The sequence below is a fragment of the Triticum urartu genome, chromosome 5A, assembly GCF_056163025.1.
Source record: "Triticum urartu cultivar PI428250 chromosome 5A, HENAU_Tu73, whole genome shotgun sequence".
Taxonomy (NCBI): Eukaryota; Viridiplantae; Streptophyta; class Magnoliopsida; order Poales; family Poaceae; genus Triticum; species Triticum urartu.
The window spans coordinates 514,937,384-515,081,562 of record NC_141877.1 but is presented as its reverse complement, the minus strand read 5'-3'; the positions used below and the strand labels follow the sequence as shown (position 1 = coordinate 515,081,562).

General features: G+C 47.8%; 1 protein-coding gene across 1 annotated transcript; it reads left to right on the top strand.

Annotated features, from left to right (window-relative positions):
* Positions 1 to 124,348: 124,348 nt before the first annotated feature.
* LOC147972374 (uncharacterized) lies at positions 124,349 to 124,987 on the top strand. Its single transcript, XM_087524310.1, has one exon. The coding sequence runs from the start codon at positions 124,349 to 124,351 to the stop codon at positions 124,985 to 124,987; it is 639 nt and encodes a 212-aa protein (XP_087380436.1).
* Positions 124,988 to 144,179: the final 19,192 nt, after the last annotated feature.

Here is a 144,179-nt window from a genome sequence, read left to right as displayed (position 1 = left end):
AGCAAGGGGGCTCCGCCCCCTCCCTCGTTTATAGCCAGGAGGAGGCCAACCGCCGGCATCCACGATCGCACGTAGTGATGGTTTTCCTCTGCATGCAGACGGGTTTCGTGAATTTGAGGGGTTGCCGAGGTAGCATGGGGAAGCGGAGGCGCCCACGTCCAATCAATTGCCATGTGTCGACCAAGGCCGCAAGAGGTTGGGGCCCGCAGCGCTCCGCACTTGCCCTTTGGCTTCTCCTCGAGGCCAAGTTCGAGCGCGCCTTGGGCCCGGGGGCTACTGCCGGCGTCCTGGGAACGGGGGTACCCAGACTTGCCTGCCTGTGGCCCACGGCGTGGCTCCATCAGCGGCCCGGTACGGCCCATTTTCAGCAGCAACGACTCAAGACCCTCGCGAGGCGGACGACATCAAGAGCTCCCTGGGGGGGCGGCCTCACTAGGCTGGCTCCCGAGGAGCAGAGATATCAATACAAGGTGGACCTCGCGGGGTTCACGTGATGTGAGCCGTGACGACCAAGGCCAGGCGTGTACCAGCGGGCGTAGTGTACCAGTTTCCCCTTTGGTGCTTAAGAGGCAAGCGCATACGCAGAGTCCCGAGGAATCAGGCAAAGGTTTCCATATTGGTGCAACGAGACCAAGACCGCCAGGATGACAGGACGAAGGTCATCACGGAGCCCACAACAACGTCGCCACCAGAGCCTTTGCAGACGAAGACCACTTTTGTGAGGATAACTTGTACTAGTTATCTCTCTTTGAATTTGGCCGTTGTGGGATCCCTTCCCGCCTACATTTGGGAAGAGGACTAAGGCCACTATAAATAGGACTTAGCCACCACCATAGAGGGGATCAGATCCATTCGACACTGACCACCTCACTAGCTCATCGAGCTCAAGGACACCTCACCTCCTAAGGCTGTTCACCCACTGTACTAGTTCATTGTGAATACATAGACAAGCAGAGTGTCACTAGTATGCCTCTACTTGATTAGCTCATTAATCAAAGATGGTTAAGTTTCCTAACCATAGACATGAGTTGTCATTTGATGAATGGGATCACATCATTAGAGAATGATGTGATTGACTTGGCCCATCCTTTAGCTTAGCACTATGATCATTTAGTTTATTGCTATTGCTTTCTCCCTGACTTATACATGTTCCTATGTCTATGAGATTATGCAACTCCCGAATACCGAAGGAACACTTAGTGTGCTATCAAACATCACAACGTAACTGGGTGACTATAAAGATACTCTAAAGGTGTCTCCGATGGTGTTTGTTGAGTTGGCATAGATCGAGATTAGGATTTGTCACTCCGATTGTCGGAGAGGTATCTCTGGGCCCTCTCGGTAATGCACATCACTATAAGCCTTGCAAGCAAATTCACTAATGAGTTAGTTGCGGGATGTTGCATTACGGAACGAGTAAAGAGACTTGCCGGTAACGAGATTGAACTAGGTACTGAGATACCAACGATCGAATCTCGGGCAAGTAACATACAGATGATAAAGGGAACAACATATGTTGTTATGCGGTTTGACCGATAAAGATCTTCGTAGAATATGTAGGAACCAATATGAGCATCCAGGTTCCGCTATTGGTTATTGACCGAAGATGAGTCTCGATCATGTCTACATAGTTCTCAAACCCGTAGGGGCCGCACGCGTAACGTTCGATGGCGATCGGTATTATGGGTTTATGTGCTTTGATGTACCGAAGGTAGTTCGGAGTCCCGGATGTGATCATGGACATGACGAGGAGTCTCGAAATGGTCAAGACATAAAGATCGATATATTGGAAGGCTATGTTTGGACATCAGAAATGGTTCCAGAAGAGTTCGGGTATTTACCGGAGTACCGGGGGTTATCGGAACCCCCTGGGAGTCAATGGGCCTTATTGGGCCTTAGTGGGAGAGAGGAGGAGGCGGCCAGGTGGTGGGCGCGCCCCCAAGCCCAATCCGAATGGGGTGGGGGGCCGGCCCCTCCTTTCCTTCCCTCTCTCTCTCCCTCTTCCTTCTTCTCCTACTCCTACTAGGAAGGGGGGAAACCTACTCCTACTGGGAGTAGCACTCCCCCCTTGGGCGCGCCCTATGAGGGCCGACCCTCCCCTCCTCCACTCCTTTATATACGTGGGAGGGGGCACCCCATAGATACACAAGTTGATTGTTTAGCCGTGTGCGGTGCCCCCCTCCATAGAATTCCACCTTGGTCATATCGTTGTAGTGCTTAGGCGAAGCCATGCGTCGGTAACTTCATCATCACTGTCATCATGCCGTCGTGCTGACGAAACTCTCCCTCGGCCTCAGCTGGATCAAGAGTACGAGGGACGTCACCGAGCTGAACGTGTGTAGATCACGGAGGTGCCGTGTGTTCGGTACTTGATCGGTTGGAATGCGAAGATGTTCGACTACATCAACCGCGTTTCATAATGCTTCCGCTTTCGGTCTATGAGGGTATGTAGACATACTCTCTCCCTCTCGTTGCTATGCATCTCCTAGATATATCTTGCGTGATCGTAGTAAATTTTTTGAAATACTGCGTTCCCCAACAGTGGCATCCGAGCCAGGTCTATGCGTATATGTTATATGCACGAGTAGAACACAAAGGAGTTGTGGGCGTGGGTATATACATATTGCTTCCCGTCACTAGTTGATTCTTGATTCAGTGGTATTGTTGGATGAAGCGGCTCAGATCGACATCACGCGTACGCTTACGCGAGACTGGTTCTACCGACGTGCTTCGCACACAGGTGACTAGTGGGTGTCTGTTCTCCAACTTTAGTTCAATCGAATTCAATGAACATGGTTCTTTCTAAAGATCAAAAAGCAATCACTATACCGCGTTGTGGTTTTTGATGCGTAGGTAAGAACAGTTCTTGCTAAGCCCGTAGCAGCCACGTAAAACTTGCAACAACAAAGTAGAGGACGTCTAACTTGTTTTTGCAGGGCATGTTGTGATGTGATATGGTCAAGACGTGATTATATAAATTGTTGTATGAGATGATCATGTTTTGTAACACAGTTATCGACAACTGGCAGGAGCCATATGGTTGTCGCTTTATTGTATGAAATGCAATCGCCATGTAATTGCTTTACTTTATCACTAAGCGGTAGCGATAGTCATAGAAGCAATAGTCGGCGAGACGACCATGATGCTACGATAGAGATCAAGGTGTCAAGCCGGTGACGATGGTGATCATGACGGTGCTTTGGAAATGGAGATCAAAGGCACAAGATGATGATGGCCATATCATATCACTTATATTGATTGCATGTTATGTTTATCCTTTATGCATCTTATTTTGCTTAGTATGGCGGTAGCATTATAAGATGATCTCTCACTAAATTTCAAGGTATAAGTGTTCTCCCTGAGTATGCACCGTTGCTACAGTTCGTCGTCCAGAGACACCACGTGATGATTGGGTGTGATAACCTCTACGTTCACATACAACGGGTGCAAGCTAGTTTTGCACAAGCAGAATACTCGGGTTAAACTTGACGAGCCTAGCATATGCAGATATGGCCTCGGAACACTGAGACCGAAAGGTCGAGTGTGAATAATATAGTAGATATGATCAACATAGTGATGTTCACCATTGAAAACTACTCCATCTCACGTGATGATCATACATGGTTTAGTTGATATGGATCACGTGATCACTTAGATGATTAGAGGGATGTCTATCTAAGTGGGAGTTCTTAAGTTATATGATTAATTGAACTTCAATTTATCATGAACTTAGTACCTGATAGTTTTTTTGCATGTCTATGTTGTTGTAGATATATGGCCCGTGCTGTTGTTCCGTTGAATTTTAATGCGTTCCTAGAGAAAGCTAAGTTGAAAGGTGATGGTAGCAATTACACGGACTGGGTCCGTAACTTGAGGATTATCCTCATGGTTGCACAGGAGAATTACATCCTGGAAGCACCGCTGGGTGACAAGCCTGCTGCAGATGCTGCTGACAACGTTAAGAACGTCTGGCAGAGCAAAGCTGATGACTACTCGATAGTTCAGTGTGCCATGCTTTACGGCTTAGAACTAGGACTTCAACGACGTTTTGAATGTCATGGAGCATATCAGATGTTCTAGGAGTTGAAGTTAATATTTCAAGCAAATGCCCGGATTGAGAGATATGAAGTCTCCAATAAGTTCTAAAGCTGCAAAATGCAGGAGAATAGTTCTGTCAGTGAACATATACTCATAATGTCTAGGTACCACAACCACTTGACTTAGCTGGGAGTTAATCTTCCTGATGATAGTGTCATTGACAGAGTTCTTCAATCACTGCCACCAAGCTACAAGAGCTTCGTGATGAACTATAATATGCAAGGGATGGATAAGACAATTCCCGAGCTCTTCGCAATGCTAAAGGCCGCAGAGGTAGAAATCAAGAAGGAGCATCAAGTGTTGATGGTCAACAAGACCACCAGTTTCAAGAAGAAGGGCAAAGGGAAGAAGGGGAACTTCAAGAAGAACAGCAAGCAAGTTGCTGCTGAAGTGAAGAAGCCCAAGTCTGGACGTAAGCCTGAGACGGAGTGCTTCTACTGCAAAGGTACTGGTCACTGGAAGCGGAACTGCCCCATGTATTTGGGGGATAAGAAGGATGGCAAAGTGAAAGGTATATTTGATATACATGATATTGATCTGTACCTTACTAATGCTCGCAGTAGCACCTGTGTATTTGATATTGGTTCTGTTGCTAATATTTGCAACTCGAAACAGGGGCTACGGATTAAGCGAAGATTGGCTAAGGACGAGGTGATGATGCACGTGGGAAATGGTTCCAAAGTCGATGTGATCGCCGTCGGCACGCTACCTCTACATCTACAAGATTAGTTTTAGACCTGAGTAATTGTTATTTGGTGCCAGTGTTAAGCATGAACATTATATCTGGATCTTGTTTGATGCGAGACGATTATTCATTTAAATAAGAGAATACTGGTTGTTCTATTTATATGAGTAATATCTTTTATGGTCATGCACCCTTGAGGAGTGGTCTATTTTTACTAAATATTGATAGTAGTGATACACATATTCATAGTATTGAAGCCAAAAGATATAAGTTTAATAATGATAGTGCAACTTATTTGTGGCACTGCCATTTAGGTCATATTGATGTAAAGCGCATGAAGAAACTCCATGCTGATGGACTTTTGGAATCACTTGATGCTTGCGAACCATGCCTCATGGGCAAGATGACTAAGACTCCGTTCTCCGGAACAATGGAATGATCAACATACTTATTGGAAATAATACATACTGATGTATGCGGTCCGATGAGTGTTGATGCTCGTGGCGGATATCGTTATTTTCTGACCTTCATAGATGATTTGAGCAGATATGGGTATATCTACTTGATGAAATATAAGTCTGAAACATTTGAAAAGTTCAAAGAATTTCAGAGTGAAGTGGAAAATCATCATAACAAGAAAATTAAGTTCCTACGATCAGATCATGGAGGAGAATATTTGAGTTACGAGTTTGGTCTTCATTTGAAACAATGCAGAATAGTTTCACAACTCACGCCACCTGGAACACCACAGCATAATGGTGTGTCCGAACGTTGTAACCGCACTTTATTAGATATGGTGCGACCTATGATGTCTCTTACTGATTTACCGCTATCGTCTTGGGGTTATGCTTTAGAGACAGATGCATTCACGTTAAATAGGGCACCATCGAAATCCATTGAGACGACACCTTATGAACTGTGGTTTGGCAAGAAACCCAAGTTGTCGTTTCTTAAAGTTTGGGGCTGCGATGCTTATGTGAAAAAGCTTCAACCTGATAAGCTCGAACCCAAATCGGAGAAATGTGTCTTCATAGGATACCCAAAAGAGAATGTTGGGTACACCTTCTATCGCACATCCGAAGGCAAGATATTCGTTGCTAAGAATGGATCCTTTCTAGAGAAGGAGTTTCTCTCGAAAGAAGTGAGTGGGAGGAAAGTAGAACTTGATGAGGTAACTGTACCTGTTCCCTTATTCGAAAGTAGTTTATCACATAAATCAGTTCCAGTGATTCCTACACCAGTAAGTGAGGAAGCTAATGATGATGATCATGAAACTTCAAATCAAGTTACTACCGAGCCCCGTGGGTCAACCAGAGTAAGATCTGCACCAGAGTGGTACGGTAATCCTGTTCTAGAAGTCATGTTACTCGACCATGACGAACCTATGAACTATGAGGAAGCGATGATGAGCCCAGATTCTGTAAAATGGCTTGAGGCCATGAAATCTGAGATGGGATCCATGTATGAGAACAAAGTGTGGACTTTGGTTGACTAGCCCGATGATTGGCAAGCCATAGAGAATAAATGGATCTTCAAGAACAAGACTGACACTGACGGTAATATTATTGTCTACAAAGATCGACTTGTTGCAAAAGGTTTATGACAAGTTCAAGGAGTTGACAATGATGAGACCTTCTCACCCGTAGCGATGCTTAAGTCCGTCCGAATCATGTTAGCAATTGCCGCATTTTATGATTATGAAATTTGGCAAATGGATGTCAAGACTGCATTCCTTAATGGATATCTTAAAGAAGAGTTGTATATGATGCAACCGGAAGGTTTTGTCGATCCAAAAGGTGCCAACAAAGTGTGCAAGCTCCAGCGATCCATTTATGGACTAGTGCAAGCCTCTTAGAGTTGGAATATACGCTTTGATAGTGTGATCAAAGCATATGGTTTTATACAGACTTTTGCAAAAGCCTGTATTTACAAGAAAGTGAGTGGGAGCTCTGTAGCATTTCTGATATTATATGTGGATGACATATTGCTGATCAGAAATGATACTGAATTTCTGGATAGCATAAAAGGATACTTGAATAAGAATTTGATACGTCTCCAACGTATCTATAATTTTTGTTTGTTCCATGCTATTATATTATCAATATTGGATGTTTTATATGCATTTATATGCTATTTTATATGATTTTTGGGACTAACCTATTAACCCAGTGCCTAGTGCCAGTTTCTGTTTTTTCCTTGTTTTAGAGTATCGCAGAAAAGGAAAATCAAACGGAGTCCAATTGACCTGAAACTTCTCGGAACTTATTTTTGGAAGGAAAGCAACCCGGGAGACTTGGAGTCCACGTAAGGGAAGCAACAAGGAAGCCACGAGGCAGGGGGGCGCGCCCAGCCCCCTGGGTGGGCCCTCCACCCTCATGGGCCCCTCGTGGCTCCCCTGACATACTTCTTCCTCCTATATATCTCCATATACCCTAAAACGACCGGGGAGCATAATAGATCGGGAGTTCCGCCGCCAAAAGCCTCTGTAGCCACCGAAAACCAATCTAGACCCGTTCCGGCACCCTGCCGGAGGGGGCAATCCCTCTCCGGTGGCCATCTTCATCATCCCGGTGCTCTCCATGACGAGGAGGGAGTAGTTCTTCCTCGGGGCCGAGGGTATGTACCAGTAGCTATGTGTTTGATCTCTCTCTCTCTCTCTCTCTCTCGTGTTCTTGAGGTAATACGATCTTGATGTATCATGAGCTTTGCTATTATATTTGGATCCTATGATGTTTCTTCCCCCCTCTACTCTTTTATAATGGATTGAGTTTTCCCTTTGAAGTTCTCTTATCGGATTGAGTCTTTAAAGATTTGAGAACACTTGATGTATGTCTTGCCGTGCGTATATGTGGTGACAATGGGATACCACGTGATTCACTTGATGTATGTTTTGGTGATCAACTTGCGGGTTCCGCCCATGAACCTATGCATAGGGGTTGGCACACGTTTTCGTCGTGATTCTCCGGTAGAAACTTTGGGGCACTCTTTGAGGTTCTATGTGTTGGTTGAATAGATGAATCTGAGATTGTGTGATGCATATCGTATAATCATACCCACGGATACTTGAGATGACATTGGAGTATCTAGGTGACATTAGGGTTTTGGTTGATTTGTGTCTTAAGGTGTTATTCTAGTACGAACTCTAGGGCTGTTTGTGACACTTATAGGAATAGCCCAACGGATTGATTGGAAAGAATAACTTTGAGGTGGTTTCGTACCCTACCATAATCTCTTCGTTCGTTCTCTGCTATTAGTGACTTTGGAGTGACTCTTTGTTGCATGTTGAGGGATAGTTATATGATCCAATTATGTTATTATTGTTGAGAGGACTTGCACTAGTGAAAGTATGAACCCTAGGTCTTGTTTCAACGCATTGCAATACCGTTTGTGCTCACTTTTATCATTAGTTACCTTGCTGTTTTTATATTTTCAGATTACAAAAACCATTATCTATTATCCATATACCACTTGTATCACCATCTCTTCGCCGAACTAGTGCACCTATACAATTTACCATTGTATTGGGTGTGTTGGGGACACAAGAGACTCTTTATTATTTGGTTGCAGGGTTGCTTGAGAGAGACCATCTTCATCCTACGCCTCCTACGGATTGATAAACGTTAGGTCATCCACTTGAGGGAAATTTGCTACTGTCCTACACACCTCTGCACTTGGAGGCCCAACAACGTCGACAAGAAGAAGGTGTAGTAGACATCAAGCTCTTTTCTGGCGCCGTTGCCGGGGAGGTGAGTGCTTGAAGGTATATCTTTAGATCTTGCAATAGAGTCTTTTAGTTTCTTGTTTTATCACTAGTTTAGTTTATAAAAGAAAATTACAAAAAAATGGAATTAAGTTTGCCTCATACTCTTTATCTTTTTAATATCTATCGTGAGAATAAGGATTCCGAGAATTGTGCCCAAGTGCTAGAAGAAGAATGCATTAGAGTGGTTGGCACTAAATATTTGAATGATGAGCATGATTGCAATGTTGTTAGTATAAATTCCTTGAATATCCATGATGCTAACGATATGCAAAGCCACAAGCTTGGGGAAGCTATGTTTGATGAAGATGATATTTTTTGTCCCCCAAGTTTTGATGAGCAAATTTATTATGATGAAAGTGGACTTGGAGAGGCCATGACTTTATTTAGTAATGATTCCACTATTTCGGAAGAGGTTCCAATTGATTATGAGAACAAAGTTGCTATATATGATGATTATTGTGATGACTTGTATGCCATAAAGAATAATGATATCCATGAAAATTGTCATCATGATTTTAGTTTTCAATTGGATTATGCCTCACATGATAATTATTTTGTTGAGTTTGCTCCCACTATTATTCATGAGAAGAATTTTGCTTGTGTGGAGAGTAATAAAATTTCTATGCTTGTAGATCATGAAAAGAATGCTTTAGGTGCTGGTTATATTGTTTAATTCATTCATGATGCTACTTAAAATTATTATGAGGGAGGAACATATGTTTGTAGGAATTGCAATAATATCAAGTTTCCTCTCTATATGCTTAAAATTTTGAAGTTATGCTTGTTTTGCCTTCCTATGATAGTTGATTATTGTTCCCGTAAGTTGTTTGCTCACAAAATCCCTATGCATAGGAAGTGGGTTAGACTTAAATGTGCTAGTCATATTCTTCATGATGCTCTCTTTATGTTTGAATTCTTATCCTTTATGTGAGCATCATTGAAATCATCATGCCTAGCTGGGGGCGTCAAACGATAGCGCTTGTTGGGAGGCAACCCAACTTTATTTTTGTTCTTTAATATTTGCTCCTGTTTAGTAATAAATAATTCATCTAGAATCTGTTTAGATGTGGTTTTATGTCTTTAATTAGTGTTTGTGCCAAGTAGAACCGTTGGGAAGACTTGGGGAAAGTCTTGTTGATCTTGCTGTAAAAAACAAAAACTTTAGCGCTCACGAGAATTGCTGTCATTTTTTATTGGAGAGTGCTATTTAGTTAATTATTTTGCAGATGATTAATAGATAAATTCCTCACGTCCATCAATTTATTTTAGTATTTTTGGGGTTCCAGAAGTTCGCGTTAGTTACAGATTACTACAGATAGTTCTATTTTTGACAGATTCTGTTTTCTATGTGTTGTTTGCTTATTTTGATGAATCTATGGCTAGTAAAAGAGTTTATAAACCATAGAGAACTTGGAATACAGTAGGTTTAACACCACTATAAATAAAGAATGAGTTCATTATAGTACCTTAAAGTGGTGTTTTGTTTTCTTTCGCTAACAGAGCTTACCTGTTTTCTGTTAAGTTTTGTGTTGTGAAGTTTTGAAGTTTTGGGTAAAGATTCGATGGACTATGGAATAAGGAGCGGCAAGAGCCTAAGATTGGGGATGCCCAAGGCACCCCAAGGTAATATTCAAGTACAACCAAAAGCCTAATCTTGGGGATGCCCCGGAAGGCATCCCCTCTTTCGTCTTCGTTCATCGGTAACTTTACTTGGAGCTATATTTTTATTCACCACATGATATGTGTTTTGCTTGGAGCGTCATTTTATTTTATTTAGTTTTGCTTGCTGTTTGAATAAAATACCAAGATCTGAAATGATTAAATGTTAGAGAGTCTTCACGTAGTTGCATAATTATTCCACTACTCATTGATCTTCACTTATATCTTTCGGAATAGTTTGTCGTTGCTCTAGTGCTTCACTTATATCCTTTTAGAGCACGGTGGTGGTTTTCTTTTATAGAAAATAGATGAACTCTCATGCTTCACTTATATCATTTTGAGAGTCTTTAGAACAGCATGGTAGTTTGCTTTGGTTATGAAACTAGTCCTAATATGATGAGCATCCAAGAGGGATATAATAAAAACTTTCATATAAAGTGCATTGAATACTATGAGAAGTTTGATACTTGATGATTGTTTTGAGATATGGAGATGGTAATATTAGAGTCATGCTAGTGAGTAGTTGTGAATTTGAGAGATACTTCTATTAAAGTTTGTGATTCCCGTAGCATGCACGTATGGTGAACCGTTATGTGATGAAGTCAGAGCATGATTTATTTCTTGATTGTCTTCCTTATGAGTGGCGGTCGGGGACGACCGATGGTCTTTTCCTACCAATCTATCCCCCTAGGAGCATGCGTGTAGTACTTTGTTTCGATAACTAATAAATTTTTGCAATAAGTATGTGAGTTCTTTATGACTAATGTTGAGTCCATGGATTATACGCACTCTCACCCTTCCACGATTACTAGCCTGTCTAATACCACGCACCTTTTGCCGGTATCATACACCCACCATATACCTTCCTCAAAACAGCCACCATACCTACCTATTATGGCATTTCCATAGCCATTCTGAGATATATTGCCATGCAACTTTCCACCGTTCAGTTTGCTATGACACGCTTCATCATTGTCATATTGCTTTGCATTATCATGTAGTTGACATCGTATTTGTGGCAAATCCACCGTTCATAATTCTTTCATACATGTCACTCATGAGTCATTGCACATCCCGGTACACCGCCGGAGGCATTCATATAGAGTCATATCTTGTCCTAAGTATCGAGTTGTAAATCTTGAGTTGTAAGAAAATAAAAGTGTGATGATCATCATTATTAGAGCATTGTCCCAGTGAGGAAAGGATGATGGAGACTATGATTCCCCCACAAGTCGGGATGAGACTCCGGACTAAATATAAAAAAGAGGCCATAAAAAAAAGAGAAGGCCCAAATAAAAAAATAAAAAATGAGAGAAAAAGAGAGAAGGGGAAATGCTACTATCCTTTTACCACACTTGTGCTTCGAAGTAGCACCATGATCTTCATGAGAGAGAGTCTCCTATGTTGTCACTTTCATATACTATTGGGAATCTTTCATTATAGAACTTGGCTTGTATATTCCAATTATGGGCTTCCTCAAAATGCCCTAGGTCTTCGTGAGCAAGCGAGTTGGATGCACACCCACTAGTTTCTTTTGTTGAGCTTTCACACATTTATAGCTCTAGTGCATCCGTTTCATGGCAATCCCTACTCACTCACATTGATATCTATTAATGGGCATCTCCGTAGCCCGTTGATACACCTAGTTGATGTGAGACTATCTTCTCCTTTTTTTTCTTCTCCACAACCACCTTTCAATTCCACCTATAGTGCTATATCCATGGCTCACGCTCATGTATTGCGTGAAGATTTAAAAGGTTTGAGAACATCAAAAGTATGAAACAATTGCTTGGCTTGTCATCGGGGTTGTGCATGATTTAAATACTTTGTGTGGTGAAGATGGAGCATAGCGAGACTATATGATTTTGTAGGGATAGCTTTCTTTGGCCATGTTATTTTGAGAAGACATGATTGCTTTGTTAGTATGCTTGAAGTATTATTATTTTTATGTCAATATTAAACTTTTGTCTTGAATCTTATGGATCTGAATATTCTTTCTACAATAAAGAGAAATACATGATGAATATGTCAGGTAGCATTCCACATCAAAAATTCTGTTTTTATCATTTACCTACTCGAGGACGAGCAGGAATTAAGCTTGGGGATGCTGATATGTCTCCAGCGTATCTATAATTTTTGATTGTTCCATGCTATTATATTATCAACCTTGGATGTTTTATATGAATTTATATGCTATTTTATATTATTTTTGGGACTAACCTATTAACCCAGAGCCCAGTGCCAGTTTCTGTTTTTTCCTTGTTTTAGAGTATCACAGAAAAGGAAAATCGAACGGAGTCCAATTGACCTGAAACTTTACGGAACTTATTTTTGGAAGGAAAGCAACCCGGGAGACTTGGAATCCACGTAAGGGAAGCAACAAGGAAGCCACGAGGCAGGGGGGCGCGCCCTCCACCCTCATGGGCCCCTCGTGGCTCCCCTGACGTACTTCTTCCTCCTATATATATATCTCCATATACCCTAAAACGATCGGGGAGCACAATAGATCGGGAGTTCCGCCGCCAGAAGCCTCCATAGCCCCCGAAAACCAATCTAGACCCGTTCCGGCACCCTGCCGGAGGGGGCAATCCCTCTCCGGTGGCCATCTTCATCATCCCAGTGCTCTCCATGACGAGAAGGGAGTAGTTCTCCCTCAGGGCTGAGGGTATGTACCAGTAGCTATGTGTTTGATCTCTCTCTCTCTCTCTCTCGTGTTCTTGAGGTGATACGATCTTGATGTATCGCGAGCTTTGCTATTATATTTGGATCCTATGATGTTTCTTCCCCCTCTACTCTCTTGTAATGGATTGAGTTTTCCCTTTGAAGTTATCTTATCGGATTGAGTCTTTAAAGATTTGAGAACACTTGATGTATGTCTTGCCGTGCGTATCTGTGGTGACAATGGGATACCACGTGATTCACTTGATGTATGTTTTGGTGATCAACTTGCGGGTTCCGCCCATGAACCTATGCATAGGGGTTGGCACACGTTTTCGTCGTGATTCTCCGGTAGAAACTTTGGGGCACTCTTTGAGGTTCTATGTGTTGGTTGAATAGATGAATCTGAGATTGTGTGATTCATATCGTATAATCATACCCAGGGATACTTGAGGTGACATTGAAGTATCTAGGTGACATTAGGGTTTTGGTTGATTTGTGTCTTAAGGTGTTATTCTAGTACGAACTCTAGGACTGTTTGTGACACTTATAGGAATAGCCCAACGGATTGATTGGAAAGAATAACTTTGAGGTGGTTTCGTACCCTACCATAATTTCTTCGTTCGTTCTCCGCTATTAGTGACTTTGGAGTGACTCTTTGTTGCATGTTGAGGGATAGTTATATGATCCAATTATGTTATTATTGTTGAGAGGACTTGTACTAGTGAAATTATGAACCCTAGGCCTTGTTTCAACGCATTGCAATACCGTTTGTGCTCACTTTTATCATTAGTTACCTTGCTGTTTTTATATTTTCAGATTACAAAAACCATTATCTATTATCCATATACCACTTGTATCACCATCTCTTCGCCGAACTAGTGCACCTATACAATTTACCATTGTATTGGGTGTGTTGGGTACACAAGAGACTCTTTGTTATTTGGTTGCAGGGTTGCTTGAGAGAGACCATCTTCATCCTACGCCTCCTATGGATTGATAAACCTTAGGTCATCCACTTGAGGAAAATTTGCTACTGTCCTACAAACCTCTGCACTTGGAGGCCCAACAACGTCTACAAGAAGAAGGTTGTGTAGTAGACATCAAAATTTTTCAATGAAAGACCTCGGTGAAGCTGCTTAGATATTGGGCATCAAGATCTATAGAGATAGATCAAGACACTTAATTGGACTTTCACAAAGCACATACCTTGATAAAGTGTTGAAGAAGTTCAAAATGGATCAAACAAAGAAAGGGTTCTTGCCTGTGTTACAAGGTGTGAAGTTGAGTCAGACTCAATGCCCGACCACTGCAGAAGATAGAGAGAAAATGAAATTCATTCCCTATGCTTCAGCCATAGGTTCTATCATGTATGCAATGCTGTGTACCAGACCTGATGTGTGCCTTGCTATTAGTTTAGCAGGGAGGTACCAAAGTAATCCAGGAGTGGATCAATGGACAGCGGTCAAGAACATCCTGAAATACCTGAAAAGGACTAAGGATTTGTTTCTCGTTTATGGAGGTGACAAAGAGCTCGTCATAAACGGTTACGTCGATGCAAGCTTTGACATAGATCCGGATGACTCTAAGTCACAAACCGGATACGTATTTTTATTGAATGGTGGAGCTATCAGTTGGTGCAGTTCCAAGCAGAGCATCGTGGCGGGATCTACATGTGAAGCGGAGTACATAGCTGCTTCAAAAGCAGCAAATGAAGGAGTATGGATGAAGGAGTTCATATCCAATCTAGGTGTCATACCTAGTGCATCGAGTCCAATGAAAATCTTTTGTGACAATACTGGTGCAATTGCCTTGGCAAAGGAATCCAGATTTCACAAGAGAAGCAAGCACATCAAGAGACGCTTCAATTCCATCCGCGATCAAGTCAAGGAGGGAGACATAGAAATTTGCAAGATACATACAGATCTGAATATTGCAGACCCGTTGACTAAGCCTCTCTCACGAGCAAAACATGATCAGCACCAAGACTCCATGGGTGCTAAAATCATTACTGTGTAATCTAGATTATTGACTCTAGTGCAAGCGGGAGACTGAAGGAAATATGCCCTAGAGGCAATAATAAATTTGTTATTTATATTTCCTTATATCATGATAACTGTTTATTATTCATGCTAGAATTGTATTAACCGAGAACTTAGTACATGTGTGAATACATAGACAAACAGAGTGTCACTACTATGCCTCTACTTGACTAGCTCGTTAACCAAAGATGGTTAAGTTTCCTAACCATAGACATTAGTTTTCATTTGATGAACGGGATCACATCATTAGAGAATGATGTGATTGACTTGACCCATCCGTTAGCTTAGCACTATGATCGTTTAGTTTATTGCTATTGCTTTCTCCATGACTTATACATGTTCCTATGACTACGAGATTATCCAACTCCCGAATATCGGAGGAACACTTAGTGTGCTATCAAACGTCACAACGTAACTGGGTGACTATAAAGATAATCTACAGGTATCTCCGATGGTGTTTGTTGAGTTGGCATAGAACAAGATTAGGATTTGTCACTCCGATTGTCGGAGAGGTATCTCTGGGCCCTCTCGGTAATGCACATCACTGTAAGCCTTGCAAGCAATGTGACTAATGAGTTAGTTGCGTTGCATTACGGACCGAGTAAAGTGACTTGCCAGTAACGAGATTGTACTAGGTATTGAGATACCAACGATCGAATCTCGGGCAAGTAACATACCGATGACAAATGGAACAACATATGTTGTTATGCGGTTTGACCGATAAAGATCTTTGTAGAATATGTAGGAACCAATATGAGCATCCAGGTTCCGCTATTGGTTATTGACTGGAGATGAGTCTCGGTCATGTCTACATAGTTCTCGAACCCGTAGGGTCCGCACGCTTAATGTTCGATGACGATCGGTATTATGAGTTTATGTGTTTTGATGTACCGAAGGTAGTTCGGAGTCTTGGATGTGATCACGGACATGACGAGGAGTCTCGAAATGGTAGAGACATAAAGATTGATATATTGGAAGGCTATGTTTGGACATCGGAATGGTTCCGGATGTGTTCAGACATTTACCGGAGTACCGAGGGGTTAGCGGAACCCCCAGGAAGTCACTGGGCCTTATTGGGCCTTAGTGGGAGAGAGGAGGAGGCGGCCGGGTGGAGGACGCGCCCCCCAAGCCTAATCTGAATTGGGTGGGGGGGCCCCCTTTCCTTCCTTCCCTCACTCTCCCTCTTCCTTCTTCTCCTACTCCTACTTGGAAGGGGGGAAACCTACTCCTACTGGGAGTAGGACTCCTCCCCTTGGGCGCACCCTATGAGGGCCGGCCCTTCCCTCCTCCACGCCTTTATATACGGGGGAGGGGGCACCCCATAGACACAGAAGTTGATTGTTTGGCCGTGTGCGGTGCCCCCTGCACAGAATTCCACCTCGGTCATATGGTTGTAGTGCTTAGGCGAAGCCCTGCGTCAGTAACTTCATCATCACCATCATCACGCCGTCCTGCTGACGAAACTCTCGCTTGGCGTCAGCTGGATCAAGAGTACGAGGGACTTCACCGAGCTGAACGTGTGCAGATCACGGAGGTGCCGTGCGTTCGGTACTTGATCGGTTGGATCGCGAAGACGTTTGACTACATCAACTGCGTTTCATAACACTTCCGCTTTCAGTCTACGACGGTATGTAGACATACTCTCTCCCTCTCGTTGCTATGCATCTCCTAGATAGATCTTGCATGATCGTAGGAATTTTTTTGAAATACTGCGCTACCCAACACTTGTCCCTCGGGTTCATCGAGCTAGGCTGTGGAATCGTTGGGCTGACAGGTTGGGAATAAGGAGTTCTTCGTACGCACCCCAGTGTTCGAACCTCTCATGGGTCCGCGGAGGCCCGAATCTGACAGAGGCTTGGTATCATTATGCTGTTGGATCAGTAGTTACCTTAGTTGCGATTATGATCGCATTTGTTGTTTCATTTAAATGTTTTACAAAGTTGTATGTTAGTTTCAATATATGTTTTAATTAGATGCTCTAGAGAGCTGTATGTTGTTCTATGAGAACTATGTATGAACTTTATATATTTATTTTTTAGTAATAATATTTTATCACTATTGTGCTTTGGTTTTCATGTTATGATGAACTTGTATTAATTTGGTCACTTCTCTATTCATGATGTTCTATAATGATTTTTGATATACTTTATTATATAATGCATGCAGATGAACTGACAATATATGTATGGTGATCGACGCACCTCCGACTACATTGAGGGTCTACATAATTTTATCGATGTGGCTAAGGCAAACAAGTAGAATGGTTTTATGTATTTTCCATGTATTGTCTGTGGGATTATGAAGGATTACTCTGACTCGAAAACCCTTCACTTGCACCTGCTTGAGAAGGGTTTCATGCCACACTATAATGTTTGGACCAAGCATGGAGAAAGAGGGGTTATGATGGAAGACAATGAAGAAGAAGAGGATGATGTGAACTATCCTATGTTCCCTGCATATGGTGGTAATGTAACAGGGGACACTGAAGATCAAGAGGCACCAGATGTGCCTGATGATGATTTTCGCCGAGCCATTGTTGATGCAGAGAGTGAATGTGAAAGTGAAAGGGAGAAGTTGAAGTTCGATCGCATGTTAGAGGATCACAAAAAGGGTTGTACCCAAATTGCGAATATGACAACACAAAGCTCGGTACCACACTGAAATTACTGCAATGGAAGGCAGACAATGGTGTATCTAACAAGGGATTTGGTTCGTGAAGGAAATATGCCCTAGAGGCAATAATAAAGTTGTTATTTTATATTTCCTTATTCATGATAAAGGTTTATTATTCATGCTAGAATTGTATTGATAGGAAACTTAAATACATGTGTGGATACATAAACAAATATCGTGTCCCTAGTGAGCCTCTACTAGACCAGCTCGTTGATCAAATATGGTTAAGGTTTCCTAACCATAGATGATGACCCACGTAGCCTTTTCGATAAGTAAGAGTGTCGAACCCAACGAGGAGCAGAAGGAAATGACAAGTGGTTTTCAGCAAGGTAATGTGTGCAAGTGCTAAAATTGTAAGTAACAGAGTAGTTTTATAGCAAGATAATTTGTAACGAGCAAGTAACAATAATAGTAACCAAAGTGTAGCAAGATAGCCCAATCCTTTTGAGGCAAAGGACAGACAAAAATGGTCTCTTATAATAAGCAAAGCGTTCTTGAGGGTACACAGGAATTTCATCTAGCACTTTCGTCATGTTGATTTGATTTGTGTTCGCTACTTTGATAATTTGATACATGGGTGGACCAGTGCTTAAGTGTTGTTCTTACCCGAACAAAACTCGTACTTATGATTAACCCCCCCCCCCCCCCCGCAAGCATTCGCAACTACGAGAAAAGTGTTAAGAATAAATTCTAACCATAGCATTAAACTTTTGGATCCAATCGGTCCCTTACAGAATAGTGCATAAACTAGGGTTTAAGCTTCTGTCACTCTCGCAACCAATCATCTACTAACTACTCCACAATGCATTCCCTTAGGCCCAAATATGGTGAAGTGTCATATAGTCGACGTTCACATGACACCACTAAGGGAATCACAACATACATACAATCAAAATATCAAACACATATCAAGTTCACATCATTACTTGCAACATGATTTCTCCCGTGACCTCAAGAACAAAAGTAACTACTCACAAATGATAAACATGATCAAGATCAGAGGGGTATTAAATAGCATATTGGATCTGAATATATAATCTTCCACCAAATAAACCATATAGTAATCAACTACAAGATGTCATCAATACTACTAGTCACCCACAAGCACCAATCTATAGTCCCGGTACAAAGATTAAACACAAGAGATGAACTAGGGTTTGGGAGGAGATGACGTTGTTGAATATGTTGATGGAGATTGCCCTCCCCAAGATGGGAGAGTTGTTGGTGATGATGACGATGATGATTTCCCCCTCCGGGAGGGAAGTTCCCCTGGCGGAATCACTCCGCCGGAGGGCAAAAGTGCTCCTTGCCAAGTTCCGCCTCGAGATGGCGGCGCTCTATCCCGAAAGTCCTCTCCTTATTTTTTCTAGGTCAAAATGACTTATATACCAGAAGATGGGCATCGGAGGTGGGCTGAGGAGGGCACAACCCACCAGGGCGCGCCTGGCATCCCTGGCACCCAGGTGGGTTGTGCCCACCTGGTGGGACCCCTTTGGTACTTATTGGCTCCAATATTTATTATATATTCCATAAAAAATCACCGTAAAGTTTCAGCTCATTTGAAGTTGTGCAAAATAGGTAGCCTGACGTAGCTTTTTCAGGTCCAGATTTCCAGGTGCCGGTATTCTCCCTCTTTGTGTGTACCTTGCATATTATGAGAGAAAAGGCATTAGAATTACTCCAAAAGCATTATTATGCATGAAAACGTTATAAATAACAGTAGGTAAATATGACGCAAAATGGACGTATCAACTCCCCCAAGCTTAGAACTAGCTTGTTGTCAAGCGAAAACCAAAATCGAAAAACATATGCACGTGCTTAGGGAAAGAGGTGTCAAGAACAAAATATGGACATAGAAGCATCATGTGAATTATTGTAACAGTAATAAACTTTAACATAAAACCTTTATCATATAACTTTTATCATAGCCTTCTCATGAATAAGTAACAATTCATCACACTATTGAAGTATAAAGCATAAACTCTATGGGAAACCAACAAACCATGTTCTCAGTCAACTTTGCAACTACAATTCATCATCTTTTCAGGAAGGGTCACATATCAGAGCCTTTAGGCAAGTCCACATACTCAACCATCATATAGTCTTCTATGATTGCTAACACTCACCGCATACACAGGAGAAAAACGTTCCAACCGGACACATAGAAAGATAGGGGCTTATAGTTTCGCCTCCCAACGTATTCACCTCAAGGGTGATGTCAAGCATAATAATGCATGCTACCCATATTCAACTAGACATATGTGCCTAGATCTTTCCTCACCACATGATGCTTGCCAAAGGAGAAAAATAAAAAGGAATAAAGAGAAAAACTTTGACTCTTGCATAAAAGTAAATACATAAAAGTAAAAGATAGGCCCTTCATAGAGGGAAGCAGAGGTTGCCATGCACTTATTTGTTTGTATGCTCAACCCCTTAGTGCAAACGAACGTCACGTCATAGTGCCCCTTATGATAGCAACCTTTATTATGCAGTCTGTCGCTTTTATTCTTTGCTATCACAAGTTCGTACAACACTCAATTTTCTCTTACACTAAATGATCTTACATTTTTAGAAGCAATTTTTATTGCCTTATTGCACCGATGACAACTTACTTGAAGGATCTTACTCAATCCCTTGGTAGGTATGGTGGACTCTTGAAAATAAGATTTGGGTTTAAGGGTTTTTGGATGCACAAGTAGTATCTCTACTTGGTGCGGAATTTTTGGCTAGCAAAGATGGGGTGCAAGCACCACATGTTGAAGGATCTATGACAATATAACTTTTGTGTGAATATGAACAAACATAAATCATTAAGTTGTCTTCCTTGTCCAACGTCAACAATTTTGGCATATAATATTTTTGGAGGGGGCTCACATTCACAAAAGATTTCCAGGATAGTGTATTTGCATGTGAATCTTCTCTTCTCTTATTAATTCTTTCATCAATTGCATCATTGACCACTGATATGTTTGTCAATCTCTAATAACATTTCCTACTTATACTTTTCCTTATGTGGTGTCATCACCTACCATAAGATTAGCATATGATCTTTTTCATTTATTTCCATTCCTATTATTGAAAGTAAAGAAAGCAAAACTCAAACTAAACTTTATTATATATGTTGCACACGATTACAAGGATAGATCACTAAGCAAACTCTCAAAAAGAAAGAATTGAACTAAACTTTTATTCATCTAAAGCAAAAGATAACTATGTATCAAACTAAGATAAGTAAAGGCAAAAGATAGTGGTGGTGATAGGATGCTGGGCACCTCCCCCAAGCTTGGCATAAGCCAAGGGGAGTGCCCATACCCGATACTCAATTTTCTTTTGGTGCTGAAGAAGGTGGTGGTGATGAAGTAAAGGCGATCTTATCCTCGGGTTTCCATGGCAGAGGTCCACCATCGTAATAGGAAGAATGAGTCTCACTGGTCCTGCAACTGGCAGCCAAACTCATACCTTTAAACCTTGCCTCATATTCAAAGACTTGGTTTTGGAGACCGTAGATCTTTCTTTGGAGGAAGTTGATTTACTCGTTGAGGGTGGACACAATGTCCTTCATGGACTTGCCATCCACCTTGAGATCACGGGTAAGGTCTGTGATCATGAGGTGATTGGCATTGAGTCCACGCTCCACCACCCCCTTGCACCGGAAGACCTCCTTCTCCATTGATTCAAGCCTAGCCTACGTGGTCCCCGTTCCCTTGGGTCCTTGCACATCGCGGATGTGAATCACCCCCTCATGCATCTGGATGACCTGAGGGTGCTGCACCACCTCCCGGAAATATGGGTTGATGACGTTCTTGAAGAACTTGTCCTTGGAGGAGCTTGAAGCGGCCATGGTAGATGGGATCTGACAGGAAACAACAAGGAAAAGAAACAGAGGATTTCTCCATTATATGGTGGTCAATAGGTTCTGGGGGTATATAAAGATTTTTTATCTTGGGAAACAAGCAAACGGAAGAAAATCGGAGTCCGGAAGGTACCCCAGGTGGGCACAACCCACCTGGGAGCGCACTGGTGTCTTGTGCCCACCAGGGTGACCTTCTTGGTTGTTTCTTATTTTCCAAAATAGACAAAAAATATTTTTGTGGATTTTCGGAGTCTGTTTACTTACCGTATCACGTACCTCCTCTTTTTCACGATTCTGGATTGTCCCGGAAGGTCTCTTTTATGTGTTCTTCCGATGTCATAGTTTGGATAATATTACTCTCAACATTAATGGGCATACCTGAGATATAACCTTCGGGTTAGTACCTTCAGTATTATTTATTTGATACCTCCAGACCGATAAACCTCCTCGATAACATAGGGTCCTTCCCATTTGGAGAGGAGTTTTCCTATAAAGAATCTGAAACAAGAGTTGTACAAAAGGACATATTCTCCAACTTTGAACTCACGCTTTTGGATTCTTTTATCATGCCATCTTTTAACCCTTTCTTTAAATAACTGGGCATTTTCATAAGCTTGAGTTCTCCATTCATCTAATGAGCTAATATCAAATAACCTCTTTTCACCGGCAAGTTTGAAATCATAGTTGAGTTCTTTGATTTCCCAATATGCTTTATCTTCTAACTCAAGAGGGAAATGACAAGCTTTTACATAAACCATTTTATAAGGAGACATACCCATAGGATTTTTATATGTCGTTCTATAAGCCCAAAGGGCATCATCTAATTTCTTAGACCAATTCTTCCGGGACCTATTAACCGTCTTTTGCAAAATTAATTTTATTTTTATATTGCTAAGTTCAACTTGTACACTACACATAGGATGATAGGGTGATGCAACTCTATGGTTAACATCATACTTGGCAAGCATTTTATGGAAAGCACTATGAATAAAGTGTGAACCACCATCAGTCTTTAAATGTCTAGGGACTCCAAACCTTGGGAAAATAACTTACTTAAGCATTTTCATAGAGGTGTTGTGATCTACACTACTAGTTGAATAGCTTCTACCCACTTAGTAACATAATCAGCAGCAACCAAAATATGTGTACACCCATTAGAGGAAGGAAAAGGTCCCATGTAATCAAATCCCCAAACATAAAACAGTTCAATAGCAAGTGAATAATTCATAGGCATTTCTTGATGCTTACCGATATTACCTATTCTTTGGCATTCATCACAAGATAAGACAAACTTATGAGCATCCTTGAAGAGAGTAGGCCAATAAAACCCAGATTGCAATACCTCATGAGCAGTTCTGTCTCCCACATGATGTCCTCCATAAGCTTCGGAGTGACATTTCCGTAGGATTTGTCCCTGTTCATGCTCAGGTACACAACATCTAATAATACCATCTACTCCTTTATAGAGATGTGGGTCATCCCAAAAGCAATGTCTTAAATCATAGAAGAATTTTTTCTTTTGGTGGTATGTAAAGCTAGGTGGTAAATATTTAGCAACGATATAATTAGCATAGTCAGCATACCAAGGCAACGATATAATTTTGAAGCCTAGACAAGTTATCAGCTACGGGGTTCTCTGATCCTTTTCTATCAGTGATATGCAATCAAATTCTTGTAGCAAGAGAACCCATCGAATTTGTCTAGGTTTAGCATCTTTCTTTTCCATAAGATATTTAGTAGCAGCATGGTCGGTGTGAACAATTACTTTTGAATCAACAATGTAAGATCTAAATTTATCACAGGCGAACACCACTGCTAGAAATTCTTTTTCAGTAGTAGCATAATTTCTTTGTGCAATGTCTAGAGTTTTACTAGAATAATGAATAACATTTAGTTTCTTATCAACTCTTTGTCCTAGAACAACACCAACATCATAATCACTAGCATCACACATACTTTCAAAAGGCAAGTTTCAGTCAGGTGGTTGAACAATAGGTGCAGAAATTAAGGCTTTCTTGAGTGTTTTTGCAAAAGATTTGTAAGAGGCTTAGAAATTTTAGAAAAGCCTTTGATAAATCTCCTATAGAAAGCAACATGACCTAAGAAACTGCAGATACCTTTGATATCTTTAGGACATGGCATTTTCTCAATTGCATCAACCTTAGCTTTGTCCACTTCAATACCTCTTTCAGAAATTTTATGGCCAAAAACAATACCTTCATTAACCATAAAGTGGCACTTCTCCCAATTCAAGACAAGATTTGTTTGCTCGCATCTCTGCAAAACTCAATGAAGATTGCTTAAACAATCATCAAAAGACTTCCCATAAACAGAAAAGTCATCCAGGAAAACCTCAAAAATCTTTTCACAAAAGTCAGAGAATATAGCAGTCATACATCTTTGAAAGGTAGCAAATGGATTGCGTAAACCAAAAGGCATACGTCTATAAGCATATGTTCCAAAGGGGCAAGTGAAAGTGGTCTTTTCTTGATCAGGTTGAGAAACAGGTATTTGTGAAAAACCATAATATCCATCAAGGAAGCAAAAATGTGTGTGCTTAGATAATCTTTCTAGCATTTGATCGATAAAAGGCAGAGGGTAAAGATCTTTTCTAGTTGCTTTGTTTAATTTTCTAAAATCAACTACCATTCTATAGCCTGTAACAATTCTTTGTGGAATAAGTTCATTATTATCATTAGGAACAATAGTAATACCTCCTTTCTTAGGGACACAATGAATAGGACTTACCCATCTACTATCAGCTATATGATAGATTATACCTGCTTATAGAAGTTTTAATATTTCCGTTCTTACCACTTCCTTCATCTTCGGATTTAACCGACATTGGTGATCAACAACGGGTTTAGCATCAGGTTCCATATTAATCTTGTGCTGACATAGAGTGGGACTAATGCCCTTTAAATCATCAAGAGTATATCCAATAGCAGCTCAGTGCTTCCTTAGAACTTTCAATAATCTTTCTTCTTCATGTTCTGAAAGGTTAGCACTAATAATAACAAGATATATCTTCTTCTCATCAAGATAAGCATATTTCAAAGTGTCTGGCAATTGTTTTAGTTCAAACACAGGATCACCCTTAGGTGGAGGAGGACCTCCTAGAGTTTCAATATGAAAATTGTGTTTAAGCTGAGGACGTTGATCAAAGAAAATCTTATCTATTTCATTTCTTTCATGCATATGTATATCATTTTAATGGTTTAGCAGATATTGTTCTAGAGGATCAGTAGGAGGCACAACAATAGAAGCAAGACCAATTATTTCATCCTTACTAGGCAATTCTTTTTCATGAAGCTTTCTATTAAACTTGGAAAAAATTAAACTCATGAGACTCATCACCAAAGCTGACACCGACAGTTTGTTTCTCACAATCTATTTTAGCATTAACGGTGTTCAAGAATGGTCTACCAAAGATAATGGGACAAAAATCATCTTGTGGGGAACCAAGAACAAGAAAATCAGCAGGGTATTTTATTTTCCCACACAAGACTTCAACATATCTAACAATCCCAATTGGTGATATAGTATCTCTATTAGCAAGTTTAATAATAACATCTATGTCTTCTATCTCTGCGGGTGCTATGTCATTCATAATTGCTTGATATAACCAAAGGGAATAGCACTCACGCTAGCACCTATGTCGCATAAACCATGATAACAGTGATATCCTATTCTAACTGAGACAACGGGCATGCCAGCAACAAGTCTATGTTTATCCATTTTATTGGGTTTGGCAATTCTAGCACCTTCTTCACAGAAGTAAATAACATGCCCATCTATATTTTCTTCCAGGAGATCCTTAACCATAGCAACACTAGGTTCTTCTTTGATTTGTTCCTCAGGTTTAGGTGTTCTAATATAACTTTTGTTGACCACAGTTGAAACTTTAGCATGTTCCTTGATCCTAACAGGGAAAGGTGGTTTTCCAATATAAGCAGTAGGAACAACTGGATCAACATCATAAATAATAGTTTGCTCTTTAGCTAGTACCGGTTCTTTAATTTCTTCTTTAATAGGTGGGTGATATTCAAACCAATTCCCCTTAGGGAGATCAACATGAGTAGAAAATGATTCGCAAAAGAAGGCTACTATATCAGAGTCAAGTCCATATTTAGTGCTAAACTTTTGAAAAGCATCGGTATTCATAAAAGATTTAACATAATCATACTTAAGCTTAATACCTGACTCTTTACCTTCGTCGAGTTCCCAATCTTCAGAGTTACGTTTAATTCTTTCTAAAATATCCCACGGGAATTCAGTAGTCTTCTTCATAAATAAACCAGTACAAGAAGTATCGAGCATGGATTGATCATTGCGAGAAATCCAGGCATAGAAGTTCTGAATAATAATTTCTCTTGAGAGCTCATGATTGGGGCATGAATATAACATTTACTTAAGCCTCCCCCAAGCTAGAGCGATACTTTCTACTTCACAAGGCCAATATATATATATATAATTCCTATCATGATGAACTAGATGCATAGGATATATTTTTGGTGAAACTCTAATTTCAATCGAGTCCAATTCCGAGATCCAATTCAGAGATCCAATATCATCACATAGCCTATACCATGCAAATGCTTCTCCCTTCAAATATAAAGGGAAAAATCTTCTTCTTAAGTTCATCTCCGGGTAAACCTACAAGCATAAACAATCCACAAATTTCTGATGATGATGAACTTGTATGAACTATATGTATTTATTTTTTCAGTAATAATATTTGATCACTATTGTGCTTTGGTTTTAATGTGATGATGAACTTGTATTAATTTGGTCACTTCTTTATTCATGATGTTCTATAATGGTTTTTGATATACTTAATTATATAATGCACGCAGATGAACCAACAATAGATGTACGATGACCGACGCACCTCCAACAACATTGAGGGCCTGCATAATTTTCTCGAGGTGGCTGAGGCAAACTAGCGGAATGGTTTTATGTATTGTGCATGTATTGTCCGTGGGATTACGAAGGATCACTCTGACTCGAAAACCCTTCACTTGCACCTGCTTGAGAAAGGTTTCATGCCACACTATAATGTTTGGACCAAGCACGGAGAAAGAGGGGTTATGATGGAAGACAATGAAGAAGAAGAAGACGATGTCAACTATCCTATGTTCCCTGAATACAGTGATAATGCAACGGGGGACACTGAAGATCAAGAGGCACCAGATGTGCCCGATGATGATCTTCCTGGGCCAATGTTGATGCGCAGAGAGAATGTGAAAGTGAAATGGAGAAGTTGAAGTTCCATTGCATGTTAGAGGATCACAAAAAGGGTTGTACCCAATTGTGAAGTGACAACACAAAGCTCGGTACCACACTGAAATTGCTGCAATGAAAGACAGACAATGGTGTGGGATTTGGTTCATGAAGGAAATATGCCTTAGAGGCAATAATAAAGTTTCTATTTCATATTTCCTTATTCATGATAAAGGTTTATTATTCATGCTAGAATTTTATTGATAGGAAACCTAAATACATGTGTGGATACATAAACAAACATCATGTCCCCAGTGAGCCTCTACTAGACTAGCTCCTTGATCAAAGATGGTTAAGGTTTCCTAACCATAGATGATGACCCACAAGTGTATGGGATCAATTGTAGCCTTTTTGATAAGTAAGAGTGTCGAAACCAACGAGGAGAAAAAGGAAATGACAAGTGGTTTTCAGCAAGGTAATGTGTGCAAGTGCTAAAATTGTAAGTAACTGAGTAGTTTGATAGCAAGATAATTTGTAACGAGCAAGTAACAATAATAGTAAAAAAGTGCAGCAAGATAGCCCAATCCTTTTGAGGCAAAGGACAGGCAAAAACGGTCTCTTATAATAAGCAAAGCGTTCTTGAGGCTACACGGGAATTTCATCTAGTCACTTTCATCATGTTGATTCGATTTGTGTTCGCTACTTTGATAATTTGATATGTGGGTGGACCGGTGCTTAGGTGTTGTTGTTACCCGAACAAACCTCCTACTTATGATTAACCCCCTCGCAAGCATCCGCAACTATGAGAAAAGTATTAAGAATAAATTCTAACCATAGCATTAAACTTTTGGATCCAATTGGTCCCTTACAGAATAGCGCATAAACTAGGGTTTAAGCTTCTGTCAGTCTCGCAACCAATCATCTACTAACTACTCCACAATGCATTCTGAGGGAGTCCTGGATTAGGGGGTGTTCGCATAGCCGGACTATACCTTCAGCCGGACTCCTGGACTATGAAGATACAAGATTGAAGACTCCGTCCCGTGTCCGGAAGGGACTTTCCTTGGCGTGGAAGGCAAGCTTGGCGATACGGATATGAAGATCTCCTACCATTGTAACCGACTTTGTGTAACCCTAACCCTCTCCGGTGTCTATATAAACCGGAGGGTTTTACTCCGTAGGACAACATACACATCAACAATCATACCATAGGCTAGCTTCTAGCGTTTAGCCTCTCTGATCTCATGGTAGATCTACTCTTGTACTACCCATTTCATCAATATTAATCAAGCAGGACGTAGGGTTTTACCTCCATCGAGAGGGCCCGAACCTGGGTAAAACTTTGTGTCCCTTGCCTCCTGTTACCATTCGGCCTAGACACACAGTTCAGGACCCCCTACCTGAGATCCGCCGGTTTTGACACCGACATTGGTGCTTTCATTGAGAGTTCCTCTGTGTCATCACCGTCAGGCTCGATGGCTCCTATGATCATCAATAGCGATGCAGTCCAGGGTGAGACCTTCCTCCCCGGATAGATCTTCGTCTTTGGCGGCTTCGCACTGCGGGCCAATTCGCTTGGCCGTCTGGAGCAGAACGAAAGCTACGCCCCTGGCCGTCAGGTCAGATTTGGAAGTTTAAACTACACGGCTGACATCCGCGGAGACTTGATCTTCGACGGATTCGATCCACTGCCGAGCGCGCCGCACTATCACGACGAGCATGATCTAGCTCTGCCGCCGAACAGTGCCCTGGAGGCCGCACCCACTTCGGCTCCGACCCTTAATTTGGAGCCAACTGCGCCGATCGAGGATGGGCGGTTGGACGCCACCTCGGGGGCTGCGACCCCAACGGCGATTGAGCCGAACACCAGCCCCGTACTCTGCGAGACTCGTGACTCCAAGGAGCCGGACTCCTCTCCGGACTTCGAAACCTCCGCACCCCTGCCGACCGAATCCGATTGGGCGCCGATCATGGAGTTCACTGCCGCGGACATCTTTCAGCACTCGCCTTTCGGCGATATCCTGAAGTCACTGAAGTCTCTCTCTTTATCAGGAGAGCCCTGGTCAGACTACGGTCAGCAAGGTTGGGGTACAGACGATGAAGAAATTCAAAGCCCACCCACCACCCACTTTGTAGCCACTGTCGACGACTTAACCGACATGCTCGACTTCGACTCCGAAGACATCAACGGTATGGACGCCGATGAAGGAGATGATGAAGAACCAGCGCCTACTAGGCCCTGGAAAGCAACCTCGTCATATGAGATATACATGGTGGACACCCCAAAAGAGGGAGATGGCGATGGAACGACGGAGGATGACCCCTCCAAGAAACAACCTAAGCGCCGGCGTCAGCAGCGCCGCTCAAAATCCCGCCAAAACAAATACGGTGATTCCAGGACGGGAGATAATAATACTCCGGAAAGCACCGAAGAAAACCCCCTCCAGCAAGATTTACCACAGGAGGATGGAGAAACCAGCCCTCATGAGAGAGCGGCAGACAGAGAGGTCGAGGACGATAATTATATGCCTCCCTCCGAAGACGAGGCAAGCCTCGACGATGACGAATTCGTCGTGCCAGAGGATCCCGTCGAGCAAGAGCTTTTTCAACGCAGGCTTATGGCCACGACAAGAAGCCTCAAGAAAAAACAGCAACGGCTTAGAGCTGATCAAGATTTGCTAGTCGACAGATGGACTGAAGTCCTTGCGGCCGAAGAGCATAAACTTGAACGCCCCTCCAAGAGCTACCCAAAGCGCAGGTTGCTACCCCAATTAGAGGAGGAAGCACTTGATGCGGCCGACCGGCCACCTCGTGGTCGTGACAGAGAGGCCTCTCAGCCCTCCACTCAAGCCGCACCCCGTACCAAGGCACGGGAATATGCGCCGGACTTACGAGACATGTTGGAGGACAAGGCAAGGCAAACAAGATCGATCTACGGATCGCATGGGCACCCCACGGCTCGAGACGGTAACCATCACGCCGGCCACAAATTCGGCAGGGCCGAACACAGTAGACAAGGCTCATTGGAGCTACGTCATGATATAGCCCAGTACAGAGGCGCCGCACACCCACTATGATTTACAGACGAAATAATGGATCATCAAATCCTCGAGGGTTTCAAACCCGTAAACATCGAATCATATGATGGCACAACAGATCATGCGGTATGGATCGAGGATTATCTCCTCCATATCCACATGGCCCGCGGCGATGATTTCCACGCCATCAAATACCTCCCACTCAAGCTTAAAGGACCAGCTCGGCATTGGCTTAACAGCTTGCCAACAGGATCAATCAGTTGTTGGGAGGACCTGGAAGCCGCATTCCTCGACAATTTCTAGGGCACTTATGTGCGACCCCTAGATGCCGATGACCTAAGTCACGTAATTCAGCAGCCAAAGGAATCGGCCATGCAATTCTGGACACGGTTCCTAACAAAGAAAAATCAAATAGTCGACTGTCCAGACGCTGAGGCCCTAGCAGCCTTCAAGCACAATATCCGTGATGAGTGGCTGGCCCAGCACCTTGGACAGGAAAAGCCGAAATCTATGGCAGCACTCACGACACTCATGACCCGCTTTTGCGCGGGAGAAGACAGCTGGCTTCTCGTAGCAACAATATGACCAAGAACCCCGGTAATTCGGACACCAGGGACAGTAGTGGCAGGTCACGTCGCAACAAGCATAAGCGCCACATTAACGGCGACAATGCTGAGGATACGACAGTTAATGCCGGATTCAGAGGCTCTAAATTTGGTCAGCGAAAAAAGCCATTCAAAAGGAATCCTAGGGGCCCGTCCAGTTTGTACCGAATACTCGACCGCTTGTGCCAGATACATGGCACCCCCGAAATGCCGGCCAATCACACCAACAGGGATTGCTGGGTGTTCAAGCAGGCAGGCAAGTTAAACACCGAAAATGAAGACAAGGGGCTGCATAGCGATGACGACGAGGAGCCCCGACCGCCGAACAACAGTGGACAGAAGGGTTTTCCCCCACAAGTGCAGACGGTGAACATGATATACGCAACCGACGTCCCAAAAAGGGAGCGGAAGAGCGCGTTAAGGGACGTATACGAGGTAGAGCCAGTCGCCCCAAAGTTCAACCCATGGTCCTCCTGCCCGATCACCTTTGATCGAAGGGACCATCCCACTAGCATCCGTCATGGCGGATTCGCCGCATTGGTTCTAGACCCAATTATTGACGGATTTCATCTCACTAGAGTCCTTATGGACGACGGCAGCAGCCTGAACCTGCTTTACCAGGATACAGTTCGGAAAATGGGCATAGATCCCTTGAGGATTAAGCCCACCAAAACGACCTTTAAGGGCGTAATACCAGGTGTAGGGGCCAACTGTACAGGCTCAGTCACACTTGAAGTGGTCTTCGGATCTCCGGATAATTTCCGAAGCGAGGAGTTAATCTTCGACATAGTCCCGCTTCGCAGTGGTTATCACGCACTGCTTAGGCGAACCGCATTCGCTAAGTTCAATGCGGTACCGCACTAAGCATACCTTAAGGTCAAGATGCCAGGCCCTCGAGGAGTAATTACGGTCAATGGAAACACCGAACGCTCCCTCCGAACGGAGGAGAACACGGCGGCCCTTGCAGCGGAAGTACAAAGCAGCCTCTCCAGGCAGTTCTCCAGTCCGGCCACTAAAGGACCGGACACCGTCAAGCGCGCCCGGAGTAACCTACAACAAGACCGCCTGGCACGATCCGAGCAGGCATAGCAATGCGGCCCCAACCCCAACCCTTGCAAAAAGGCGACGCCAGTACTTCGCGTACATAACTACGCTCTAGAGATACCATGGGTACAGGGGGAGGGGCACCATCACGGCACGCCCAAAACACGGCTTAAACCATACCAGGGGCTGCCGATTTTTTAATTTTATCTTACTTTCAGGACTCCATCCTTCGGAAGGCCTGTTCGGCAGTTCAATTGCCGCACAAACGATGCAAGAACCAGGGAAGCAGACAAGCCACGCCGCATTACGGAACTCCCAGGTGGTCTCTATCACGAGCAGTATACCTGTTCCGCATACTATTCCACAGCTTGCCCCTGGAACGGACATGTTAACTAGTCCAACCTTCCACTTATCGCATTATTTGTATCGTTCTGCTTTGATCGCAGCCCTTTTTAATAAATAATGCATAGCTTTCGTCTATATTTGCATTACCTTTTTTCTTTATATATGTTCCTTAATGACATGTTGCACCCGTACACGTTGGTACGGCCAAAATACGCCAGGGGCTTTAGTACCCCTCAATATGGTGTGAGAAGTCCGAACACTTTAACAAGTGCGGCACCCCGAACTTATAACATTATATGCATCGGCTCCAAATCATGTCTTGGGTCAATAGTTGGGTTTGCCCGGCTCCTATGTTTTGGTGCCTTACGTTCCGCTATATCGGCTAAGGTAGCACTAGGAGAACCACTACGATTGTGCCCCAGTTGAGCTGGGTCGAGCACCTCAGTGGAGAAAGCTAAAACTGACTGTCATGATGAAGCGAGAGCTGGTCGCTATTCGAGAGGTTTTTCGAGTCCCTAAAGACTTATGCCGCTTAGGGCGAGGAGCCGGCTCTGTCCGGCCAAGGCGTGGATAGCGCCCCGAACTCGGTCTTCCGAATACCAGGGGCTTCGCCGAAATTTAAAATTATAGAATTCTATGGCTAAGTGAGAGTGTTCATGCATTATAGTCCGATTGCCTTGTTCGTTGGGCTGAGCGCCTCACTCGAAGGACCCAAACATGGGAAAAAGAGCGCTCAGGTTTATCCCCGAACACCCCAGCACTAGCGGCACGGGGGCAGAAGCTGATGACTCGCCATCTCTCAGAATTGATAAACAGCCGCACAGAAGGTAATATTTTAAATTCCAACAGCATTGCTTAGCGCATATAAACAAGTTTTCAGCGCACAGGACAAAACGAGCAAGTTTCACTCAAAAATTACATCCCTAGAACATTCATCCGCCACAAGGCAGGCACCCTTCAGAACATCCTTATAGTAATTCTTGGGCTTGCGATGCTCTTTCCCCGGCGGTGGCCCGTCCTTCACAAGCTTCTCAGCATCCAGCTTGCCCCAGTGCACCTTAGCACGGGCAAGGGCCCTACGGGCACCTTCAATGCAGATGGAGCGCTTGATGACTTCGAGCCTTGGACAGGCCTCCACCAGCCGCCGCACCAGCCCAAAATAGCTCCCAGGCAGAGGCCCTCCAGGCCACAGCCGAACAATGAGGCCCTTCATGGCCTGTTCGGCCGCCTTGTGGAGCTCGACCAATTGCTTCAGCTGGTTGCTCAAGGGCACGGGGTGTCCGGCCTCAGCATACTGAGACCAGAACACCTTCTCTGTCGAGCTGCCCTCCTCGGCTCGATAGAATGCGGCGGCATCGGACACACTCCGGGGAACATAGGCGAACGCTCCTGGAGAGCTCCGGATTCGGGTAAGTAAGAAGTAACTCACGTTTATGTGTTTGCTTTGCATAAAGAATGCCTTACCCGCCGCTATCTTCTTCACCTCATCCAACTCCTGGAGGGTCTTCTGGGATTCGGCCTTGGCAGACTTGGCATTTTCGATAGCCACCGCAAGCTCGGACGCTCGCGTCTTTGAGTCAAGCTCCAAACTCTCATGTTTTTCCATGAGAGCCTGGAGCTCTTGCCGCACCTTGCCAACCTCGGCCTCATACTTCTCCCGCTCGGTGAGCTCCGAGGCCGCCCTCTTCTCGGCCTCGACCAGCGCTTGCTTAAGGGTCGCCACTTCAGACGTGGCCCCTACAATAGCCACGATAATCCTGTCATTCTTTGCAATTGCACCTTTTAATATATATTTAAAAAACAAGGTATTTCTTACCTTCATTGTCCTCGGGCTGCTTCTTGGCACGCCCGAGCTCTTGCTCGGACCGCTCGAGGTTCTGCTTTAGCGTGTACACTTCCGCAGTCAGTGCGGCGGACGCAAGCAGAGAAGCCTGCATATGCATATTGACTCATTTTTGTTAGACTCCTGTGAATTTTATTTGATCCTCTATTCGGCTTTTCTTCCCAAACGCCAAACAGAGCATCAGGGGCTACTGTCTATGTAGTAATATTATTTACACATTCTTTACTTACCTCAAAGCCTGTTAAAAGGCTAGTACAAGCTTCAGTCAGTCCGCTCTTGGCGGACTGAACCTTCTGGACCACCACACTCATAATAGTGCAGTGCTCGTTGTCGATGGAGGCACCTCTAACATATTGTCCGGTGCCTCTGGTTGGACGGGGGCCACCGGCACGGTGGACTTGCTCCTCTTGGAAGGAGGTCCCCCGCTGGACTCTGGAACCTTTGAAGGTTCCGGAGTGGTGTCCGGCCTAGAGCCGGACTTGGAGCCCTGGGGGGTTTCATCCCCTTTACTCCTGGAGTCCGGGAGGTCGCCTTGCGGCGCCTCCAGGACCACCCCCTCCCGGCTTGGAACCTGTTGGGACAACACTTCAGTGTCGTCCGTAGGGCGGGGGGAGGAAGCCGTCGAAGCGAGTTCACATCCGACGAGTCCAGTGAGCCGCTCGACGACGCGTCGAGCCGGTCTTTGGGTGGGATGCATAAACATATTCGACGTAAGGGAAAGCTGTGCAATAAACGAATACTATGAATTACTCTGGTATCCGAATACTTACGATTTTGCCAGGGCCTTGGCCCTGGGCTGCCACTCCTCTCCGCCGTCATCGGCGTCGGTGGAGTAGTCTGGAGGAAGGGTTTTCCCCTTCTTGGACCCTCCAGCCTCCCCAGAGAGGGCGGCCTTCGTTTTCTTCTCTCCTCCCGCTGGAGGGGGAGAGGTCTCTTCTTCTTCCTCCTCGTCTTCACGGGAGGAATGCGCCTCGGAACCATCGGATGATGGATCCGACACCTCCTGGCGCCGGGCACTCTTTTGAGTCCCCGCGGCCTTTTTTGCGGCCTTCTTCTCCGGCACCACATAGGGTGCCAGAACCAGCAGCTTCGCCAAGCGAGCGTCCGCTGGGCCTTCGGGTAAAGGAGCCGGACAGTTGATCTGTCCGGATGTCACCTGCCAATCCTGTCAAAGGTAAGGGAGCTTAGATCCTGCATGGAGTCAAACTATGAAAAACTGATACCCTGTAGAAGGAAAAAACAGCTTACCGCGAGAGCGTGACGCTGCGCACTGAATCTGCGATCCTCGGTAGCAGATGCGGGAGCCTCGATGCCCTTGAAAAGCACCTTCCAGGCATCTTCGTAGGTCGTGTCGAAGAGCCTTCTTAGAGTTTGGTGCCGCGCCGGGTCGAACTCCCACAGGTTGAAAGCCCGTTGTTGACACGGGAGGATCAGGCGGATGAGCATAACCTAGACTACGTTGACAAGTTTGAGCTTCTTGTCCACCAGGGTTTTGACGCATGTTTGGAGTCCGGTCAGCTCTCCCTTCTTAACCCATGACAGGCCCGTCTCCTTCCAGGAGGTGAGCCGCGTAGGGGGTCCGGATCGAAACTCAGGGGGTGCGACCCATTCGGCGTCGCGCGGCTCAGTGATGTAAAACCACCCCGATTGCCACCCCTTCTGGGTCTCCACAAAGGAGCCCTCGAGCCATAGGACGTTGGCCATCTTGCCCACCATGGCGCCTCCGCACTCCGCCTGGTTGCCGCGCACCACCTTCGGCTTGACATTGAAAGTCTTGAGCCATTGGCCGAAATGGGGACGGATGCGGAGGAAAGCCTTGCACATGACGATAAACCCCAAGATGTTGAGGACAAAGTTCGGGGCCAGATCATGGAAATCCAGGCCATAGTAGAAAATGAGCCCCCGGACAAATGGGTGAAGAGGGAAGCCCAGCCCGCGGAGGAAATGGGGGAGGAACACCACCCTCTCATGGGGCCTAGGGGTGGGGATGAGCTGCCCCTTTTCGGGAAGCCGGTACGCAATGTCGTTAGACAAGTATCCGGCCTTCCTCAGTTTTTTGGTGTGTCCCTCCGTGACGGAGGAGACCATCCACTTGCCTCCCGCTCCGGACATGGCTGGAGAAGGTTGAGGTGGGGAGTGCGGACTTGCGCGCTGGAGCTCGAGTGCACAAGAATGGATAGGCGAAGGAGGAAGAAGGCGTAGGTGAAAAGGTGGATCCTTATCCCCTTATATGGGTGGACGCAACTACATGTCCCCACCAGCCTGGTAAAACTCGCTTATCTCCAAGCACCGTAATCAATGGCGCGGTTGGGTTACCCACGCCCGTATTGATGAGAATCCCGGGATAAGGGGACACGATCTCTACTTTAACAAGACATGCCAAGGAAACCGCCTCGCATGACGCGCTGAGGTGGGATAATGAAACGACTCGGATAAAGGCTTGGCCATGGTGTGTCACGCTACGGAATACGTCAGCAGATTAGATTTGTGCAAATATTATTCTCTCTATGCCAATATGTGGAAACTTATTTTGCAGAGCCGGACACTATCTTTGTGTTCAAAATCTTCTATGAAGTACTTGGAGGAGGAACCCGCCTTGCAATGCCGAAGACAATCTGTGCGCCGGACTCGTCGTCATTGAAGCCTGGTTCAGGGGCTACTAAGGGAGTCCTAGATTAGGGGGTGTTCGGATAGCCGGACTATACCTTCAGCCGGACTGTTGGATTATGAAGATACAAGATTGAAGACTCCGTCCCGTGTCCAGAAGGGACTTTCCTTGGCGTGGAAGGCAAGCTTGGCGATACGGATATGAAGATCTCCTACCATTGTAACCGACTTTGTGTAACCCTAACCCTCTCCGGTGTCTATATAAACAGGAGGGTTTTACTCCGTTGGACAACATACACATCAACAATCATACCATAGGCTAGCTTCTAGGGTTTAGCCTCTTCGATCTCGTGGTAGATCTACTCTTGTACTACCCATATCATCAATATTAATCAAGCAGGACGTAGGGTTTTACCTCCATCGAGAGGGCCCGAACCTGGGTAAAACTTCGTGTCCCTTGCCTCCTGTTACCATCCGGCCTAGATGCACAGTTCGGGACCCCCTACCCGAGATCCGCCGGTTTTGACACCAACAGTGATGTTGAAGATGTTGATGGAGATTGCCCACAAGCACCAATATATAAAACATATAGTAATCAACACTACTGGTCACCCACAAGAACCAATATATAGTTCCGGTACAAAGATTGAACACAAGAGATGAAATAGTGTTTGAGAGGAGATGGTGATGTTGAAGATGTTGATGGAGATTGCCCTCCCCAAGATGGGAGAGTTTTTGGTGATGATGGCGACGATGATTTCCCCCTCCGGGAGGGAACTTCCCCCGGCGGAATCGCTCCGCCAGAGGGCAAAAGTGCTCCTACCCAAGTTCCGCCTCGAGACGTCGACGCTCTGTCCCGAAAGTCCTCTCCATATTTTGTCTAGGTCAAAATGACTTATATACCAGAAGATGGTCACCAGAGATGTGCCGAGGAGGGCACAACCCACCAGGGCGCGCCTGGGTTCCCTGGCTCGCCCAGGTGGGTTGTGCCCACCTGGTGGCCCCCCTCTGATACTTATTGGCTCCAATATTTCTTATATATTCCATTAATAATCCCTGTAAAGTTTCAGCGCATTTGGAGTTGTGTAGAATAGGGAGCTTGACGTAGCTTTTGCAGGTCCAGATTCCCAGCTGCCTGTATTCTCCCTCTTTGTGTGTACCTTGCATATTATGAGAGAAAAGGCATTAGAATTACTCCAAAAAGCATTATTATGCATGAAAACATTATAAATAACAGTAGGTAAACATGATGCAAAATGGACATATCAATAGACATGTGTTGTCATTTGATAACGGGATCACATCATTAGGAGAATGATGTCATGGACAAGACCCATCTGTTAGCTTAGCATATGATCGTTCAGTTTATTGCTACTGCTTTCTTGAATGTGAAATACATGATCCTTTGACCATGAGATCATGCAACTCCCGGATACCGGAGGAATACCTTGTGTGCTATCAAATGTCACAACGTAACCAGGTGATTATAAAGATGCTCTACAGGTATCTCCGAAGGTGTTTGTTGAGTTGGTATGATCGAGATTGGGATTTGTCACTCCGAGTTTCGGAGAGGTATCTCTGGGCCCTCTTGGTAATACTCATCATAAGCTTGCAAGAAAATGACCGAGGAGTTAGTCACAAGGTGATGTATTACAGAACAAGTAAAGAGACTTGCCGGTAACAAGATTGAACTAGGTATGAAGATACCGACGATCGAATCTCGGGCAAGTAACATACCGATGGACAAAGGGAATTACGTATGTTGTCATAATGTTCAACCGATAAAGATCTTCGTAGAATGTGTAGGATCCAATATGGGCATCCAGGTTCCGCTGTTGGTTATTGACCGGAGAGGTGTCTCGGTCATGTCTACATAGTTCTCGAACCCGTAGGGTCCGCACGCTTAATGTTCATTGACGATATAGTATTATATGAGTTATTTATGTTTGTGACCAAATGTTGTTCGGAGTCCCGGATGAGATCACGGATATTACGAGGAGCTCCGGAATGGTCCGGAGGTAAAGACTGATATATAGGATGATATGGTTAGGCCAAGGGGTAACGCCCACGGGGATTTAGGTTGGTGCAAAAGGAGTTTTGCGGAGGCCAAGGGGCTAAATACTGGAGACCTTGGCATCTATCCCTGGGCCAGACCCCGAGGCCCATGCCGTCTGGGCCAGACGCCAAGGAATATGGCATCTGGTCCTGGAAGTCTGAGAAGGACTCTTCCTAGCGGGCAAGTTGCGACCCCAGGGCTCAACATATAGATAGAGGGGCAGGGCTAGCACCTGGAAAACATCAAGATACACCAAGTCGTCTGCCGGCAACCCCGCCCCTCTAGTTTATCCTCCTTCATAGTCTCCGTTATGCTTGGCGAAGCCCTGCGGAGCTTGTTCTTCACCAACACCGTCACCAGGCCGTCGTGCTGCCGGAACTCATCTACTACTTCACCCCTCTTGCTGGATCAAGAAGACAAGGACGTCATCGAGATGAACATGTGTTGAACGCGGAGGTGCCGTATGTTCGGTACTTGATCGGGACAGATCGTGAAGCTGTACGACTACATCAACCAAGTTGATAAACGCTTCCGTTTTGCGATCTTCAAGGGTATGAAGATGCTCTCTCCTCTCGTAGCTATGCATCTCCATGGATAGATCTTGCATGTGCGTAGAATTTTTTTGTTTTCCATGCAACTTTTCCTAATAGTGGCACCCGAGCCAGATCTATGCGTAAATTATATGCACGAGTAGAACACAAAGAGTTGTGGGTGGTGATAGTTATACTGCTTACCACCAACGTCTTATTTTGATTCGGTAGTATTGTGGGATGAAGTGGCTCGGACCAACCTTACATGTCCACGCACATGAGACCGGTTCCACCGACATACATGCAACTAGTTTTGCATAAAGGCGGCTGGCAGGTGTCTGTTTCTTCTACTTTAGTTGAATCGAATTTGACTATGGCCGGTCCTTGAAGAAGGTTAAAACAGAAAATTTGATAATCACCATTGTGGTTTTTGCATAGGTAAGAACGGTTCTTGCTAGAAGCCCATAGCAGCCACGTAAAACATGCAACAACAAAGTAGAGGACGTCTAACTTGTTTTTGTAGGGAATGCTGTGATGTGATATGGTCAAGTCATGATGTGATAAACATTATTTTATGAGATGATCATGTTTTGTAAGTTATCGGCGACCGGTAGGAGCCTTATGGTTGTCTCTTTATTGTATGAAGTGCAAACACCATGAAATTTCTTTACTTTATCACTATGCATTAGCGATAATTGTAGAAGCAATAATTGACGAGACGACCACGAAGGAAGGATGAAGATCAAGGTGTCGAGCCGGTGACTATGGAGATCATTATGATGCTTTGGAGATGGATATCAAAAGCACAAGATGATGATGGCCACATATTTTGATTGCATGTGATGTTAATCTTATTTACATCTTATTTTGCTTAGAACGACGGTAGCATTATAAGATGATGCCTTCACTAAATTTCAAGATAAAAGTGTTCTTCCTAAGTATGTACCGTTGCTACAATTCGTCGTTTCGAGACACCACGTGATCATCGGGTGTGATAGACTCTACATTCACATACAACGGGTGCAAGACAGTTTTGCACATGCAGAATACTTATGTTAAACTTGATGAGCCTAGCATGTACAGACATGGCCTCGGCACACTGGAGACTTTCGCGGTAAACCACGACCACCTATGGTACCAGGAGGTCCCTTGCTGGTTCGGCAGGGGGCGACGCGTTGCACAAAGAGCAGACCAGCAGTGGATAGCACGACAGAGATCACACACACAATTTACCCAGGTTTGGGCCGCTGTGATGCGTAAAACCCTACTCCTGCTTTGGTTTATTGATGGTTAAAAGGTGGTGGTGAGCGTAGTACACTTGCCCGGCAGGGGTCGCCTTGGGGCAGCAGCGACTACGCGCGTATGGGGGTGTGAGTTATCCAACCTTCTAACCCTTTCTACGGTTGTCATGGGCGTCCTTTTATAGATCAAGGGGTTACCACAGTGGCAAAGTAGTCATTATGCACTGATAAGATAGCAAACAGTGCTATCATACCTAACTTTGCGGGTTGACAGGGCGCATTAAATGCACCGCTTAACGTCACATCGTTGGTTGCCTGGCAATCCAGCTCTGCGCCTGTTCTCTTGACACGTCACAGGACGGGTGTCATCTGTGGGTTTCTCCTATAGGAAATGGCTGCCATGTGGTGAATGGCTGCAACTTAATCACCTTGCGACTTGATACCGCACTGATCGACGACGTGGGTCGTGCTAGAGTGGTTGGTGAGGTGGACCTTCCCTCGTGAGCCCCGGTAGGCCCTGCCGGGGCATCCTGGTTGTCTGCTTCTACGGGTGGCCTCACCCCTTTCCGGGCTCGTCTGCCCGGCAAGGGAGGCTTTTCTCTTGACGATATCCTCCTTCTCTAGTTTGATCTTGGTCCCTCTGATCTTCATGTTGGTCCTTCGAATCTCTTGGTTTCTTGTAGTCTGACTTGGGCTGGAGCTTTAATCTCGTTCCCGTGCCTGTGCACAGTCTGGGCAATAGACCCAGGGTTTGTTGCACCGACAGAAGCCCCCGGGCCTGCCCCGAACATGCTGCCGAGCGACGTCGGGGTAGGGCATAATAAGTGCACAGGCGAGGGTTGCTGAAGAGGCTGGTCTCTTGAAGTCTTCTTTGCTTCTTCATTAGCCTCGATTCCGAGCCAGTTTCTGGTTCCCCCGCGCATCGTGTAAAGCCAATAGTGGTGGGGTCGCTCTAGTAATGGCCCGTGAATGACTTTAACGCACGGAGTAGAAACTGCCAATTCACTCTTCCCACCACGCCCTTATTCTTGGCCACGTATGCCGCATGCATCACGCGTGGTAGGTAACGAAGGCGCGTGGTGGAGGAGAGCATCATGGTGAGGGCCCGGTCGTCTTGAATTGGCGGAGGAGGGCGGTGGTCGCCCGTTGATGGAGCAGTTCCCCTCATCGCCCTGCCTATAAAAGGGAGGGGCGGAGGAGGGCAGAGTCATTCATCTTCGCATTCCTCTTCTTCTTATTTTCTGCTTCTACTGATTATGCTGAGGGAGAGATCTTGGGGCCAGCCCCTGAGCTCCGTCTTGAAGCCTTCCCTGGATCTGAAAGGGGGACTTGGGTGGCGCGGCGATGACGCCGGGGGTGGCAATCCCGACGTCCTTTTGATGTCGCTTGAAGATACATCGGTATTTCCTCAAATAGGAACGGATGATATAGCACAACGGCGGTAGGTATTTCCCTCAGATATGAAGCCAAGGTGATCGAACTAGTAGGAGAACCAAGCAACACACCGTAAACATCACCTGCACACAAATAACAACTACTCGCAACCCGACATGTAAAAGGGGGTGTCAACCACTTTCGGGTAGCGGTGCCCCAAGATGGGCAAACGGACGTGAGAGACTTGTAAATATTGATAGATCGAACACCAAATAAAATACATTGCAGCAAGGTATTTTTGTATTTTTGGATTTAACAGATCTGAAAATAAAAGGCAAATAAAATAGATCGCAAAGCTAAATAATATGAGAAAGTGACCCCGGGGCGGTAGGTTTCACTAGTGGCTTCTCTCGAGAAAATTAGCAAACGGTGGGTAAACAAATTGTTGTTGGGCAATTGATAGAACTTCAAATACTCATGACGATATCCAGGCAATGATCATTATATAGGCATCACGTCCAAGATTAGTAGACCGACTCCTACCTGGATCTACTACTATTACTCCAGACATCGACCACTATCCAGCACACATCTAGTGTTTAAGTTCATGGAGAAACGGAGTAATGCAATAAGAACGATGACATGATGTAGACAAGATCTATCTATGTAGAGATAGACCCCATCGTTTTATCCTTAGTAGCAACGATACATACGTGTCGGTTCCCCTTCTATCACTGGGATCAAGCACCGTAAGATCGAACCCACTACAAAGCACCTCTTCCCATTGCAAGATAAATAGATCAAGTTGGCAAAACAAAACCAAAATATCGGAGAAGAAATACGAGGCTATAACCAATCGCGCATAAAAGAGATCAAAGAAAATCAAATACTTTCATGGATATAAAAAGATAGATCTGATCATAAACTCGAAGTTCATCCGATCCCAACAAACACACCACAAAAAGAGTTACATCATATGGATCTCCAAGAGACCATTGTATTGAGAATCAAACGAGAGAGAGGAAGCCATCTAGCTACTTACTACGGACCCGAAGGTCAAACAAAGGACTACTCACACATCATCGGAGAGACACCAATGGAGGTGGTGAACCCCATCCGCGATGGTGTCTAGATTGGATCTGGTGGTTTTGGACTCTGCGGCGGCTGGAATTGATTTTCGTCAACTCCCCTAGGGTTTCTGGAATATTGGGGTATTTATAGAGCAAAGAGGTGGTCCTAGGGGCACCCGAGGTGGGCACGACCCACCAGGGCGCGCCTGGGCTTCCTAGCGCGCCCTGGTGGGTTGTTCTTTCCTCGGAGCACCCCCAGGCACAACCTTGCCCATTAGGTGTCTTCTGGTCCATAAAAAATCTTCGTAAAGTTTCATGGCAATTGGACTCCGTTTGGTATTGATTTTCTGGGATGTAAAAAACATGCAAAAAACAACAGCTGGCACTTGGCACTATGTTAATAGGTTAGTACCAAAAAATGATATAAAATGATTATAAAACATCCAAGATTGATAATATAACAGCATGGAACAATAAAAAATTATAGATACATTGGAGACGTATCAGCTTGCTGTCGGGCCGCCCATAGCCTTGACTCTAGTGGGAGGGGACGTGATCGACACCATGTCGTAGCTCGCAGTGGGCATGTCATGTGGTAGTCGATCGCTCCTCATCCTTCTTCCTTTCGCAGCGATGGGGAGGAATCATGGAAGAGATTCTCCGCTAGTAGAGGCGAACACGATTCCTCCTGGACGTCGCTGTTCCATCGTGCAGGAGGGCTTTTTGCTGCTATTTATGTCCTCTGGGCGCATGGTGGCCTCCAATATCATGGCCGCTGGGGACGACCATGCTCTTTGTGGGGGGGCGGGGGGGGGGGGGGCTCGGAGAGCATGGTGTCCGGTACGGCTGCCATGACGGGATCGTCAAACGCAGTGGTACGGGAGGTAGCAGCAACCCACGACGCGCCAAGAACGGGGGTGGCTGTTCTGACGGCTCGCGTTTGCCGGTGACTCCGCTACCCCCGTCTGGGCTCCCTTCAGCGCCACCGCCCCTCTTGCCTATGGTTCCTCCCTCCCATCCAGGGGATGGCGTTGTCCTAATACTGGGAAGGCACCGAACCCAACCCGCGTCCGCCTTTTGCTTCTTTAGTCCCTCCCTGTAATACCCTGAGGAAGATGGACAAGGGCAAAGGCATAATGGGGCACTAATCTTTTTCAATCTTAAATCTGTACGCGATTGCCAAATTTTAGTTCAAATAATGTAATCTCTCATGTCCATGTTTGTGTTCTGTAATGCTTGTACTTGTAGTAGCATATTAATGAAAAAGATGAGCCTTGCCGGGAACCCATGCATGTGGATGTCCATGCAGAGGTGAGATGCCTCTTTAATATAAATAAAAAAATTTCCTGGCAAACTATCTTGCTGGTATCCTCTTTGTTTGCCGGAGAGCCGCATCTACCAGGGAGCAGACAGAGGGACCAGGCCCCTGCCAACTCCTTTTTACCAAAGGTCACCGCAATCAACCTGACCGAAGCAACGTTCGAGTCATGGATGGGATCACCTAAGTCTCAGAAGAGAGGCAAGGCTTTCTCATGCGAAGTTATAGCTTTACAGAACACTAATGGACTGGAGGTAGAACTTATTTGCTTGGCCTGACGGGGACCGCTGTGCCTGGCAATCTTCTCAACCCTTTTCGAAGCCAAGTTCGCGGCAGGAACCTGCAACTTCACACAGTTGAGAATGAATGTAGGATGCGATCCTATCTATATGCATATGTGATACGTCTCCATCGTATCTACTTTTCCAAACACTTTTGCCCTTGTTTTGGACTCTAACTTGCATGATTTGAATGGAACTAACCCAGACTGACGCTATTTTCAGCAGAATTGCCATGGTGTTATTTATGTGCAGAAACAAAACTTCTTGGAATGACCTGAAACTCCATGAAGATTATTTTTGGAAATAATAAAAAACACTGGCAAAGAATCAAGGCCAGGGGCCCACACCCTAGCCACGAGGGTGGGGGGGGGTGCCTACCCCCTGGGCGCGCCCCCTGCCTCGTGGCCCCCCTGGAGCTCCACCGACCTCAACTCCAACTCCATATATTCGTGTTCGGGGAGAAAAAAAATAAAGGAGAAGGATTCATCGCGTTTTATGATACAGAGCCGCCGCCAAGCCCTAAACTCTCTCGGGAGGGCTGATCTGGAGTCCGTTCGGGGCTTCAGAGAGGGGAATCCGTCGCCGTCGTCATCATCAACCTTCCTCCATCACCAATTTCATGATGCTCACCGCCGTGCGTGAGTAATTCCATCGTAGGCTTGCTGGACGGTGATGGGTTGGATGAGATTTATCATGTAATCGGGTTAGTTTTGTTAGAGTTTGATCCCTAGTATCCACTGTGTTCTGAGATTGATGTTGCTATGACTTTGCTATGCTTAATGCTTGTCACTAGGGCCCGAGTGCCATGATTTTAGATCTGAACCTATTATGTTTTCATGAATATATGTGAGTTCTTGATCCTATCTTGCAAGTCTATAGTCACCTACTATGTGTTATGATCCGGCAACCCCGAAGTGACAATAATCGGGACCACTCCTGGTGATGACCGTAGTTTGAGGAGTTCATGTATTCACTATGTGTTAATGCTTTGGTCCAATACTCTATTAAAAGGAGGAATTAATATCCCTTTGTTTCCGCTAGGACCCCGCTTCCATGGGAGGGTAGGATAAAAGATGTCATGCAAGTTCTTTTCCATAAGCACGTATGACTATATTCAGAATACATGATTACATTACATTGATGAATTGGATCTAGTTCTGTGTCACCCTATGTTATGACTGTTTCATGATGAACCACATCCAGCATAATTCTCTATCACCGATCCAATGCTGACGAGATTTCCTTATATTGTTCTCGCTTATTTACTTTTTCGTTGCTATTGTTATCATCACCATGAAACACCAAAAATATTACTTTTGCTGCTGTTACCTTTTACTACTGTTACCACTACTATCATATTACTTTGCTACTAAGCACTTGCTGCAGATATTAAGTTTCTAGGTGTGGTTGAATTGACAACTCAGCTACTAATACTTGAGAATATTCTTTGGCTCCCCTTGTGTCGAATCAATAAATTTGGGTTGAATACTCTACCCTCGAAAACTGTTGCGATCCCCTATACTTGTGGGTTATCAAAACTATTTTCTGGCGCCGTTGCCGGGGATCATAGCTCTATTCTTTGAGTCACTTGGGATTTATATCTGCTGGTCACTATGAAGAACTTGAAAGACGTGAAAACAAAAAATTATCCCTCAACTACGAGGGGAGGTAAGGAACTGCCATCTAGCTCTGCACTTGATTCACCTTCTGTTTTCAGTAAGCTTGCGACACCTAAACCTGCTTCTGCTATTAATTCTGATATGTCGCATATTATTGATGATGCCACTTCTGCTATGCATGATAATTATGACGACACTACTTCTATACTTGATACTACTGTGCCACTTGGTGAATTTCTTGATGAACAACTTGCTAGGGATAGAGAGAATGAAATTATTGAAACTGATAATATTGATGAAAGTGATGATGAAGGCTCTCCTAATAAATATAAATTACCTATTGTGCCTAGGGGCTATGTTATGGATGAAGAAACTAAAAGAGACTTTCTTGCTTGCAATGATAGAAGTGATCTTAAGAAATTATTAGCTAAGCTCAAACAAAAAAGTCTGAATGCTAGAATGAAATATGATCCTACTTATGCTACTTCACCTATCTTTGTTACTGATAAGGATTATGAATTCTCTATTGATCCTGATATAATTACTTTGGTTGAATCTGATCCTTTTTATGGCTATGAATCTGAAACTGTTGTTGCACATCTTACTAAATTAAATGATATAGCCACCCAGTTCACTAATGATGAGAGAACTCACTACTTTTATATCCTTAAAACATTTCCGTTCTCATTAAAAGGTGATGCTAAGATATGGTTTAATTCTCTTGATCCTGGTTGTGTGAGTAGTCCCCAGGATATGATTGATTACTTCTCTGCTAAATATTTCCCTGCTCATAAGAAACAAGCTGCTTTAAGGGATATATATAATTTTGTGCAAATTGAAGCAGAGAGTCTCCCACGAGCTTGGGGGAGGCTTCTCCAATTACTTAATGCTTTGCCTGATCATCCTCTTAAGAAAAATGAAATACTTGATATATTTTATAATGGACTAACCGATGCTTCCAGAGACCACCTTGATAGTTGTGCTGGTTCTGTTTTCCGGGAAAGAACACCGGATGAAGCTGAAATTCTATTGAATAATATGTTGACAAATGAAAATAATTGGACACTTCCTGAGCCTCTTCCTAAACCAACTCCGAAGAAAACGGGTGTTCTATTTCTCAGTCCTAAAGATATGCAAGAGGCAAAGAAATCCATGAAAGAAAAGGGTATTAAAGCTAAAGATGTTAAAAATTTACCTCCTACTCAAGAAATACATGGTCTTAATTTACCGCCTGTTGAAAAAATATATGGTTCTAATCCTTCTCCTATTGAAGAAACACATGGTCTTGATAACCCGACACAGGTAGTAAAGGTAAATTCTCTTTATAGATATGATAAAGCTGAAATCCCTCCTACTAAGTTTGCTAGCCAATTTTTGGATGAGTTTGATAACTTTATGGTTAAGCAAGAAGACTTCAATGCTTATTTTGGTAGAGAATTGAAACAAAATGCTTATATGATTGAACATTTGGGTGATTATATGTCTAGAGTTAAAGGTGAACTTAAACTCATTAGTAAACATGCTTCTATGGTTACCACTCAAGTAGAACAAGTACTTACAGCTCAGAATGATTTGCTCAATGAATTAAATAGTAAGAAAAATGATAATGCTATTAGAGTTATGACTAGAGGTGGTAAAATGACCCAGGAATAAACATGGTCTTGATTTACCGCCTGTTGAAGAAATACATGATTTTAATCCACCACCTATTGAAGAAACACATGGTCTTGATAACCCGACACAGGTAGTAAAGGTAAATTCTCTCTTTAGATATGATAAAGCAAAAACCGCATTTACTAAGTTTGCTAGCCCATGCTTAGATGAGTTTGATGACTTTATGGTTAAACAAGAAAACTTAAATGCTTACTTTGGTAGAGAATTAAAACGCAATGCTGATATGCTTGAACACTTGTGTGATTATATGGCTAATGTTAAAGCTGAACTTAAACTTATTGTAAATATGATTCTATGGTTACCACTCAAGTAGAACAAGTACTTAAAGATCAAAATGATTTGCTCAATGAATTGAATAGTAAGAAAAATGATAATGTTGTTAGAGTTATGACTAGAGGTGGTAAAATGACTCAGGAGACTTTGTATCCTGAGGGTCATCCTAAGAGAATTGAGCAAGATTCTCAGAGAAATAATATAGATGCACCTAGTCCTTCTAAGAGGAAGAAAAAGAAAAATGATAGGACTTTGCATACTTCTAGTGAACCTGTTGATGACACACCTGAGAATCCCAATGATATTTCTATTTCTGATGCTGAAACACAATCTGGTAATGAGCATGAACCTAGTGATAATGTTAATAATGATGTTCATGTCGATGCTCAACCTAGTAATGACAATGAAGTAGAGATTGAACCTGCTGTTGATCTTGATAACCCACAATCAAAGAATCAACATTATGATAAAAGAGACTTTGTTGCTAGGAAACACGGTAAGGAAAGAGAGCCTTGGGTTCATAAACCCATGCCTTTTCCTCCTAAGCCATCCACGAAAAAGGATGATGAGGATTTTGAGCGCTTTGCTGAAATGATTAGACCTATCTTTTTGCGTATGCATTTGACTGATATGCTTAAAATGAATCCTTATGCTAAGTACATGAAGGATATTGTTACTAATAACGGAAGCTGAAATTTCCACCATGCTTGCTATTAAACTTTTAAGGGTGGAATACCTAAGAAACTAGGATATCCTGGAGTACCAACTATACCATGTTCCATTAAAAGAAACTATGTTAAAACTGCTTTATGTGATCTTGGAGCCGGTGTTAGTTTTATGCCTCTCTCTTTATATCATAGACTTAATTTGAATAAGTTGAAACCTACTGAAATATCTTTGCAAATGGTTGATAAATCAACTGCTATACCTGTCGGTATTTGTGAGGATGTGCCTGTTGTGGTTGCAAATGTTACTATTTTAACGGACTTTGTTATTCTTGATATTCCCGAGGACGATAGGATGTCTATTATTCTTGGAAGACCCTTTTTGAATACTGCAGGGGCTATTATTGATTGCACCAGAGGCAATGTCACTTTTCATGTTAATGGTAATGAGCATACGGTACACTTTCCGAGGAAACAACCTCAAGTCCACAGTATCAATTCTATTGGAAAAATTCCATCGATTATTTTTGGAGGTTTTTAATTTCCTCTTGCTACTATCAAGAAGAAATATGATTTTCTTATTGTTGGGGATGTGCATATCCCCGTTGAGGTAACCTAGTGTTATTCAAAAGTTCTCCGGTTTCATGTTACTCGAAATGAGTTTGTTAACAAGACTTGATCAACCTTGTTAGTGGGTTCCTTTTGATGAGCATGAGATGGATGAATTTAGAAAACACAAATCTCTGTACCCTCTTTTTACTTTCTGTTATTTATATTAAATAAATCAAAAATAGTAATTTGTGTCTGTTTTCTGATTATCCGTGCAATATAAAAATACCCCGAAAATAGAAGTTCTCCAAATGCCCGGCCAATTTAATATGATTTTCCTAGAATATTTGAGAATATCTAGCACTGAGAAAATAGCAGGGGGAGCTGGCACCTAGCCACGAGTGTCCAGGGTGCGCCCCCTACCTCGTGGGCCCACGGTGGCTCCCCTCCACTTATTCCTGCACCCACACACTTCTTCTTCCTCCCAAAAAAATCACCATCCAGCTCAAGCACGAGTTCTAGCTCATTTTGCAGTGATTTTCGATCTCCTTGCTCAAAGCACCTCTCACAAAACAGCTTTGGGGGATTGTTCCTTGGTATGTGACTCCTCCATTGGTCCAATTAGTTTTTGTTCTAGTGCTTTATTCACTGAAAATTTGTGCTGCCTAGGTGACCATGTTCTTGAGCTTGCATGTCAAATTTATATGGTTCCAAGTAGTTCTAATGTATGATATATGCTCTAGTCACTTGTAGGAGTAGTTGCTATCAATATTGTTGAGCTTGGTTCACTTTTATTTGAAGTTACTAAAAATTTCAGAATTTCTTAGAAAATAATGAAGAGATTTTTGAGGGGCTCATCGAGCCGAATCTTGAAGGAAAAGCAAAATGAAGAAGCAGAGAGGCCCAAATATAATTTGCCTCGCACCGCAGAGATTGGGCCGTGTGGATGGCCTTCCGATGATTTCTTGAGAGCAGACGGGATTTATGATGATTTTTATGAATTGGCTAAGAATGCAGGCCTCACCGACTTCCTCCGCGACCAACGCGAACAGTATCTCTTACTCACCAATACTTTTGTGCAAAACTTATACTATTATCCTAGGGAATCACCTCCTTCAGTAGAGTTTCATTTATATGATGTGGTTAAGAAGATGTCACTATATGAATTTTGCAAGGTTTGCAAAATACCTTTCGAGGGTAGCATAGAGGAACCACATCGTAGAGATGTGGACGGGTTTCTTGACACTATCACTGTAGGGGAAACTAGGAAAGTTTCCGATGCAAGAATCACTAGCATACATTTTCATATTTTACGCTACTTTGCAATATTTGCTAGTCGTTGCTTAATTATTCGCGAAAACTGTGGAGACCTTAGTGTTCCTGATATTATCATTTTCTTCCGTGGGTTATTCCGTGACGAATCTGTTAGTATGGGCGGTATTATTGCCAAACGGTTAAGTCTGAACCGTGCAAAGGGCCCCATCTTTGGAGGTGTCTATGCTTCACGCCTTGCTGCATACTATAACATACCTATTAGGCACTATGAAAAGGACGAAAAATTGCTGCCTATTGTTTATTTAGATTATAAGAGTATGGTAGCACATGATTTTATTGCTAAGAATAGGGAAAATGAGCTTAAATACAAATTGTTCTTTGATAAACATCATCCTGAGACTATTACCCTGCCTGCTCCTTCCTTGTTTGGTTTATCTGCAGGCAAGTACCTTGTTCCGTTGGAGGCCATTCGCGCCTACCGGAACCCTACATCAGCTGCAGAGCCAGAGCCGGAACCACAATTTGAGCCTCCACGACAGTCTGATTACCAGTGGGATCCGGAGGTGATTGCTAGCCAGTGGCAATCTGAGTATCCATGTCATTACGACCCCAATTAGAACTTTGGATATCCGCCAAGCCATCCGTGGCAATAGACAAACTTAGGCCAAAAGCCTAAACTTGGGGGAGTACGTATTTCTCACCGACATTACATTCATGTTCACACACTCATTGCCCATTGTCGGTGCTCATACTTTTTCATTGTAATATCCATGTTAGTTTATTTCTTTTTTATGCTTTCTTCTGGTGTGTTTAATAAACCTTAATAAAAACCAAATAAATAGTTTTATCTTTTAGCTAGTTTTAATTTTCATGCTTGTAGTAGTAATTAAAAAGAAAACCCAAAAAGATTTCTAGTTCTTCTTTTGCTTGTTGGGAGCTTTCCCATGTAAATAGTTTTATTTCTTTTGTTTTCTTTGGGGGTCGATAGGAGAAGACCATGATTACATTGTTGAAGTGACTCCTATATGCATTATTGTTGATTTAACAAAGAGTCCGTATTGCCTTGTCTTCTCCTGTTTATTGAATGCTTGCAGATTCCAGCTTAGTCCAATGCACGTGCACTATTATTATTATTCACATCATTCGGTCGTGCAAGTGAAAGGCAATTATGACGATATATGATGGACTGATTGAGATGGGAGAAGCTGGTATGAACTTGACCTCTCTTGTTTTTTGCAAATATGATTAGTTCATCGTTCCTGATTCAGCCTATCATGAATAAACATGTTTGCAATGACAATTAGAGATTATAGTTGCTTATGCCATGCTTAATGAGCTAGGAGCTTATAATGGTTTACCTTGTGTGCCAACATGCTATTAAAATGGTTGTGATGTGGTATGATAGGGTGGTATCCTCTTTTGAACGATTCGAGTGGCTTGACTTGGCACATGTTCACGCATGTAGTTGAAACAAAATCAACATAGCCTCTACAATATTTATGTTCATGGTGCATTATATCCTACACATGCTTGCATTCCGTGTTGATTAATTTTAATGCATGTTCATGACTGTTGTCACTCTCTAGCTGGTTGCTTCCCAGTCTTTTTCTAGCCTTCACCTGTACTAAGCGGGAATACCGCTTGTGCATCCAATTCCATAAACCCCCTGACGCTCTCTGTTGATCCTGAGATAATTACTTTAGTAGAATCTGATCCTTTCTATGGTTATGAATCTGAAACTGTTGTGGCACATCTTACTAAATTAAATGATATTGTCACCCTGTTCACTAATGATGAGAAAACTCGCTATTATTATATCCTTAAGATATTTTTGTTCTCAATAAAGGGCGATGCTAAGATAGGGTTTAATTCTCTTGATCCTGGTTGTGTGTGTAGTCCCCAGGATATGATTTATTACTTCTCTGCTAAATATTTCCCTGCTCATAAGAAACAAGTTGCTTTAAGGGAAATATATAATTTTGTACAAATTGAAGAAGAGAGTCTCCCACAAGCTTGGGGGATCCTTCTCCAACTACTTAATGCTTTGCCTGATCATCCTCTTAAGAAAAATAAAATACTTGATATCTTTTATAATGGACTAACTGATGCTTCCAGAGACCACCTGGATAGTTGTGCTGGTTGTGTTTTCAGGGAAAGAACACCAGATGAAGCTGAAATTCTATTGAATAATATGTTGACTAATGAAAATAATTGGACACTTCCTGATCCATTTCCTGATCCAATTCCTGAACCAACTCCTAAGCCAACTCCGAAGAAGAGGGGTATTCTATTTCTCACTCCTGAAGATATGCAAGAGGCAAAGAAATCTATGAAGGAAAAAGGTATTAAAGGTGAAGGTGTTAAGAATTTACCTCCTATTGAAGAAATACATGGTCTTAATTTACCGCCTGTTGAAGAAATACATGGTGTTGATAACCCGACACAGGTAGTAAAGGTAAATTCTCTCTATAGACATGATAAAGCTGAAATCCCATTTACTAAGCTTGCTAGCCCATGCTTGGATGAGTTTGATGACTTTATCGTTAAACAAGAAAACTTCAATGCTTATTTTGGTAGAGAATTAAAACGCAATGCTGATATGCTTGAAAACCTGGGTGATTATATGGCTAATATTAAAGGTGAGCTTAAACTTACTAGCAAACATGCTTCTATGGTTACCACTCAAGTAGAACAAGTACTTAAAGCTCAGAATGATTTGCTAAATGAATTTAATAGTAAGAAAAATGATAATGCTGTTAGAGTTATAACTAGAGGTGGTAAAATGACTTAGGAACCTTTGTATCCCGAGGGCCATCCTAAGAGAATTGAGCAAGATTCTCAGAGAAATAATATTGACGCACCTAGTCCTTCTAAGAGGAAGAGAAAGAAAAATGATATGACTTTGCTTGCTTCTAGTGAACCTGTTATTGACACACCTGAGAATCCCAATGATGTTTCTATTTCTGATGCTGAAACACAATCTGGTAATGAACATGAACCTAGTAATAATGGTAATAATGATGTTCATGTTGATGCTTAACCTAGCAATGACAATGAAGTAGAGATTGAACCTGCTATTGATCTTGATAACTCACAATCAAAGAATCAACATTATGATAAGAGAGACATCGTTGCTAGGAAGCACAGTAAGGAAAGAGAACCATGGGTTCAGAAACCCATGCCTTTTCCTCCTAAATCATCCAAGAAAAAGGATGATGAGGATTTTGAGCGCTTTGCTAAAATGATTAGACCTATCTTCTTGCATATGCGTTTGACTGATATGCTCAAAATGAATCCTTATGCTAAGTATATGAAAGAAATTGTTACAAATAAAGGAAAGATACCGGAAGCTGAAATTTCCACCATGCATGCTAATTATACTTTTAAAGGTGGAATACCTAAGAAACTAGGAGATCCCGGAGTACCAACTATACAATGCTCCATTAAAATAAACTATGTTTAAACTGCTTTATGTGATCTTGGAGTCGGTGTTAGTGTTATGCCTCTCTCTTTATATCATAGACTTGACTTGAATAAGTTGACACCTACTGAAATATCTTTGCAAATGGCTGATAAATCAACTGCTATACCTGTCGGTATTTGTGAGGATGTGCCTGTTGTGGTTGCAAACGTTACTATTTTAACGGACTTTGTTATTCTTGATGCCCCCTGCCTCGTGGGCCCTACCCCTGGGCGCGCCCCCTGCCTTGTGGGCCCATGGTGGCTCCCCTCCACTTATTCCAGCTACCACACACTCCTTCCTCCCACAATTATCATTAACAAGCTCAAACCCGAGTCCAAGCTCATTTTGCTGCCATTTTCGATCTCCTTGCCCAAAGCACCTCTCACAAAACTGCTTTAGGGGATTGTTCCTTGGTATGTGACTCCTCCAATGGTCCAATTAGTTTTTGTTCTAGTACTTTATTGATTGCATATTTTTGCTGCTTAGGTGACCCCGTTCTTGAGCTTGCATGTCAAATTTATATGGTCAAAAGTAGTTTTGATGCTTGATATTGCCTCTAGGCACTTGTAGGAGTAGTTGCTATCAATATTGTTGAGTTTGGTTCATTTTTATTTTGAAGTTACTAAAATTTCGGAAATTTTCAGAAAAAGATGAAGAGATTTTTGAGGGGCTCATCGAGCCAAAGCTCGAAGGATAAGCAAAGTGAGGAGGATAAGAGGCCCAAGTATAATCTCCCTCGCACCGCGGAAGTTCGGCCGTGTGAATGGCCTTGTGATAATTGCTTGAGAGCAGCCGGGATTTATTATGATTTCTATGAATTGGCTAAGAATGTAGGCCTCACCTCCTTCGTCCACGACCAACGCCAACAATATCTCTTAATCACCAATATCTTTGCGCAAAACTTTCATTTCCATGCTAGGAGCTCACCACCTACGGTGGAATTTTATTTATATGATGAGCATAAGGAGATGTCACTTCACGATTTTTGTCAGGTTTGTTTGATCCCTTTCGAGGGTAGTGTATAGTAACCGCATCATGACAATGTGGATGGGTTTATTGATACCATTACTTTAGGGGAAGCGAGGAAGGTTTCCGACGCACGAATTACTAGCATACACTTTCCTGTTCTACGTAACTTTGCTATATTTGCTAGTAGATGCTTAATTGGGCGTGGAAACTGTGGAAACCTGAGTACCCCAGATATTGTTATTTTGTGCCATGCCTTATTTCGTGATGATACATTCAGCATGGGCGCTATTATTGCAAAGCGGTTAAATCTTAACCGTACTAAGGGCCCCGTCCTTGGAGGCATCTTCGCCTCGCGCCTCGCTGCACATTTTAACATACCTATTAGGCATTATGAGAAGGAAGAAAATTGATGCCCCCTATTTATTTAGATTATAAGAGTATGGTAGCACATGATTTTATTGTTAAGAATAGGGAAAATGAGCTTAACTACAAATTAATATTTGGTAAAAATCATCCTGAGACTATTACCTAGCTTGCCTGCTCCTTCCTTGTTTGATTTATCTACATGCAAGTACCTTGTACTGTTGGAGGTCATTCATGCCTACCGGAACCCTACAACAGCTACAGAACCAGAACCGAAATCACAACTTGATCCTCCACGACAGTCTGATTATCAGTGGGATCCGGAGGTGATTGCCAACCAGTGGCAATCCGAGGCTTCTTCACAGTACGACCCCAACTATTACTTTGGATATCCGCCAGCCCAGCCGTGGCCATAGACCAACTTAGGCCAAAAGCCTAAGCTTGGGGGAGTACGTATTTCTCACCGACATTACATTTATGTTCACACACTCATGCTAGGTGTCGGTGCTCATACTTTTTCACTGTATCATCCATGCTAGTTTATTTTCCTTTTTTTATGCTTTCTTCTTGTGTGTTTAATAAACCTTAATAAAAAAACCAAAAAAATTAGTTGTAACCTTTAGTTAGTTTACTTTCCATGCTTGTTACAGTAATTAAAAAGAAAACTCAAAAATATTTCTCGTTCTTCTTTTGCTTGTTGGGAGCTTTCCCATGTAAATAGTTTTATTTCTTTTCTTTCCTTTGGGGGTCGATAGGAGAAGACCATAATGAAAATGTTAAAGTGGCTCTTATATGCATTATCGTTGATCTGACAAAGAGCCCATATTACCTTGTCTTCTTTGTTGAATTGAATGCTTGCGGATTCCAGCTTAGTCCAATGCACGTGCACTATTATTATTATCCACACTATTCAGTCGTGCAAGTGAAAGGCGATAATGATGTTTATATGATGAACTTATTGAGATGAGAAAAGCTGGTATGAACTCGACCTCTCTTGTTTTTGTAAATATAATTAGTTCATCGTTCCTGATTCAGCCTGTTATGAATAAACATGTTTGCAATCACAATTAGAGATTATAGTTGCTTATGCCATGCTTAATTAGCTAGGAGCTTATAATGGCTTACCTTGCGTGCCAACATGCTATTAAAATGGTTGTGATGTGGTATGATAGGGTGGTATCCTCTGTTGAATGATTCGAGTGGCTTGACTTGGCACATGTTCACACACGTAGTTGAAACAAAATCAACATAGCCTCTACGATATTTATGTTCATGGTGCATTATATCCTACTCATGCTTGCATTCGGCGTTGATTAATTTTAATGCATGTTCATGACTGTTGTCGCTCTCTAGCTAGTCGCTTCCCAGTCTTTTGCTAGCCTTCACCTGTACTAAGCGGGAATACTACTTGTGCATCCAATTCTATAAACCCAAAAGTTATTCCATATGAGTCCACCATACCTACCTATATATGGTATCTACCTGCCGTTCCAAGTAACTTTGTATGTGCCAAACTCTAAACCTTCAAATAAATATCTTGTTTTGTATGCTCGAATAGCTCATGTATCAACTAGGGCTGTCCGTATCTTCCATGTTAGGCGGGTTATTCTCAAGAGGAGTGGACTCCGCTCTTCACTCACGAGAAAATGGCCTGTCTCCGGGATGCCCAGTCTCATGCTTTATGCAAATCAAATCAAAATAATTGCAAACAAAACTCCCCCAGGACTCTTGTTAGTTGGAGGCACTCGTTGTTTCGAGCAAGCCATGGATTGATGCTTGTTGGTGGAGGGGGAGTATAAACTTTACCATTCTGTTTGGGAACCGCCTATAATGTGTGTAGCATGGAAGATATCGCCATGTCTTGGTTGTTATGTTGACAATGAAAGTATACCGCTCAAAATATTATTCATATCTATTTCAAAACCGAGCTCTAGCACCTCTACAAATCCCTGCTTCCCTCTGCGAAGGGCCTATCTGTTTACTTTTATGCTGAGTCATCATCCTCTTATTAAAAAGCACCAGTTGGAGAGCACCGCTGTCATTTGCATCAATTACTGTTAGTTTACATTGAGTATGACTTGACTGGATCTCTTTTACCGTGAATTACAATGTCTAGTCAGTCCTTGATCTTTAAAAGTGCTATGCATTTATGTTTTGCGGTCTTAGAAAGGGCTAGCGAGATACCATCTTGTTATATGATATCACGATTGTTTTGAGAAAGTCTTGTCATCCGAGATTTATTATTATTGCTCGCTAGTTGATTATGCCATTGATATGAGTAAACATGAGACCTAAATGTTATTGTGAATATGGTTAGTTCATAATCTTTGCTGAAAACTTGAATGCTGGCTTTACATATTTACAACAACAAGAGCAAACAGAGTTTGTAAAAGTTTTTCTTTATCACTTTCAGTTTATCACCTGAATTGGTTGAGGAGAAGCAAAGGTTTAAGCTTGGGAGAGTTGATACGTCTCCATCGTATCTACTTTTCCAAACACTTTTGCCCTTGGTTTGGACTCTAATTTGCATGATTTGAATGGAACTGACCCGGACTTACGCTGTTTTCAGCAGAATTGCCATGGTGTTATTTTTGTGCAGAAATAAAAGTTCTCGGAATGACCTGAAAATCAAGGGAGCATTATTTTGGAATATATAATGAATATTGGAAGGAAGATCCATGTCAGGGGATGCTCCATCTGTCCATGAGGGTGGGGGCGCGCCTCTGCCTCGTGGGCCCCCTAACGATCCATCGACCTCAACCTAGACTCCATATAATCACTTTTGGGGTGAAAAACCCGAAGGAGAAGGATTCATTGTGTTTTACGATATGGAGCCGCCGCCAAGCCCTAAAATCTCTCGGGAGGGCTGATCTGGAGTCCGTTCGGGGCTCTGGAGAGGGGAATCCGTCGCCATCATCATCATCAACCTTCCTCCATCACCAATTTCATGATGCTCACTGCCGTGCGTGAGTAATTCCATCGTAGGCTTGCTGGACGGTGATGGGTTGGATGAGATTTATCATTTAATCGAGTTAGTTTTGTTAGGGTTTGATCCCTAGTATCCACTATGTTCTGAGATTGATGTTGCTATGACTTTGCTATGCTTAATGCTTGTCACTAGGGCCCGAGTGCCATGATTTCAGATCTGAACCTATTATGTTTTCATCAATATATGAGAGTTCTTGATCCTATCTTGCAAGTCTATAGTCACCTATTATGTGTTATGATCCGTTAACCCCGAAGTGACAATAATCCGGATACTTACCGGTGATGACCGTAGTTTGAGGAGTTCATGTATTCACTATGTGTTAACGCTTTGTTCCGGTGCTCTATTAAAAGGAGGCCTTAATATCCCTTAGTTTCCAATAGGACCCCGCTGCCACGGGAGGGTAGGACAAAAGATGTCATGCAAGTTCTTTTCCTTAAGCACGTATGACTATATTCGGAATACATGCCTACATTACATTGATGAACTGGAGCTAGTTCTGTGTCACCCTAGGTTATGACTGCTACATGATGAGCCGCATCCGGCATAATTCTCCATCACCGATCCATTGCCTACGAGCTTTCCATATATTGTTCTTCGCTTATTTACTTCTCCGTTGCTATTGTTATCATCACTACAAAATACCAAAAACTTCTCCGTTGCTACCGTTACTTTTGCTATCGTTACCACTACTATCATATTACTTTGCTGCAGATATTAAGTTTCCAGGTGTGGTTGAATTGACAACTCGGCTGCTAATACTTGAGAATATTCTATGGCTCCCCTTGTGTCGAGTCAATAAATTTGGGTTGAATATTCTACCCTCGAAAACTGTTGCGACCCCCTATACTTGTGGGTTATCAGATAGCAACACAGGGCTTGCTGGTAGCATGCATCACGCGTAGCAGCCTAGAGATGGTTCTCCTCGAGTAGCACAGCGCCGTCATGCCGGTGTTGATCTTGCGCAACTTCCTCGTAGGCAAGCACTCTAGGCGACCCATAAATGAATTTCGTGGGGATAACTGCTTCTGCCCCGTAGACCAGGGAGAAGGGAGTCTGCCCGGTAGCTCTGTTTGGTGTCGTTCTGAGGGACCGGAGAACTACCGGCAGCTCCTCGATCCACCGCTTGCCGTGCTTTTGCAGCATATCAATAGTTCTTGTCTTGAGTCCACGCAACACTTCAGCATTCTCCCTCTCAGCTTGTCCATTGCTTTGGGGGTGTGCCACAGTGGCAAATCAGATCTTGAATTCGAGGACATGAACATATTGCATGAAGGCATGGCTCATGAACTGGGTGCCTTTGTTGGTGATGATCCTTGCAGGAACTCGAAAATTACACACCAATTCTTTCATGAACTTGATAGCTGACTGAGCAGTCACCTTTCTCATGAAAGTCACTTCTGACCACTTTGTAAACTTGTCGATGCCAATGAACAAGAATTCAAAGCCCCAATTGCTCGGGGGAAGGGGTCGAGGATATCGAGCCCCCAGACTGAAAATGGCCATGATAGAGGGATTGTTTGAAGAGCTTGGGCAGGCAGGTGTGTTTTCTTGGAATGGAACTGACAGGCTTCATATGTCGTGACTAGCTCGACCACATCTTGGAGGGCTGTGGGCAAATAGAATCCTTGTGGCACATTCCTCTGTGAATCTCAGCCGGCAGTTCCTTTCCTTCTTCCCGGCAGACACACTTCAATTTCACACCATTGGGCCTCCTTCTGTACAGAGTGTCATCGACAAACTGATACATACTGGCCCTTCGGGCTACTTTTTAAGCTTCGTCTTGGTCGCCAGGAAGCTCTCCTGTTTGGAGGAAGCGGACAATGTGCCTTGCCCAAGTGGGAGCCTGGGGCTCGGCAACAAGGACTAGCGGCACCTCCTCTCCTGCAGGAGCACCAGCCTTGTTTGCGGGGTTTGTGGACCCGGCTGGAGGGGGTGGTCCGGCAGGCTGTGAGGAGTTGTTTCCGGCAGGGTCTCTGCCGGGAGCGGACGGCTCTACCGGGAGAGGCTTACTGTAGTCCAACTTTCTCCTCTTCCGGGCCATTGCTGCTGCGGATATGGAGGGCTGAGTGAGATGGAGAACAAAAGTTCCTGGTTCCATATAAAGCTTTTGCGCAGCACACTTTGACAGATGATCAGCTATGCTGTTTCCCGCACGGGGCACGTGCTCTGTTTGCAATCCATCAAAGCGCTCCTCCAATCTCCTCACTTCCTTGACGTATGCCTCCATCAATGGACTTTGATAATCCATGTTGACTTGTCTCACCAGAAGTTGTGAATCTCCTGGAACAATCAACTTCTTGATTCCCAATTCTGTCGCAATCCTGAGCCCGGCAAGGAGCCCTACATACTCAACTGTATTGTTGGTGGCTTCTTCCTGGGCAATATGCATTTGTGCGACGTACTTCAAGTGTTCCCCGGAGGGGGCGATAAGAAGCATGCCAGCTCCTGCACCTTGTAGGGAAAAAGCACCATCAAAATACATAATCCATTCTTAGGGCGATTCCTTGCCGGGGATAACTTTTTTTGTCACATCCTCATTAGGGGTTGCCGTCCATTCTGCAATAAATTCTGCCAATGCCCTGCTCTGAATAGTTGATGTGCTCTCAAATTTCAAAACAAAGCTGGATAACTCCAAAGCCCACTCCACTATTCTGCCGGTAGCCTCACGGTTTTGGAGTATCCTTTGCAATGGAAAACGAGTAACAACCGTGATCTCATGGGTTTGGAAGTACTGGCAAAGTTTCCTTGAGGCGATGAAGAGACCAAAGATCAACTTCTGCACGCTAGAGTACCTCCATCTGCCCCCCTGTAACAGGGAGTTGTCGAAGTACACTAAGCAATGCACCACTTTCTTCCTTGCCACGTCCTTGGGGTTGCTCTCGTTGCCGTTCTCATTGTTGTCCTGATCCTTCTGTGACACTACCAGTCTGTCCTCACTTTCTGCCTCATCCACTTCCCGCTGCGCTACCAGGGCCGCACTGACCACTTTATTGGTTGCCGCCAAGTATAGCAACAATTTTTCCTAGGGTTTGGGAGCAACCAAGGTAGGCACAGAGGACAAATAAGCTTTCAACTCTTTCAAAGCTGCATCTGCTTCTGGGGTCCACTTCATAGGGCCGTCCTTCTTCAAGATTTTGAAGAATGGTAGGGCGCACTCAGCAGACTTGGAAATGAACCTGCTTAGCGCGATAACATATCTCGTCAGACGCCTCACATCTTTAACTGTCCTTGGCGCTTGGATCTGCTCGATGGCCTTGATCTTGTCAGGGTTGGATTCAATCCCGCGATGGGATACAAAGAAACCGAGCAGCTTGCCGGAGGGAACACCAAATAACACTTCTCCGGGTTAAGCTTCAGATTGATCTTACGCAGATTATCAAATGTCTCTTCCAAATCCTGAATAAGGGTGTCCTTATCCTTGGTCTTGACCACAATATCATCCATATAGGCTTCTATGTTTCTATGCAACTGTGGCTCAAAACCAATCTTGATTGCCCTTGCAAAAGTGGACCCGACACTCTTTAATCCGAATGGCATGTGGACAAAGCAGTACGTACCACAAGGAGTGATAAATGAAGTCTTATCTTCATCTTCCTTGGACATGAAGATTTGGTAATACCCAGAGTATGCGTCCAGAAAGGAGAGCAAATCACAACCTGAAGTGGAATCCACAACCTGGTCGATGCGCTGCAAGGGAAATGGGTCTTTCGTGCAAGCCTTGTTGAGATCTATGAAATCTATGCAAAGCCACCACTTCCCATTAGCCTTCCAGACTACCACTGGATTTGCCAACCACGTGGGGTGTATTATTCCTCTGACCAAACCATCTACCCCATGTTTCTTGATCTCTTCTGCAATGAACTGCTGCCTCTCCAAGGTCTGCTTCCGGACTTTCTGCTTGATAGGTTGGGCATGTGGGCAGACAACAAGGTGGTACTCGATTACCTCCCTGGGAACACCGGGGATATCAGATGGTTGCCAAGCAAACACATCGAAATTCAACCACAGGAAGGCAACGAGCATGCTTTCCTATTTATCATTGAGGGTGGCGCTGATAGTAAAAGTACCATCAATGCCAGCCAGCCCTGTCGGGACCTTCTTCACTTGGCGTGCATCAACCTTGGATCTCTTGCTGTTAGAACACTCCGGCACGTCGTCAACGGGTGCCATGCACTCGGTGGGGGCATGCTTCCCAGACTTTTTGCTGGAGTCCCTACAATCTCTCTTCTTTCCTTTACTTTCCTTGGCGGGAGCCACCACTGCCTCTGCCGTGACGGCGTCCCGGTACATCTTGTCCACACAAATGATTGCATCCTTCTCGTATGATGGGATAGCGATGATTCTGAGCGGCCCAGGCATCTTCAAGGTGTTGTAGGCATAGTTGGATGCCACCATGAACTTAGCCAGAGACAGGCATCCAAGAATCCCATTGTATGGCAGGGGAGATCGACCACATCAAACACAATCCTCTCAGTCCCGTAGTTTAGTTCTCCCCCAAATGTTACTGACAACGTGATCTTTCCCTTAGGATGGCTTCTGCTGGGATTAAATCCTTGAAACGTGACGGTAACCTCTACCTCTTATTCTCCTATTTGAAGTTTGCTGATGACTGCCGGGGAGATTAGATTCAACCCAGCCTTGCCGTCCACCAGTATCTGCGTAACCTTGAGGTTGCGGATTGTTGTAGAGACCAACAACGGCAAACATCCTACCACAGTAGTACGGCCAGGATGGTCCTCTTCATCGAAGATGATGGGCATACGGGACCATTTGAACGGCTTCTGGGCCTGTGGTGCTGGCTCCACGGCATTGACTTCTCGCGCCAACCGCTTGAGATGGTGGTGAGAAGTGTGCAGAGATGGACCTCCGTCAACGCACAGGGCATCAATGGCCTTCTGAAACTCCTGCTCACTGGACTCCTCTTCATCCCCTCTGTCGGTGTCAAAACCGGCGGATCTCGGGTAGGGGGTCCCGAACTGTGCGTCTAGGCGGATGGTAACAGGAGGCAGGCGACACAATGTTTTACCCAGGTTCAGGCACTCTTGATGGAGGTAAAACCCTACGTCCTGCTTGATTAATATTGATGATATGGGTAGTACAAGAGTAGATCTACCACGAGATCAAGGGGGGTAAACCCTAGAAGCTAGCCTATGGTATGATTGTTGTTCATCCTACGGACTAAAACCCTATGGTTTATATAGACACCAGAGAGGGCTAGGGTTACACAGAGTCGGTTACAATGGTAGGAGATCTACATATCCGTATCGCCAAGCTTGCCTTCCAAGCCAAGGAAAGTCCCTTCCGGACACGGGACGAAGTCTTCAATCTTGTATCTTCATAGTCCAGGAGTCCGGCCGAAGGTATAGTCCGGCTATCCAGACACCCCCTAATCCAGGACTCCCTCAGTAGCCCCTGAACCAGGCTTCAATGACGACGAGTCCGACGCGCAGATTGTCTTCGGCATTGCAAGGCAGGTTCCTCCTCCAAGTACTTCATAGTAGATTTTGAACACAAAGGTAGTGTCCGGCTCTGCAAAATAAGTTTCCACATATTGCCATAGAGAGAATAATATTTACACACATCTAATCTGCTGACGCATTCCGTAGCATGACATCACACCACAGCCAAGTCTTTATTCGAATCGTTTTATTGTCCCACCTCAGCGCGTTTAGCGAGGCGGTTTCCTTGGCACGCCTTGTCAAAGCAGAGATCATGTCCCCTTATTCCGGGATTCGCATCAATACGGGCATGGGTAAGCCAACCATACCTGTTGGTATGTTTTCTCGATCAAAGGCGAGTCCCAAACGGTAATGGGGAGGGCCCCTTGGTATTCAACCTCTTATAAAGAGACCGAGGCCTTATTCCTTTCTTTCAATCTCAAACGAGTTCGCCCTTCGCCTCGAGTTCCAACACCCAACGCTCCAGATTTCAGGCGCTTCGGACCTTCGACAATGTCCGGTTCCGACCTTCGAGGCTGATGGATGCCCTCCTCCGTCACGGAGGATGACGTGCTGAAGTTGAGAGAGGCCAGGTTCTTGAACGGCGAAATCTCGCATAGGATGCCTGCTCAAGGGCAGGTCATTGCCACTCCCAAGCCTGGTGAGAGTGTGGTGTTCATGTCTCACTTCCTTCGGGGGCTAGGATTCCCGACTGATCCCTTCGTGAGGGGGCTCATGTTTTATTATGGGCTGGAATTTCACGACTTAGCTCCAAAGTCCATCCTCCATATTTCCTCATTCATCATCGTGTGTGAAGCCTTCCTCCGTATTATTCCTCACTTCGTACTATGGCTCAAGACCTTCAAAGTAGAGCCGAAGATTATCGAGGGACGGCACGCGGAGTGCGGAGGTGCTTTTATAAGCAAGAATGCTGGTGCTCCATGGCCCGAGGGCTATTTTCCAGGGGAGTCCAGTTATGGCAATGAGAGTGGTTTTATGTCACAGCTCCCAGGAGCACCAAGTGGGTGGCGCTGCCTGCTTTCCGCTCTGGTCCCCCGCCACGACTGGTGTCATGGGTCAATAAGGGGCTGGACTGGGGGCCGGCAAGGATGTGCCCCTGTTGCAGGGCCGCATCCGAGATCTCCTAGAAAGAGACATCAGTCTGGTCATGGTGACGCAGGTTATGTTAATTCGCCGAGTTCTGCCCTGCAAACGTCGCCCCCTCCGCCTATGGGAGTTCAACCTGGAGGGACCACGAGTTCTCCAACATTTTCTTGGCATGACGCCCGTGGAGATGTACAAATTGTTCTTTGGACCACAAGTAGTGTGTCTGGATTCTACGGAAGACACAGGTCTGAGCTGCAATCATCCGGATACTCAAGTAAGTAGCCTTGTGCCTGGACTCACTATCCGTATATTTATCATAAAATTGCCCCTAAAAGAGATGTCCTTTAAATAGGAGTGGATAGCGAAAGCAAAGCTAATCAGGTGTCCGGCCCCCCTCCCCGAGACCACGCCGGGTCCCGTGCTAGTCAGGATGTTGGAGGTTGTGCCTTCAAAGGAAAGCGAGGGAGGGGACAAGGAAGCTACAGCCTCCTCGAAGGAGGTTGTCCGGAAGGGAGGAATCGAAAATTCCTCTCCTCGGGGGAAGAAGAGGACCGCCTCTGAAGACCCGGAGACCATGGCCTCAAAGCGGGGGAAGAAATCTTCGCCAGAGGGTCCTGTGCTGGGGGATACTTCGGCCAAATTATGCCCTCAAGGGGATCAGCCCTCCACCGAGCTGTAAGTAGAGAGGAGTTCTCTTTTTAAGGAACGAGAGAAATCCTTGCTTTATATCTGAGAAAAGTAATCGAAAATTTACCTTGTAGCTCGGACCTTATCCCTTCTCAGCAGAGCTCGTCTTTGGGGGATCTTCTTCTGGAGATGATGGAGAGCGGAACGCCTCCCCTGCCATACTGCCCTGCGAGGCGGGCGACCCTGAGGTATCGTCGCGGAGGGTTTCTCCTAATCCGGCAGGGCCGGAAGGCAGTCATATGCCCCCCCCAAAGTCCTCCGCGTCCGGCCTTCGAAAAGGGCCATCAGACGAGTCCGGCGCCGTCTGGTGCACGGTCGGAGGAGCTGAAGGATCTGCTAGGGCGAGCATCTATCTCAGAGGAGCACCATGCATTGATGGGTACGGTGATTGAGAGGATTTCATCCGCGGAGAGCGGATTGCACGAGGCCGTCAGGAGTTTACTGACAGGTTTTGAGGTACGCGAAATAATGTACCCTTTTTGGACAGTTGCGCATAAATAAGATGCGCCCTATGTAGATAGTAGCCCCTGAGACTCTGTGCGTTGTCAAAAGTGACGGCGCGCAGAGGATCATAATCCCAGGTCTAATATGCCGCCTTCATACGTAGGTGGCGAAGTGTCCGGTGGCGAGCCGGACTGATGAATTTGCCGAGCTAAAGCGGCAACTTGACGTGGCAGATGCCGACATCGCGCTTGTCAACAAGCGGCTTGACGAGGCGCAAGGTATGTAATTCCTCCGGCGGCACCTGTTAAGAGGAGCTTTATGCCGGTATCTTACAATGTGTGCGCTTGATGCAGATGGTGCTGCCACCATGGAGAATCTTCGGGTGGAACTTGCCCGAGCCAAGGAGCAAGCCAGGAAAAGTGATGCGGCTGCCGGAAAGGCAATTGAAGAGCTGAAAGCCAAACAGGCTGCTCACTGCCGAAGCAAGAAGGAAATGGCCGAGATGGCCGTGAAGCTGAAGAACGCTGCTGACCGTTGCAAGCTTCTTGAAAAAGAAGATTGGGCGGAACAGACGGACCTGGAGAAGGCTGTTGTCGATGCCAAGGATGCTCGCTCTGCGATGAGGGCTATGAAGGAGGAGCTACGTCAGGCCGAAGAGATCGCGGCTGGAAAGCCCTTTATGCCGCGGAGGAAGTTCTGTGATCCTAAACATGCTCCGTTGGACCGGATGTGGAGTACGGCGGACACCTATCTGGATTTGGTAGCGAGTGCCGCGGATGCGACCGAACACTTCCGAGATCAAGAAGATCGCGAAGTGGAAAAGCTCTTTTGGTCGCAGTTCCACAATCCGGAGCGTCCTCTGTCATTAGCCGATCTTTTGGCCGAATGGGCCGAGCTAAATAGGTTGTCCGGACTCGCCATGAAGTATGTCGTGAGTCATCTGTGGCCAGAGAGGCCAGAGCTGAAAAGTTATTTCAACTTGGTGCAGCAGTTCCTTGGTGCGGCGCCGCATATCAATGCGATGAAGAGGTCAGCGTGCATAGAGGGTGCGCGGATGGCTCTTGCCCGTGTCAAGACATACTGGGCGGAAATGGAGGCCACCGCTGTTGCATCCCCATACTCGGATGGAAGCCGAGTACCTGCCAAGCACTATTTTCAGGAAGTTCTGCAAGGCGCTCGTTTAATAGAGACGCAGTGCTCGAAGGACACTATATTCGAATAACATTATTGTAAAACAATATTTTGATAAATTGGAGAAGCTTTTTATACTTGGCCTGCAAGTATTATAATACCTCCTGTGCGGCCATTTAACATATATGTATATATAATCTGAAAGATGGCAGTCGTCGGCTTCAGCCCCCATGCACATAATGCGGGGGTGTTCGCAGAAGGCGCATTTTCACACTTGATCCAACGTCTTGGTCCTACAAAGGAGGTGATAGCTTTATCGGACTATGATGCTTTATCACTTTCACTTAGCCATAGGAGTTTGACAGTGAGGCTACTTATATAGCCCCTGGTGGCGCCTGCGCTCGCCCGAACTCGGGGCGCGTATGTGCCTGGCCGGGAAGCGGCCCTTCGTTAATGCGGAGGAATCCTAAAGATTCCAGTAAGTCATCGAGTGGTTGACCAGTCTCACGCTATATCATGACAGTCAGTTTTCGGCTTTCTCTACTGAGGTGCTCGCCTGGCCGAACCGGGGCAAAATTGCGTAGTTCTCCTGGTGCTGCCTTAGCCGATAGAGCGGACCGTAAGGTAGCAAAACACAGGAGCCGGGCAAACCCAACATTTTGACCAAAGACATGATTCGAAGCTGATGCATATAAGGCCAAACTCGCGACGCCGAACACTCCCTAAGGTATTCGGTCTTTATGAGGGCGGGCGGGATAACGCCCTTAGTAATAAGCCCCTGGTGTCCAAGTACGCGCAAAAACTCTGATGTGGCTACATGCCAAAACGCCTGCCTCCTCCTTGGTTATACCAAGAAACCAGGGGATGTGTACCAACAAGAGACAGTAAAAAAGGTTTACGCAGGGTCTTAATCTGAAAAGAATCCTTGGAACGGGTCCCTGCTGCACGTCTGCGCCTGTGTCTCTGTTGTGCCGTATCCTGGACGGGCGAAGCACAGTGTTCATCTGTAAAATAGAGGAACTTTGTTAAAGAAAGATCGTGCCGAACATGAGTTATACTAAATAAATGAAGTATAAATCGAAATCGGTAGCTTTATTGTTTTATATGCGCGGAGCCCCTAGTACAGGGGCATACGACTATTAAGCCTTTATCAATTGTATGTTTATGCCAGACTCGTCTAGCCGTGTCCGTGGTCTTGACGACCTGTTTAGGTGCTTTGGCTGGTGAAGCCACTTTATTGTGGGGCTGTCAAGGCAGCCGCACTGTCTTCCGCACGGGGGGAACACTCAATGTTTTCCCTGTAATGAGATGATGCCTCGTGGACCGGGCATCTTAAGCGTGAGAGATGCATAATGCGGTATTGCGTTAAAGCGGGCCAAAGCTTCGCGTCCCAGCAGTGCTTGATAGCTACTTGAGAATGGGGCGATGTGGAAAGTTAGCTGTTCGCGACGGAAGTTATCGGGGGAGCCGAACATAAAGCTGGAGAGAACCCATGCAATGGGCATCCGGGCCTGGCGTTACCCCTTGAAAGGAGGTTTTGCTATGGCGAAATTTTGTTGGGTCTATCCCCATGTTGCGGATTGTGTCCTTGTATAACAGGTTTAGACCACTGCCGCCGTCCATCAGGACGTTTGTAAAGTGGAGTCCACCAATTATTGGGTCTAATACCAAGGCACTCCAGCCTGCGTTCCGGATACTTCTAGAGTAATCCTGATGGTCGAAGGTGATCGGTTTTAACAACCATTGGCGAGACTCCTTTGGGATAGGCCGTATGGCGCGTATTTTTGTTGGCGCCATTCTGTTCGTCACGTGAAGTAAGTTTACTGTTTTGACTTCTTGTGGGAAATCCTTTTGTTTCCTGGTGCTCTGCTTGTGGGGTTCATCGTCGTCCTCACTTGGTGTGTCGAGCCCCTTGTGTTCGGCGTTGAGTTTGCCGGATTGCTTGAAAACCCAACAATCTCTGTGGGTATGGTTCACAGGCTTCCCAGGAGTACTGTGTATTTGACATATCTTGTCCAAGATTTTGTTTAAGTTGGATAGCTCGTCCATGTTATCCTTGAGAGGCGGCTTTCTCTGATTCTGCCGCAAGCTTTTGAATCCGGCGTTGACCGCCGTGCTCTTTGGGCTGTTTCTCTTATTCCGGCGCTGGTCCTTGTTGCGTCAGGGTTTTCCGTTTCCATCCCTAACTTCGGATGTACTTGGGTCGCTGGTGCTACATCTTGCCAACCAGCTGTCCTCTCTTGCGCAAAAGCGGGTCATGAGGCTTGTTAATCCGGCCATTGTTCTTGGCTTTTCTTGGCCGAGCTGTCTGGCGAGCCATTCGTCTCGAACGTTAGGGCTTCGGCGTCCGGACAGTCGACTATCTGATTCTTTTTAGTAAGAAATATGTCCCAGAATTTCTAGGCTGACTCTCCGGGCTGTTGAGTTATGTGACTGAGATCATCTGCATCCGGAGGGCGCACATAGGTCCCTTGAAAATTTGCCCGGTGTCGGTGTCAAAACCGGCGGATCTCGGGTAGGGGGTCCCGAACTGTGCGTCTAGGCCAGATGGTAACAGGAGACTGGGGACACTTTGTTTTACCCAGGTTCGGGCCCTCTTGATGGAGGTAAAACCCTACTCCTGCTTGATTAATATTGATGATATGGGTAGTACAAGAGTAGATCTACCACGAGATCAAGGAGGCTAAACCCTAGAAGCTAGCCTATGGTATGATTGTGTACGGAGTTGATTCTGTCCTACGGACTACAACCCTCCGGTTTATATAGACACCGGATAGAGTTAGGGTTACATAGAGTCGGTTACAATGGTAGGAGATCTTGAATATCCACATCGCCAAGCTTGCCTTCCACGCCAAGGAAAGTCCCCTCCGGACACGGGACAAAGTCTTCAATCTTGTATCTTCATAGTCCAGGAGTCCGGCTGAAGGTATAGTCCGGCTACCCGAATACCCCCTAATCGAGGACTCCCTCAGTATCCCCCGAACCAGGCTTCAATGACGACGATTCCGGCGCACAAATTGTTCGGCATTGCAAGGCGGGTTCTTCTCCAAATCTTGTGTACCTGTAGGAATAATGTCCGATTCTTGTAATGTAGTGCTCCTCGGCTTCCCCGCCCAATAATGGACGTCTTCCACGTGTAAAACAGATGCGAGAAGTCGGGGCGTTTTTACATTCACACCCTAGCCGTATGAACAAGCCGTCTATTTAACGGGATGGGGATTTAGATCCAAGCCACAGCTTCTCCCTTCCGCGATCAGAGCGCCTCCAGCAAAGGTCTATTCCTACATGGCTAGCCGTCGCAGCTCCTCCCCTCGCCCCTCCGGTCCCAAACCCGGGGACTGGGAGAGTTTCACCATCCCACATAGTGAGTTAGCGTCGCTTCAGGCCAAGGGATTTCTCCCTCAGGCATGCATGGTCCCGGTCCGAGCCGGTCTCGCCACCTATAATGGCGGAAAACAAGCGGAGAGCACCCCCAATCCTTCTAAAGGAGAGCGGGTGTGCCTTGTCCCCTATCTCTTAAGGGGACTTGGATTTCTGATTCACCCATTTCTCCGCGGGCTTCTGGAGTTTTACGGCCTCCAGCTGCACAATCTCACGCCCGGCTCCGTATTACATATTGCGGGTTTCGTCGCTCTCTGTGAGCTATTTTTAGGCGTTGAAGCCCATTTTGCACTGTGGAAGAGGTTATTCTGCCTGGTGCCCCGTTCTCAGAAGGGGTCTATATACCAAGTGGGCGGAGCCGAAGTATGGCGCATCGCCGGGACCGGATACCTATCCGGAACCCCGAAGGAAGCGTCCGAGGGCTGGCCTTCGGAATGGTTTTATATAGAGGACGTCCCGCTACCGGACCCTATCCGGGCCGGTCTCCCTGAGTTCAACAGTGCTCCATTGAAGAAACGCTTGAGCTGGCGTGCACGGAGCTCTCAGAGAGAAAGTAACTGAGACGTCCTTTATCTGATGGGCCGGATAAGGCTGTTAGCTCATTCTGGACTAACCATGATTGGAGTCATGGCCGCATGCATCATGCGGGGGGGGGGGGGGTACAGCCGCTTCAATATAGAGGCCACCCAATGTGGGAATTCAACGGGGAGGATGACGCCACCCGTTACGGTCGTAAAGGGCCGGACTCGGGCGCCGTTCTAGTAAAGACCTTATCCTCTCTGTACAAAGGAGAAAAGGAGGAATTCCTCTGCGTAAATCCGCGGGCCGGATTCAGTATGAACGATCCTCCAAGTTGGGTAAGTGAACAACTGCGCTTGCCAGTTTGTTTTATACCCCCGTGGTTAGATAGGTAGTCTAACGACTTCAATGCAGGGACTGCGACAGGAGGTAAAGAACATAAGCAGCCGCCCTCCACAACCCGAGGACCCAAAACGGTCCCTCGATCCGGACTCCGAAGAGGATCTGGATATATCGGTGGAGCTTATCGACGGGGTGTTTTATCAACTAAGCAAGGACAATACCTTGGTAGCCATCACAGCGGATTACCCAGGGTTAATTCCGGCCTCCCAGGTGACGGAAACCGGAGTCTTATTCCCTTGAGAGGGATTCCACTCTCGCGTATTTCGGTGTTTCTGACGTCAACCGTGTTTTGCAGGGGAGATTTCCGAGGCAGGAGGGCGAATCTACGGCGGTCAGCCAAAGAGGGGCCGCAGAGCCCCGTAGGGCAAAAAGAACTGAAGTCCGGACTGAAATGCCGGCGCAAAGGTATAGTGCACCTTTTGTTTCCCTGGAGTTATTCTGTCAGGGTATATTAATGCTCATGCTATCCTCAGGACGAAGAGACCTCGCCGGACTGCATCCGGAGAGGTTGCCAATCTCGCCTCCACCAGCCAGGCTCCAACATCTGGCCAGGAAGCGGAGACGAGTACAAGGCGCGCACCGGACGTTCCTCCGACAGAGGATGCGGACAGGCTGTCCGCCACAAATTCAGAAGTGGAGAGTGCCATGAACCACAGGCGTCGCCGGACAACTCTACGCGACGCTTGTTTCTCCCGAGAGGCTTTAGATGCCTTTAATTCGGGAGATGCGTACCTCCGTGCTGCTCAAAATGGTTTAACCAGAGCCACGGAGTAGTATGTGAAAGACATATGGGTAAGAAAATTTTGGCTAAATATGTGCACATGCCAGTAGCCCCCAAGACTTGAAACAGTTAGAACAACTGATTTAAGGATCATTTAATATGCAGGTTCTTACAGAGAAGAATGCTGTACTGTCCCAGGAGCTGGAAAAATGCAAGGCCCAACTAGAGGCCGCACTAGCCGCAGCAGGGGAGCCCCAAGAGACCCCCTCAGGTAAAATACACTTTGAGAGACTAGTATTGTGCGGTGTGGGTGCAAATCTGACAAATCAAATTGCAGATGGTGCCGGACTCGATCCGGACAGGCAACAACTCTTACGTCAGCTAAAGGCCGGTGAGAGTATGTTGACGAGGGTGAGGCGAGAGAAGAATGATCTTCAGGATGCCAATACCAAGCTGGGCGTCGAGCTTAAAGATGTTCGCGGCCATTTTGGACTCCACGAAGGAGAATCAGCGGCTTCGATGCGGCATTTTTAGTAAGTGCTTGAATGAACCTTGAAAAAAGAGTTCGGCGAGGAAGTCGACTAACAGAGTAATGTCTGTAGGTATGCTCACAAGTCGTCGTGCAGAGGAGATGCCGGTTCTACGAGTGATCTTCTTCCCGAACTCATGCAACTGCACGAGCGAGTTCGGCAGGTGATGCGAGGCGTTGTCCAAGCCTTATGGCCTGCCCACTCCGTGCCCGAGGGCCTTGGAGAGCTTGCGGAGAAGCTGAAGGGAGCTCGGCGGCGCTTCCGTTTGTGGAAGATATCGGCCTACCGACAAGGCACTCGGGAAGCCTGGGCCATGGTGAATACCCGTTTTATGAAGTCTGACCCAAACCACATGGCTGAGGTCGGACCAGTGGGGCCTGACGGGAAGGAGATCCCTGTGAGCTTAGTATACGGCCAAGTAGAGTTGGCCGCGAAGTATTGCCAGCAGGACTGTAAACTAGACAGCCTGTTAGATGGTATAGAAGAGGAATACAATTAGTCAGAATGACTATGTAATTTTGAATTGACATGTGTAATGCCTTCTAGCCGGATTGTAGATCGTTTGTCGTTGCCGACCTTTTCGCTTCAACCTCGGGACCTGACGGTCCGGAGTGTGTCCGAATACCATAGCGGTTATATAAGAACTCTGGTATGCGTGGAGACCAGGCGTAGGGGTCATTAGTGCTTTATGAGACAAGTGCCCAACTAGTTATGTTATATTACATGGTTAGTAAGAAACATCTTCCAGAGAGAATAGTTCCGTTAGGGGTTCCTTTTGCTGGGAGGCATGCCCTAAAGTGCATGTCCGGACTGTGTGGAAAGACGCAGAAAAAAAACATCTGGGGGCGCATAAAATGGGTAAAAAGATCATCTTTTATCTCACCGACCGAATATTCCCTTAAGAACGCTAGCTTTCGGCTTCACCCAGTCTGAGGTACACATCTGGCTGACCCGGCAGTAATAATCGCAGAGGTGCTCCCTTTACCGCCTAGCCGAACAATCAGGAACGTAGGGGTAAGAACAGGAGCCAGGCAACCCAGCTTGGCCAAAACTTAAGTCATATCGATGCATATAATGGTGAAGAAAAAGATATATGCGGAAGTTTGACGCATGTGTGGGGCATGAAGCCCGTATAAATAAGCTTCTGTTAAAGAAGCCCCCAGGTTTAATGAGCGCGAGTAGCACATCACCAGATAAGCCGTTAAGGGCTATAAAAGAAAAGAGGGGAAGGAGAGAAATGTAAGACAGAAAAAATGCAAAAAATGGACAGAGGAAGGAGACGAACACAGAGTCCGGCGCTAGGCATAGAATCTTCTAAGACGGGTGGCGTTCCACGGGCTTGGCTCGAGTCGGTTATCCGATGCATCTCGCAGGCGGTACGCCCCGCCAGTCAGGACTTGGTCGATTATGAATGGACCTTCCCACTTGGGCTTGAGTTTGTCCTTTTTCTTATCCGGCAGGCGTAGAACTAGTTCGCTAACATTGTAATTTCTGGCCCGTACTTCTCTGCTTTGATATCTTCGGGCCTGCTGTTGATAAAATGCGGAACGGGCTTTTGCCACATCACGCTCCTCCTCCAAAGCGTCCAAGTTGTCCTGCCGATCGAGATTGGCTTCTCTTTCTTCGTACATGCGCACTCTAGGTGAGTCATGAATTATGTCGCAGGGCAGAACTGCCTCTGCACCGTATACCATGAAAAATGGTGTGTATCCGGTTGTGCGATTTGGCGTGGTCCGCAGCCCCCAGAGTATGGAGTCGAGCTCCTCTACCCAGTGCGTATTAGATTCCTTAAGGGACCGCACTAATCTGGGTTTGATGCCGCTCATAATGAGACCATTTGCACGTTCGACCTGGCCGTTGGTTTGTGGGTGATAGACGGAAGCATAATCGAGCTTGATGCCCATATTTTTGCACCAGAGTTTTACCTCCTCTACGGTAAAGTTTGTACCGTTATCGGTTATGATGCTGTGGGGGATGCCATAACGGTGTACAACCCCGGATATGAAGTCTATCATAGGTCCGGATTCGGCTGTTTTAACAGGCTTGGCTTCTATCCATTTGGTGAATTTATCCACCATGACCAGTAAGTATTTTTTTCTATCGGTCCCGCCTTTAAGGGGTCCGACCATGTCAAGCCCCCAGACTGTGAAACGCCAGGTAATTGATATAGTTTGGAGTGCGGTGGGTGGCATATGGCTTTGGTTGGCAACCAGCGCATCGTTGGACTAAGTCCTGAGCGTCTGCCCGGGCCGTCGGCCAATAAAAGCCTGTACGGAAAGCCTTGCTAACAAGGGACCGAGCAGCGGCGTGGTGACCACCGAGTCCGGCATGAATTTCAGCCAGAAGGTTCCGCCCTTCCTCTTCGGAGATGCACCTTTGAAGGACTCCGGTAGTGCTTTTCTTATAAAGCTCTCCCTCATGGACTCTGTAGGCTTTAGATCGCCGCACTATGCAGCGGGCCTCGTTTTGATCCTCCGGGAGTTCCTGCCTAGTAAGGTAGGTTAGGAATGGTTCTGTCCATGGGGCGACTACCGCCATTATTACATGGGCGGAAGGTGCAATTTCATTGGCAGAGCCTCCAATTGTGTCAGATTGTTCGGCGTGGAGTAGTGCGGCTGGGTCCGGGCTGTTATTTTCGGGTTCCCCCTCCCATGTTACAGATAGCTTGAACAATCTTTCCAAAAAGATGTTGGGGGGGGGGACCGCATCGCGTTTAGCTCCGATGCGTGCCAGGACGTCCGCTGCTTGATTGTTTTCTCGGGCTATATGATGAAATTCCAGCCCTTCGAACCGAGCTGACATTTTTAGGACGGCGTTGCGGTAAGCTGCCATTTTTGGGTCCTTGGCGTCGAAGTCGCCATTTATTTGGGATATCGCGAGGTTCGAATCCCCGCATACCTCTAGGCGTTGAATGCCCATGGATACTGCCATCCGGAGGCCATGTAGAAGGGCCTCGTATTCGGCTGCGTTGTTGGAGTCCGTGGACATAATTTGGAGTACATACTGGACTATGTCTCCTGTGGGGGACGTCAAAACGACGCCGGCCCCTAGTCCGGCCAACATTTTGGAGCCGTCGAAATGCATGATCCAGTTTGAGTATGTGCCGTACTCTTTAGGGAGTTCGGCCTCCGTCCATTCTGCGACGAAGTCGGCCAAAACTCGTGATTTGATAGCTCGCCGTGGCTTATAGGTTATATCGAACGGGAGGAGCTCGATGGCCCATTTTGCGATCCGGCCCATTGCATCGCGGTTGTTGATAATATCGTTAAGTGGTACTTCCGAGGCTACTGTTATGGAACACTCTTGAAAGTAGTGTCATAGCTTTCGGGATGCCATGAATACTGCGTATGCAATTTTTTGATAATGCGGGTACCGTGATTTGCATGGAGTGAGGACAGTGGAAACGTAGTAGACCGGCCTTTGAAGGGGGAGTTTGTGTCCGTCCGCTTCCCGCTCAACAACGAGCACTGCACTGACAACTTGATGTGTTGCTGCAATGTACAATAGCATTGGTTCGCCAGTGTTAGGCGCAGCCCAGACTGGGTTTGTTGCTAGTATGGCTTTTATTTCCTCGAGTCCGGCCGTGGCGGCGTCCGTCCACTCGAAGTGTTCGGTGCGCCGGAGTAGGCGATAAAGGGGGCAGTGCCTTTTCTCCCAAGCGGGAGATAAAGCGGCTTAGAGCCGCCACGCATCCGGTTAGCTTTTGTATTTGTTTGAGGTCCTTTGGGATATCCAATTGTGACAAAGCTTGGATCTTGGCTGGATTTGCTTCAATTCCTCTACCGGATACGATGAATCCCAAGAGCTTTTCGGCTGGAACGCCGAAGACGCATTTTTCCGGGTTGAGCTTGATGTCATATTTTCGGAGGTTATCAAATGTGAGCCTCACGTCGTCTACTAGAGATTTGACATGTCTTGATTTGATGACCACATCATCCACATATGCCTCCACCGTTTTGCCGATCTGATTTGCCAGACATGTCTGGATCATGCGCTGATATGTTGCGCCGGCGTTTTTTAGCCCGAAGGGCATTGTGTTGAAGCAAAATGGGCCGTATGGTGTGATGAATGCTGTTGCAGCTTGGTCTGATTCTGCCATCTTGATTTGATGGTAACCGGAGTATGCGTCGAGGAAACACAATGAGTCGTGTCCTGCGGTGGCATCGATAATTTCATCGATACGGGGGAGGGGGAAGGGATCCTTTGGGCAAGCCTTGTTAAGGTCTTTAAAGTCGACACACAGGCGCTAGGATTTGTCCTTCTTTGGTACCATCACCAGGTTTGCTAGCCAGTCCGGATGTTTGATGTCTCTAATGAATCCGGCCTCCAATAGCTTGGCTAGCTCTTCTCCCATAGCCTGTCTCTTGGGTTCGGAGAAACGCTGAAGGGCTTGTTTGACGGGCTTGAATCCTTTTAGTATATTTAAGCTGTGTTCGGCCAGCCTACGTGGGATCCCTGGCATGTTTGAAGGGTGCCAGGAAAAAATGTCCCAATTCTCTCGTAGGAACTCTCGCAGTGCGGCGTCAACATCGGAGTTCAGTCGTGCCCCGATGGAAGCTGTTTTATTCAGGTCCATTGGATGGACCTGGAATTTGACTATTTCGTCAGCTGGCTTGAAGGATGTGGACTTGGATCTTTTGTCGAGTGTCACATCATCCCTGTTAACCGTGGAGCGCAGCGCGGTCAGTTCCTCGGCCACTAAGGCTTCGGGTAGTGCCTCAAGGGCTAATGCGGCCGTCTTGTTTTCGTCGCGGAGTGCTATGTCTGGATCACTAGCTAGAGTGATAATTCCATTCGGCCCGGGCATCTTAAGCTTCATGTACCCGTAATGAGGTATCGCTTGGAAGATTGTGAATGCTTCCCGCCCTAGTAAGGCGTGATGTCCGCTTTTAAACGGGGCCACCTGAAACGTGACTTCTTCGGACCTATAATTATCCGGCGTGCCGAACACAACATCTAGTGTGATTTTTCCTGTGTAGCGCGCTTCCCGACTGGGGATTATTCCTCTAAAGGTTGTGCTGCTTTGCTCGACGCGGTTCCAGTCTATTTCCATTTTTTGAAGAGTCTCCTCATAAATGAGGTTCAGTCCACTTCCTCCATCCATGAGCACCTTGGTGATGCGAAAGCCGTCCACTATGGGACTGAGGACCAATGCGGCTGGTGCTCGGGCTGTTCGGAATCTAGGTTCATCACTTGCGTTGAAAGTAATGGCAGTGTCGCTCCATGGATTTATTGTTGCAACTTGATAGACTTCGGCGAGGTTGCGGAGTGTTCTTTTTCGCATGTTGTTTGATGCAAAGGTCTCGAAGACTGTGAGAATGGTACTAGTGTCCTCGAGCTGGCTTTCTACGGCCTCCCGATTTAAGAGGTCCTCGCCAATTTTGGCTACCTGCCGGAGTATCCAACAGGCTCTAAGGCTGTGTGTTGGTGTGGCGTCCTCTGTACTGTGAATTCTACAGGGTCCATCAAGCCACCTTTCCAGTACGGTTCCATGCCCTGTAAAGGGTTTTGGTTTTTTGCTTTTTATCCCGGGTGTCCTATGATGATTCACCCTCTTAGTTCGGACGGGATTACTATTCAAGGCCGGATTATCCCAAAATTTTGTTTTGGTTTTCCAGGCACTTTCCATCGCACAGTATTTTTGTACTATGGACGCCAAGTCAGCGAAGCGTGTAATATCACGATGACTTATGGTGTTAAGGATTCCCTCGTCCGTGCAATTACTGCAGAAAATTGATATTGCCTCTCCCTCGCGGCAATCCTGTGTCCTGTTCATAACCAGGAGGAATCTGGCCCAGTAATGATGTACTGTTTCATCGGGCCTCTGCCTGACTTGGGAGAGATCGCTTATGTTCGGGTGGGCGGGTGTCATTGAATCTGAAACCTTACCCAATCCAAGATTCGGAGGCCGAAGAATTTCTGAACTCAGAAGTTTGGATTCCCGGACGCTATCCAACGAATCTGGCACGTTGCCTGATCCTAAGCTCAGGTCTTGAGTTGCATCCTCCCCTCCGTGGGTATCCGGCTTGGAGGGATCGGGAATTCGGACGTAACTAGTCCTTAAAATAGATGAAGGGTCGCCGCACTGCGCCTCTACCACAGCAACATGGTGGGTGACTTGGGGAGAGTTAATTTCTCTTAGATCAGGTTTAAGCCCAACCTGGTCATAATCCGTAGCGACCCCCAGGGCAGCGATTTGATCCAAGAGCTCGTTTACGGAAGAGAGCTCCGTTGGATCTAACTGCTCGACGAGATCCGAGCTGACGTGTAGATTGCTTTTGATGACCCGAGAGGTTCGGCGCAACAGCCGAATAGGCGGTCATGAGGAAACCACCTAGCCAGAGGGTTTGGCCGACAGCCAAGGCTCCCTTAGCTACGGCGCCGTCTTTGAAGACGGGAGAAGGCATCCTTTCTGATTGTGATGGCACAGAGGAACTCTCAATGAAAGCACCAATGTCGGTGTCAAAACCGGCGGATCTCGGGTAGGGGTTCCCGAACTGTGCGTCTAGGCCGGATGGTAACAGGAGACTGGGGACACTTTGTTTTACCCAGGTTCGGGCCCTCTCGATGGAGGTAAAACCCTACTTCTGCTTGATTAATATTGATGATATGGGTAGTACAAGAGTAGATCTACCACGAGATCGAGGAGGCTAAACCCTAGAAGCTAGCCTATGGTATGATTGTGTACGGAGTTGATTCTGTCCTACGGACTACAATCCTCCGGTTTATATAGACATCGGATAGAGTTAGGGTTACATAGAGTCGGTTACAATGGTAGGAGATCTTGAATATCCACATCGCCAAGCTTGCCTTCCACGCCAAGGAAAGTCCCCTCCGGACACGGGACAAAGTCTTCAATCTTGTATCTTCATAGTCCAGGAGTCCGGCTGAAGGTATAGTCCGGCTACCCGAACACCCCCTAATCCAGGACTCCCTCACCCGGAAAGCATCCTCAAGCTCTTCCCAACTTCCAATGGTGTTTTCAGGAAGGCTTTTGAGCCAATGCCGGGCTGGCCCTTTAAGCTTGAGGGGTAAGTATTTTGTGGTGTGGAGGTAATCTCCTCTGGCCATCTGTATGTGGAGGATATAATCCTCGATCCAGACCCCAGGGTCTGTTGTTCCGTCATACGCCTCTATGTTTACGGGCTTGAATCCCGCTGGAAATTCATGGTCCAGAACCTCATCGGTGAAACATAGGGGGTGTGCGGCACCCCTGTATTTGGGTGTGCCGTGATGTTCGGATATTTGTTGTGTTGCATTGCTTACTAGAGCTTGCTTTCTTGTCCCGTAGATAGATCTGGCTGGGCCATCTTTTTGATGTCGATCCTTTGGTGGATCACGTGCCGGCTTGTGTGCATCGCCGCTTGCCGCCCCATGCTGGCCATGCGGTCATCTATCCAACCGGCTGGCTTTCCTATTTTTTGACTGCGGGGGCTCTAAGGCCTCCTCGTCAAATTTAGGCAGTAGCTTTCACTTTGGATAGCTTTTTGTGCGGCGACTGCCGCCATATTTGTCTGCGGTGTTGCGTACTTTGCTCCATCTAATTCTGAGTGCATCTTCCGAAGTTTTGAGCTTCCGCTTCTGCTTTTTCAGGCTACACGCAGTAGCGACCAGCCCTTCATGGAGGTTCTTCTGCTCCATGAGCTTATCCGGCGTAAGGTCATCCGGACTGTTGTTTTCGCCGGGGACGGGGTGTTCGGTTTGTTTATCCAAGTTTCCTTGTTCGGACGGTTGCTCGAAGGCATGTTCGTCGTCCGCCGGCTCGTCCTGCTCTATGGCTGGGTCTGTATGGCTGCTGTCTCTGTCGAGGCGGGGCTTGGAGCGGCGCTTACATCGCCGCTTTGATTGCTTTTCGAGTGAACGATCCCTCGTTGCATCCCTGTGTTCCTCGTCATCGCTTCCTTTGGGTGTGTCCACCATGTATACATCATGAGATGAGGCGGCTGTCCAGTGCCTTATAGGCGTTGGTTCATGTTCATCTCCTACATCGTCGTCCATACCGTCGATGTCTTCGGAATCGAAGTCGAGCATGTCGTTTAAATTATCGATAGTGGCTATGAAGTGGGTGGTGGGTGGGCTTTGAATTTCTTCATCATCCGCATCCCAACCTTGTTGACCATAGTCCGGCCAGGGCTCTCCTGACAAAGAGAGAGACTTTAGTGAATTCAGAATATCGCCGAAGGGTGAGTGCTGAAAGATGTCCGCGGTGGTGAACTCCATGATCGGTGCCCAATCGGGTTCGATCGGTAGGGGCGCGGAGGGCTCGGAGTCTAGAGAGGAGTCCGGCTCCTTGGAGTCACGGGCTTCACAGAGAATAGGGCTGGTGTTCGGCTCGATCACCGTAGAGATTGCAGCCCCCGAGGCGGTGTCCAACCACCCATCCTCGATTGGCGCAGTTGGCTCCGAATTAAGGGTCGGAGCTGATGCGGGTGCGGCCTCCAGGGCACTGTTCGGCGGCAGAGCTAGATCATGCCCATCGTGGCAGTGCGGCGCGCTCAGCTGCGGCTCGAATCCGTCGAAGATCAAGTCTCCGCGGAGGTCCGCTATGTAGTTTAAACTTGCAAATCTGACCTGACGGCCAGGGGCGTAGCTTTCGATCTGCTCCAGATGGCCAAGAGAATTGGCCCGCAGTGCAAAGCCGCCAAATACGAAGATCTATCCGGGGAGAAAAGTCTCACCCTGGGTCGCATCGTCGTTGATGATCGGAGGCGCCATCGGGCCTAAAACTGACGACACAGAGGAACTCTCAATGAAAGCACCAATGTCGGTGTCAAAACCGGCGGATCTCGGGTAGGGGGTCCCGAACTGTGCGTCTAGGCGGATGGTAACAGGAGGCACGGGACATAATGTTTTACCCAGGTTCGGGCCCTCTTGATGGAGGTAAAACCCTACGTCCTGCTTGATTAATATTGATGATATGGGTAGTACAAGAGTAGATCTACCATGAGATTAAGGGGGCTAAACCCTAGAAGCTAGCCTATGGTATGATTGTTGTTCGTCCTACGGACTAAAACCCTCCGGTTTATATAGACACCGGAGAGGGCTAGGGTTACACAGAGTCGGTTACAATGGTAGGAGATCTACATATCCGTATCGCCAAGCTTGCCTTCCACGCCAAGGAAAGTCCCTTCCGGACACGGGACGAAGTCTTCAATCTTGTATCTTCATAGTCCAGGAGTCCGGCCGAAGGTATAGTCCGGCTATCCGGACACCCCTTAATCCAGGACTCCCTCACCCTCCATCACTCTCATCATCACAGGTTTCCTTCTCTCGACCTCTGGCGGGCTTTCCCTGGTTTCGAAAGGGCTTGCCGGGGTGGTTTGCTTCACCACCTCGGCCCTTACCGCTAGTTAGATTTTAATATTTTTCCTTATCTCGCTTCTCATACTCTGCTCTCTGTTTCTTGACAAGCTGCTCAACTTGATAACACTCTTGAAGGTCGTGGCCGTTGGTCCGATGAATCTTGCAGTACGACTCATCGCCCTTCCCAGCTTTCTCGGCAATAGCGACTTCCTAGCAGTCTGCACATGCGGCAGCTTCCTTACCGGGGCCTCGGCTTTGGCCTTCTTGCTGGTACTAGGCGAACTAGAACGTTCAACAGTCATCACTGCCTTATCTCTATGCTTCTTATTGTGCTTCTTGCTCTTCTTCTGGCTAGTTGATTCATCCTCATCCTCTGAATCAACATTGGTGCAATCTTCCTCTCCGGGCAACTTCCTTCCCTCTTCCATCCAAGCACACTTATCCACCAGTGTGTAAATCTCCTTCACATTCTTGGGTAAACATACGTTCATCTTGGAACGAATACGACGGTTGCGCACATTGGACTGGAAGGCAGCTATTACTGCTACCGGATTGATATTTGGGATATTTCTATGGACTTTTCTGAATCTCTGTAAATACTTACGAAGGGTTTCTCCTTCCTTCTGCTGGAGAAGTGGCAAATCACTAGGCCTACCGGGTTCCTGATGACCGCCAGTGAAAGCGCTAATGAACTCATGGCACAGGTCAACCCATTCCGGTAGGTGCACCAGCCAAGACTTCACATTGGACTTGAGGGCCAAAGGGAAGTAGTTGGCAAGCACCTTCTCATCTCTTCACCCGGCATCTTGAACATCGATGATGTCGATGCTCAGGAAATCTGACGGGTTCAGCCTCCCGTCGTACTTCTCAAGTATCTCTGGCTTGAACATGCGAACTGACGACCAACGTACTTGCCGTAGCTCTCGTGTAAAGGTAGGGCTGCCAACCTTGAAAGGCAGGCACCCGCCAACACCGAGCGCATGCTCGTTGACGTTGAGGCCGTCGTACCCGCTGGTACGGCAGAGGTCATCGCGGCATTGCTCGACGACGCATCTGCCTCCTCTCCGCCTATCATCTGGGGCTCGACGTTGGCCTGGACGTGCTCGAGGGTCAGAAGAAGCCATCGAGACATCATCCGTGTCTTGATTCGGTTGTGCTCGTGCTGGCTATCGTGGTGGGGACTGCACCATGGGGATGGCCCCTTCCGTCCGGTCAGCAGCATGCGCCATTGTTGTTGCTTGGGAAGGTCGTGGCGGGCCATCTTGCCGTGAGCCCCTAGCATTGGCGAAACCGAGCAGGCTTTGGATGGTGGCATGCCACTCGTCCATCTGATCGGCCGCTGGTGGAAACTTCAGAGCTGAGCTCGAGCCATGGCCTCCAAAGCCGTACTTGGCATGGATGTTGAAGAAGTCGATCGTACCGTCGCTCGGCTCCTGACGGTACCTGCGGTGGTAACGCTGCGCCCCTGTTGTCGCTGCGGGGCGACCACCTAGATGTGGTGTGGCGAAGGCGGGAGAGGGCCAATGGCTCCGTCGGGCACAGCGGTTTGGTCGACCTATCTCGGGGGAGGTGCACGCGCTACGGCCGCATCCGTAGTGGGGGAGGCCGGAGGGCGGCGATTCGCCCCGGTCCGAGCGCCGTTGCTGTGGTTGTGCCCGTTGGGCGGGGAGAGGGGCGCAGATAGAGTGACCCCCTCACCCGTACCTTGCGGAGCATGACCGTCGGGGTGTTGTTGATGCTGATCCCCTCCAGCACCTCCTGCTCTAGCATCGGCCGTGGGAGAAGTGGCGACGCCGCCGCCTGCTCTGACCACTTCCCCAGCAGCATCCGCGTCCTCGCGTGCTTCCGTGCCCCCGCAGTGTTGGAGGCCGCAGGCCGCTGAGCCTTCGAGGTGGATGGGTGAGCTGAAGGACGAGGCTTATTCTTGGGAGCCTTGGTTGATGGCGTCGTCAAAGATGAAAATGGTGATGAAGTCGACGCGGTGCGCACGCCTTCAGATTTGCACAAGCGAGCCCCCCTACCTGGCGTGGCAAAGATGTCACGGGAAACCATGACCACCTATGGGATCAGGAGGTCCCTTGCTGGTTCAGCAGGGGGCGACGCGTTGCACAAAGAGCAGACCAGCATGGACATCACGACAGAGATCACGCGGGCAATTTACCCAGTTTCGGGCCGCGGTGAGGCGTAAAACCCTACTCCTACTTTGGTGGATTGATGGTGGAAAAGGTGGTGGTGAGCATAGTACACTTGCCCGGTAGGGGTCGCCTTAGGGCAGCAGCGACCACGTGTATGGGGGTGTGAGTTATCCAACCTTCTAACCCTTTCTACGGTTGTCATGGGCCTCCTTTTATAGATCAAGGTGTTACCACAGTGGCAAAGTAGTCATTATGCACTGATAAGATAACAAATAGTGCTATCATACGTAACTCTGTGGGCTGACGGGGCGCATTAAATGCACCGCTCAACGTCACATCTTTGGTTTCCCGGCAAGGCTTGCTGCGCTATCTTGCCAGCTCTGTGCCTGTTCTCTTGACACGTCGCAGGACGTAGGGTATTACCTCCATCAAGAGGGACCAAACCTGGGTAAAACTTCGTGTCCCCTGTCTCCTGTTACCATCAACCTTAGACACACAGTTCAGGATCCCCTACCCGAGATCCGCCGGTTTTGACACCGACATTGGTGCTTTCATTGAGAATTCCACTATGTCACCGCCAAAAGGTTTGATGGCTCCATCCATCATCTGCAACGATGCTGCCCTAGGGGAGGTTTTTCTCCCCGGCCAGTTTTCGTATTCGGCGGCTTCGCACTGCGGGCCAACTAGCTTGGCCATCTCGAGCAGATCGACAGCTACGCCCCAGGTCACAAGATTAGTTTTGAAAACCTAGATTATGCCACTGACATCCAGGAGACTTCATCTTCCAAGGATTCACGACCCCAACCTCTGCTCTGGCCTTAGATCCGGAGCGCCTCGCCAGTATCGAAAATGGGATTTCTAAACCCACCGGACTATCTGCGGCCAAAAAGCCCAGTACGGGAGAGCCGGAGGAAGTAGTGTCACCGGCATCCATCACCCAGTCGGACTCTTCCCCGGACGCTTGCTCCGAACTCTCAAAGTCAGCATCGTGTGAGCTCGGCCGATGAATTCACTTCCCGCCATACTCCAGGATTCTTTTCTCCCCCAACAAACCTCGCCTTTAAGCGAGGCTTTGGACTTGATGCGATCCCTCGTGATTATGGAGGACCAACATCCGGACTACACCCAGCCCAGACTAGGGGCTGAGAACGGGGAATTTTACGTCCCACCCACCACCCACTTCATTGCCACAGTAGAGGACTTAACTGATATGCTCGATTACGGCTCCGTAGACATCGACGGTATGGACGACGATGCCGTAGAGGAGCAAGCCGAAAACCCGCCATTTACCGGACGCTGGATGGCCACCTCTTCGTATGACGTGTACAAGGTGGATACACCCGAGGAGGGTGACAACGATAATGAGAAAAATCCAGTAGGGGATAAACCTCCCGAGAGACAACCAAAGCGCCGACGGCACCGTTCTAAATCAGGCTGCAGCAAAGACAAAAATACCGGCACGAGAGATAACAACACTCCGGATGATGCCGAAGACTAAGAAAACCCCGCCGAGCAAAACTGTGATCAAGACGATCGGGAGGATGGGCAAGTTAGCCCTGATGAACAGGCTCCAAACGAAGACTCGGAGGACAGTAATTACCTTCCACCCTCCGAGGATGAGGTGAGCCTCGGCGACGAAGACTTTATCGTGCCTGAGGAACCTCTCGAGCAGGAGCGCTTTGAGCAACGGCTAATAGCCACTGCAAGGAGCCTGAAAAGGAAGCAGCAGCAGCTTCAAGCTGATCAAGATCTGCTCAACGATAGATGGACTAATGTCCTGGCAGCAGAGGAATATAGCCTCGAGTGCCCAACCAAAAGTTACCTGAAGCGTAAACTGCTACCTCAATTCAATGACGAGGCACTTGAGCCTATACCATCAGCGCGTAATGCGGCTGATCATCCACCACGTGGCTGGGAAAAAACGGCAACTCAAGCCGAACACCGGCCCGTCCTACCTCGCCGTAAAGGCAGAGACAAAACAACTCAGGGATACACGTATGACCTACGGCAGGACCTGAAGAATAATGCAGGTTCGGGCCGAAAACCGCAGATGGAATCCAATCAAACTACGTCACGATCTGGCCCGATATAGAGGTGCCGCATACCCCGTCTACTTCACTGATGAAGTAATGGAACATGAATTCTCAGAAGGGTTCAAACCCGTGAATATCGAATCATATGATGGAACCACAGATCCCGAGGTATGGATTGAAGACTTTATTCTCCATATTCATATGGCCCGCGGCGATGATCTTCATGCCATCAAATACCTCCCCCTAAAACTCAAGGGACAAGCCCGGCACTGGCTGAACAGCCTGCCAGAAAACTCTATCGGCAGTTGGGAAGACCTGGAAGACGCCTTCCGCGACAACTTCCATGGCACATACGTCAGACCTCCAGATGCCGATGACTTAAGTCACATAGTCCAACAGCCCGGAGAGTCAGCAAGGAAATTCTAGACTAGGGTCTTAACTAAAAAGAACCAAATCATCGACTGTCTGGATGCCGAAGCCCTAGCGGCCTTCAAACCCAGCATCCGCGATGAATGGCTCGCCCGACACCTCGGCCAAGAAAAGCCGAAGTCCATGGCGGCCCTAACGGCACTCATGACCCGCTTTTGCGCGGGCAAAGATAGCTGGCTAGCCCGCAGCAATATCATTGCAAGCGAACCTGGCACCTCGGAAGCCAAAAATAGCAACGGCAAGCCCCGACGCAACAGGCACAACTGTCGAAACAATAGTGACAATACTGATGACACGACGGTCAACGCCGGATTCAGTGGCTCCAAGTGCGGTCAGCGGAGGAAGCCATATAAAAGGAATAATCATGGCCCTTCCAGCCTGGACCGCATACTCGATCGTCCATGTCAGATCCATGGCACCCCTGATAAACCAGCCAATCATACCCACCGGAGTTGTTGGGTCTTCAAACAGGCCGGCAAGTTAAATGCCGAAGACAAGGAGAAGGGGTCGCAAAGCGAGAGTGACGACGAGGAGCCCCACCCACCAAACACAGGGGGACAGAAGAAGTATCCCCCTCAGGTCAAAATGGTGAACACGATATATGTTACCTATATCCCTAAGAGGGAGTGCAAGCGCGCGCTCTCGGACGTCTATGCGATAGAGCCAGTCGCCCCAAAATTCAACCCATGGTCGTCATGCCTGATCACCTTTGATCGTAGGGACCATCCGACTAGTATCCGCCATGGTGGTTCAGCCGCACTGGTTATCAGCCCAATAATTGATGGATTCCACCTCGCACGAGTCCTCATGGACGGTGGCAGCAGCCTCAACCTACTCTATCAGGATACAATGCGCAAAATGGGCATCGATCCATCAAGGATCAAGCCCACCAAAACTACCTTTGAAGGAGTTATACCAGGTGTAGAGACCTGTTGCTCGGGCTCAATCACATTGGAGGTCGTCTTCGGATCTCCGGACAACTTCCGAAGCGAAGAGTTAATCTTCAATACCGTCCCCTTCCCCAGTGGCTATCACGCACTGCTCGGACGAACCGCGTTTGCTCGATTTAATGCGGTGCCACACTATGCTTATCTCAAGCTCAAGATGCCCGGACCATGCGGTGTCGTAACACTCAATGGAAACACCGAGCGCTCCCTTCGTACCGAGGAACACACCACGGCCCTGGCAACAGAAGTACAGAGCGGCCTTTTAAGACAGAACTTTAATTCAGCGGCCAAGCTCCCGGACACTGTCATTCGAGTCTGGACTACTCCGCAGCATGACAGTCCAGCTCGTCAGGAGTTAGAATAGCAATTCGACCTCTGTCTCAGCCCCGACCAAGTGGCGGCATACGTACCACGCGTACATAACTATGCACTAAAAATACCATGGGCAGAGACGGAGGCATAACCATACTGTGGTCCACAATACGGCTCGACCTTCCCGGGACACACATAATTTTACTTTTTTTACTGCTTTTAGATTTCTTTTCACAGGCACCGCTCAATGACCTAATAATCGGTCCTTTTGAAGGACGGATATACCAAGGTGGCAAGTAGCACAGACATGTGGGGAAATCTCGAGATGTTCTTCTTAACTCTCATTCCACCTATTTTCAGGACCCGTACGCAGCTCCCCCTTGGTCTTGGCATGTTAAATAGCCACTGTTGCTTATCGCACTATTTGTACAAATATGGTTTGACATACTCATCACAATTATAATGGAAACAGTTTGCGGCCCAACTTATGTGGCACTAACTTACTACTTCATTTTTATTTTTTTCACTATTATTATTTGCATCCGTACACTTTGGTACGTCGTAATTCACCAGGGGCTTCATTGTGCCCCATACTATGGCAAGAAGTTCGAACACTTTTATAGTATAGTTCGGCCCCCGAATTTAGCATTTTATGCATTGGCTCCGAATCATGTCTTTGGTCAATAGTTGGGTTGCCCGGCTCCTGTGCTTACTACCTTACGTTCCGCTCTATCGGCTAGGGTAGTAAAGGGAGAACTATTGTGATTGTGTCCTGATTTATCCAGATGAGCACCTCAGTAGAGAAAGCCGAAAACTGACGGTAATGATGCGGCGTGAGCCGGTCAGCTCTTCGGAGGTTAAAATCTCTTGCGATTTTTCCGCATTATGCGACGGATCGGCCTTCACCTGATCAGGTGTCTACAGCACCCTAGTCCGGACTAACGAATACTAGGGGCTGCGCCTACATTTCTATTGTCAAATTCCTATGGCTAAGTGAGGGTGATAAAGCCACATAGTCCAATTGCCTGGTTCGTTGCGCTAAACACCTCCTTCAAGGACCAATTTCTTGGATCAAGAGTGTTTAGATTCCATCCCGAACACCCCCATACTACCTACATGGGGGCTGAAGCCGACGACTGGCCAACTCTTAGATTTAATATAAATGGCCGCACAGGAGGTAAAATTCCAAAATAAACAGCAAGCATTATATTACACATCAGTCTTGTTTTCATCATAGAGGACGGGATAACATGAAGGTACTTATTCAAAGATAATATCTTTTGAGCACTTGCCCTCTACAATGCGAGATCCCTTAAGGACATCATCAAAATACCGCTCCGGCATGCGGAGCTCGTTGCTAGCGGGAGGTCCCTCGGTCGCGAGCTTGATGGCGTCCATCTTCGCCCACTGTATCTTGACATGGGCGAAGGCCATCCGCACACCTTCGATGCAAACCAACCGCTTGATGACGTCAAGCTAGGGGCAGGCATTGACCAACTACTTCACAAGCCCGAAGTAGCTGCTGGGTATGAGTTCGGCAGGCCATAGCCGGATTATTAAATCCTTCATGGGTAGTTCGGCCACCCTATGCAGTTCGACCAGCTATTTTAGCTGATCGCTAAAGGGCACCGGATGTTCTGGCGCAAGGTATTGCGACCAGAACACCTTCTCCGTCGAGCTCCCCTGTTCGGCTTGGAAGAACTCCGCAGCATCGGCAACACTGTGCGGTAAATCCGCAAACGCTCCAGTAGAACTCCAAATCCGGGTTAGTAAGAGATACCTCTTCTTCACATACTTGCTCTGCATAATGAAGGCCTTACCCGCCGTGATTTTTCTAGCCTCTTGGATCTCCTGGAGGGTGCCTTGGGCTTCGACCTGGGCATCTTGTGCACTTTGGCGGGCCTTAGCGAGTTCGGAATCTTGATCCGCAACGTGGCGCTCCAAGGACTCATATTTCTTCACGGCGTCCTGGAGCTCCTGCTGGACCTCACTGATACGTTTCCAATGTATCTATAATTTATGAAGTATTCATGCTATTATATTATCAACCTTGGATGTTTTATATGCATTTATATGCTATTTTATATGATTTTGGGGACCAACCTATTAACCTAGTGCCCAGTGCCAGTTTCTGTTTTTTCCTTGTTTTGAGTTATACAGAAAAGGAATATCAAATAGAGTCCAATTGACGTGCCAATTTTTGATGATTTTTTATGGACCAAAAGAAGACCCCCAGAGTAAAAGAGTTGGGCCAGGAGAGTCCCGGGGCGTCCACGAGGGCGGGGGCGCGCCCACACCCCCAGGCGCGTGGGCCTACCTCGTGGACGCCTCGGGCACCTCCTTGATGTGAGACCGACGCCAAAAATTCCTATAAATACAGAAACCTCGGAAAATTAACCTAGATCGGGAGTTCCGCCGCCAGAAGCCTCCATAGCCACCGAAAACCAATCTAGGCCCTCTCTGGCACCCTGCCGGAGGGGGCCATCATCACCGGAGGGCATGGAGGAGGATCCAGGAGGGGCCATTATCATCATGAAGGCCAAGGACCAGAGGGGGAACCTCTCCCCATCCAGGGGGAGGCCATGGAGGAGGAAGCACAAGGGGAAGAACCTCTCCTCCTCTCTCTCGGTGGCACCGGAGTGCCATTGAGAGGGGAATCATCGCTGCGGTGATCGTCTTCATCAACATCACCATCATCATCATCACCATCCTCATGTCTTTTACGCGGTCCACTCTCCTGCACCCCGCTATAATCCCTACTTGAACATGGTGCTTTATGCCACATATTATGATCCAATGACGTGTTGCCATCCTATGATGTTTTGAGTATATATCTTTTGTCTTTGGGTTGATTGATGATCTAGATTGGTATGAGTTGTATGTTTTACTTTGATGCTGTCCTATGGTGCCCTCCATGTCGCGCAAGCGTGAGGGGTTCCTGCTGTAGGGTGTTGCAATACGTTCATGATTCGCTTATAATGGGTTGGTGAGTGACTGAAATACAACCCCGTGTAAGGGGGTTGTTGCGTATGGGAATAAAGAGGACTTGATGCTTTAATGCTATGGTTGGGTTTTACCTTAATGATCTTTAGTAGTTGCGGATGCTTGCTAGAGTTCCAATCATAAGTGCATATGATCCAAGTAGAGAAAGTATGTTAGCTTATGCCTCTCCCTCATATGAAACTACAATAGTGATTACTGGTCTTGTTAACGATTGCCTAGGACAATTCCGCACACCGATCCACCATTTCTTCCACACTCGCTATTTATAATATTTAGTAATATATTCTAACTTCATGATAACAGCACCTACTTTTATATTTTAGCTCTCCGATATCATACAAAGTTATCCTCTTCATACCCACAACATAGTTTTATTTCTCGTTGCTAGTTGGAAGCAAACATTCGGTGTATGTAGAGTCATATCAGTGGTAGATAGGGCTTGAGAGAACATTGATATGACCTTTAGCTCCTTGTGGGTTCGACACCCATAATTATCACTTTCACCTTTGGAAATTGCTACGATGATTCCCTACGTGGGGTTGATATTCTCGTGTATGCTTGTTTGCTTTATTCAATAAGTAGATTTTGTTTTTTCCTTTTTGTTTCTGTTTAGTTGTGGGTGAAACATACAAAAAAATTAAAAGAATGAAAATACAAAAAAATTACTTGCCTCTCATGCCTAAAAAGTTTTTCAAAAAGAGAAGTGATTGGAAAGTTATGCATTGAAGAAGTGAGGGTCGACCTTGAGCACGCGTGTTCATGCTCACAGAAATAATGTAGAATTTTTCATGGAAGCTTATCCGTAAATAATTATCCCCTTATATATATCCATTGTATTATAAAAATAATGTGCCAAGCTTTGGTTTTAGAATGATTAGATTGCTTGTTTACTATGTGCAGAACAAAAACAGAAACTTTGGTCGTAGCGCGTGATTTTACATGTTGTACTGGAAAGTCAAATGGGTATGAACTTTTTGCACATTACTTATGTATAAATATTTCAAATTTTCAAATTTATTTCATAATTTTTGGAGTTACAGAAGTTTACCAAACCTCCAGATTACTATAGACTGTCCTGTTTTTGACAGATTCTGTTTTCTATGTGTTGATCGCTTATTTTGATGAATCTATGGGTAGTATCGGGGGGGGGGGGGGGGTATGAACCATGGTGAAGTTGGAATACAGTAGATAAAGTTCTAATATGAAATTGGAATGAGTTTTCAACAGTACCTAAAGGTAGTGATTTGATTTATTATACTAACGGATCTCACAAAGTTTTTGTTAAAGTTTTGTGTGGATGAAGTGTTCGAAGAATGAGGAGTTACCGATGTGAGAATAATAAAGAGAGGCAAGATCTTAAGCTTGGGGATGCCCAAGGCACCCCAAGTAAATATTCTAAGGATACTAAAGCATCTAAGCTTGGGGATGCCTCGGTTGGCATCCCATCTTTCTTCTTCAACAAATATCGGTATACCTCGGTTTTTGTTTTGTTCACATGATTTGTGTCCTTTGTGTTTTTATTTTCTTTAAGAACCATGCTAGTATGAGATGTCCCTTCATCAATTTATAGAATACTTCATGTGTTTCACTTATATCTTCTAAGTATGATCTTATAGCATTGCTCTTTGAGCTTCACTTAAATCTTTTGAGTATGGCTTTATAGAATGCTTCGTGTGCTTCACTTATACATTTTGAGCTTGGACATTAGTTAGTTTATATTAATTGTAGAATGCTCCATGAACTTTACTTATATATTTTGGAGTATTAATAACACTATCATCTAAAGCGGGTTTGGAAGAGTGTCAACTTTAGGAACTAGTGATCCCGCCATTCCGAATGAGGAGAATTTTGCTTATGTGGAGAGTAGTAAAATTTCTATGCTCGTAGATCATGAAAATAATGCTTTATGTGATGGTTATATTGTTGAATTCATTCATGATGCTACTGAAAATTATTATGAGGGAGGAATACATGCTTGTAGGAGTGCAATAATATCAAGTTTTCCTCTCTATGTGCTTAAAGTTTTGAAGTTATACTTGTTTTGCCTTCCTATGCTAGTTGATTCTTGTTCCCATAAATTGCATGCTCACAAAATCCCAAGGCATAGGAAGTGGGTTAGGTTTAAATTTTCTAGTCATATTCTTCATGATGCTCTCTTTATGTTCAAGTCTTATCTTTCATGTGAGCATCATTGAAATCATCATGCCTAGCTAAAAGGCAGTAAAGAAAAGCGCTTGTTGGGAGACAACCCAATATTTAACCTTACTGTTTTTGTGTGTTTACATGATTAAGCTAATGTAGTAATCATGTTTTATAGCTTTTGTTTCAATAAAGTGCCAAGTAAGACCTTTGGGAAGACTTGGGTGAAAGTTAATGTGATCTTGCTGTAAAAAAACAGAAACTTTGCGGTCACGAGATTAGCTGCCATCTTTTACAGAAGAGTAATTTTGTGATGATTCTTTTTGCATAAGATTAATAGCAAATTCCTCACGTCCACCAATTTATTTCATAATTTTTTGAGTAGCAGAAGTATTGTTAGTGTTCAGATCATTACAGACTGTTCTGTTTCTGATAGATTCTGTTTTCATTGCATAGTTTGCTTGTTTTCTAGTTTCTATGACTTATATTCCTCAATATAAATTGTAGAAATGATATGGTACAGTAGGCATTGTGTGATAAAAATTATGATCTTTGTCTTAGACAGTACCAAGGTGAATGGTTTACTCTTTATCATACTAACCTATCTCACGAAGTTCCGTTAAGTTTTGTGTGATTGAAGTTTTCAAGCTTTGGGTGAGATATCGATACGAGGAGAATAAGGAGTGGAAAGACCCTAAGCTTGGGGATTGCCAAGGCACCCCAAGGTAATATCCAAGGAAGACTCAAGTGCCTAAGCTTGGGGATGCCCCGGAAGGCATCCCCTCTTTCGTCTTCAAAACTATCGGAATACCTTAGTCGGAGCTATATTTTTATTCGTCACATGATATGTGTTTTGCTTGGAGCGTATTTTCAATTTTACTTGATGTTTGAATAAAATCATTGGATCTGAAATATTAAATGAAAAAGAATCCTCCCATGGCTAGTTAATTATTTGACTACTCAGTGTCCTTCACTATTATCTTTTGGAGTAGTTTGTCATTTACTCACGTGCTTCACGTATATCCTATGAGTAAATGGTTGAATAATTGAATATCATAAATCTGAATTTATATATGTTTCATATGCTTATACCATGGGGAGTAATGACTTCACATAGAATAAGTATAGGTAGTAAACTTATTGAAAATTAGCAAACGTAGAATTGGTTACTTGAACAATTCATGAAAGAATATTGAAGGAAGAGAGATTTCACATAGAAATATACTATCTTGGACATCTTTTGTAATTGTGAGCCCTCATTAAAATATGACATGCTAAAAGGTTGATGTCGAACAAGGAAGACAACATAATGGGTTATGTTTTCTTATATCCAAAATAAAGTATATTGTCTTGGATCATCCAATATGTTGAGCTTGCTTTCCCCCCTCATGCTAGCCAAATTCTTTGCACCAAGTAGAGATACTACTTGTGCTTCCAAACATTCCTTAAACTAGTTTTGCCATGAGAGTCCAGCATACCTACCTATGGATTGAGTAAGATCCTTCAACTAAGTTGTCATCGGTGCATGCAATACAAATTGCCCTCTAAATATGTATGATCTATTAATGTGGAGAAAATAAGGTTTATACGATCTTGTGATGTGGAAGAAATAAAAGCGACAGACTGCATAATAAAGGTCCATATCACAATTGGCAATATAAAGTGACGTTCTTTTGCATTAGGATTTTGTGCATCGAACCATAAAAGCGCATGACAACCTCTGATTCCCTCTACGAAGGGCCTATCTTTTACTCTTATCTTCTACTCTTATGCAAGAGTCATGGTGATCTTCACCTTTCCTTTTTACATTTTATCCTTTGGCAAGCACATTGCGTGGGAAAGATCCTGATATATATATATATATATAAATATCCAATTGGATGTAAGTTATCATGAACTATTATTGTTGACAATACCCTTGAGGTAAAAGGTTGGGAAGTGAGTCTATAAGCCCTTATCTTTTCTGTGTCCGATTAAAACTTTGAACCCATAAATATCACGTGAGTGTTAGCAATTGTCAAACATTAAATGATAGTTGAGTATGTGGAGTTTGCAAAATCAAAGCTCTGACATAGTCCGTTCCTGAAAATAAGATGAATTGCAATTGTTTGATGACTGAGAATATAGTTTGTTAGTTTCAAGAAAGTTTATGATCTATACTTTAACATGTGAATAGCTTGTTACTTGATCATGAAAAGCTTTATGAAGATAAGCAACTGTTATGATATGTAATGATGCTAGAAAAAGTGATTGGAACTATCATTGATGAAACTTATGCACTTGCTAGCATTCACACTTCATAAATTATTTCTTTTATCATTCACCTACTCGAGGACGAGCAGGAATTAAGCTTGGGGATGCTGATACGTCTCCAATGTATCTATAATTTATGAAGTATTCATGGTATTATATTATCAACATTGGATGTTTTATATGCATTTATATGCTATTTTATATGATCTTTGGGACTAACCTATTAACCTAGTGCCCAGTGCCAGCTTCTGTTTTTTTCCTTGTGTTGAGTTTTACAGAAAAGGAATATCAAACAGAGTTCAATTGACGTGCCAATTTTTGACATTTTTTATGGACCAAAAGAAGACCCCGGAGTAAAATAGTTGGGCTAGGAGAGTCCCGGGGCGTCCGCGAGGGTGGGGACGCCCCCCCAGGTGCATGGGCCTGCCTCGTGGACGCCTTGGGCACCTCCTTGACGTGAGACCGACGCCAAGAATTCCTATAAGTACAGAAACCTCAGAAAATAAACCTAGATCGGGAGTTCCGGCGCCAAAAGCCTCCGTAGCCACTGAAAACCAATCTAGGCCATCTCTGGCACCCTGCCAGAGGGGACCATCATCACCGGAGGGCGTGGAGGAGGATCCCAGAGGGGCCATTATTGTCATGAAGGCCCAGGACCAGAGGGGGAACCTCTCCCCAACCGGGGAAGGCCATGGAGGAGGAAGCACAAGGGGGAGAACCTCTCCTCCTCTCCCTTGGTGGCACCGGAGTGCGATGGAGAGGGGAATCATCGCCGCGGTGATCGTCTTCATCAACATCATCATCACCATCCTCATCTCTTCTACGCGGTCCACTCTCCCGCACCCCGCTGTAATCCCTACTTGAACATGGTGCTTTATGCCACATATTATGATCCAATGATGTGTTGGCATCCTATGATGTTTTGAGTAGATATCTTTTGTATTTGGGTTGATTGATGATCTAGATTGGTATGAGTTGTATGTTTTACTTTGATGCTATCCTATGGTGCCCTCCGTGTCGCGCAAGCGTGAGGGGTTCCCGCTGTAGGGTGTTGCAATATGTTCATGATTCGCTTATAGTGGGTTGGTGAGTGACTGAAACACAAACCCGAGTAAGGGGGTTGTTGCGTATGGGAATAAAGAGGACTTGATGCTTTAATGCTTTGGTTGGGTTTTACCTTAATGATATTTAGTAGTTGCGGATGCTTGCTAGAGTTCCAATCATAAGTGCATATGATCCAAGTAGAGAAAGTATGTTAGCTTATGCCTCTCCCTGATGTGAAACTACAATAGTGATTACCGGTCTTCTTAACGATTGCCTAGGACAATTCCGCACACCGATCCACCATTTCTTCCACACTCGCTATTTATAATATTTAGTAATATATTCTAACTTCATGATAACAGCACCTACTTTTATATTTTAGCTCTTCGATATCATACAAAGTTATCCTCTTCATACCCACAACATAGTTTTATTTCTCGTTGCTAGTTGGAAGCAAACGTTCGGTGTACGTAGAGTCATATCAGTGGCAGATAGGGCTTGAGAGAATATTGATCTTACCTCTAGCTCCTTGTGGGTTCGACACTCCTTACTTATCACTTCCACCTTTGGAAATTGCTCCGATGATTCCCTGCACTTGGGGATTATCACTCACCGACCCGGCCTCATGCTTTTCACGGGCGACTTGTTCCTTTGCCGCTCTCTCCTCGGCCTCGGCCAGCGCCTTCTTGAGGGCCTCCACCTCGATCACCGCCCAAACATGTATCATGGCATTGTGGTCAGCACAAATCAGTCCTCCTTTCCGGATACACACAAGGTCATTGCATACCTTGCTTGTCTTCTAGCTGCTTTTTTTACACGGCCGAGCTCTTCCTCGGCCCGCTCTAGACTCTGCTTTAGTCCGGAGACCTCAGCAACATGAGAGGTTGCGGCCAGCAACGATGCCTGCTTATTCACGTAAGACATATTTGGTTAGTATCCTGCGAAAATTACTTGATTCTCTGTCTGGCTTTTCTTTCTGAACACCGGACAGAGTCTCGGGGGCTACTATCTATACTATGACTTTTTTTTTATTGGTCGCTTACCTCAAAGCTTGTTATAAGGCTTGTGCAGGCTTCGGTCAGTCCGCTCTTGGCGGACTGAATCCTCTCAACCACCGTACCCATGTGGGTACGGTGTTCCTCAACAATGGAAGCACTTCGCAACGCTTCGAATAGAGTATCCGGTGCCTCTCGATGGATAGAGGTCACTGGTAGAATTGGCACACCTCCTTCCTTTGATGGAGGCAACCTGCCGGATTCCGGAGCCGTATAGGTCTCCGGGACCGTATTCAGCTGGGGGCCGAATAGGGGATGGACCCCATCGCTAGTCTCCATGGGGATATGCTCCCCCATGTGTCCGGCGGCCGAGGTGTTATCCTCTGGTGCCACTGTGATGGCCTCCTATGCCTCACCCTGAGCTGGTAGTGTCCTTCGGGACAACACTTCAGCGTCTTCCACCATCTTGGGAGAGGAGGCTGAGGGAGTCTTGGACTATGGGGTCCTCGGGCATCCGACCTATTAGACATGGGCCGGACTGATGGGCTGTGAAGATACGAAGACTGAAGACTCTACCCGTGTCCGGATGGGACTCTCCTTGGCGTCCAAATATGAAGATTCCTTTCTCTATAACCGACCTTATGTAACCCTAGATCCCTCCAGTGTCTATATAAACCAGAGGGCTAGGTCCGTAGACAGACCCTCATAATCATAGTCAGACAGGCTAGACTTTTAGGGTTTAGCCATTACGATCTCGTGGTTGATCAACTCTTCTAATACTCATATTCATCAAGATCAATCAAGCAGGAAGTAGGGTATTCCCTCCATAGAGAGGGCCCGAACCTGGTAAACATTGTGTCCCTTGTCCCCTGTTACCATCGACCTTAGACGCACAGTTCGAGACCCCCTACCCGAGGACCTCCGGTTTCGACACCGACATTGGTGCTTTCATTGAGAGTTCCACTGTGACATCGAAAGATAGGATCAATGGCTCGCCTTGTTCTTAGGGACAACGTCACCTCCGGAGGAGCACTGGCCCGTGGCCAAACCCTCCGGCTGGGCGGCTACATCATGACCACTCGTTCAACCATTAAGCCGATGATGACTTCTTGGGTCATCGAAAATCCCCTCCATGTTGACTCCAAATACTCCAGGCAGATGGATCCGGTGGATCTGTCGTCTTTAAACGAGCTCCTAGATCGCATTGCCGCCCTGGGGGTCGCCATAGACTATGATCGGATTGGGCTTAAACCCGACCAGAGAGAAATTAAAACTCCGTCGGGCACCCATAAAATAGCAGTAGTAGAGGAGCAAGACGAAAACTCTTCGTCTATATTAAGGACGAACTATGTTCGGATCTACAAGCTTGAAGAGCCAGACACCTACCAGTAGAAAGACATGCCTTGTCCTCTGAACATAGAATCGGGCGACATGCCCAAAAAATCAGTTCGGAAGTTCTTCAAACTCTGGATCCTAAATTGGGTCAGGGTTCGGATTTCAAACCACCCGCCCACCCAGATATAAGCGCCCTCATGGGCATCCGACAGCAGTCTTAGGAAACAGTCTACCACTTCTGGGTCATATTCCTCCTTGTCAAAGTTAAGATTAAAGATTGCCGCGACGGAGACACGATCTCAGCATTCCGCAACAATTGCATGGATGAAGGAATCCTCAACGCCATCAACCGCCGTCGCGTATCACGCTTCACGGACTTGGCAACCATAGTACACAAGTACTACGCAATGGAAAGCGCCTAGAAAACTCAGGCATCTCGCTAGCAACCACCGGTTTCTACTCAACCCCTCATTCAGGCGAAAAGGACGCACCCTCATGGCATGCCCGACCCAATGGTAAAGAAATATAAACCCATTATAGGACACAGAACAATTCTGGAGGGATGGATCGATGGACCATGCAAATTACACGCAACATTGGATACTATATCAACCCATAGCCCTAGAGCAGGTTGGATACTCTAGCAGGTGGCCAAGAGCGGTGAGGATATCCTCACCAAAAACACCCCAGAGCAATATCCACCAGAAGACGACGACCTCAGAGTACTGACGGTCTTCGAGACTTTCGCTTCAAACAATAAGTGCAAAAGGGCACTACGCGACCTTGCCGAAGTCTGCCAAATCGCAGCAACAAACCCTTGGAACGACACAGCCATAACTTTCAATGCCGATGATGAACCAAAATTCAGGACAGTCCGGGCACCGGCTGCCTTGGTCCTCAGTCCGATCGTGGACGGCTTTCAGCTCACCAAGGTTCTCATGGACGGCGGCAGCGGACCAAACCTCATTTACGAAGATACACTCCGTAAAATGGAGATAGATAGGAGCCACATCGACCAAAGTAGCACGACCTTCTGAGGAATTATTTCCAGTCGGGAGGCACGATGCGCGGGAAAAATCACACTCGGCGTGGTATTCGGCACACCAGAGAACTATCGGACCGAAGAATTCACCTTCCAAGTGGCCCCTTTCAATAGTGGATATCATGCCCTATTGGGGCAAGATGCATTTACACGCTTCCAAACTATACCTCACTACGGGTATATGAAGCTCAAGGTGCCTGGGCCCAATGGCATAATCACTCTCGCCAGTGATCCGGACATAGCACTCCATGCCGAAAATAAAACCGCATCCCTGGCCCTTGAGGCATTATCTAAAGCCCTTGCGGCCGAAGAATTAACCGCATTACGCTCCATGGTGGATAGGGACAATGTAATCCTGGACAAACAACCCAAATCCACCTCCTTCAAACCAGCTGAAGAAATAGTCAAATTCCAAGTCCATCCAATGGACCCCAAGAAGACAGCATCTATCGGGACACAACTAGACCCAGCGGTCGACACCGCGCTACAAGAGTTTCTGTGCGAGAACTGGGATATATTCTCCTGGCACCCGTCGGATATGCCAGGAATCCCACGCAGATTGGCCGAACACAACCTTAATATATTGAAGGGATATAAACCGGTCAAGCAAACACTACTGTGCTTTTCCAAACCCAAATGTCAGCTATGGGGGAGGAGCTAGCCAAGCTAATCGAGGCCGGATTCATTAGAGAAATAAAACACCCGGACTGGCTAGCAAACTTGGTGATGGTGCCAAAGAAGGATAAATCCTGGCGCCTGTGCGTCGATTTCAAAGACCTCAATAAGGCCTGCCCTGAGGATCCCTTCCCCTCCCCCACATCAACCAGATCATTGATGCCACCGCAGGACACGACTCACTTGCTTCCTCGACGCATATTCCGGATACCATCAAATCAAAATGAAGGAGTCCGATCAACGGCATTCATTACCCCGTATGGGCCATTTTGCTTCAATACCATGCCCTTTGGGCTAAAAAACGTCGGGGCCACCTATCAACGCTTGATTCAAACATGCCTAGAGAAACAGATCGGCAAGACAGTTGAAGCATACGTGGACGACGTCGTCATTAAAACTAGGCACGTCGATTCACTAATAGACGATTTACGTCTCACATTCGACAACCTCCGTGCATATGACATCAAGCTCAATCCAGAAAAGTGTATTTTCGACGTCCCTGCTGGAAAGCTGCTGGGCTTCATCGTTTCCAATAGAGGAATTGAAGCAAATCCAGCTAAAATCTGAGCTTTGTCACAACTGACTACGCCAACGGACCTTAAACGGGTCCAAAAACTCGCAGGATGCGTGACAGCTTTAAGCCGCTTTATCTCCAGATTGGGAGAAAAGGCATTACCACTGTATCGCCTCCTCCGGCGCACTGATCACTTCGAGTGGAAGGATGCGGCAACAGCCGGATTGGAAGAAATAAAAGCCCTTCTTGCGAGCAACCCAATCCTGGCTGCGCCGAACGTTGGTGAACCCATGTTATTATACATGTCGGCAGCACACCAGGTGGTGAGCGCCATGCTCGTCTGTGATGCCCCGAGACCGTTGCGCCAGGTGTCTTCCAGTTATTCACTGTTGTTGTCTTGTCATTCGCTTGCATGTTGCATCTTGCCATGTCATCATCTGCATTGCATCATCATGTTTTCAAAACTTGCATCCGTCCGGGTTCCTCCAGTTTCGTTCGTTGTCCATTCTGAGCCAAGACACACTCGCACACGCCCACGGCACGTCCGAAATATTATTTTATAAGTGGGCGGAAAATTTTCTCGGAATGGGTTGGAAGTTGGCGTGCGGTGTTGTTTTGTTGTCAGTAGACCGCATGCCAAATTTCATCACATTCGGAGCCTGTTTGACGCCCCGACGGGTAACTATAGCGGCATTATAGTCGGTCAAACGTCAGACGTTTCCGGTCTCCGAAAACGGTTGCCAGGTTGCTTTCCTCCTCTCTCTTCTCAGTCCAACCAGACACTTGACCTTGTCCGTCTAACCCTCTTTGCACGATGCATCAACCCCTCGCGCGTGTCCGAAACTTCCCCGAACCCGACCCACTCAGTCGTCACCGATGGGTCCGGATCATCCCCAAACATCTATAAAACATCTCTGTTTTCTTTGTTGGACTCTCCTAACCTTTTTATCTCGACCATCTAATTTTGATCGGATGATCGAAACTCCCCTCCCTTTTCTTTTATATAGTCCATTTCTAGTCCCAACCCTAAATTCTAGGCACTTGTCCATTCCCGTCTAGCGCCGCCGCTGCCCTGCTTCTTGACGAGCAGAGGATCGCGCCAGTTTCACTGCCTCCCCGCTGTCCAGATTGAGCGAGAGAAGCTCGTCCAGTCCAGCCGCGCGTTGACTGCGCCACGTCAGCACCAGGTCCAGCCGCACCATGCCCCTGCGAGGCCGCTTCCTCACCGGCCCACCTTTCCACCGACTGGGTTTGGCCCATGGTGGGCAGCCCAGCTCCTCCAGTTTCGGCCTGATGTGAGCGCCCCACCTTATCCTGAGCACTGTGCGCCCTATTGCTATCTTGCGCCCACAGTTTTGGCCCAGATCTGTTCTTTCCCTCTGGACGAATTTAGCTATTATTCCAGTGTTAAACAGATTTGCAGAAAAGCCCCCTAGACTTCATGCATCTAATAACTCATCAACCGTGCATCGGACTAAAATGTTTTATATATGAAAAATGCTGAGAATTTCGTCTAGTTTCATAATATGGTGTTTTCATTCATGTTCAAAATGTTTGAAATATTGTTAGTTTAAATTTTCTCTAATGACATGTTAAAATGCTTTATTTCATAACTAAATAACCGTAGCTCGGTTTTAAATAATCCTTATATGTAAATGGTGTAGAAAAATGCATAGATTAACTTGGTGGCATTACTTTGCATGTTTAACAACTATAAAATATGCTTTAGGGAAGAACAGCACCAAATCTAAAATATGCACATGAGGATTTTTCCGGACTATGTTGCTTGTTGTTCTGGCCTCATTTAAACTTGCCCAGATAGGTTGTTTTATTATACTTCACCTCTTGCCATGTTTAACAAAATTTAATATTGTTGGGTACCTAAACGAGAGAGAATTAAATAAGTCATGTGGTGTTTCGTCAATATGCAACTCGTTGCATATTGAGCTCCACTTAATTTGTAGCGTGGTTTGTTGCACTTTGCCATGCCATGCCTCTTTAAACCGGACATGCATCATACTTGGTTGTGCATCACGCCATGTTTATGTGATGGTTGTTTACCATGTTGCTTGCTTCTTTCCGGGTTGCTTCTCTCGTTAGCTTCGGTTTCGTTCCGGAGTTGTGAGGATCCGTTCGACTACGTCCGTTTGTCTTCTTCATGGACTCGTTCTTCTTCCTTGCGGGATCTCAGGCAAGATGACCATACCCTCGAAATAACTTCTATCTTTGCTTTCTAGTCGTTCGCTCTATCGTTATGTCGCGCTACCTACGACTTGTTATATCATGCCTCCCATATTGCCATGTCAAGTCTTTAACCCACATTTCCTAGCAAACCGTTGTTTGGCTAAGTTACCGCTTTTTCTCAGCCCCTCTTATAGCGTTGCTAGTTGCAGGTGAAGTTGAAGTTTGTTCCATGTCGGAACATGGATAAGTTGGGATATCACAATATATTTTTTAATTAATGCATCTATATACTTGGTAAAGGGTGGAAGGCTCGGTCTTATGCCTGGTGTTTTGTTCCAGCCTTGCCGCGTTAGTTTCCGTCATACTGGTGTTATGTTTCTTGATTTTACGTTCCTTACATGGTTGGGTGTTATGGGAACCCCTTGTCAGTTTGCTTTGAATAAAACTCCTCCAGCAAGGCCCAACCCTTGTTTTACATTTGCCTAACAACCTATTACCCTTCCCTTGGGTCGGCGAATCCGAGGGTCATCCTATTTTAACACCCCGGGCCAGTGCTTCTCTAAGTGTTGGTCCGAACTAGAGCACCGTGCGGGACCATCCCTTGGCAACTTGGGTTATGTTGGTACCTGTACGCTTAGCTTATCCGGTGTGCCCTGAGAACGAGATATGTGCAGCTCCTATCGGGATTTGTCCGCACATCCGGGTGGTCTTGCTGGATCTTATTTTACCAATGTCTTGTAATCGGGATTCCGAGACTGATCGGGTCTTCCCAGGAGAAGGAATATCCTTCGTTGACCATGAGAGCTTGTGATGGGCTAAGTTGGGACACCCCTGCTGGGTATAAACTTTTGAGAGCCGTGCCCGTGGTTATGTGGCAGATGGGAATTTGTTAATATCTGGTTGTAGAGAACTTGACACTTGACTTAATTAAAATGCATCAACCACGTGTGTAGCCGTGATGGTCTCTTCTCGACGGAGTCCAGGAAGAGAACACGGTCTTGTGTTATGCTTGAACGTAAGTAGTTTCAGGATCACTTCTTGATCACTTCTAGATTCTCGACCGTTGCGTTGCTTCTCCTCTTATTTGCGTATGTTAGCCACCATATATGCTTAGTGCTTGCTGCAGCTCCACCTCACTACCTTCCCCTACCCATAAGCTTAAATAGTATTGATCTCGCGGGTGTGAGATTGCTGAGTCCTCGTGACTCACATATACTTCCAAACAGTTGCAGGTGCCGATGTTATCAGTGTAGGTGACGCAACCCAGCTCAAGTGGGAGCTCGATGAAGATCTTGATCCCTGTTTTGTTTCGTTTCCTGTTGATCAGTAGTGGAGCCCAGTTGGGACGATCAGGGATCTAGCATTTGGGGTTGTCTTCTTTTATTTTGGTTCCATAGTCGGACCTTGATTGTATTATGGATGATGTATGTTTAACTTGTTATTTGTGTGAAGTGGCGATTGTAAGCCAACTCTTTATCCCATTCTTATTCAGTACATGGGATTGTGTGAAGATTACCCCATTTGCGATTAAACCACCATGCAGTTATGTCTCTAAGTCGTGCCTCGACACGTGGGAGATATAGCCGCATCGTGGGTGTTACAAGTTGGTAATCAGAGCCATCCTCGACTTAGGAGCCCCCTGCTTGATCGAATCGCTGACGTTGTTGAGTCTAGAACAAAATGTTTTGAGTCTTAGGATTATATATATCAGAGAGTAGGATTCTTTTTACTCCTCAGCCCCTTCGTCACTCTGGTGAGGCCTCCTGACGTAGAAGTTTTGACTTTTCTCACCTCAAATTTCACGAATTTTTTTTAGGATCACGCAGGTATCTTGGAATCGTTCCGATATTCTTGTGAAAGGAACATTGTTCTTGGTGCCTCCTGACATTTAGGGGTTGTGGCAGTGTCCCGGGGAGTTGAGCTCCGAGGTGTTGTTGTCACAATTTTATCGTTGAAGTTCTGGAATACCCAAGTTTCACTGACATCAAAAATCTCTTTTATGCAGTTGTTGGTGAGATAACCTCGATGCCACCCAGTACTGGGGCGGGAGTTCGGGAGTATTGCCATAACTTGTATAACAGATGCTTTTCGAATGTTGAGGTACACGATTTCCGATGGTTTCTTGGTTACGTCTTGAAGGATGGATACAGCTGGATGTAGGAATTGTTAGTTTGGGTGAGATATTATGCTTCCCCTGTATACCCAACACCTGAATGCATAACCAGAAAGTTTCGGGAGTTTATAAGTGGGAATTCAAGTATCTCGTAGGATTTCTTTCCAACAGACACATGATACGATGTGGGGTCTTGTAACATCCCAGATTTTCAATTTGGAATGTTATACATAGATCATCCATGCATATCATGTTCTATTGCTTTTCCGTTCCGTAATCCTCGAAATCCTAAGAAGCTCAAGGACCCTCGGAGAGAGTTGGGGATTTTCCGGTCTTCATATTTGATTCTTTTATCAAATAATGAAAAGAGGATTTGATTTTAGTTATTTCTCTCCGAAAAATGTTTCACATTAAAAATTAAAGAGAGGAGATAATATGACTTCTACAAAATAAATTAAATATTATAGGAAAAATATTAAAATCATTAAATTGATTTTTATTGGATTTTATTCGGATTTTATTTGCATTAAAAAATTGCATGTTTTTCAAAATTGCATTTTAGGGCCAAGAAAATGTTCATCTTGTTCTAAATACTTTATTTAGACGGTGAAAAATTGTTTTGGCATTTTTAGGTTTTTATTTTTTTCTAGGATTTTATTTCGGTCAGCGAAGTTTAAAAAAAAGAAAGAGGTTCCGCGCCGACTAGGCCTAAGGCCCAGCCGCGCCAGGCCGCCACCGCCGCCGCCGCCACTCGGACCGGAGTCCGAGTTGGACTTCGCAGCCGCCGTGCCTTGCCCCCTCCTCCAAGTCGCCGCCTCGCCCCTTTATATACGCCGCCACCCCTGCCCCCAACACCACCACCACCGCCGGCAATCCTGCCGCCCACAGCCGCCGCCGCCTCGCGCAGCCGCCGCCCACTCTCGCCGCCACAGCCGCCGCCGCCTAGCGCCGCCGCCCTCGCGAGCCGCTGCCCCGCCTCGCCAGAGCCCTCTCGCCGGAGGTAGCTGAAGGAAATATGCCCTAGAGGCAATAATAAAGTTATTATTTATTTCCTTATATCATGATAAATGTTTATTATTCATGCTAGAATTGTATTAACCGAAAACATAATACATGTGTGCATACATAGACAAACAGAGTGTCACTAGTATGCCTCTACTTGACTAGCTCGTTAATAAAAGATGGTTATGTTTCCTAACCATGAACAAAGAGTTGTTATTTGATTAACGGGATCACATCATTAGTTTAATGATCTGATTGACATGACCCATTCCATTAGCTTAGCACCCGATCGTTTAGTATGTTGCTATTGCTTTCTTCATGACTTAAACATGTTCCTATGACTATGAGATTATGCAACTCCCGTTTGCCGGAGGAACACTTTGTGTGCTACCAAACGTCACAACGTAACTGGGTGATTATAAAGGTGCTCTACAGGTGTCTCCAAAGGTACATGTTGGGTTGGCGTATTTCGAGATTAGGATTTGTCACTCCGATTGTCGGGGAGGTATCTCTGGGCCCTCTCGGTAATGCACATCACATAAGCCTTGCAAGCATTGCAACTAATGAGTTAGTTGTGAGATGATGTATTACGGAACGAGTAAAGAGACTTGCCGGTGACGAGATTGAACTAGGTATTGAGATACCGACGATCGAATCTCGGGCAAGTAACATACCGATGACAAAGGGAACAACGTATGTCGTTATGCGGTCTGACCAATAAAGATCTTCGTAGAATATGTAGGAACCAATATGAGCATCCAGGTTCCGCTATTGGTTAATTACCAGAGACGTGTCTCGGTCATGTCTACATTGTTCTCGAACCGTAGGGTCCGCACGCTTAACGTTACGATGACAGTTTCATTATGAGTTTATGTATTTTGATGTACCGAAGGTTGTTCACAGTCCCGGATGTGATCACGGACATGACGAGGAGTCTCGAAATGGTCGAGACATAAAGATCGATATATTGGACGACTATATTCGCACACCGGAAGTGTTCCGGGTGATTTCGGAGAAAACCGGAGTGCCGGAGGGGTTACCGGAACCCCCCGGGGAAGTATTGTGCCTTAGTGGGCCTGAGGGGAGAGAGAGGGCAGCAGCCCAGGAGGTGTCGCCCCCCCATGGGGAGTCCAAATTGGACTAGGGAGCGGGGGCGCGGCCCCTCTTTCCCTCTCCCTCTCCCTCTCTTTCCTTCCCCCTCTCTCTTCCTAGTTGGACTAGGAAAGGGGAGTCCTACTCCCACTAGGAGGAGGACTCCCCCCTCCCTTTGGCGCGCCCCATAGGGCCGGCCGGGCTCCCCCCTTGCTCCTTTATATACGGGGGCAGGGGGCACCCTAGGACACACAAGTTGATCTTCGTGACCGTTCCTTAGCCATGTGCGGTGCCCCCCTCCACGATATTACACCTCGGTCATATTGCAGCGGTGCTTAGGCGAAGCCCTGCGACGGTTGAACATCAAGGTCGTCACCACGCCGTCGTGCTGACGGACCTCCTCCCCGAAGCTTTGCCGGATCGGAGCCCGGGGAGCGTCATCGAGCTGAACGTGTGCCAAGAACTCGGAGGTGCCAGAGTAACGGTGCTTGGATCGGTTGGACCAGGAAGATGTACGACTACTTCCTCTACGTTGCGTCAACGCTTCCGCTTCAGTCTACGAGGGTACGTAGACAACACTCTCCCCTCTCATTGCTATGCATCACCATGATCTTGCGTGTGCGTAGGAATTTTTTTTGAAATTAGTACGTTCCCCAACAGTGGCATCCGAGCCTAGGTTTTATGGTTTGATGTTATATGCACGAGTAGAACACAAGTGAGTTGTGGGCGATATAAGTCATACTGCTTACCAGCATGTCATACTTTGGTTCAGCGGTATTGTTGGATGAAGCGGCCCGGACAGACATTACGCGTACGCTTACGCTTACGCGAGACTGGTTCTACCGCCGTGCTTTGCGCACAGGTGGCTGGCGGGTGTCAGTTTCTCCAACTTTAGTTGAACCGAGTGTGGCTACGCCTGGTCCTTGCGAAGGTTAAAACATCACCAACTTGACAAACTATCATTGTGGTTTTGATGCGTAGGTAAGATTGGTTCTTGCTTAAGCCCGTAGCATCCACGTAAAACTTGCAACAACAAAGTAGAGGACGTCTAACTTGTTTTTGCAGGGCATGTTGTGATGTGATATGGTCAAGATATGATGCTAAATTTTATTGTATGAGATGATCATGTTTTGTAACCGAGTTATCGGCAACTGGCAGGAGCCATATGGTTGTCGCTTTATTGTATGCAATGCAATCGCGCTGTAATGCTTTACTTTATCACTAAGTGGTAGCGATAGTCGTGGAAGCATAAGATTGGCGAGACGACAACGATGCTACGATAGAGATCAAGGTGTTGCGCCGATGACGATGGTGATCATGACGGTGCTTCGGGTATGGAGATCACAAGCACAAGATGATGATGGCCATATCATATCACTTATATTGATTGCATGTGATGTTTATCTTTTATGCATCTTATCTTGCTTTGATTGACGGTAGCATTATAAGACGATCTCTCACTAAATTTCAAGATAAAATTGTTCTCCCTGAGTATGCACCGTTGCCAAAGTTTGTCATACCCAGACACCACGTGATGATCGGGTGTGATAAGCTCTACGTCCATCTACAATGGGTGCAGGCCAGTTTTGCACACGCAGAATACTCAGGTTAAACTTGACGAGCCTAGCATATGCAGATATGGCCTCGGAACACTGAGACCGAAAGGTCGAGCGTGAATCATATAGTAGATATGATCAACATATTGATGTTCACCATTGAAAACTACACTGTTTCACGTGATGATCGGTTATGGTTTAGTTGATTTGGATCACGTGATCACTTAGAAGATTAGAGGGATGTTTTTCTAAGTGGGAGTTCTTAAGTAATATGATTAATTGAACTTAAATTTATGATGAACTTAGTACCTGATAGTATCTTGCTTGTTCATGTTGATTGTAGATAGATGGCCCGTGCTGTTGTTCCGTTGAATTTTAATGCGTTCCTTGAGAAAGCAAAGTTGAAAGATGATGGTAGCAATTACACGGACTGGGTCCGTAACTTGAGGATTATCCTCATTGCTGCACAGAAGAGTTACGTCCTGGAAGCACCGCTAAGTGCCAAGCCTGCAGCAGGAGCAACACCAGATGTTATGAACGTCTGGCAGAGCAAAGCTGATGACTACTCGATAGTTCAGTGTGCCATGCTTTACGGCTTAGAACCGGGTCTTCAATGACGTTTTGAACGTCATGGAGCATATGAGATGTTTCAGGAGTTGAAGTTAATATTTTAAGCAAATGCCCGGATTGAGAGATATGAAGTCTCGAATAAGTTCTATAGCTGCAAGATGGAGGAGAATAGTTCTGTCAGTGAACATATACTCAAAATGTCTGGGTATTATAATCACTTGACTCAACTGGGAGTTAATCTTCCTGTTGATAATGTCATTGACAGAGTTCTTCAATCACTGCCACCAAGCTACAAGAGCTTCGTGATGAACTATAACATGCAAGGGATGGATAAGACGATTCCCGAGCTCTTCTCAATGCTAAAGGCTGCGGAGGTAGAAATCAAGAAGGAGCATCAAGTGTTGATGGTCAATAAGACCGTCAGTTTCAAGAAAAAGGGCAAAGGGAAGAAGAAGGGGAACTTCAAGAAGAACAGCAAACAAGTTGCTGCTCAGGAGAAGAAACCCAAATCTGGACCTAAGCCTGAAACTGAGTGCTTCTACTGCAAGCAGACTGGACACTAGAAGCGGAATTGTCCCAAGTATTTGGCGGATAAGAAGGATGGCAAGGTGAACAAAGGTATATGTGATATACATGTTATTGATGTGTACCTTACTAGAGCTCGCAGTAGCACCTGGGTATTTGATACTGGTTCTGTTGCTAATATTTGTAACTCGAAACAGGGACTACGGATTAAGCGAACACTAGCAAAGGACGAGGTGACGATGCGCGTGGGAAATGGTTCCAAAGTCGATGTGATCGCGGTCGGCACGCTACCTCTACATCTACCTTCGGGATTAATTTTAGACCTAAATAATTGTTATTTGGTGCCAGCGTTGAGCATGAACATTGTATCTGGATCTTGTTTGATGCGAGACGGTTATTCATTTAAATCAGAGAATAATGGTTGTTCTATTTATATGAGTAATATCTTTTATGGTCATGCACCCTTGAAGAGTGGTCTATTTTTTATGAATCTCGATAGTAGTGATACACATATTCATAATGTTGAAGCCAAAAGATGCAGAGTTTATAATGATAGTGCAACTTATTTGTGGCACTGCCGTTTAGGTCATATCGGTGTAAAGCGCATGAAGAAACTCCATACTGATGGACTTTTGTAAGCACTTGATTATGAATCACTTGGTACTTGCGAACCGTGCCTCATGGGCAAGATGACTAAAACACCGTTCTCCGGTACTATGGAGAGAGCAACAAATTTGTTGGAAATTATACATACAGATGTATGTGGTCCAATGAATGTTGAGGCTCGTGGCGGATATCGTTATTTTCTCACCTTCACAGATGATTTAAGCAGATATGGGTATATCTACTTAATGAAGCATAAGTCTGAAACATTTGAAAAGTTCAAAGAATTTCAGAGTGAAGTTGAAAAGCATCGTAACAAGAAAATAAAGTTTCTACGATCTGATCGTGGAGGAGAATATTTGAGTTACGAGTTTGGTCTACATTTGAAACAATGCGGAATAGTTTCGCAGCTCACGCCACCTGGAACACCACAACGTAATGGTGTGTCCGAACGTCGTAATCGTACTTTACTTGATATGGTGCGATCTATGATGTATCTTACAGATTTACCGCTATCGTTTTGGGGTTATGCTTTAGAGACGGCCGCATTCACGTTAAATAGGGCACCATCAAAATCCGTTGAGACGACGCCTTATGAACTATGGTTTGGCAAGAAACCAAAGTTGTCGTTTTCTTAAAGTATGGGGCTGTGATGCTTATGTGAAAAAGCTTCAACCTGATAAGCTCGAACCCAAATCGGAGAAATGTGACTTCATAGGATACCCAAAGGAGACTGTTGGGTACACCTTCTATCACAGATCCGAAGGCAAGACATTCGTTGCTAAGAATGGATCCTTTCTAGAGAAGGAGTTTCTTTCGAAAGAAGTGAGTGGGAGGAAAGTAGAACTTGATGAGGTAACTGTACCTGCTCCCTTATTGGAAAGTAGTACATCACAGAAACCGGTTTCTGTGACACCTAAACCAATTAGTGAGGAAGTTAATGATGATGATCATAGAACTTTAGATCAAGTTACTACCGAACCTCGTAGATCAAACAGAGCAAGATCTGCACCAGAGTGGTACGGTAATCCTGTTCTAGAAGTCATGCTACTAGATCATGATGAACCTACAAACTATGAAGAAGCGATGGTGAGCCCAGATTCCGCGAAATGGCTTGAAGCCATGAAATCTGAGATGGGATCCATGTATGAGAACAAAGTGTGGACTTTGGTTGACTTGCCCGATGATCGGCAAGCAATTGAGAATAAATGGATCTTCAAGAAGAAGTCTGACGCTGACGGTAATGTTACTGTCTACAAAGCTCGACTTGTTGCAAAAGGTTTTCGACAAGTTCAAGGGATTGACTACGATGAGACCTTCTCACCCATAGCGATGCTTAAGTCTGTCCGAATCATGTTAGCAATTGCTGCATTTTATGATTATGAAATTTGGCAAATGGATGTCAAAACTACATTCCTGAATGGATTTCTGGAAGAAGAGTTGTATATGATGCAACCAGAAGGTTTTGTCGATCCAAAGGGAGCTAACAAAGTGTGCAAGCTCCAGCGATCCACTTATGGACTGGTGCAAGCCTCTCGGAGTTGGAATAAGCGCTTTGATAGTGTGATCAAAGCATTTGGTTTTATATAGACTTTTGGAGAAGCCTGTATTTACAAGAAAGTGAGTAGGAGCTCTGTAGCATTTCTGATATTATATGTGGATGACATATTACTAATTGGAAATGATATAGAATTTCTGGATAGCATAAAGGGATACTTGAATAAGAGTTTTTCAATGAAAGACCTCGGTGAAGCTGCTTACATATTAGGCATTAAGATCTATAGAGATAGATCAAGACGCTTAATTGGACTTTCACAAAGCACATACCTTGACAAAGTTTTGAAGAAGTTCAAAATGGATCAAGCAAAGAAAGGGTTCTTGCCTGTATTACAAGGTGTGAAGTTGAGTAAGACTCAATGCCCGACCACTATAGAAGATAGAGAAAATGAAAGATGTTCCCTATGCTTCAGCCATAGGCTCTATCATGTATGCAATGCTGTGTACCAGACCTGATGTGTGCCTTGCTATAAGTCTAGCAGGGAGGTACCAAAGTAATCCAGGAGTGGATCACTGGACAGCGGTCAAGAACATCCTGAAATACCTGAAAAGGACTAAGGATATGTTTCTCATTTATGGAGGTGACAAAGAGCTCATCGTAAATGGTTACATTGATGCAAGCTTTGACACTGATCCAGACGATTCTAAATCGCAAACCGGATACGTGTTTACATTAAACGGTGGAGCAGTCAGTTGGTGCAGTTCTAAACAAAGCGTCGTGGCGGGATCTACGTGTGAAGCGGAATACATAGCTGCTTCGGAAGCAGCAAATGAAGGAGTCTGGATGAAGGAGTTCATATCCGATCTAGGTGTCATACCTAGTGCATCGGGTCCAATGAAAATCTTTTGTGACAATACTGGTGCAATTGCCTTGGCAAAGGAATCCAGATTTCACAAGAGAACCAAGCACATCAAGAGACGCTTCAATTCCATCCGGGATCTAGTCCAGGTGGGAGACATAGAGATTTGCAAGATACATACGGATCTGAATGTAGCAGACCCGTTGACTAAGCCTCTTCCACGAGCAAAACATGATCAGCACCAAGGCTCCATGGGTGTTAGAATCATTACTGTGTAATCTAGATTATTGACTCTAGTGCAAGTGGGAGAGTAAAGGAAATATGCCCTAGAGGTAATAATAAAGTTATTATTTATTTCCTTATATCATGATAAATGTTTATTATTCATGCTAGAATTGTATTAACCGGAAACATAATACATGTGTGAATACATAGACAAACAGATTGTCACTAGTATGCCTCTACTTGACTAGCTCGTTAATCAAAGAAGGTTATGTTTCCTAACCATGAACAAAGAGTTGTTATTTGATTAACGGGATCACATCATTAGTTGAATGATCTGATTGACATGACCCATTCCATTAGCTTAGCACCCGATCGTTTAGTATGTTGCTATTGCTTTCTTCATGACTTATACATGTTCCTATGACTATGAGATTATGCAACTCCCGTTTGCCGAGGAACACTTTGTGTGCTACCAAACGTCACAACATAACTGGGTGATTATAAAGGTGCTCTACAGGTGTCTCCAAAGGTACATGTTGGGTTGGCGTATTTCGAGATTAGGATTTGTCACTCCGATTGTCGGGGAGGTATCTCTGGGCCCTCTCGGTAATGCACATCACATAAGCCTTGCAAGCATTGCAACTAATGAGTTAGTTGTGAGACGATGTATAACGGAATGAGTAAAGAGAGTTGCCGGTGACGAGATTGAACTAGGTATTGAGATACCGACGATCGAATCTCGGGCAAGTAACATACCGATGACAAAGGGAACAACGTATGTTGTTATGCGGTCTGACCAATAAAGATCTTCGTAGAATATGTAGGAACCAATATGAGCATCCAGGTTCCGCTATTGGTTAATTACCAGAGACGTGTCTCGGTCATGTCTACATTGTTCTCAAACCGTAGGGTCCGCACGCTTAACGTTACGATGACAGTTTCACTATGAGTTTATGTATTTTGATGTACCGAAGGTTGTTCGGAGTCCCGGATGTGATCACGGACATGACGAGGAGTCTCGAATGGTCGAGACATAAAGATCGATATATTGGACGACTATATTCGGACACCGGAAGTGTTCCGGGTGATTTCGGAGAAAACCGGAGTGCCGGAGGGGTTACCGGAACCCCCCGGGGAAGTATTGGGCCTTAGTGGGCCTGAGGGGAGAGAGGGCAGCAGCCCAGGAGGTGGCGCCCCCCCCCCCATGGGGAGTCCGAATTGGACTAGGGAGGGGGGGCGCGGCCCCTCTTTCCCTCTCCCTCTCTATCTCTTTCCTTCCCCCTCTCTCTTCCTAGTTGGACTAGGAAAGGGGAGTCCTACTCCCACTAGGAGGAGGACTCCCCCCCTCCCTTTGGCGCGCCCCATAGGGCCGGTCGGCCTCCCCCCTTGCTCCTTTATATACGCGGGCAGGGGGGCACCCTAGGACACACAAGTTGATCTTCGTGATCGTTCCTTAGCCGTGTGCGGTGCCCCCCTCCACGATATTACACCTCGGTCATATTGTAGCGGTGCTTAGGCAAAGCCCTGCGACGGTTGAACATCAAGATCGTCACCACGCCGTCGTGCTGACGGAACTCCTCCCCGAAGCTTTTCTGGATCGGAGCCCGGGGAGCGTCATCGAGCTGAACGCGTGCCAAGAACTCGGAGGTGCCGGAGTAACGGTGCTTGGATCGGTTGGACCGGGAAGACGTACGACTACTTCCTCTACGTTGCGTCAACGCTTCCGCTTCAGTCTACGAGGGTACGTAGACAACACTCTCCCCTCTTGTTGCTATGCATCACCATGATCTTGCGTGTGCGTAGGAATTTTTTTTGAAATTACTACGTTCCCCAACAGTAGCCACCGCGCCCCGCCACCGGTTTTTTTATAAAAACCGTTCGGTTTTTTCAGAAACCCTAGATCCGTTTTTTTGGATTCGCCGGTTTTTCTCGGTTCTTCCAGTTAGTGGACATTCGTCCGTACGTTCATTTTAACGAACGGTTTTCGCCCGTTAGTTACAGCCAACGAACGCTTGTTCGTTAGTCTGTTCGTGAGTTTTCTTTTATCGGATTTATTCCGCGATTTTTCTGATCGTGATTTCTGATCCGATCTTAGTTTCTGTTTATCTTTTCGCTCGTTTAACGGAATCAGGAGATTCAAGCGCCTGGAGTTTCGTCTCGAAACCCTCTTTCCATTTAACCAACTCAAACAAGTTTTGCTACTGTAAAATTTGACCTAGTTTCATATTACTAAACGAAGCTTCTTTCTTTCGCCGTTTGAGTTTCGTTGCTCCGTTTGTTTTGATTCTTTTTGCGAACCGGAGTTCTTAATTTGAACTTTCTGGTCAACCTCTCTTATTTGAGTTTTGCTTGTGCATCGTTGCTTGTTACTTATGTATGTTATTGTTTTCTTGCGATAGAATTCTCGGAGTGCGAAGCGTGTTACTACGAGTCTCTAGGATTCGCGGATCGTCAGCAAGGCAAGTAACACTTTGATCATATCCCATTATTACCCAGTTTTTATGCATTAGTTCCAATCCTCAAACGTTGCATGATTAGGATGTCATTAACTTGTGGGTTGGGAAGTAGTTGCTGAGGTAGAACCTATTGCCCTGTTACATTCAAACCCTTGGGAGTTACTTCTACGTAGTTGAGTAAGTTATGGGCTCATGCTAGAAACTTCCATGTGCAGCCACAAGCTATTATGGGCTCTAGCATAGTTGAGTAAGTTACGTGAAGCTCTTGAAGAGGTAGATCAGCAAGTAGTGGGTTTTGTAGGTTTGGTATGGTCTACCCAGAGTAGAGAGTTAACGTTTCTGAAAGACTGTGTCTCGGTCATCCGTTTCTCAAACACCATGTAGTGCGAGAAATCCAATGGAGGCGATCGAGTCTTGTGGGGAAAAGTGTGCAATCCTCTGCAGAGTGTACAATCTAATCATGGTTAGCCGTGTCCCCGGTTATGGACAATTCTTGAGTATCTAGTACTTGGGTTATCACATGTATCTCACCATGCTTAATTAAAACTGTTGGGATGTTAATCACTTTAATTGGGATTGAGTTGGGGTTACCTTCTCAATGACGTTTCAACCACCATGATAGGAAAATTAAAATCTATTCCGTTGTTGTAGGGAAAAATTGGCTTTTCGCAAAACTACAACCATACAGCTTTCCACCAGCCATATATGCATGTAGTGATAGCATTATTCTGTTTCTGCTCTACTGTGTTATATTGCCAGCATATTCCATGTGCTGACCCGTTTTCGGGCTGCAATGTATTATGTTGCAGACTTTTCAGACGAGGAGTAAGGTTCGTTAGGTCGTTGCCGTGCAGCTCAGCTATGCCGTTGGAGTTGATGGACTCACCTTATCTTCCAAGCCTTCCGCTATTATCGCATTAGATGGACTTAAGCCATATTATTGTAATAAGTTCTCTTTGGAGACATTCGATGTAATAGAGTGTGATTGCTACTCTGTTATAAATCCTTCGAGTACTATGTGTGTCAGCATTACCGATCCAGGGATGACACTGAAGCACAGAGACTTGACCATATGAGGTCGGGTCGCTACAAGATGGTATCAGAGCACACGCTGAGTGTAGGATACGACCCCTAAGATAAACCCTAGGTCACACTTCTCGTCTCATTTTTGACTCCTCTCCATTTTATACTATTTAGGATGACGGAGATGAAGAACAAGTTTGCACAACCGGATGAAGACACAACTTTTGGACGCCACTTGAAGGAAGTCACTAGGTACTTGAACATTGGAATACCAAGATTCACTGGGACGTACAACGCCACTTTACCTGAAGAGGAGTGCTGGATGATTCAAGTACAAGTTCCAGGAAGGACGTTCTCGCCAACTTCTAAACCCGTAGAATTTTCCTACGATGCTCCAACCTGGAGTTTAGGAAAGAGTATGGCAGCTCACATCACCATGGGACGCATTGCAGAAGTTTACAACAGGCAGCTTAAGGACACTATTTACCAAATATGTGGGCGCCGAGATGAGCAATGGGAAGTAATCAACATTAAGAAGGATAGATCCATTGCAGCTTTCATCCATGAGTTAAACCATCACATTCAACGTCAGGAGAACCAGATGTGTGCGGACATGATGGACTTGAAGAAGGCGAAGACTAGGATCATCGATCTGGAGGAAGAACTCAAGTTTACCTGCGATGGATATGAGGAGGAAATCAAGACCCTACTGTAGAAGAATGACGACTTAGTTAAGAAGATTGGAGTATTCATGGGAGGACCAGCACCAATAGAAGAAGAAGAACCCAAGGAAATACGCCCCGAGGACTACATCATCATCGACGACACCGACTCCGACCCTAGTGTGGAGCAGGCATCATGGAGTCTTCCACCGATCAAAATTTCTAGATGACTACCATATATTAGTAGTATTTCCCCCATGTATATAGTAGTAGTGAGCACTTTTGCGATAGTTCTAGACCGTTTGTATGCCCTTGCTTGATTGATTGAGTGAAATGATTGTGTTTGTCTCATGTGCATATGGGTAGTGTTTTCTCATTAGACCTTTTCTATTCTAAATCTCTCCCATCTAAACCCCTCAGATGCCTCCGAGACGTGACACCGGTTTTGCCTTCCCGCCGGAGCTCACCCAGTTGATCCAGCAACAGAATGCCTTGATGCAATTGCTAGTTCAGAACCAGGGCAACAACAACAACAACCCACCGCCAGTGGACAACCTAGCCCGTTTTCTAAGGTTACAGCCGCTGGTGTTTTCCAGTAGCACCGAGCCTATAGTTGCGGATGATTGGCTACGCCGAATTGGAAGGGAGTTGAACACTGCAGGTTGCACAGATGCTGAGAAGGTGCGCTTTGCCGCACATCAATTGGATGGACCAGCAGCCTCATGGTGGGAGAATTACACACCCACTTTTCCTATAGCAAATGTCACTTGGGACCAGTTTCAGCAAGCTTTCCGCATAGCCCATGTCTCCACTGGAGTTATGCAAATGAAGAAGCGGGAGTTCCGCAACTTACGCCAGGGGAACCGTACTGTGGCTCAGTACGTGCATGAGTTTAGCAAGTTATCTCGCTACGCCCCTGATGATGTGGCCACAGATGTCGCGAAGCAGGAGAAGTTTCTGGAAGGGCTGAATGATGAGATGAGCATGCAGTTGATGGTAACAACCTTCAACAACTATCAGGCGTTGGTAGATAAGGCTCTTATGATTCAAGGGAAACAGCAGCAGATTGAGAGCCGCGAGAGAAAGTATGGACAAGGAAAGTATAACTCAGGAGCTCAGCAAAAGCCTCGCCTAACCCCGAACACGGGAGGACTTGTTCACAACAATGGAGGTCACAACCACACTGGAGGAGGATCACATAACCACAGTGGTGCTAAGAATGGGAATGGGAACGGAGCTAACAACAATCAGAACCGCTCCAACCCGTCCACTCCCGCCAAAAGAGACTTAAGTCAGGTTACTTGTTTTAAGTGCGGGAAGACAGGGCACTATGCCAATGATTGCCCTGAAGGAAGGAATGGAAACAGAAATGGAAGCACTGGGAAGAAGCCCAATCCATTCAACAAAGGACAATTGAACCACGTTAACGTGGAGGAGGTTGAAGAGCAGCCGGACGCGGTAATAGGTAAGTTTTTGGTTAAGTCATTTACCGCTCTTATTCTTTTCGATACTGGTGCATCGCATTCATACATATCAAGGGGATTCGTGGATAAGTTTAAACTACCAACCCAAACCCTTAGGACCCCTCTTTTAGTGAGTTCACCTGGAGGAGAGTATATGGCTAGCCGATGGTGTGACCAGATACCCTTAAACATTGGTACACATGTTTTTCCGTCCGACCTAATTATCTTGGAGTCACAAGGATTGGGTGTGATATTGGGTATGGACTGGATGTCAAAGTTTGGAGGAAGCATTGACTGTGCTAGTAAGTCGATTTATCTCACCACCCCAGAAGGAAGAAGGATTAAGTATGTATCTAGGCATGTGCCTAGGAGGAGTCAAGTGAATGCCCTTACAGGAGTTGTTTAGGAGGAAATGCTTGTAGTGAAGGATTACCTGGATGTTTTCCTAGAGGAGTTACCAGGCATGCCACCGGACAGAGATATTGAGTTTTTCATAGAGCTGTTACCAGGACCAGGACCAATATCCAAGAGACCCTATCAGATGCCCGCAAATGATCTGGAAGAAATTAAGAAACAGATCAAGGAGTTATTGGAGAAAGGATATATCCGAAGAAGTTCATCACCTTGGGGAGCGCCAATAATTTTGGTTGAGAAGAAGGATAAATCCCTGAGGATGGTTGTTGATTATCGAGCATTGAATGAAGTGACGATTAAGAACAAGTACCCATTGCCGATGATCAACGATCTGTTTGATCAGTTGCAAGGAGTAAAGTGTTTTCGAAGATCGATTTGCGATCGGGGTATCATTAGTTGAAGATACGAGAGAAGGACATACCAAAGATGTCGTTCACAACGCGATATGGATTATACGAGTACACGGTCATGTCATTTGGACTGACTAACGTCCTTGCCTATTTCATGAGTACTTGGACAAGTTTGTTGTGGTGTTTATTGATGATATCATGGTATACTCGAAGAATGAGGAGGAGCACAAAGAGCATTTGCGTTTAGTTCTCGAGAAGCTCAGGGAACACCAGTTGTATGCTAAGTTTAGCAAATGCGAGTTTTCGCTGAAGGAAGTCGGATTCCTTGGACATGTTATATCAGGAGAAGGTATAGCAGTATACCCCAACAAGGTTCAGTCAGTCACTGAATGGTTGGCACCCACCTCAGTTAGCGAGATCCGCAGTTTTCTTGGACTCGCATGATAATACCGGAGATTCATTGAGAATTTTTCCAAGATTGCAAAACCAATGACTGAACTGTTGAAGAAGGATACCAAGTTTAAATGGACAGAAGATTGTGAAGCAAGTTTCCAGGAGTTGAAGAAACGTTTGACTACATCCCCAGTGCTAGTACTGCCAGATATACATAAGGAGTTCCAAGTGTATTGCGACGCCTCTCGTGTCGGGTGGTAGGTGTGACATATGCCAACAGGTGGCTTATCATTGTGGGAGCCGGTAAAACATCCCTGGTGCCTGGAAACGGGATGAGGCGAAGACATGCATGCCGGCGAATCTTACCCAGCTTCGGGGCTCTCCGTGGAGATAACACCCGTACTGCTGCTCTGCGGGGTCTCCGCATGATCAGTAGATGGACAAGTAGCTACACAATGCTCCTTGAGCTGTTTGGTGGGAGGAGGAAGAAGGGCACGGCTGGCTTGCTTCTTCTCCTTGGGTGGTGTCTAAAACTAGCTGGGGATCGAACCCTTTGCATGGGTGCCCCGGGGGGTTTATATAGGCCAACCCCTCGGGGGTACAATGGTAATCCGACTGGGCGCCGGGCCGAGCCGTCTGTGACTACGCTCGCCGGCTTCTGCGTCGGCTGCTAGGGCCCGCCGACTGGTGGGTCCCGCCGGCTGCCGGCCCCTTGGTCGACAGGCAGGCCCCACCGTCCAGGACCTTGTCGGCGGCTGGTTACTCTTGCTCTATCTTGGTGACGTGGGCTTCGTCGAGGTAGGCGTGGCTAAAGTGCCGCCGCCCGGCGGGAGGTTGCTGTAGCCTCACCGCGTCTTGTCTCCTTAATGGGGCATCTCCTTCGAGGGAGGCGGCAAGCCGGCTGCGTGGAGTCGGCTCTGTCTTGGGCCGACTGGGGAGGCGTGGCCGCCTTTGGGTGTCTCTCTGCCCAAAGGGGCCCATCGCCCGTGGGCCGTACTGGTAGCCCATCATGGATGACATCAGGGTCAACATGGCAACAGTGCTGTGCCGGACGGGTCATGGTCACCCGTATGGCGCACTGTGCCGGTCGTGCTCCGGGATTCGGGGGTGGCAGGCTTCACTGTAGCCGTGCCCCGTCACATCGCTGTTAGGTGGATGCAAACTTTGAGGGTACGGTCTCGACCGCTTTGTGGGAGCCGGCTTCTCGAAGCCGGCCCTCCCGTGGCTTTCTTTGCGAGGGCTAAAGTCGGGCCGCCTTCCGATAGCCGGCCTGGGTGACGGCCAACAAGGGGTAGGCGGCCCCTACGTCTTGGATTCTTGAGAGCCGGACGGGCTCGTAATTTTTTCAGAAGGGCCAGGGGAAGCCGGCTAGGCTACCCATGGCTATTATCTCCGACAGTAGTCCCCGAAGCTGATCGAGCTTCGAAGCGGACAGAGGGACGAGAAGCTTGGTCAGCTTCCTACCCTAAGGAGCCGGCTTTGCTAGTGTATGCCGATTTCGGAGAGCTCTGTGTCTTACAGGTGGGAACGTTGTCGACTCGCGCGCTGACCGCGGGCCCTCCCGCGGGCCACGTGGCACCGAAACCCTGCCAGTGCACGCGCGCGACGAGACGCCGCCGCAGGCCCGGGCCCGCCACTCCTAAGCCTCGGCCCGAGCGCTGATCTTCTGTGGCCCATGCGGACCGCTCGCCTTCCCACGGCGACTTTATTACGCCATTACGGCGCAATAATCGTGGGACGTGTGGGAGTGGGCGCAGTCGATCCCCATGTTCCCCCACGCCACGCCTCCTCGGCTCCGCCACACGAGCCTATAAGTAGGGGGAGGAGGGGGAGAGACAGAGGTTCGCACGCTCTCCCTCACTCCGCCCCTCCTCGTCTTCCTTCTTCTTCTTGCTGCCGCCGCAGCCTCCCATTGCAGCGCCGCTGCGCCGCCACATCGTCTTGCTCCCATGGCTCTGTCAAGCTCATGGGACGGCTCCAACGTCCATGAGGACCACGTTGAGTTCCTCCGCTGGAACCGGCGCCTGCCCGACGCCAACTTTGTGCGGGTCCGCCTGGCGCCGGAGAGGGAGATTTCACCGGCACCGGAGGAGGGCAAGCGGGTTGTCTTCCGCTCGCACTTCCTGCGCGGCTTCGGCCTTCCGGCGAGCGGCTTCCTCCGTTCCTTCCTCGAATTCTACAACCTTCAGCCGCATCACCTCAGGCCCAACGCGGTGATGCTGCTGTCGGCCTTCGGCTCTCTCTGCGAAGGTTTCTTGGGGGTGCTCCCGACGCTTGAGCTCTGGGGGGGAATTCTTCCAGAGCAAACTCGGCACCGTCGTCGCGGGCGTGCCCGCCCCCTGCGGGGCCTACATCGCCACGAGGAGGTCGGGCGAGAACAACCCGTTCACGCCCATCCCGCTGATCCAGTCGGTGAAGATCTGGCAGAAGTCGTACTTCTATGTGAAGAACGTCGCCCAGCAAGGCGACCACGTCAACCTGCCGGCTTACGTAGCCGGCCCGCCGGCTAGGAGGCAACCCTCATGGAGCTTCCGGTCCAGGTCACTGTCTCAGGCCGGGAACGCAGCCGTCTCCCGGCTTCGGGTGATGATCCAGTCGGCCCCACATGATGTGTCAGATGAGCGGCCGCTTCGACCCAAGCCGGCTAAGCACCAGGGAGATGCCTCATTCGGAGGTGTCGTACATGGTGAATTATATCTCCAACTGCAAGCTCGTCGAGGACTGGCGATACGGCAAGGCGCCATATTCTCGCGCCAAACCTCCGCCCATGGTAAGTTTTTCCTCTCTTTTTTGTTGGTAGCCGGCCTCATGATAGCCGGCTTCTGACTAGTCGGCACTCCCTTAGCAGAACCCTCTCCTTCCGCCGACGACCGGGGCCGCAGGGATAGAGCGCCAGTACGTCCCCGACCGCACGGTGGACGATGCTGACGACCCGGACTTGGGAGCGGCCGCCATGGAAGACGCCGTCGTGGGGGACAACGACGAGCCCGGAGGCACGGGGCTCACTGCCGGCTTCGAGGACTGGCCGGATGATGCCGAGGTCGAAGTCGCCCCGCGTCGCCAGCCGGCGCCTGATCATCAAGGCACGGGCTCGTCCGCCGCGCCGGCTGTCAGCGGCGGCGCCCAGAAGCGCCGGGCCGCGTCGATCCTCTTCGGCAGCCGGCCGAAGAAGTCCAAGGCTTCCACCGCGGCAACCAAGCGAGATGAGGTGGCCGCAAAGGCGGCCCGCTTCCGCAAGGCGGTGAAGCAGCCACAGGCGGTCTCAGTGTAAGTCATCGAATGCTTGGACGCATGCTTTTCATTGTTCTCTTCGATTGAACACTCTTCCTAACCTTTCCTTGCTCGCCGGACAGGGCGCCGCTTTCCCTTGAGCGGAGTTCGGGCGGCTCCGTAGTCGGGCCAACTGGTGGGTCTTCAGGCTCCCTCCGAGTGGACCCCCGCGCCGACCTCAGGGAGGCCATGGAGCGGAACGCCCGTGAGGCGCGGGAGGAGCGGGAGGCGGCGGAACAAGCGGCCGCCCAGGCGGCCAAGGAGCAGGCCGACGCGGCAGCCAAGGCCCAGGCAGAGGCGGCGGCCGCGGAGACAGAGACGGAGGGTTCGCATAATCAGCCTCCGCTGCTCGCCATTCCCCTCCGTGACGTGGCCCCTGACACCCCATTGCCCCTGGTGGAGGAAATGGGCCAAGACCCGCCGCTGATGGAGAGGAGGGAGGACTCCGTGGTCTTCGTGGAGAGGGCGCCACCGGCAGCGCCAACCGGAGCGGGCCAAGGCGGCCAATCGGCAGCGGCGCCAGAGGAGCCGGCCGGGGGCGAGCCAGAGGTCGGAGCCGGCCTCGAGGTGCAGCCGGTAACGCGCCGGCGGGCAGGGGGAGGCACCGCTGCGCCAGAGCCGCACCGAGTTGCGGGTGCCGGCCGGACGGCGGAGGCCCTGGAGGCAGCCAGCACCGCCACGTCCGAGTGGACTCCCAGCGGGGGGACGGGCGAGCTGAACGTGGCGGCCCAAGAGGTCTGGATCCGGCTTCAAGCTCAGGCCGCCTTGCTGCAGCAGTACACCCAGGAGTTCCTTTCGACGCGGGCCGCCATTCGGGTGAGTCTTTTATCCTTAGTTGCTTTGTTCTCTTGATTTCTTCCGTGGGGGCGCGTCAGCGCACCCACTGGGTGTAGTCCCCGAGATTCGGGCCGACTGCTGAGCAGTCGGGTCAGATCTTCCTTGACGATTACCTTATTCTCACCTCCTGTCTGATCTTCCAGGAGTATCATAACTCCCGTGCTGCCGCCTTCAACTCCCAGGCTCAGGAGTTGGGTCGGAAAACCGAAGACCTTGTCAACAGCCGAAGTGAGTACTTGATCTTGTTTATCTCCTGTGGGGGCGCGTCAGCGCACCCACTGGGTGTAGTCCCCGAGATTCGGGCCGACTGCTGAGCAGTCGGGTCGGATCTTCCCTGACGACTTATTCCTTGTTGGTTTTTTCTTTTGTCTTTCGTGCTTGCAGGGGCCAATGCCGACTTGAGGAGGGAGCTCAGCGAGGCGCAGGCTGCCCTTCGCACCAAGGAAACCGAGCACGCCGCCTTGGTTCTGGAGCGTGACCGCCTGGCCAAGAAGCTGGCTGACCAGGAGGAGAGCCACAAGGCGGCCCTGAAGAAAGCGCAGGATAGCGAAGCCGCCCTGAAGGCCGAGTTCGAGACTAAGGCGGCGGGCTGGGCTGAGACCCGGCAAGAACTGGATGAAGGCTTCGGCCGCATCGAGGACTTGGTCGATGGTAAGCCGCCTTCCTCGCTCCTTTCCTGCCCCTGGCCGCCTGCTTTTTGTTCTGACTTGTGCTGCTTTTTGTTCTCTGTGCAGACTACTTTCCCGGATACTCCGTCTTCGCCGCCCAAACCATCGAGGCCCATCGCTAAGCGCGCCGTCAGGCGGGGGCCAACATCGCGCCGGACGCGAATCGGACGCTTGAGGAGCAGCTCTTGGCGGTCCAAGCACGGCTGCAGCCGGCTCATCGTATGCTTCGCCGCCTCCAACGTGCCGGAGCGCAGGTGTTGGCCGCCCTCTGGCCCGGCGAGACGATTCCCCGCACCCCGAGCCAGACTGCCGACTGGCTGGAGGTTGCAGTCGGCCGCTTTGAAGCTTGGAAGGCGTCGGCGTCCCGTCTTGGAGCCGGGCGGGCGTTGGAGTTCGTCCGAGCTTGGTACCCAGGGCTGAACCTGGACCAGCTGCGCACCTGGCGGCTGGAGGCCGACGCAGAGCTAGAGGAGGTGCGGCCGGCTATCGCTCAGCATGCTTCGATGATCGCCGAGTGCACCGACATCAGTGTTTTTGCACCTGAAATCAACGATAACGGCGTTGCCCAGCCGGAGGAGTGGTTTGGGCTGAACCCGGCGGTGGGCGAGGACTCGGCAGAGGAGATCGCCTCCAGCGACGAAGGCGAAGACGACGAAGAAGAGGAAGGTGAAGACGTCGAGCCGGCTGGTGGAACAACCGGCCGGTCTCAGGCTGACCGTGCCTCCAGCAACGAGGCGCGCACAAGCGCGCCCTCTGCGGGAGGCGGTGATCAGGACGAGGTTCGCCAGCCGGCCACTCCTTCAGCCGGCACAGCTGTCTCCACCGACCAGCCCGGCTCGTCGGTCACTCCGCCGGCTTAATCTGTCGTCCTTGTTTTTCCTGCTTGTTGCCTTCTGAACAACTTTATTAAGCTTTCGCAGTTCCACCCATTGGGGGTGTATCCAAACTATCTTGAATGCTGGCCTCTTGGAGATCTTTTATGTAAATATTATTGTGTGCATGTTTGGTTTCCATTCATGTATGCTTTTTATCCTTAGGCTTTTTCCTTTGCCGCCTTCCCTCTTTGGGGAGGCAAGTACTCGAGCTTCCCTGGATTGAAGTGAAGTGAATGGAAGCCGGCCGGCCGGCTATTCTGGTAGTCGGTCGGTGGTAGGAGGCAAACCGGCTTTTTCTGGAAGGGCTGAATGATGAGATGAGCATGCAGTTGATGGTAACAACCTTCAACAACTATCAGGAGTTGGTAGATAAGGCTCTTATGATTGAAGGGAAATAGCAGCAGATTGAGAGCCGCGAGAGAAAGTATGGACAAGGAAAGTATAACTCAGGAGCTCAGCAAAAGCCTCGCCTAACCCCGAACACGGGAGGACTTGTTCACAACCATGGAGGTCACAACCACACTGGAGGAGGATCACATAACCAAAGTGGTGCTAAGAATGGGAATGGGAACGGAGCTAACAACAATCAGAACCGCTCCAACATGTCCACTCCCACCAAAAGAGACTTAAGTCAGGTTATCTGTTTTAAGTGCGGGAAGACAGGGCACTATGCCAATGATTGCCCTGAAGGAAGGAATGGAAACGGAAATGGAAGCACTGGGAAGAAGCCCAATCCATTCAACAAAGGACAAGTGAACCACGTTAACGTGGAGGAGGTTGAAGAGCAGCCGGACGCGGTAATAGGTAAGTTTTTGGTTAAGTCATTTACCGCTCTTATTCTTTTCGATACTGGTGCATCGCATTCATACATATCAAGGGGATTCGTGGATAAGTTTAAACTACCAACCCAAACCCTTAGGACCCCTCTTTTAGTGAGTTAACCTGGAGAAGAGTATATGGCTAGCCGATGGTGTGACCAGATACCCTTAAACATTGGTACACATGTTTTTCCGTCCGACCTAATTATCTTGGAGTCACAAGGATTGGGTGTGATATTGGGTATGGACTGGATGTCAAAGTTTGGAGGAAGCATTGACTGTGCTAGTAAGTCGATTTATCTCACCACCCCGGAAGGAAGAAGGATTAAGTATGTATCTAGGCATGTGCCTAGGAGGAGTCAAGTGAATGCCCTTACAGGAGTTGTTTAGGAGGAAATGCCTGTAGTGAAGGATTACCTGGATGTTTTCCCAGAGGAGTTACTAGGCATGCCACCGGACAGAGATATTGAGTTTTTCATAGAGTTGTTACCAGGACCAGGACCAATATCCAAGAGACCCTATCAGATGCCCGCAAATGATCTGGAAGAAATTAAGAAACGGATCAAGGAGTTATTGGAGAAAGGATATATCCGAAGAAGTTCATCACCTTGGGGAGCCCCAGTAATTTTGGTTGAGAAGAAGGATAAATCCCTGAGGATGGTTGTTGATTATCGAGCATTGAATGAAGTGACGATTAAGAACAAGTACCCATTGCCGATGATCAACGATCTGTTTGATCAGTTGCAAGGAGCTAAAGTGTTTTCGAAGATCGATTTGCGATCGGGGTATCATTAGTTGAAGATATGAGAGAAGGACATACCAAAGACGTCGTTCACAATGCGATATGGATTATACGAGTACACGATCATGTCATTTGGACTGACTAACGCCCCTGCCTATTTCATGAGTATTTGGACAAGTTTGTTGTGGTGTTTATTGATGATATCATGGTATACTCGAAGAACGAGGAGGAGCACAAAGAGCATTTGCGTTTAGTTCTCGAGAAGCTCAGGGAACACCAGTTGTATGCTAAGTTTAGCAAATGCGAGTTTTCGCTGAAGGAAGTCGGATTCCTTGGACATGTTATATCAGGAGAAGGTATAGCAGTATACCCCAACAAGGTTCAGTCAGTCACTGAATGGTTGGCACCCACCTCAGTTAGCGAGATCCGCAGTTTTCTTGGACTCGCATGATAATACCGGAGATTCATTGAGAATTTTTCCAAGATTGCAAAACCAATGACTGAACTGTTGAAGAAGGATACCAAGTTTAAATGGACAGAAGATTGTGAAGCAAGTTTCCAGGAGTTGAAGAAACGTTTGACTACAGCCCCAGTGCTAGTACTGCCAGATATACATAAGGAGTTCCAAGTGCATTGCGACGCCTCTCGTGTCGGGTGGTAGGTGTGACATATGCCAATGGGTGGATTATCATTGTGGGAGCCAGTAAAACATCGCTGGTGCCTGGAAACGGGATGAGGCGAAGACATGCACGCCGGCGAATCTTACCCAGCTTCGGGGCTCTCCGTGGAGATAACACCCCTAATGCTGCTCTGCGGGGTCTCCGCATGATCACTAGATGGACAAGTAGCTACACAATGCTCCTTGAGCTGTTTGGTGGGAGGAGGAAGAAGGGCACGGCTGGCTTGCTTCTTCTCCTTGTGTGGTGTCTAAAACTAGCTGGGGATCGAACCCTTTGCATGGGTGCCCCGGGAGGTTTATATAGGCCTACCCCCCGGGGGTACAATGGTAATCCGACTGGGCGCCGGGCCCAGCCGTCTGTGACTGCGCTCGCCGGCTTCTGCGCCGGCTGCTAGGGCCCGTCGACTGGTGGGTCCCGCCGGCTGCCGGCCCCTTCGTTGACAGGAAGGCCCCACCGTCCAGTACCTTGTCGGCGGCTGGTTACTGTTGCTCTATCTTGGTGACGTGGGCTTCGTCGAGGTAGGCGTGGCTACAGTGCCGCCGCCCGGCGGGCGGTTGCTGTAGCCTCACCGCGTCTTGTCTCCTTAATGGGGCATCTCCTTCGAGGGAGGCGGCAAGCCGGCTGCGGGGAGTCGGCTCTGTCTTGGGCCGACTGGGGGAGGCGTGGCCGCCTTTGTGTGTCTCTCTGCCCAAAGGGGCCCACCGCCTGTGTGCCGTACTGGTAGCCCATCGTGGATGACATCAGGGTAAACATGGCAACAGTGCTGTGCCGGACGGGTCATTGTCACCCGTATGGTGCACTGTGCCGGTCGTGCTCCGGGATTCGGGGGTGGCAGGCTTCACTGTAGCCGTGCCCCGTCACATCACCGTTAGGTGGATGCAAACTTTGAGGGTACGGTCTCGACCGCTTTGTGGGAGCTGGCTTCTTGGAGTCGGCCTTCTCGCGGCCGGCTTCTCGAAGCCGGCCCTCCCGTGGCTTTCTTTGCAAGGGCTAAAGTCGGGCCGCCTTCCGATAGCCGGCCTGGGTGACGGCCAACAAGGGGTAGGCGGCCCCTACGTCTTGGATTCTTAAGAGCCGGACGGGCTTGTAATTTTTTCAGAAGGGCCAGGGGAAGCCGGCTAGGCTACCCATGGCTATTATCTCCGATAGTAGTCCCCGAAGCTGATCGAGCTTCGAAGCGGACAGAGGGACGAGAAGCTTGGTCAGCTTCCTACCCTGAGGAGCCGGCTTTGCTGGTGTATGCCGATTTCGGAGAGCTCTGTGTCTTACAGGTGGGAACGTTGTCGACCCGCGCGCTGACCGCGGGCCCTCCCGCGGGCCACGTGGCACCGAAACCCTGCCAGTGCACACGCGCGATAAGACGCCGCCGCAGATCCGGGCCCGCCACTCCTAAGCCTCGGCCTGAGCGCTGATCTTCTGCGGCACATGCGGACCGCTCGCCTTCCCACGGCGACTTTATTACGCCATTAGGGCGCAATAATCGCGGGACGTGGGGGAGTGGGCGCAGTCGATCCCCATGTTCCCCCACGCCACGCCTCCTCGGCTCCGCCACACAAGCCTATAAGTAGGGGGAGGAGGGGGAGAGACAGAGGTTCGCACGCTCTCCCTCACTCCACCCCTCCTCGTCTTCCTTCTTCTTCTTGCTGCCGCCGCAGCCTCCCATTGCAGCGCCGCTGCGCCGCCACATCGTCTTGCTCCCATGGCTCTGTCAAGCTCGTGGGACGGCTCCAATGTCCATGAGGACCACGTTGAGTTCCTCCGCCGGAAGCGGCGCCTGCCCGACCCCAACTTTGTGCGGGTCCGCCTGGCGCCGGAGAGGGAGATTTCGCCGGCACTGGAGGAGGGCGAGCGGGTTGTCTTCCTCTCGCACTTCCCGCGCGGCTTCGGCCTTCCGGCGAGCGGGTTCCTCCTTTCCTTCCTCGAATTCTACAACCTTCAGCCGCATCACCTCAGGCCCAACGCGGTGATGCTGCTGTCGGCCTTCGTCTCTCTCTGCGAAGGTTTCTTGGGGATGCTCCCCACGCTTGAGCTCTGGGGGGGAATTCTTCCAGAACAAACTCGGCACCGTCGTCGCGGGCGTGCCCGCCCCCTGCGGGGCCTACATCGCCACGAGGAGGTCGGGCGAGAACAACCCGTTCCCACCCATCCCGCTGATCCAGTCGGTGAAGATCTGGCAGAAGTCGTACTTCTATGTGAAGAACGTCGCCCAGTAAGGCGACCACGTCAACCTGCCGGCTTACGTAGCCGGCCCGCCGGCTGGGAGGCAACCCTCATGGAGCTTCCGGTCCAGGTCACTGTCTCAGTCCGGGAACGCAGCCGTCTCCCAGCTTCGGGTGATGATCCAGTCGGAAGGCCTGACCGGATCCGACTTGGTGGCCGCCTTTGTGGAGCGCCGGTTACTTCCTCTCCAAAGCCGGCCCACATGATGTGTCAGATGAGCGGCCGCTTCGACCCAAGCTGGCTAAGCACCAGGGAGATGCCTCATTCGGAGGTGTCGTACATGGTGAATTATATCTCCAACTGCAAGCTCGTCGAGGACTGGCGATACGGCAAGGCGCCATATTCTCGCACCAACCCTCCGCCCGTGGTAAGTTTTTCCTCTCTTTTTTGTTGGTAGCCGGCCTCATGATAGCCGGCTTCTGACTAGTCGGCTCTCCCTTAGCAGAACCCTCTCCTTCCGCCGATGACCGGGCCCGCAGGGATAGAGCGCCAGTACGTCCCCGACCGCACGGTGGACGATGCTGACGATCCGGACTTGGAAGCGGCCGCCATGGAAGACGCCGTCGTGGGGGAAAACGCCGAGCCCGGAGGCACGGGGCTCACTGCCGGCTTCGAGGACTGGCCGGATGATGCCGAGGTCGAAGTCGCCCCGCGTCGCCAGCCGGCGCCTGATCATCAAGGCGCGGGCTCGTCCGCCGCGCCAGCTGTCAACGGCGGCGCCCAGATGCGCAGGGCCGCGTCGATCCTCTTCGGCAGCCGGCCGAAGAAGTCCAAGGCCTCCACCGCGGCGACCAAGCGAGATGAGGCGGCCCGCTTCCGCAAGGCGGTGAAGCAGCCACAGGCGGTCTCAGTGTAAGTCATCGAATGCTTGGACGCATGCTTTTCATTCTCTCTTTGATTGAACACTCTTCCTAACCTTTCCTTGCTCACCGGACAGGGCGCCGCTTTCCCTTGAGCGGAGTCCGGGCGGCTCCGTAGTCGGGCCAACTGGAGGGTCTTCAGGCTCCCGCCGAGTGGACCCCCGCGCCGACCTCACGGAGGCCACGGAGCGGATCGCCCGTGAGGCGCGGGAGGAGCGGGAGGCGGCGGAACAAGCGGCCGCCCAGGCGGCGAAGGAGCAGGCTGACGCGGCAGCCAAGGCCCAGGCAGAGGCGGCGGCCGCGGAGACGGAGACGGAGGGTTCGCATAATCAGCCTCCGCTGCTCGCCATTCCCCTCCGTGCCGTGGCCCCTGACACCCCATTGCCCCTGGCGGAGGAAATGGGCCAAGACCCGCCGCTTATGGAGAGGAGGGAGGACTCCGTGGTCTTCGTGGAGAGGGCGCCACCGGCAGCGCCAACCGGAGCGGGCCAAGGCGGCCAATCGGCAGCGGCGCCAGAGGAGCCGGCCGGGGGCGAGCCGGAGGTCGGAGCCGGCCTCGAGGTGCAGCCGGTAACGTGCCGGCGGGCAGGGGGAGGCACCGCTGCGCCGGAGCCGCACCGAGTTGCGGGCGCCGGCCGGACGACGGAGGCCCTGGAGGCGGCCAGCACCGCCACGTCCGAGTGGACTCCCAGCGGGGGGACGGGTGAGCTGAACATGGCGGCCCAAGAGGTCTGGAGCCGGCTTCAAGCTCAGGCCGCCTTGCTGCAGCAGTACACCCAGGAGTTCCTTTCGACGCGGGCCGCCATCCGGGTGAGTCTTTTATCCTTAGTTGCTTTGTTCTCTTGATTTCTTCCATGGGGGCGCATCAGCGCACCCACTGGGTGTAGTCCCCGAGATTCGGGCCGACTGCTGAGCAGTCGGGTCGGATCTTCCTTGATGATTACCTTATTCTCGCCTCCTGTCTGATCTTCCAGGAGTATCAAAACTCCCGTGCTGCCGCCTTCAACTCCCAGGCTCAGGAGTTGGGTCGGAAAACCGAAGACCTTGTCAACAGCCGAAGTGAGTACTTGATCTTGTTTATCTCCTGTGGGGGCGCGTCAGCGCACCCACTGGGTGTAGTCCCCGAGATTCGGGCCGACTGCTGAGCAGTCGGGTCGGATCTTCCCTGACGACTTTTTCCTCGTTGGTTTTTTCTTTTGTCTTTCGTGCTTGCAAGGGCCAATGCCGACTTGAGGAGGGAGCTCAGCGAGGCGCAGGCCGCCCTTCGCACCAAGGAAACCGAGCACGCCGCCTTGGTCCTGGAGCGTGACCGCCTGGCCAAGAAGCTAGCTGACCAGAAGGAGAGCCACAAGACGGCCCTGAAGAAAGCGCAGGATAGCGAAGCCGCCCTGAAGGCCGAGTTCGAGACTGAGGCGGCGGGCTGGGCTGAGACCCGGCAAGCGCTGGATGAAGGCTTCGGCCGCATCGAGGACTTGGTCGACGGTAAGCCGCCTTCCTCGCTCTTTTCCTGCCCTTGGCCGCCTGCTTTTTGTTCTGACTTGTGCTGCTTTTTGTTCTCTGTGCAGACTACTTTCCCGGCTACTCCGTCCTCGCCGCCCAAACCATCGAGGCCCATCGCGAAGCGCGCCGTCAGGCGGGGGCCAATATCACGCCGGACGCGAATCAGACGCTTGAGGAGCAGCTCTTGGCGGTCCAAGCGCGGCTGCAGCCAGCTCATCGTATGCTTCGCGGCCTCCAACGTGCCGGAGCGCAGGTGTTGGCCGCCCTCTGGCCCAGCGAGACAATTCCCCGCACCCCGAGCCAGACTGCCGACTGGCTGGAGGTTGCAGTCGGCCGCTTTGAAGCTTGGAAGGCGTCGGCGGCCCGGCTTGGAGCCGGGCGGGCGTTGGAGTTCGTCCGAGCTTGGTACCCAGGGCTGAACCTGGACCAGCTGCGCACCTGGCGGCTGGAGGCCGACGCAGAGCTAGAGGAGGTGCGGCCGGCTATCGCTCAGCATGCTTCGACGATCGCCGAGTCCACCGACATCAGCGTTTTTGCACCTGAAATCAACGATGACGGCGTTGCCCAGCCGGAGGAGTGGTTTGGGCTGAACCCGGCGGTGGGCGAGGACTCGGCAGAGGAGATCGCCTCCAGCGATGAAGGCGAAGACAACGAAGAAGAGGAAGGTGAAAACGTCGAGCCGGCTGGTGGAACAACCGGCCGGTCTCAGGCTGACCGTGCCTCCAGCAACGAGGCGCGCACATGTGCGCCCTCTGCGGGAGGCGGTGATCAGGCCGAGGTTCGCCAGCCATCCACTCCTTCAGCCGGCACAGCCGTCTCCACCAACCAGCCCGGCTCGTCGGTCGCTCCGCCGGCTTAATCTGCCGTCCTTGGTTTTCCTGCTTGTTGCTTTCTGAACAACTTTATTAAGCTTTCGCAGTTCCACCCACTGGGGGTGTATCCAAACTATGTTGAATGCTGGCCTCTTGGAGGTCTTTTATGTAAATATTATTGTGTGCATGTTTGGTTTCCATTCACGTATGCTTTTTATCCTTAGGCTTTTTCCTTCGCCGCCTTCCCTCTTTGGGGAGGCAAGTACTCGAGCTTCCCTAGATTGAAGTGAAGTGAATGGAAGCCGGCCGGCCGGCTACTCTGGTAGTCGGTCGGTGGTAGGAGGCAAACCGGCTTTCGTTATATTAGTCCGTTAGTCCCTAGCCATTTTTCGTGTGGGCATCCTTTCCTGCTTTTAACTCTTGCCAGCCAGACAGTTGGTTCTTCGAACTGCGACTTTTGGCAAGAGTTAAGCTTGGGTGTCGGCACACTACTTGTCTGACCGCGGGTAGGACTTCTAATATAACTCCAGTCAGCCAGTCCCCGGGCCGACTAGTCGAACCCGGTGCCGGACGGAACAAGTAAATGAAATGACAAGGTCATAAGCATGATAATCTTCATACATAGATAAAAGATGGTAGTCCCGGAGCTCTCCTCGGGGGGCCTATTGTCTCGTACTTAGTACAAAAGTTAGCGTGATACATACTGCATTTCAACTGTAAAATCTTCGGAGGAGGTTGGCGTTCCATGGTCGTTCCGACTCCTTGCCGGAGTCGTCTCTCTTGTGTGCCTTGGGCTTCTGTGCGTCGATTAGGTAGTAGGAGTCGTTGCCTAAAGCTCTGCTGATGACGAAGGGGCCCTCCCAAGGAGCCGAGAGCTTGTTCTGGCCGGCAGTTCACTGGATCAGTCGGAGCACAAGGTTGCCCTCTTGGAAGGATCTTGGTCTGACCTTCCGACTGTGGTAGCGGCGCAAACCCTGCTGGTAGATGGCAGACCGGCTGAGGGCTAACAGCCGGCCTTCTTCCAGCAGGTCAACGCCGTCTTCTCGTGCTTCCTTGGCCTCCGCCTCCATGTACATGGTTACCCGGGGCGAGTCGAACTCGATGTCGGTTGGGATGATCGCCTCGGCACCGTACACGAGGAAGAAAGGAGTGAAGCCGGTTGACTTGTTTGGAGTAGTGCGCAGACTCTAGAGGACAGCCGGCAGCTCATCGAGCCAACAGCCGGCTCAACGCTCCAGTGGTACGACCAGTCGGGGCTTGATGCTAGAAAGGATGAGGCCGTGGGCTCGCTCGACCTGGCCGTTTGACTGCGGGTGGGCAACGGACGCTAAGTCCAGCCGGATACCTTGCGTTGCGCAGAAACGTGCCAAGGCTCCCTTGGCAAAATTCGTGCCATTGTCGGTGATGATGCTGTGTGGCACGCCGTACCGAGTTGTTATATCTGCGATGAATGTCACGGCAGTCGGCCCATTCAGCTTCTTGATCGGCTTTGCCTCAATCCACTTGGTGAATTTGTCCACGGCGACGAGCAAATGTGTCATGCCGCCGCGCACCGTCTTGAATGGGCCCACCATGTCCAGTCCCCAAACGGCAAAGGGCCAGGTGAGGGGAATGGTCTTGAGTGCCGAAGCCGGCATGTGTTGCTTGGAGCTGAAGAGTTGGCACCCTTTGCAATGTTTAACCAATTCTTTGGCGTCATCCAAAGCAGTCGGCCAAAAGAAACCATGGCGGAAAGCTTTGGCGACGAGTGATCTTGAGGCCGCATGGTGGCCGTATTCTCCTTGGTGGATGTCTCTGAGGATTGCAATGCCCTTCTCTTGCTCGACACATCGTTGGAGGACTCCAGTGACACTGCGCTTGACGAGCTCTCTGTTGACGATTGTGTATGCTTCGGCTCGGCGTTGGACTTGTTTTCCCTCTGTTTTGTTAGCCGGCAGATCTAGGTTTATTAGGAAGTTGAGGATGGGCTGAGCCCATGATGGAGCCGCGACCTCTCCTATTGCGAATGTGGCTACTGCCACCAAGGTGGTCGGGCTGGGTGGTGAAATGCTGGAGTCGGCCGCCGGCTGTTGTGTTGGTGCAGTCCCCGGGCCAACTACCGAAGTCCCCGAGCCGGGTGCAGCAGTCCCCGGATCGGGCGTTACTGCGGAAGTCCCCGAGCCGGCTACCGAAGTCCCTGGGCCGACTGCTGAAGTCCCCGGGTCGCCTGCTTGGTTCTTCGAGCCGGACCCGGCCGCGTCGGGGTTAGGCGGCACAAAGATAGAATCGGACTCTGGAGACGTCTTGATGGACGGCTTGAGGAGGCTTTGTAGAGCGACATCGGTTGGTATTGCTTGCCGGGTGGAGCCTATTCGAGCCAGGGCATCGGCCGGCTCGTTGTCGGCTCGCGGTACGTGGAGGAACTCGCATCCTTCAAAGTATCCACTGATTTGCTGAACAAGGAAGCGGTAGCTTGCCATGTTTGCGTCCTTGGCATCCCAGTCGCTGGATGATTGCTGGACCACCAAGTCCGAGTCGCCATAACATAGGATCCGGCGAATGCCGAGTTCTTTGGCAAGCCGGAGCCCGTGTATGAGCGCCTCGTACTCGGCTACATTGTTGGAAGCGGGAAAGTGAATCTGCAGCGTGTATCTGAGCTTGTCGCCTTTGGGAGAGGTAAGGACGACGCCGGCTCCCAAGCCGGTGCGCATCTTGGACCCGTCGAAGTGCATGCGCCAATGGGTGGAGTCGGGAGCCGGTGGCAGGTACTGGGTCTCGTCCCAGTCGACGAGGAAGTCGGCCAGTGCTTGGGACTTGATGGCGGTGCGGGGCTGGTAGAAGATCGTGTAAGGGGCTAGCTCGATGGCCCATTTCGCCATCCGGCCGGATGCATCCCGGCTGCCTATGATCTCGGCCAGCGGGGCGGTGCATACGATCGTGACGGGATGCTCTTGAAAATAGGGCTTCAGCTTCTTGGCGGTGAAGTACACGCCGTAACACATCTTCTGGTAGTGCGGGTAGTTATGCTTTGAGGCGGACAGTACCTTGCTCAAATAGTACACTGGCCTCTGGACCGGCTGGGCTCGGCCCTCTTCTGGGCATTGGACTACGATGACGGTGCTGACCACCCGGCTGGTTGCGGCAATGTAGAGGAGCATGGGCTCTTTCTCAGTCAGCACCGCTAGGACAGGCGGCGTGGCCAGCATCTTCTTCAGCTCGTGAAAAGCTTGGTCGGCCTGGTCATTCCACTCGAAGTGAGTGGTCTTCTTCATGAGGCGGTAGAGGGGGAGAGCTTTCTCTTCGAGCCGGCTGATGAAGCGGTTCAGGGAGGCCAAGCATCCGGTGAACTTCTGGATGTCTCGAAGCTTGGTGGGAATCGCCATTCTCTTGATGGCCTTGATCTTCACTGGGGTGCATTCGATGCCGCGTTCGGAGATCAGGAAGCTTAGGAGCTGGCCGGCGGGCACTCCGAACACGCATTTCTCGGGGTTGAGCTTGATTTGGAAACGGCGTAGGTTCTCAAATGTTTCTTTGAGGTCTTCCAGCAAGGTGCCGCGCTTCTCCGTCTTCACCACAATGTCGTCTACGTAGACGTGAGCATTTCTGCCAAGTTGCTTGAGGAGGCACTTCTGCATGCAACGCTGAAAAGTGGCACCGGCATTTCTCAAGCCGAATGTCATAGTCAGGTAGCAGAAGGCTCCGAATGGCGTGATGAAGGCGGTCTTCAGGCGGTCAGCTGGATCTAACTTTATCTGGTGGTATCCTGAGTAAGCATCCAAGAAACTCAACAGCTCGCATCCGGCCGTGGAGTCTATCACCTGGTCAATCCTCGGCAGGGCAGAGGGATCTTTAGGGCAGGCCTTGTTGAGGCTTGTTTATTCTATACACATGCGCCACTTTTTGTTCTTCTTCAGCACGAGGACCGGGTTGGCGAGCCACTCTGGAAAGAAAACTTCCATAATGAAGCCGGCTGCCAGAAGCCGGGCTATCTCTTCCCATACAATCCTTCTCTTTTCCTCCGATAGTCGGCGGAGGGGCTGTTTGACTGGTTTTGCGTCTTCTCGGACGTGTAGTTTGTGCTCGACGAATTCCTTCGAAACACCCGGCATGTCCTTGGGGGACCATGCAAAGATGTCCCGATTCTCACGGAGGAAATTGGCGAGCTCGCCTTCCTATTTGCTGTTCAGGCTTGCCCCGATGACGGCAAACCTCTCGGGGTGCTCGGGGTCAAGGGGTATCTTCTTTGTTTCTTTGGCCGGCTGGAAAGATCCTTGGGCATCATACTCCTTGGGATCGGGGGACAGGTTCGGCTGCTTTCCGGCCATGGCCACGACCCGGTCCAACATCTTCTTCTCTTCGGCAATCACAAGGGACTCGGCCAGCCGGCTACTGGCGGCAGCGCACTCGGAGGACTTCTTGTAATCGCCGGCTATGGTGATGACGCCCTTGGAACTCGGTATCTTCATCTTGAGGTATGCATAGTGGGGGACTGCCATGAACCTGGCCAAGGCGGGTCGGCCAAGCAACGCATGGTAGGGGCTCTCCAGGTCCACCACTTCAAACCAGATCGCTTCCCGGCGGAAATGCTCCTTGTCCCCAAAGAGTACGTCAATCTTGATCTTGCCAATGGGGGCGCAGGACAAGCCGGGTACGATGCCGTGAAACACAGTCCGAGTTGGCACAAGCTGCCTCGTCTTGACAGTTAGCTTCTCCAAAGTATCATGGTACAGGATGTTGATGCTGCTTCCGCCGTCTATCAGCACGCGGGAGAAGTGGGCGGTGCGTCTGTCCGTCGTGAGGGTGGCTTCCAGGACTAAAGCGTAGGAGCCGGGAGATGGCATCACCTCTGGGTGGTCGGCCCGGCTCCAGCTGATGGGTTTCTCTGACCAATGCATGTGCCCGGCTGGGTTAGCAGCGACCACACTGACTTCCTGGTGTCCTCGGCGCTTGCTGTGCCGGTCTTCGAGCTGGCTTGTAAAGACGACGTAGGATGCTTGCTCGTCGGGGAACTCGTCCGGCACGGCGCCGACTGCGGGCCGAGCGGCCTGGGGCGGCGGAGCCGGAGGCGGCGGGCCGGCAGGTGGAGGCGGCGTGAGTCCTTCGACCTTGGAGATCCAGGCGAGCCAGTTGCACTTTCGGGTTGTATGGTTGGACGGCTTCGCGCCGCTATGGAACTTGCACGGGGCGTCAAGAGTTTGCTCATAGGAGAAAGCCGGCTGCCAAGCTGGCCGGCCGCCCTTGGTTTTCTTGGGTGCGGGCCGCCCTTCAGGCAGCGCATCTTCGACTGTGGCCACCTGCCGGCTGGCGGGGGGCGGCGCAGGGCCCTTGCGCTTGTGATCGTTCGGGTGTGGGCGTCGGCCGGAATCCCCTGCCGGCGTTTTGGGCGCCGGGTTGAGTACTTTCCCGGATGCGTCTACCCGGAGCTCGGTCTTCATCGAAGAGTCGGCGGTGGCGTATTTGTCCGCTATGTCCAGAAGCTCGTCGAGGGTAGTAGGCTTGTCGCAGAGGAGCTTGTGCTTGAGGAGGGTGCCTTCTCGGCACCCGGTATTGAAGTATTCTATGGCTTGCACCTCGTGCACCCCCTCGCAGGAGTTGCGGAGCTCGGCCCAACGCGTGAGGTAGTCGTGAGTGGACTCGGCTGGGCCTTGCACGCACAAGGAGAGCTGCCTGGGCTTGGGAGCCTTCTTGTAGGTGCTGGTGAAGTTGCGGATGAAAGCTTCAGTGAAATCTAGCCAGCTGTTGATGCTGAAGGGCTTGAGGCTGTTGAGCCAGGTCTGCGCCGTGCCTTGCAGCATGAGGGGCACGTACTTCACAGCAACGCGCCGGTTGCCGTTGGCTATGCTAACCACCGTGGAGTAGTCGATTAACCAATCCTCCGGCTTCACGGAGCCGTTGTACTTGGGCGTGTCTCTTGGGAGCGAGAACCCTTTGGGGAAGGGCTCGTCGCGGATGCGGGGGCCGAAACAAGGCGGGCCAACATCGTCTTCTTCTTCCAGCGCAAGGGATCGCGCCAGGCGGTCGATCCGATGGCGGGCGTCGTTCTCACCGACTCCTTCGTGGCGACCTAGTCGGCCGCTGAGAGTCGGATGCGCCACAGGCGGCGGGGTGGGATATCTCTCTCCACGGGGCCGAGGTGGAGGCGGGTTGCCCCGCCATTCCACGGCTCGGGGGTGGCCTTCTACGTCTCGCTCGATGGAGATTCGGGTCCGGCTTCGGCTGGCAGCCGGCTCTTTATCGCGCCGCGCGCTGGTGTTGCTCGTAGTCGGTGTCCGGGACGTTGCGCCGTGATCTCGGCGCGGGGGAGGGCTTCCCGCGCGGGCATCGGCTTCGTGCCGTCGTGCAGCCGCATAAATTAGCTGCTGGATGTGCCGGGTCATGTGGGGGAGTTCTTCGGCCTCCAATCCGTCCAACTCGTTTACGGCCGCCTGGGTGGCACGCAAGTTCTCGAGTGGAGTGGCATAGACCGGGTGGTCGACTCCCAGCGTGTCGGCGACGACAGCGCCGCGTTGCTTGACAACGCCGGCCCGGCTTGGCCCGCCCGGGGTCGGCGTGCCGAAGGCGGCGCGGTCAGCTTCGCGCTGGTAGGCCTCAGTGAGGTGTCTCATGGAAGCCAGCCTCCGGCCCTCCGCGAGGAGAGCGAGGCGGCGTGCCTCCAATGCTTCGTCGTCGGCATCAGACGGGAGCGGGACGGACAAGTCGTGGGCCGCCTCATGCGGGGCGTCGTGGGCGCTCTCGTCACCATCACCTCAGTGGTGACAGTGTCGCAGCCATCGGTCCGGGGAAGCGGGTCATTTTAGATCGTGACGTTGGTGGGGAAGGTGTCGAGCGAGGCCATGTCGGAGTCGACAGGCATCGGGTCATTGGAGCCAACCGACTCCAAATCCGCAGCAGGCTCGCCGGAGACATGGAGCTGGCCGAGGAGGTTGGCGAGGTGGTCGGTGCCCGCATCGGGGGCGAGCTCGTCGGAGATGAGGGTTTCGTCGAGGAGATCGGCGAGGCTGCTCGCCGCGCAGATGCTGGTGACGCCTTGCAGCGCGTCGTGGCAAGCGCCATCGGGCGTGCCGGGCTGGCTACGCTCGCTGGGGAGGAAGAGGGTTCCCGTCCAGAACAAGTCTCCGGACGACGGTGCACCTGGCCCCACGGTGGGCGCCAAATGTCGGGTGGTAGGTGCAACATATGCCAACGGGTGGCTTATGATTGTGGGAGCCAGTAAAACATCGCCGGTGCCTGGAAACGGGATGAGGCGAAGACATGCACGCCGGCGAATCTTACCCAGCTTCGGGGCTCTCCGTGGAGATAACACCCCTACTGCTGCTCTGCGGGGTCCCCGCATGATCACTAGATGGACAAGTAGCTACACAATGCTCCTTGAGCTGTTTGGTGGGAGGAGGAAGAAGGGCACGGCTGGCTTGCTTCTTCTACTTGCGTGGTGTCTAAAACTAGCCGGGGATCGAACCCTTTGCATGGGTGCCCCGGGGGGTTTATATAGGCCTACCCCCCGGGGGTACAATGGTAATCCAACTGGGCGCGGGGCCCAGCCGTCTGTGACTGCGCTCGCCGGCTTCTGCGCCGGCTGCTGGGCCCGCCGACTGGTGGGTCCCGCCGGCTGCCGGCCCCTTGGTCGACAGGCAGGCCCAACCGTCCAGGACCTTGTCGGCGGCTGGTTACTGTTGCTCTATCTTGGTGAAGTGGGCTTCATCGAGGTAGGCGTGGCTACAGTACCGCCCCCTGGCAGGCGGTTGCTGTAGCCTCACCGCGTCTTGTCTCCTTAATGGGGCGTCTCCTTCGAGGGAGGCGGCAAGCCGGCTGCGGGGAGCCGGCTCTGTCTTGGGCCGACTGGGGGAGGCGTGGCCGCCTTCGGGTGTCTCTCTGCCCAAAGGGGCCAACCGCCCGTGGGCCGCACTGGTAGCCCATCGTGGATGACATCAGGGTCAACATGGCAACAGTGCTGCGCCGGACGGGTCATGGTCACCCGTACGGCGCACTGTGCCGGTCGTGCTCCGGGATTCGGGGGAGGCAGGCTTCACTGTAGCCGTGCCCCGTCACATCGCCGTTAGGTGGATGCAAACTTTGAGGGTACGGTCTCGACCGCTTTGTGGGAGCCGGCTTCTTGGAGTCGGCCTTCTCGCGGCCGGCTTCTCGAAGCCGGCCCTCCCGTGGCTTTCTTTGCGAGGGCTAAAGTCGGGCCGCCCTCGGATAGCCGGCCTGGGTGATGGCCAGCAAGGGGTAGGCGGCCCCTACGTCTTGGATTCTTGAGAGCCGGACGGGCTCGTAATTTTTTCAGAAGGGCCAAGGGAAGCCGGCTAGGCTACCCATGGCTATTATCGCCGATATCTCGCTTAGGACTTGGATTTGTGCTTATGCAGGACGGAAGAGTTGTTTCGTATGCCTCACGACAACTAAAACCTCATGAGTTGAATTATGCCATGCATGATTTGGAGCTAGCAGCCGTAGTGCATCCGTTGAAGACTTGGAGACATTACCTTATTGGAAACCATTGTGATGCGTACACGGATCACAAGAGTTTGAAGTACATCTTCACCTAGAAGGAGCTGAACCTTAGGCATAGGAGATGGCTGGAGCTTATAAAGGATTATGACATGAAGCTACACTATCATCTAGGAAAGGCCAATGTCGTAGCAGACGCATTGAGTCGGAAGTGTTATGCTAATACCCTTGAAAGTAAAGTACTGCCGAAGGAATTAGCAAAGGACATCATGGAACTTCGGTTAGAGATTGTACCTAGAAGGTTCATTGCCACAATGGAGGTTCAGTCGACATTGCTGGACAAGATTCAAGAAGCTCAGAAAGATGATAAAGAGATTGCCGAGATAAAGGAGAAGATGGGCAAAGGAAAGGCCAAAGGTTTTTCGTAAGGATGAGCACGGTACCCTATGGTTTGAGGACCGAGTTTATGTGCCCAACAACATGGAGATCAGGAAGTTAATACTTCAAGAGGCCCATGACTCACCATACTTGATACACCCCGGAAACACCAAGATGTATTTGGATTTGAAGGAATGTTTCTGGTGGACTGGTATGAAGAAGGATATTGCCGAGTATGTAGCCGTATGTGATGTATGTCAAAGAGTTAAGGCAGAACATCAGAAGCCAGCAGAACTGTCACAGCCTATGCTGATACCTGAATGGAAGTGGGATAAACTTGGCATGGACCTTATCACCGGATTACCCAGGACTAAAGCAAGATATGATTCCATATGGGTAGTAGTTGATCGTTTGATCAAAGTAGCTCACTTCATCCTAGTGAAAACCACCTATACAAGTGCAAAGTTGGCCAAGATATATATGTCCAGGATCGTATGTCTGGATGGAGTTCCACGGACCATCGTATCGGATCGAGGAACACAGTTTACTTCAAAGTTTTGGCATCAGTTACACCAGTCTTTGGGAATGAGATTGAAGTTCAGTACAGCATTTCACCCGCAGACAGATGGACAGACTGAGAGAGTCAATCAAATTTTGGAGGACATGTTGAGAGCCTGTGCGCTGGATTATGGATCTAGTTGGGATGACAATTTGCCGTATGCAGAGTTCTCATACAATAATAGCTACCAAGCCAGCTTGAAGATGGCACTGTTTGAAGCCCTGTATGGACGCGGGTGCAGAACACCGTTGATGTGGGATGAGGTAGGAGACCGACATTTGTTTGGACCAGACTTGATTAAAGAATCAGAGGAGAAGGTAAAACTGATCCAAGACCGACTGAAGATTGCTCAGTCCAGGGAGAAGAGTTACGCAGACTCAAAACGCAAGGAGGTAACCTACGAAATTGGAGATAGAGCATATCTGGGAGTATCGCCCTTGCGAGGAGTGAAACGTTTTAGAGTTAAAGGAAAGTTAGCCCCGAGATTTGTAGGACCGTTTCGCATTTTGGAACAGATAGGAGAAGTCGCCTACAAGTTGGAGTTACCTGAGGGATTGTCAGGAGTCCATGATGTGTTCCACGTTTCACAGCTGAAGAAGTGTCATGCTGAGATGGCGGAAATTCCATTAAGAGATACAGTACCCTTGGAGGCGATTCAGTTGGACAGTGATTTGACTTACGAGGAGAAGCCAGTTAAGATTCTTGAGTTTGCCAGCAGAGTCACCCGCAGCAAGGTTATCAAGTTTTGTAAAGTTCAGTGGAGCCACCATACCGAGGATGAAGCTACCTGGGAACGAGAGGATGATCTCCGCAAGGACCACCCATACCTATTTTCTAGCCAACCCGAGTCTCGAGGGCGAGATTCATCTTAAGGGGGTAGGTTTGTAACATCCCAAATTCTCAATTTGGAATGTTATACATAGATCATCCATGCATATCATGTTTTATTGCTTTTCCATTCCGTAATCCTTGAAATCCTAAGCAGCTCAAGGACCCTCGGAGAGAGTTGGGGATTTCCCGGTCATCATATTTGATTCTTTTATCAAATAATGAAAAGAGGATTTGATTTTAATTATTTCTCTCCGAAAAATGTTTCACATTAAAAATTAAAGAGAGGAGATAATATGACTTCTCCAAAATAAATGAAATATTGGAGGAAAAATATTAAAATCATTAAACTGATTTTTATTGGATTTTATTCGGATTTTATTTGCATTAGAAAAATTGCATGTTTTTCAAAATTGCATTTTAGGGCCAAGATAATGTTCATCTTGTTCTAAATACTTTCTTTAGACGGTGAAAAATTGTTTTGGCATTGTTAGGTTTTTTCTCTAGGATTTTATTTCGGTCGGTGAAGTTTAAAAAAAAAAAGAAAGAGGTTCCGCGCCGACTGGGCCTAAGGCCCAGCCGCGCCAGGCCGCCACCGCCGACGCCACCACTCGGAACGGAGTCCGAGTTGGACTCCGCAGCCGCCGTGCCTTGCTCCCTCCTCCAAGTCGTCGCCCCCGCCCCTTTATATACGCCGCCACCCCCGCCCCCAACACCACCACCACCGCCCCAACCCTGCCGCCCGCAGCCGCCGCCGCCTCGCGCAACCGCCGCCGCCCGCGCTCGCCGCCGCAGCCGCCGCCACCTAGCGCCACCGCTGCCACCACCTAGCGCCGCCGCCACCAAGCCCCGTCGCCCTCGCGAGCCGCTGCCCCACCTCGCCGGAGCCCTCTCGCCGGAGGTAGCCACCGCGCCCCGCCGCTTGTTTTTTTATAAAAACCGTTCGGTTTTTTTCCAGAAACCCTAGATCCATTTTTTTGGATTCGACAGTTTTTCTCGGTTCTTCCAGTTAGCGGATGTTCGTCCGTACGTTCGTTTTAATGAACGGTTTTCGCCCGTTAGTTACAGCTAACGAACGCTCGTTCGTTAGTCTGTTCATGAGTTTTCTTTTATCGGATTTATTCCGCGATTTTTCTGATCGTGATTTCTGATCCGATCTTAGTTTCTGTTTATCTTTTCGCTCGTTTAACGGAATCAGGCGATTCAAGCGCCTGGAGTTTCATCTAGAAACCCTCTTTCCATTTAACCAACCCAAACAAGTTTTGGTACTGTAAAATTTGACCTAGTTTCAGATTAGTAAACGAAGCTTCTTTCTTTCACCGTTTGAGTTTCGTTGCTCCGTTTGTTTTGATT

What these genes read in the sequence shown, in the direction of transcription:
- LOC147972374 (XM_087524310.1), top strand. Translation starts at nt 124,349, where the DNA reads ATGCTTCGCCGCCTCCAACGTGCCGGAGCGCAGGTGTTGGCCGCCCTC.